The sequence below is a fragment of the Homalodisca vitripennis genome, chromosome 1 (genome assembly GCF_021130785.1).
Source record: "Homalodisca vitripennis isolate AUS2020 chromosome 1, UT_GWSS_2.1, whole genome shotgun sequence".
In the NCBI taxonomy this organism is placed as follows: Eukaryota; Metazoa; Arthropoda; class Insecta; order Hemiptera; family Cicadellidae; genus Homalodisca; species Homalodisca vitripennis.
The window spans coordinates 34581528-34687847 of NC_060207.1; the positions used below are offsets into that span (position 1 = coordinate 34581528).

Below are 106320 nucleotides of genomic sequence, written 5' to 3' on the forward strand. Positions count from 1 at the left end.
AGTTTGGAATAAACTAAATACTATTTGTAACATGTTTGGATAGTTATTTTTTAGCTTTAGACCTTTTTAATAGTAGGTAGGCGACGTTAAACTTTAAAAAACTGTTTTCTGGCAAACTAGGTTCAGTTGACTCTGATTGTTCTTGCCCGCGACCCCTTTATATAAGCTTTGTAAATGGACAGTCCTACTAAATTTTATATTAAAATTTTATTTGAGTACTGTAATTTACACACATACCCAAAAATTCATATTTTTAAAATTAGTAAAATGTCAAACAATGAATGATAAGAAGTAGTAAACAATGGTCATATGTTATCACCTTTCTGTGATAATTTTGTACTTTAATAATTGAGATTTTGTACAATTTTTGATAGAATAGCAAGTGATATACTCACCAAAAACGTATGTTTGCCATTTAGGTTTAGTGAGTGCAAGGTAAACGCCATAGATGGAAGAGATGTGGAAGTAAGTGAGTGTAAAGACATTTCTCCAGTATATCTTTGGTTTGTGAGGCTTGAACACTTTCTTGTCAAGGAGGAGGAGGAGGTGCCGGGCAAGGATCCTCTGGAACAGTTGGGCCTGTCGATTGGTCTGTGTCCGCTGTCATCTTGTGTCTGTCTGGAACAAAAAATACAACTTTAAGCATTGTCAGAGAAAATCTTAGTGTATAACATTTGTTGTTGGCCATGGTTGATTTGAAAGGAAGACAAAGTTATGGACATAGACGACTTTGTGGTACCGGTACAACAAAAATTGAAACACATCATGTAAAAATTTGCCTTTCAGTTTTTGTAACTCAAAATGTACAGTATATAAAATTAGGTTGATTTCAGCTGTGACTTAATTAAAACTTTGTTAACAACATTTGCTACCAAAATATACAGTACTGGTGTGAGATGAGACACCTATTATTAATTAGACAATAAACCACTCAGTAAGTCAAAAGTGTTAATCCAAGGATTTCCAATTGTAAATAATCAAACAAAGAAATTCAGTTTCTAATACAATATAGTCCTTCTAACCGAATACGACTTACTTTTGGTTTTTTAGTGATCAAATTTTTTTCTAAGTTCCTACATCTTATTTTACACAATGACTTGTATCATTATACCCAATATCATGAGTAGTATACTAAGCGCAATCATAACCTAAATGAACTGCTATTTTGGTTCATATTTTAAACTGAAACGTCCATAGTTTGTATGCCGTGCTCTTGAAAATAAACTGAGGACGATTACTGCTTCAGACTCGCCATCCAGAATGACTTGAACCCCCTATCGTTTACTATATTCACTCATTTCTATGGGAACACTTTCATCAGATGGCAGTCTAGTTCAGATTTTAAAATAACCGGGAATAACAATAAAAGTAAACTTCTGATATAATTTTAATGCGTATATTCTGAACTCAATGCTGATTTGTTATTTTAGCTCACTAACTGATAACCATCGTCAATCAAGTATCATTTAACTTGTAAACTGTCAAACAGGGTAAATGCACATGAACATCTATCCTATCTAGACTCCAGTCTATGTTCATCTCTATTGAGGACTGCTGTTTTGGGAAGGAGCCAGTAGCGCTGAACATGCACTCTCAAGTAAGACTTGTCATACTAGCACATAATTTGTTGTAACGCTTAATGTCTGGACATTTATTTCATACACACAGACAGTGATTACAGTCTGACAAAACATAATATCTTCGACAAGACACAGTACAACCAATCCTTTGAGTAAAATTGTACTATTAATCATGGCGCCAAACTCAAAGTCACTGACTATCTAATAATGCGCTTTGGTCTTAGCAAGTTTTCTCATTTAGGCGAAATATTATATGAAAAAGGTACATCCATTCAAATGTCGAGCATTAGCGTATTTTAATGCAGCTCATTTCAAATCAAAGGTAGTACATGCATACAAATTAAGAATACTGCTTTCCACTGTTCTAAAAATTTCTCTCTAACTTTTAGTATTATATAATTAAGGTCATCTTCACATATGCTTATATAGCTAATGTCTTCGGCTTTGTATGACGTAGACGAAAGTGGTAAGAACATCATGTTACAGTCTGGTACTATGACGATAGCTATTTAATAACTATAAGTTTTAACAATACTTAATTGTTCCATATAGCTGTCTGAATGTGTTTATTACAGAAATTTTTTTTTAGTGCTTAAAGAACCCCCTCACTCCAACCATAGTTTAATACTTTGCACATTATAAATCTGTCAAATAGATGTAAGACAGAAAATCATTATCAGGTAGTTGTGTGCTTGACACATATTATGTGAAACATTTTTTATTATAAATCCAAACAAACCAAGATCATGATAATAAAATAATAACTGATCAGTAGTAGAATTTGCAACTAAATTTAATTCCAACGGTTTGGTCAAGCGTTCTATGAAATTTTGTTTTATTGAGGCAACAGAATCTTTCTACTGTGATAAAGGTTTATCTACAGTCTCTCATATTTCTGGTAGTTTCATTATGAGACATATTCCCGCTAAAGTAAGAGGCAACTATTGGGTACCATAAATGCTTAAGAAATTAAAATACCAAGTTTGAATCATGAAGTTTTTTCGTATTTATCTAAAGATATGTTCTAACAAGCAGAAACCAATTCAATATCACCTCTGAGCAATACAAAATTTTTATATTCTATCTGTTAATATTCACACCACAGTTGTCTCCAACATCAAGTAGCTGGAAGTTTTTTTTCTCAATCTCATTCTTCACTTCTGGACAACAGTTTTCATCTGGTTGTTCTAATGAATTGGTAGATTGGGATCTGAAATATCCAAGCTTACATGTCGATTCAGTTTAAATACTACATTGTAAAAAACAATAACAGACATTATGAGAATAGGCTATTTATCTGACATTATCATAGTTATATTCACGAACATACAATGCAATATCCACATAGAATCGGCCAGCCATTATTGTGTTATTGCAGTCAACTGAATGTCCGTACTTTTCATAATCGCGGCAAATATTCTTCTTTAAACTGTCTTGCAGTAGGCTAGGAAGTTTGATCCTCAGCCTATACAGTTTAATTGACACCCATCATCAGACCAGCACAACAGACAGGGGTACGAATATGTCATTTTCAGAACATTATCCACCAAGCCTCACCTTTTTTCCAAATTCAGAGGAGAGGAAATTGCGTGAGTAGTTAGGTGCAACATTCTCTGGAGACTTACGGTTGCGTAGTGCGACAGTTCACAAAGTTTGCTCAACACAACTATACATCAACATCTTCCTGCTAGATTACAGCGCATGTCAACATCTGAAAACGGATTTATCTTTGAAATTAAACATACTACACTGGATTGCGTCCAATTTTATGCGAGACTATGATCGTATCTGCGGTATTCATACGCGTTTTCGTAGTTTTTCTAAACTGCCGACATCCAATACCGAGTAAATGTTACTGATCACTCAGTAGGGAAGACTTAAATACACTACACTTTGAAATATTGACACTTCAAATTAATGCAAAGAACGATTTGACTTAGTCTTACTAACTTAAAATATCCTGCACTCATAATCTTTTCTCATTCTCATTTCTTATATATCCTGTATAATTATCAGGTGTCATTGAATAATGAATAGTTTGTGCAAATATTTGACGTTTTAATATGTTCATGTTGTTTGATTTTAGATGAGTTTGAAAAATAGGGAAGTTATATAATACATCTAAAAGTTAGCCAACATGGTTTTTAGTTTATTGCAATGTTATCAAAAATTTGTGTATAATTTTTTATTTTTAAGAGGTTTTACAGTTTTTGTTGACATGAGTTTAGCTTCCAATATGATATAGAACACCAATACATTACATCTAGAAACCATAAAATAATTATTTTTACTGTATTATTTTGCGTTTTATCTATATTTATTAATCTAATTGTTTTATTGTTAATAACTCAAAAGCCAATATTTATTTTGTGTATTAGTTCATTTCTTTAATATACATGATCTTATGAATATAAATAAGCACTTTTTGTAACATACCCATATATGTTATTATTCTGTATAAATATTAACGAGAATTTAGAAAATTATATTACTTTATAAACAGCATTTACTGTCACACATAAAAATAAACATGTAATTTTTACATTTTAAATTGTAGGTTACATCTTAATTATGATTCAGGGAAATGAATTAAATATGCATAATTTATTATATTCTCTTTAAATTTTTGTCTCCTTTTTTAATATGGTGTACTCGTTTAAAATATATTTAAAAATTTTAAAAAAATTATTTTGAATTTTATTTTATTCCATAAACGAATTACCAAAAATGTTCCTGTTTAAAGAATAAAATGTTAAACCTAGGGAAATTATTTCAATACTTAATGTAAAACATAAAATAAAAATTCATTTTCCAAAGTATAGACCATCGCCTTTTTGAAAATTTGTAATACAAGTGGTCTTTATTACCTTTGTTTCAACCAAAATCCTTAAAACACCCACTGGGGGGGTCCGGATGAGTTGTTTCGGGGCCACTGAACCCAAGCAAACAACTGACTTAAATGAAGGTCGAACCAGCCAAAGTGATAAACAGCTGGACTGCTGATGATATCAGCAGTACACTGAGCATGAGCAGAGGTAAATGCTTTCATATCACTGTGGTACCCCTTCAGATAACTAATTATTATCTTCAGAGGATACAAGGACATTAAGAGATAATCAATTTTCAGTTACTATACTAAATAATGTATTATTAACAATTATGTTTTTAAATCCCCACACTATCCTATTCTCTATTGGTATTCTGATATATTGAACACTCCCTGTAGAACTCCCCAAACCTTCAAATTCATATAGAACTCATATAGTATACAATTTAAAAGGAAATTAAATTCATTTACATCGAGATGGATAATATCAAATTATCCTTTTTTAGTGAAAGCCCATTACTCATAGAGGAATGACCATTCTAGCCATGGTACTTGACAGAGATGCAGAGTATCGTCTCCGGATCTCAATGACAAATGGGAAGCAGGATCAGAAAACCGGAATTTGAGTAACAAGTATTCCGTCCAAAAACAAATAGTGGTCTCCAGATAATACCCCCCCACCCCCCCCCCCCCCCACCCCCCCCCCCCCCCACCCCCCCCCCCCCCCACCCCCCCCCCCCCCCACCCCCCCCCCCCCCCACCCCCCCCCCCCCAGCTCACACAAGGTGAAGGAACTGTGGGGTTGGGGCGACAAGGACATGCCTAAGGAAGAAAGACTAGGAGCTACAGTCATTAATAGGAAAGAAGCCTAATAGTTAAGGGGGTGCCATTTTTGGTTCCGTTTTTGTACAATATGTATTTAATTTATTTAATTGTTGTCATAAATGTTGTCTGTGATGGTAATAATCCAGGGTTGTTAAACAACTCTGGAAAAGTCAGTTTTTTGGAAACAAGCCAAAATGATTAATATGTTTTGCTCAATAATAAGATGAGAGGAAAAGTAATATTAGATGCATTACTATGGAATCTCTACACAATACACTCCAGCTTTTTTATTGATCATTATGAAATTCATTACTGGTACCATGTTATTTTTGTTACTGAAATACATAAACAGGAAGGCACTCTCATTAAACTTATGTAAAATTGTAACAATTATCTTTACACTTCTTCTGTGTTTATGTTTATAATCAGAGTTATGTAATTGTTGAAATAACTAGTTGAAATTTATTATATATGTTGAAATATATATTGATTAGTATACATTATTTTAGCACTGACATATTTTTATTGTTGACATTTGTAATCACCAATCATTTCCTAAATTAGCATCGCTATAAGTTTATAACAGATGATATGTCTGATTATACTACTTTGCATTTGTCAATATAGAATGTCAGACTGATTTTATTCTTGATTTAATATATCTATAACTAACAAGCTGTCATGATAACCAAGTCCAAATTATTTCTTTGGAAAATTGTATTAAATTCCATTTTTATTTATGTAAGTATGACATGACATGACATGTTACTTTAAGAAAGTGTGTAATCAGTCGTATTTCTCTACTCGCCCAAATAAGACTCGGTTTTAAAATGTATCTTAACATGACATAAAAACTCATAAGTACCATCAGTCCCAAAGATCTGTTAAGTTTATAAAATGTGGTCATGATTCAAACACTAGATGTTCGGCTTTAAAACAGATAAAACTAAACTGAAAACACATACAATCAGTCTAAATATTGTAAAATTAGTAATAAGAAAAATGTGTTTATCATGTTGTACAATGTGATGCATAGAAAGAAAGTATGGAAGAGAAAATTTATAATCATAAAAGAATTTACATTGCAGGGAGTTTTTCAAGTATGTCCAGTTATATTTAATATCTACTTAATTCAAATTGTATACTTTGTTTGAACTTTATAATACTATACGTAGAACGATATGACAATCCATATTGTTAACCCGATAAAGGGAGGTAATGAAATCAAAATATAATTTTGGTTTCAAAATAAAATATAGCAAAAGTTAAGTGTTTAAATTAACAGGATAGATTGTAATTTTAAAATGGCTGCTGAAGCAATACAAATGTTTATTCAGTTGGAATATTAACTTTTGTATGGTATATTTGTAACTGTCCATATTTTTTTCATTTCAATGACCTATCTCATAAATGTATATCAATAGAAAGAGTTATTAATGTATCAGACATTTAGAGACTTGATATTTGAATGAAAAATGTTTAGTTATGTAATATACCACACTTCAAAATATGGATTTTTCCTATTATTATAGTGTATATTTATCAGAAATGAAGAATTAGTTTTGATTGTTTTCCCTTAACTATTCAATGTATTCATCATACACCAGGACACTTAATTGAAACAAAATTGAAAAGAGTATAAAAATCAATTAAATATTTTGTCATTTAGTATGATATTTGTTACGTTTTGATTTAATATATTAGTTTAAAGTACTCTTTATACAATCAAATAAATGAACTATGTCAGTTATTGAGTTGCAAGAATGTTTATACCACTGTGAGTAATGGGAACTATTATCACATGTACAATAAGTTAATTAAGAAATAAAAATTACCAAGTAATACTGTACTTGATATTTGATATTAAGTTTCTTAAGTATTCGTTCAGGCAAAGAAGTTAGTTTGGAGTAAGTCTAAAGTTATTTTCAACTACAGTTGGAATGTACACTTTTCTGTAACCAGAGCGATGTGTTCCTAATCTAGGTTAACTGTTTTCTAAAGTGTTTATGCAACGATATCACGTGAATTAAATAATAAATATTCATTTTTTGTTCTAAATGTTTTAATTGGGCCTAATTGTCCTATATAACAATCTCCATGTACTTTTTCTTTACTTCAACCTCCTTTACTTATTATTATTAAGTATTAGAAAATATAGTTCATCTAGTTTTATTTCAATTAGAACATTTACCTGATATTTCTTGTAATAAAGTGGTGTTATCAATCCTGATAATATGGGTTCCGGAGCAGCCCACATACTCAACTCATAGTTCATCAAAGGGCTTATTGATTGAGCTCTTCAAAAAAAATATTATATATTAACCTTTAGAGCTTATTTTTTACTTATATGATTTTCCTCAGCTTGGGAGCTCCTCGGGGTGGCTATGTACAGAATAATCACAAAAACTGCAGTTTTCCTCCAAGAGAACATAGATTTAATGGACACATGGACGAATCTGATGGTTTGCACAACATATTTAAAAAATCTTGTGAACAATTTGAGAATAGTTTACATAAACAAGCATAACAAATTAGTATGTTACTTAATTTGTTGACTACTATTGTTTCTTATCTAAACAGAACATTCTTTTGAAAAACGCTTTAAGAAATGCCAATGGGTTGATTTAGCATAATCAAGAGGTTCAGTTATTCATTATCCAACATAAATTAGATGTATTACTTATTTCAGAAACTCATTTCATGGACAAAAGTTATTTCAAGATTCTTACCTACAAATTATACTATATTAATCATCCTGACAATACAGCCCATGTAGGTAGTGCCATTTTAGTTAAAGACACACTTGAATACTATTAATTACATAGCTTTAGAGAGAATAAGCTTCCAACATTGTTCTTAAAGATTAGTTAGGCCTTAGTACATTTTCAACCATTTATTGTTCCCCCAGTTATGTTCCCCCATAATCAGAACAATTTGAACAGTTTTTGACCACATTAGGGAATAAATTTATAGCAGGAGGTGAAAATCAAGAATGGGATTCTCGATAGGAGGACTTCAACTATTTAAGGTTCTAAATGATAGGTAATCATTTTTCTAAGGCTGAACCTACATACAGGAACGTACATGGAAAATAACAAAAGAATTAAGCAGTCTAAGATACCCATTTCCCCTATTTTAAAAACTGATGGAAACTGGGTGAAAAGTAACACTGAAAAATTGGAGTCATTTGCAGAATAGTTCTAAAACGGTTTTAAACCAAATGACGCTTTTGTAAACAACAAATAGGAAATATACAAGTATTTAGATTTTCCATTTCAACTCAATTTTTTATTACAAAAATTCAAACTGTCTGAAGTTTGCTCAGTTAAAACTTACAATTTCAATCCTTACAAGTCTCCTGGCTTTGACTCTATTACTAGAAAAATAATGAAAGAACTTCTAAAAATATAGATTATATTAACGTTATTATTTAACGCCTTAGTGAGACTGAAATACAAACCCGTTCAATTAATAAAAACCCCAGCTAATTGTCACACCAAAACCAGGAAAGCTCCTAATCCAGCTAACCTCATATAGACTACTAAGATTCTTGCCTATTATTTCTCAACTGAGAAGATATTTCTGAGAAGACGAATCATTATTCCATGAAGATTTTGTAGTATCTGCTCTTAAGTTTGGTTTTAGGTGGAAACATCACAATAAAACAAGTCCATAGAGTAGTTGAAATGATATGGGAGTGTGAATGTTGAATTTAGCTTTATTTCCTCCTGCGTGCAGTATCTGATGCTGTTGCAGACTTGACCCCTGAAATCTGGAATGAATCGTTGACGAAGATATTGAAATTATCTAGAATGGATCTATGCAGAACGCCTGACATCTGAGAAATACGATTTGTGGTGGCAGCTGCAAACTTCTCCAGTCATATAGTCTTTGGCTCACTCAACAACGAATCCACTATTCCATGATTGACTGTGTTAAGAGCCTTCAAAAATTGAAAAGGTAACATAAATCTGATTTTCCTCTTGAAAGCAGCCAAAATGTAGTTCTCAAAGAGCAACAGAATAGTCGTCACCAAGAAGGGCTCCAATCTAGAGAGAATTAAACGTTCACACTCTAGATGATGTGTCCTCCGACGGCCAACCAGAGCGTGTTCCTCATAATGGAAAACCTTACCTATAGAATGGTAGTGGGCCAATAATTTTCTATTTCCAACAGGTCACCACTCTTAAGAATTGGAACAACATGCCTCGTCTTAAGGATTGTAAAAATGAAATGTTCTATGACATATGGAATCGTTTAGGAGTATACTGAGTTGCTTGGCCAGGGAGAAAAATACAGTGATGAAGAAGAGATGGTGATATATGTTGTCCGGTACTTTTCCCTTGTCAACGTCCAACTGTTCCATTTTCTTCTCTAGGTCCTTCAGGAAACTGAGAAACAGGTGGAGCAATGTAAATGTCCCATTGAAAAGTAGCATTAAAAGTCCCATGAAAGTAGCTGTTGGAGATGGTGGAAGACTATGGGTAGACTGATGAAAATTAATTTTAAAAAAGCTCAGTTGTATCTCTGACAAATAACACTCCTTCAAAGTCATCTGACAAGACAGTTCAGAAGATTTATTTTGAGAAAAGCTAACAAAGTTACAAAAATAGCGTAAATTATTTGGTACAGATGTCGCAATATGATTTATACACTAAGAATGTCTACCACAGGAATATTCCTTGGACCCTGTCGTAACTTGGAAAAACTATAGTAGTCAGTTGGGCTGAGGGTTAACTTATAGCATTTGTGGGCACTCTTCTTTAAAATTACCAATTGAATGAGTTGGAGAACCAGTTCTGAAAATATTGCCCCTCAGCATGCTTTTATGGGCTAAACTGCATTCCAATATCACCAAAAGTAACTATATCAGCTTGCTGTTTTTCTCGGCTGTACCAGTTGGCTCAAATACAAAACTGAAATCCGAAGACTAAAGAGCATGGGATGCTACCATGAGATCACACTTCCTGAAAATTGAGACCAATTCGACAGACAGAAGAGCATTTCTCTCGGTCGATAGAGATACAGAAGGATGGCGAAAATCAGACGCGAGAAGGATAACCTAAGCCGCGCCAACGAGCAGATGCACAATCATTGAAGAACAGATCATGTAAGCTATTACTAAAGTTTCTAACCTTATTTATCTGAATGAGTGGAAATTTCAACTCGAGTTGCTGTATTGATATTGGTATCGTTCTCAATGTAAGAGGAATATTGAAATCGCCAGTCAAGATGAGACATGAGCTAGGTTGAGTGATAGCCTTACATGTTACCATATCACTTATGCTTCATTTACACAGTTGCATATAGTAAATCAACACAGTTTATTATAGTTTTATACTAAGGAAGGTTGGAAAAGACACATTCAAGGTTTGTTTAAGAGACAACTAAATGTGAGTTGATAGTATTCTTGTCAGCAGCTCACTCCTACTCCGGAAAGTTTTAAACTGTCTTCGCGGTAAATAGAATACTTAGCGCTACACTGCAAATCATAATATGACATTTCCGCAGATTAGTGTTGTTTCACAGAATAGAACATCATGTATAAAACAATACAAAACATTGTCCAAACCTACAAGTTTGGAACTAAATAATTTAAAATTTAAATTGCAATTGGACTTAATTAGATTTTTCAATATCCTTCATTCACTATTTATATACTTAATAGATGGATCTTGTTCTCCAGCTTTGATTCCTGTTTTTATAGTGTTTCTCGAAGCTCTTAAAGATGATGTCTCTCCCAAATAGTGCGATTTCTTTGTCAAAACATGTCTTTTACCTCACCATCTAGATTATTAACACTTTTTAAAAAGCGAAATACCGAAATAACATCATCTTTTAATGGAAGGCACAGCTTTAAACATAAAGGATTTTTGAACTTTTTCCTTTATCGGAAGAAACGTGTGTTTGATAATATATTTTTGAGATTCGCCCTGTTTAGTAACATTATTAAAGGAGCTGTCGTAGTTCTTAGCTACTGCACGAGAAGAGGACTTATATTCTGTCAACCCGAGGACAAAATGTTCCCAAGACATCTACCTATAATTTATTGTAGCTCTTCTATGAGTTGTTCAGTCTGAGAAAAGTGTATACCTGAATATTCATATTCAACTGAGCAACTTTCAAGGGTTACAGGGCGTGGTTTTAAGCTACCAATTATCACAATTCTGTGACTGTTTGGATGTCTTCAATTCCGATAGTTACGCCTCAGAAATTCTTCTATGGTTGCAACACAGAAAATATTTTCTGCAATTTATCCATTTTTAAGTCCCTGCATGTATCTGGACAATCCACGCGGACCCGAATATAACAGTTGTTATTAATGTTGTGTACATCATATATCATGAGCCATAGAAAGTGACATTGAAACGAACAAGCTATTAAATGAGTTTTCTCGAACTGAAAACATTTTTTCATTATGAAGCTGAGTTGTAATAAATACAGATTAACATTAAGTACCTTTTTGATTAGAAAATATCCTTTTTTAAATATTATATACACAACTTTAAGAAATAATTTGCTTTTATTTTCGTTTTTAATATTTTCGTCGCCTTTATATGGGAATAATGATCATATAGGTAAAATAAATATACACGACATGTTTTTATGTAGATTATGTCCGTTCATAAAATAAAGATGAAATTCAAAATTTTCATCGGATTTCATTATTTTTTCCACTATCTTCGTTACACCATTTACATACACCGAGTATAAAACAAAAACAAGTATAATATACTCTACCTTTGATTATGTATCATATTTACCAAAACAAATTTCTGCCATACATGCCTCCATATTATGGAGGCAAAGGTTATTCTCTGAAAAGCCAAAGTATTTATTATATCATTCTTCCTATATTCAGACGACAAAAATAGTGAAAATACCAATTTTTGTATAGGTAATCGATAATTTTAATACAATATAAATACTTGTAATAATAATGGCTCATTATTTGCAACTCATATGCAAAATAACTTTTTTTTAATATATTGTCTTTTAACTTCTTATAATTCTTTTTACTTTTTTATGGGCAAAATGTTATTTCATAAAAGTCGGTTACTACTCTGACTTGTTGAAGGGGTTCAAAACGTCTGATTGCTTACATTATAAACAAAATTAAATTAATATCTGTCCTCGATGTTCATATTCTTTTGAATTACATGAAATTGATTAACATTTACTATAATATTACATTGAGGCGTAATAAATATAGCATTGACATTAATAAATCTCATAATCTAAATGGCAGTGACTTGATTTGATGGCTGCTGGTTAATTGTCACAAACTCTGTAGCAGAAAGAAGCTGTGAAATGTAGTGTTATGCAGGTGTTTGGTGTTGTGTGGTGATTGCAGTTTTGTGATTTATATGGCCTATTAATTTATGTGTGTTAAGATTCGTTAACTATGATATAAATTTATATCATTCAACAATGCTGTGGACACCGACAAAGACGAAGAAATATGGAGTTTGTAAGTATTTGCCTTGATTGGTTATCATTAGATGAAGTGTCAAAATTTGTTTTTATTTCAATAATTTGTTTGTTTTTTTTTAAATTATAAACATGTAGTTTAATAATTAAGCTGGGTATTTTAGGACCATCAAAATATTCCTATTATTTATTACGTTTTTGTGATAGGGAGAAAATGAAGTGATAATTAATTAAAGATGACACTAAGTTGTGATATCAGTCTCAGTTAATCCCTTTCATGTTAGTAATATACCCAAATGAGCCACTAAATTTAATATACTTGTAAGTGTTGTTAGATTTGGAAGGTTTAAGAGGTCAATTTGATTGAAGGTACAGCGATTAGTAGAAATAGGTTAGGTAGTCTTGGAGGTAGAAGGAATAAGCATCGGCATGGTAACAAGTGCTTCTAAATAATTGATAGTGGTTAAAGATACCTGGCTGGAGTATTATAAGTGATTACCATGACAATAGAATTGTAACTAATTCTGATTATATAAATCACAACACTAAAACAAAGTGTCGAACCAATTCACATTATAGGTATTTCGGGTAGGGTATGATAAGCGGACCCGGTTTTTATATCGAAATTGGCAAACGATATTACTCAATCATAACCATCGATATAATCAATCGATACTGATTAATTATTTTGAACTATTAACTTAAATAATCTATATCAACAGCTGTAAACGCTCTTCAATTTTATATAAGTAATTCTGATTATTAAAAATGGCAGTCAATTTTAGAAAACTACATGACATTGCTTTTTCGTGGCTTCAACATGTTGGACTCGTACCGAAAAACCCATTATGTGAAATTTGTGGTAAAGAAACAACTGTAACTGTGACAGGAGTAAGTATGGTCGTCTTCAGTTTTCCTAATTTTCGTTATAATAATTTGTTTGATCACTGTAAATATTAAATTCATATTTCAATTTAAAACATATAATTGTTATTGAGGACTATAGGTAATTTTATATCGATTGATAGTCTAGGATTTGAGATGCGAATATTAGGTATCGATGACTATATTCTTCGATATAAAAAACTGGGTCCGCTTATCGTACCCTACCCGGTATTTCAAATTACATTAAAGTTTAGTTATGTTTTTATATCTAAAAAAGTAATGATATAATGATAGATTAATTTTATCTACCTATATATATATTTTTTAATATTACAAACAAAGCAGTGTTCAGATCACTTCTTTACTATTTTGAAGGATAAATATGTCTGAAAGTGTGTGCCACAAGTAACGCATAGTTTTTCACCATTTCAATTGCAGCTATTACCTAAATAACACAAAAATAATTTTACTTTGATTATTAAACAATTATTATATTTTAAACAATATTGTTATTTAATACATAAAAAACAGCTAGCAGATAACTATAAAATATTACCTTTTTATTCGATAGTTTAGGGTAGAGTACGATAAGCGGACCCGGTTTATTATATCAAAATTATCGAACAATATTTAATTATTATAACTTACCCATCGATATATTCTACAAATAGTAATTAATTTGAACAATAAGTAAAATCATCTGCACCAACTGTACACACATTTTCATTTTCTAAACATAATTTGTTCTATAAGTACCTTCTCTTAAATAATAAAAGATAGTTAAACTTAGAAAACTATGTAAAATAATACTAAAAGTATTTTACTCTCTTTCTTGGGTTTCAAGACGGTTACGTTTTCTTTATTATTTAATTGACAATTTTCATGCCACCTGTCTTAATGTTTTGTTTGATTAATGTTTATGGTTTATTATTTATGACAGTAAGTAATTGTTTAAACTATTTCTAATAATTTAACTTGTGATTTTAATTTAGTATTTCATATATGTTGATATTGATCGATAGTTCTGTTATTCAATATATAAAGTATCAATGATTGTAATAAGCAATATAAAAACCGGGTCAACTTATCGTACTGTGGCCGATAGTTTGGTTTGTTGATTCAGTTTTTGTGGTGTCCGTTTATTCAGTTATACTGCAGTCAGATGCTTAGATTATCAAATGCTACTATTAAATTAATAATATCGATTGTCATAAGTTGAAACTAATTTTTAAAAAAACATGGGTTTGTTTTTATTATGTAAGGAAATTCCATAATGGTGATTGTAATATAGGCAGATTTATATGAAATTTCGGGACTTTTGTACTATCTGGAGGCCACTAAAAAACAATCTTAAGCTATGTGGGTGATTCTCTAGAAAATGAAAGTAACATGGTATATTTTGAAAATCTTAGTACATGTGATGAGTGTATTTTGGTAGTAAACTACATAAATTTAATGGTGATGTTAAAAAAAGATCCTCATATTTTGGAAAAATTCTTGTGAATTTAACATATTTTGCAAGCACTCGGAAAATTATGGTAACTTTTATATTATCCGGAGGCCACAATTTTCTGAACAGTTTTTCTTACCGGGGATCTTAAAACTACATTATTATAGAAAACAGACTCTATTTGAGTTACTTGTCAAAAAGTAAAATTACATGTCATTATGACGATCAGTTCTTGTTTTCTGCCACCCAAAAGGAAGCGATGTTGGTGAGAAGTACAGTAGAGTCCCGTTAATCCGACCTAATTGGGACCGAGCCCTATTCGGATTATGTGATTGTTCGGATTAGCCAGAATTACAGAAAAATACGGTTTTAAACTTGAGAATGGGTCTATTTTGTTATAGAATTATCAACATTTTTATTAAAACATGTTTTCTGACTGTTGCATTGTATTTCTTGACAAATAAACGTGTTTGCGAATACTAAGCACATTTACCGTATTTAGTGTGAGAGTTCTATTGTTAAGCAATGTGAGCGTACTGGATATTGTACGGGTCCACGCGTTCAATAGTTGTACGAAACTACGCGTCATCCAATAGACTCTCTTTAATGCGACAGAAGACAATAACTGAATTTATGTCTTTTAACAAGTAATATTGTACTCAATAATAATATCAGTACTGTACGTCCAATTTTTGTTTGATTTCACTTCTTAATACAGTAATTTAACTCATACTTAACCTATAAGTTTCAATTTGGTACTGTATTTAACTTCATTATTTATGTACTGTACCGTACACAATTTGTCTTAATAAAATACTGCATGTCTATTTAATTAAAGTTTTCTTTGTTTATGTACGAAATGATGCACCCATTTTCATTTTTTATGTAATTAGTTCCTATAACTGTTCATTATCGTTATAAATAATTCCTCCTGGACCTGTTCGGATTAACCGACGTTCGGATTATACGTGTTCGGATTAGCGGGACTCCACTGTAGGCCAATCTGTCCCTATCTACTTCTTGTTATTACGGGATATTAGTAGTTTAGATTAGATTATCATATAAATATGTTACTAGTAGTACCAAAGTTAATGAGCACTTACATAATCTGAGGTTGAATTTGGGTATACTATCTCAAGGGAGGATCTTTTTGCCAGTGGTGCGGGGTGACTAACGAAGCCCACACTGATGGCCAGGGTCATTTCTGATCAGTACTTTCCCAACTTCAGATCACATACAATCTGGCATTCTGATGAATATGGAAGACTACAATGTCAGTTTCCCAGTTTTCACAATGGTGTTTGCAAGCATCCTCATGTGCATACCACCTTGTATCAAATATACCTTATAATTTTACTTTTATTTACCTAGTGTTGAATTCACATCTCCCACTATTTTGTAGAACCAGTGAAGAAATGATATATATTGCACAAAATTAAAAAAATTACATGCCTTCTGGCAACAGCTTGCAGTACATGGAGCGTTCAAAGTTGAGTGAATGCACAGCACACGGGATATAAAGTGCTTTTGGGGTTAATTTCTGTAACACAAGCTGAAGGCCGGAGTAAATCCCAGACATATTACTGAAATGTCATAGGATTGTTCTCGACAGTCATTGATAAAACACAGTAATGGGAACCTAAAACTTTTATCAAAATTGAATACTTTATTTCAGAAAAAAGTGACTTCCGCTCATTTAACAAAAACTAAATCAACCAGGTAGGCTAATACTGTTCCTAAAATTTACTGGCAAGAAAATACCTCCTGCTGGCTGCTGGCCCCTCAAAGGCTGTACCCCTCACTTTTAAACAAAAAAATTAAAAAATACAGAAATGTATTCTATAAAGTTTCTAAAAACACACTTTCCTATTTAAGCCTGTACATGTATTGTCATTTCAAATTTATTTGATTTTATACACATTAAAAATCTGTTTAAATTAGAGTTTATTATAACATGTCTGTATTAGTAATACATACGTTATGAAAGTAACAATTTTGTGGTTAAGCAATTGAAGAGCTGTTGAATGGTTTTTCCAAGGGCATCATGTCCTGTTTTCACCACAGTAACATGGTGCAATAAACCAAATCACTCATTATTGTGGTCAGTTGATTTACGTTGTTCCTGAGATACCCATCATTAATAAGATATGTGCAATCACTAACCTATAAGTGTTTCACTTTTTTAGACTTTCCATTTTGTCTGTCTGTGTATGGATGTAAAATACGCAAATATTTATGAATCAGAGTAAATACCCAATTTTCAAAAATAACCGGGTATTTTAAATTTTAATTTAAAATCCCGTCTCAGAGTAAGTGCACTTTGGGATATGTATGGAACTCATTTTTCAGAGTTGTTACAATTATATAAAGTTATTAAATTTAACAGAAATAATAATTGGGACAGCATGTAGGTTATAAGATTAGGAAGTAGAATTAAATAAGTATAGCCCATCAAACCCGAAAAGTTAAGAAAAAGTGCTTTAGAAGTTAATGATACATTCTGATTATTAAGAGGAAGATTCATAAAGTCAATCTAGTCTTGCAATTTACAAAAACAAAATCTTCCACATATATTTAAATTATTATTATTATCAGGTCTATTCTAGCCATGGAAGTAGCAAACATCCTTCCCTCTCACATTATAGTTGCTATTTTACAGTAATAAAGCTGAGGCTTTTATTAAAGTATGTAACAGGTTTTGTTATAAATAAAAGCCAACTGTAATAACCTAGATGACTGAGCCCTTGATAATCCATAATCAAGGACTGAGCACTAGCAAAGCCTACATTTCGAGGGGCTGAAAATTTTCATTTCTGTCTGTCTGTCTTTTCTTACAATATTTTGAGAATGAATTAACCTATAGATTTAAATTTTGCATGAAGCTTCATTTTCATATAAGTTCGATGACAGTTCATTTCATTTCATACAATTTGTCTTAGCATAAATTCAACATGTTTATATTGGTTTTATGGGTAACTATGATGACAACGAGAAAATTGTAGAATAAATAAATTGTAAGTAAACTGAATACATTATATCATTTTACACTTTAACATGATATAATAACACATGTAATGGGATTACTTTGTCTGATTCATAGATAAGACTTTGTTACATTCTGTTGAATCATTTCGATACTCTGTTGTATCGATTCGTGTAATTATTTCACGTAAAAAGCGCCTTTACATCGTTATTGTTCTTTTACAATTAAAAGACAAACATATGCATAAAAGCATAAAAAGTAACATATGCAATAAAAATATAAATGATGCGAAGACATGCTTATGACGGACTAACACAAATAGTCCAGAAAATTTATAAATGAAAAATTTTACTAGACCAAAGTTGAAATGGTTTATTTGTGCTGTTTAATAAAGAGTTTAGAGTATAGAGATGGAGTTCGGTTATGGAGAAAGTCCCTCCATGGTATTTGTTGAGCATCAATAATTTGAAAATGAATTGATTCAACTTAACTCAACTCAAAACATCTTTATTGTGACAGTTTACAAAAACCGTATAATAGTCTCAAGAAATATAATTCGTAATAGGCATAACAGAACATTTCCTAGAAGGTAAAATAAATGTTCCTTAATTACTAGTTATTAATTATAATACAGATGCAACTTAGTTATCCTCCTCATCCTACACACTATGCAAATAACTCTCTTTATTCTTAACTGTGTAAAAAATCTCTGATGCTGTAACAACACTGCTGAAAAAGATGTCTCTTGAGTTATAACTTCAAATTTTGTATATTTTGCTTCCTAAGGGTCAATTGTAAATTTTGACTTCTTTCTACCTGACAGTGTCTCTTTTCTGCTGTATATCTCAAGAACAAATTAAGCTATGACCTGGCGTACTCCGTTATAGCAACAAATTAGGCTTGTCAAATCTTTGAGGTATTTTGCTATGTACAGGTCTGATAAAACTGTAATAAAATTTACCTCTTTTTATATTATATACTTCAGCATTATGTTAAAGCAATAAAAATATTTTCCAACATTTAATCTCTGGTTACGAAAAGATATTACAAAGCATTTAAATAACTAAGAAAGACGGTAGGAATGTAAAAAGTGATTGATACCAAAATATAATTTTGACTTTTTTGAGTATAAATATTGTTGTCACAAATTGTTGAGCACAAAAATTTCAACTTGAGTCCAAAAAATAAAAATTCCTTTATTTCGAGCAGTAAATAACCTTTGGGTGGATACCCAATATATATATAAAAAACTTCTTAAACATTGAATGACAAAAAGTACTTGCTCTGCTGGGATGTATTATAGCTGGACAGTTATTGTAAAGTAGTTTAAAATGTTGGCTTGGGCAGACGCACTAGTGCTGATTAATGTCATGAAACATAAGACAAGAACCCTCAGTATAGAGTCATAGTGAAAGAGATAACTACTTGTAATTATAGCTGGACAGTTTTATTGTAAAGGTAGTGTAACAAATGTTGGCTTTGGGACATACGCACTAGTGCTGATTAATGTCATGAAACATAAGACAGAGAAACCCTCAGTAATAACCAGAAAAAAAACAAATATAAGAGTCATAGTGGAAAGGTGATAACTACCTTTGTATTATAGCTGTACAGTTTATTGTAAAGTTAGTTTAAAATGTTGGCCTTGGGCAGACTGCACTAAGTGCCTGATTAATGTCCATGAAACATAAGACAAGGACAGTAGCGTAGTCCAAGAAATTTCGTGTCGGGGGGGGATCCGAAACCCGTGGGTGATCCGGGGTGACGTTTTGTGTGTTTATATTTTCCCAAATGAATTCACTGGTAATAAGGTACATACCAAAAATATGGAGCTTTAGAGTAACTACGCCTTATAGAAAGTGGAAAGAAAGTAATAGGCACATTAAAACTCCTCAACAGCAACTCTCGTAACTCCCAAACACAAAAAAAAAAAAAAAAAAATTTTTTTTTTTATTTTGGATTTCTTGTATAGCTACAGAAACTAACGAAGGTTTCGATTCTGGCCGAGTAGATACATCACCAAAGTGAATGTTGGATTCACTGGAATAAGAAATAACAAATAACAAGAACAGAGCATCACGTACAATGCGTATAATTGACTCAACTACATTTCTAGTGGAGAAAATGAAATACTCCTTCGGGGACATTGGGCCACACGTGACGGGCCGAAAACCCTTTAAGAAAAAGAAGGGCGAATTTTCGAGCGTGTGTCTCGTGGTACAAGATCAAACTAAGCGAACGTAAACATTGCACCGGAAAAACTCTATCTGATTAGAAGTTCGGCCACTTTGGATTTTCACTTATTGGGGGTATTTTTATAAATTGGTTATAATGACGATTGTTATGTATCAATACACACTGTAGACGAGTATATAATTATCGAAAAATCCACTTTTCACCTTTCGGTCGGAAACATAAAATAACACCTGAAGAAACTCTTAATGATTCAGAACTTCAACTACTTCGGATTCACTGGATAAGAAAATAAAAAGAACAACAACAGAGCTTCACCTCAAGCGTAAAAATTGACTCCAACTAACATTCTGTGGAGAAAATGAAATACTTCCTTCTGGGACGATATGGGCGCAACCTGAACGGCCGAAAACCCCTTTAAGGAAAAGAAATGGCGATTTTCGAGCGTTTTGCTCGGGGTACAGATCAAACTAAACGGAAAATTCGCACCGGAAAAACTCTACTGATTAGAAGTTTTCGTGCCCACTTTGGATTTCACTGATTGGGGTAATTTATAAATGAGTTATAATGACGATTTGTATTATGGTATCATTAACACTTTGTAGGACGAGTATTATAATTATCGGAAAAAATCACCTTTCGGGTTCGGAAAATAAACATACAACCTGAAAAACTCTAAATGATTAGGAAACCTTCAAACTACTTTCAGGACTTCGGTTATTGAGGTAAAAACGTTGGTATTTTTGATTGGAGTTTAGGACGACGATTTTTTTGTTATCATGTAAAACTTTACTTTCCGACTACCTAATTATAATTATCGAGAAAAAATTCACGTCTCCGGTCCGGTAAATACCAAAGAAAAAGCTCTCTACTGATTCCGTTTTGACGATTTTTGGATTTCACTGGTTGATTGGGTTGAGGTAAAAATAGTATTACTTATAATTATTTAGTAACATTGAATTTAGAGATTAATTCAACGCCGACTAATAAATATAATAACTTAATCCCGAGAAAAAAAACAAAAATAATCACTACTTCCGAATCGGAATATACTAGAGGAAGAATGTGAATGAAATAATACCTCAGTCAGTGAAATCCCAAAGTAGTCGGAAACGTCTTATCAGTAGAGATTTTTTACCGGTGTATTATTTGATCCGGTGAAGGCGATTTTTTTTTTTTTTCAATTTTTTCTTTGATAAAACTATATAGATATTAAGTCGGACGTTCAATAGATACCTAAAATGTAATAGTTTCTTTAACATAATTCTACCAGTAAACCACTTTTAATCTCACGACATCAACCAGTGAAAACCCAAAATCGTCAAAAATCTGACTCAGTAGAGCTTTTCACTCGTATATTTCCGACTTTGGAGGTAATAATAATACTTTATTATTGAGTCCAACAATAAATAAAAAATTTGCATACAATCGTCAAATTAAATTATTTAGAAATATGTATATCTATTTTAAAATTTGGCCCCCATTCATAGGTACCCCGTAATCATAAGACAGTCCACACTCATCTCCTAATGACTGATACGATACTTACAGCCATAAGTCACGTTTTAAAATGCTTTCTAAAATTTAACCACCGGAAAACTAGAGGAATGAGCGAATTAACTTTAAATTTCAACATCCCAGACGGCTCATCCTTTAAACTCTTTCCACTGAATAAAACACCCTCGACACCAAACAAAATGGTGTCCCCTCAATCGAGCTTTAAATTTTGTTTGGTTCATGTCAAATTTTTTGATTTCATCAGGGAGCTTGTTGATCAGCTATAACACCAACCTCGGATGGCAAACGTTTAAAATGCGGCTGTTTTCTGTGCGGCATGTAACCGAAGTGTTGTCCCTCGCCGACTTGGCCCGTAATTGATATACGTCCCGTGCCCCCGGACGACACTCGCACTTGAAATCGGCAGTTACAAGGGCCTGAACATCCGAGGATTGTAGAGACAAGTGGCAAAGTTAGCAATCCCAAGCTCCTTAAACGGCATCTCTGCATGAAATTTCGGAGGATATCAATTTTGTAAATGATGCCGGACAGCTTTCTTTTTGGACTTCTAAAATACTCGCTCAAATTTTGTATTTAGAACAGGCTGCCTCATAGCCTTCAACTCGTACATTATCATGGGGGTGTACAGGGGCCAAAGAATGCCATTTTTTTTTTAGTACATCCAGGTAGCAAAAATTTGAAAGGTTCCGTAGAGCATATAATGCCTGAAGAAAACCGTTTGAGCAGGTACTTTCAACTGTGATTATCTCAAGTCAGACTTCCGATTAAGGTACATTACGAGGAACTTGGTGGAATCAGTTTTTTCCCTCTGTGAGGACATCGTCCGCCATCACGGCATGCGGCGGTCCCCCTCAATCTCTCTTTTGGCCGCAAACCAGTAAATTTTATAGTGCATTTGGATTTGGAGTTTGTTGGTCCTCAAATTTAATTTAAGAGAAAAAAAAAAACTGAATTACATTGAATTCCAGTTCTACAAAATGAAATGGATTTCTAAATCTCAATGTTTTGTTGGTAGCTTTAATGCATAGCGTTGTATACGTCCAACATACAGGACCATTTTCCCTCCCTCGGATCGTTGATATTCTGCCTGCTGATGTTCACAAGGAACAAGAACTGGTCCTAAGTAAATAGTTCCCTGTGGGACTCCATAGGAAGAAAGTCGCTGCAATTTAAAATGATTTAATTGTGTTTTTTCTCGGATAATTAATATATTGTAATTCAGTCCGGCGTTGAAATTCATACCTTTTTAAAAATCAACCGACCACTAACATAATTCCTAATTACCACTTTTACCCGTCAACCGCAACTCAACCAATGAAATCCCAAAATCGGCAAAACTTGAATCTGTAGTAAGAGTAGGCTGTTTCCTTCGGTATTTACCGACCACGGAACAAAAATGTTTTGTTTTTCTCGATAATTAATATACGGTACGATGTAAAAAGTTTAAATTGAAAACAAAAACTCGTCGCTCTAACTCAATTCGAAAACCCCAAACGTTTACCTCAAACATTGAAGATCCAAAATTAGTTGAAGTTTTCTAATCAGTATAGAGTTTTTCAAGTATGTAATTTTCCGATACCCGAAAGTGATTTTTTTAATTCGATAATTATATGACACGTTTTATACAGTTTTATAATGACATCCTAAAAATCAAACGTCTTAACTTAATTCTTATGTAGTCACTTTAATACGTCCCCGGACGACGAATTTGAACGAAGTGGCGTCGCTAATTTAAAACTGATCGTGCCGTGTTACGGTTTCAGGTTACTTTGGCGACGTCGACATTACCATGCCTGCCCTACATAGAAATGAACCGTGAATTACACTACACTATCCCTAAAGGCCGAGCCCAAAAGTATCGTTTTAAATACTTTATGATTTAAGACGACAGGACAATTATATCTTTTTAACAACGGTCACTTCAATCAGTGAAATCAATAAAGATTTTAATGTTTGTAGACAAGCGTAAATGAAACTGTCCCCTTTTTTCTCCTGCTCCAATGCTTTATTTTTTAATATGCCTTTAATATAAAAAAAAGTCCGGACCCCCTTGTACCCCCGGCCCTTCGTCTAACGCACTGAGACAAGAACCCTCAGAAATAGAAGTCATAGTGAAAGTGATAACATACTTGTATTAATAGCTGGACAGTATAATTGTTAAAAGTAGTTTAAAAATTTTTGATTGGGCAGAACGCACCTATTGCTGATTAAATGGTCATGAAACATAAGACGAAGACTCACCCTCAGTATAAGAGTCCAAAGTGAAAGTGATAACTACTTGTATTATAGCTGGACAGTTATTGTAAAGTAGTTTAAAATGTTGGCTTGGGCAGACGCACTAGTGCTGATTAATGTCATGAAACATAAGACAAGAACCCTCAGTATAGAGTCATAGTGAAAGTGATAACTACTTGTATTATAGGTGGACAGTTATTGTAAAGTAGTTAATAATAATAAATGTTAATTTATTTTTATGTATATATTCATATTCATTTATTTAACCATCAAATAATTTACTTGTACATTGAATTGGGTAAATTCAAATATAATCTGTGTAGTTATTGTAAATTCACTTGAAAGTCATACTATAAATATATTGTAAATAATGTTTAATGATTGTTTTAAGCAACATTGAAACACATTAGTTTTTTTAATATTACACTGGCATAATATATATAAGGGCGGATTGATAAGTGTGGTAAACTTGTATGAAAAAGTGGTAAACTTTCAGAAACTGCACTGTTGTTGGTAAGCCTGATATATTACCATGGATATTACAGCAGTTTTCGAATGGTATCTGTTATTAGTTGATTGTTGGCAGCCAGCTGAAGTGGTAACTGCGTAGTTAGTTCCTGAGGATAGAGAAAAATGAATTTTGTGCGGTCATTAAACATTTTAATTTGCAAGGTTGGACAGCTGCACAGATAAAATCCATTTCAGATTCTGCATGTGGGTTCTGCACCAATATTGAAGGCCATTTAATTTTGGATTAGTTGGAGAAGCATGAAAGATGGAGCACGCTCTGGTCAGCCCGTTGAAGTCTTCATACAGGAAACCATCGATAAGGTGCATGATATGGTAATGGAAGTTGAAAAATTAAAAGTTCGCGAGGTACCTCATCACAACGCAACGAGTGCATTGCATCCTCCATGAAAAACTGGCCATGAAGAAGCTCTGTATGCGATAGGTGTTGCACTTGCTCGCTTTGGACTAAAAACGGAAACGAAAAAGAACATTTGTACTCATAATCTCAAACTTTTCAGGTGCAATCCACAGGACTTTTTGCGTAGATTCATAACTTGGATCCACCATTAGACTACAGAGACCAAACAACAGTAATGGACGAAGAGTGGGGAGAGTGCACCAATGAAGGCGAAGACTTGTTTTGTCAGATGGAAAGGTTATTTGGATAGATTACTTGGAAAAAGGTAGATCCATAACTGGGTCCTATTATGCTGCTGGATTCTTTGAAACAAGAACTCATTGAAAAAGGTCCAAGATTGGCATGGAAGAAGGTGCTGTTTCTCCAGGACAATGCTCCAGCCCACACAGCAGCTATCTCAATGGCAAAAGTGTTCGACTTGGGATTCAAATTGGTTCCTCATCCACACTATTCACCACACTTGGCTCCGAGTGACTTCTTCTTATTCCCAAACTTGAAAATTTGGAATGGTTGGAAGAAATTTTTATTGAAGTGTCCCCTGCTATGACAGACTATTTTGTAGAGTTTGACAAAGCCTACTTTGACGATGGGTTGAAAAAAATTGGAAACTTGCTGGACCAAGTGTATATATAGCGTTGCAAGGAGATTATGTCAAGAAAAATAAAGCTTTGTCTTTAAAACAATATTTTATTCTATTTTTACCAGACTTAACCAACCGCCCACGTATGTATATATATATATATATATACACACACACACACACACACACATATATATATATATATATATATATATATATATGTAAGAGGAGATGTCCTGATTGGTTTACAAAGCTAAAAAAGATAGAGATGTGAAATTTGGTACATTGTTTCATTTTGTGTTCTAGAGGTGCGCTAAGGAAGGATCTTTCTCTCAGGTCTCAGGGTTCCGTCTCAATACCCTCTGAAGTTGATGAAAAGTCCTGTAAAAAATCAATTTGTGTAAATACATGTCATTAATTGAAAGAGCCTGTTAAATAATAACAACTGTTCTGTGTAAACATAATATGGATTCAATCATATGTTAATTCATTTAATTACTATTTCATAATCATATGTTAGTTCATTTAACTACCATTTAAAATTTCTTTACGTATTTATTGTCTTCAAAGCATAGAATAAGCTTGGACGTAATAACGCTTCTTATTTCAATCTTTTTTGTGATCACTGTAGAACACAAAGTTAATAGAATTGAAAGGTTTTGTAAAATTTGACTTTCAACCGTAAATTTTGGCAAATATTAATTATGAGACGCTTGGTCAGTAGTGTAATGCAGATATCAAAGACAATGTTACTATATGACTTATACTACATATTTAAAGACTGTTAAAAAACTCACCTTTTTTTTAAGCGGGCTTCTCAGAACTCTGTATGTAGGCTATAAATTTTTTTTGATCAGTGTAAAAACGCAAACTCACTTATGGAACTATTAATATATTAGACCGGAATTAAATTACAATGGCCGAAAGTAGACACTTTAGGCTTTTCATACCTATGCATTTCTGGATCGAGGCAACAAGGCAAACTCTACCATGGCATAGGAAATATTTGTTCGAACTAGAAGTGACCATACACGCGCAAAGTATAAAATAAAAAACCCTAGCAATTTTACCTAACATCTGTAGCTCTAAACTGTGAATACTTCAATAATATGTACATAAAATATAAATCTTTCTGTACATAGAGTCCCACCATTTATTATGTCATATATGCATAACTGAAAAGCTAAGAACTTTGAATTTAGGACTCCTCCACATTGGCATAAAATAGTTAAATTTTTACTGAAATAGCTAGTCCTACTCAATAAAAACACATGGGATATTAGAGAGAAATTCAATGTACTGAAAGAAATGTTTCATTCTTAAACTTCAGGGCCTAAAAACACTGCTCTTAAATTTAAAATGGAATTGAAGTATCTTTCAGTGACCATCACTTATCACAGGAGTGTGTAGAATGTCATGTAAAATGAATACGCCTACAATGACCCTGTTTTTCAGTAGAAAATTCCATGCAAAGCCGTAAGTATCTGTTAATTATTTTATTTTAATAAAAATCAGTCGATATTGCCTACATTAGAAATACATCTTTGAAAATAAATTATGTATGTAATTAAATAAACTAAACATACTAATTTTTATTAGTCCAGTGCCAATTTAGAGTTTGCTGTATATTTAGTATTAAATGAGATAGTTTTGATATTTACTTGTAGATCTGATAGTCTCGAATAAACCAAAACATTTCTTTTGATTTATTCAGTAAACTGTTGCAAACTTTGAAAATACTACAACTATTAATATACTCAGGAAACAAAATTTATTATTAAGCCAATAATCCTGCATAACAAGCTTAGAAAAAATAGGTCCAAATTAAAATTGCAGTTTAGGATAATTCAGTTTGGCTGTTACATGACCTCTGTCACAACAACAACTGTAAACACTGGTGTAGTTTGATTGATAGGTCACATGTTGAGGTGAGAGTGGTTTCCTCAGCCAAGAAACTGGCTGCAAAGATGTTCTGCATGAGTTAACGCGGGAAGGTCAAACATGCTGTGTACAATGGCTAGATGTAAGGCACTGGGTCACTCTGCCAGTCTCCCCCTCCTCTTTATTCTCATATTCTCTCTCTCCATCCCTTGTCCACCTGACTGTCTACTTTACTAGCCTTAGGATTGAAAGTCATGCGTGTTGTGACATTGTAACTCATAGGAAGATAACAATAACACAGTCTTTTCCGCTATTAAACAATAAAAGAGTAAAACTATACCTCCTTAAGGAGTTTTGAGTGCTTTGATAGTACTTTTATTATAACACCTTCACTGCTGGTTTTATACTGAGTGAGACCAGCTACTCTTTGTATGAATTTGTGCTGTAAGGTATCTGCCACAGCCAACGTGTTAAATAATGAATTTAGACTTTGAATAAAACAATGACATTTTCTGATCAAATTTAAATGCATATTCCAATAAATAATTATTGAGCTTAATGAGGACTGGAAACACCGTTTGATCCTTTTGAATTGGGATCAAAGTAAAATATTTTGTTTGAGTCTAAATTAAAATTTAATTCAGACTTGAACAACTGTTTTATAAGAAATTCAAGAAGTAGCCTACATAATAAAGGTTTTTTATCAATATCTTGAGACCCTTTTATTTTGTTTACTATTTAAATTGTAAGATATAATTCCAGTAAAATATGACTTTAATTCAAATATAATGATTTTGATTTAAAAACCAAAGTTATTTATTGTTGTAGAAAATCTAATTAGATTTTAACTCTTCATAGCACAATTAGGCCCTAAGGATCAGAAACATATAAACCACAAATATCCATACAAGAGTTATGATTTTGAAAAAATGTAGTTTTGGGTTTGTGTAAAAGTAAATTTGAACGAAACCCTGGGACTGGGTTCCACATAATGTTCTAACTACACTTCTCTGAATCAGTTGTTGTAATGTGTTTGTAATGGCAAGAAACGAAATATGCAGCAATTAAAGAAAAATGTCCCATATAAATAAAATGATAAAACTAAGGGTAAACATTTACTTTTCTTGGTAATTAATAGAATGGTATGTATGTTATAAAATGATAACCATACAGTCTCAAAGGTTGATGTCATGTGACTGAATGTACAGTACTTAGGTGAAAAAATAGCACATCATTCACCCAAGGCAAAATGGCAGCATCCAAATTAGGTAGTACATAACATCAGAGATGTAGTATATAATGTAGGTATGCAAAGTTAAACAGCAGCAATATAAAAAATCCTATTAGAAATTTGTGGTGTATTAATTTATTTAAAAATGCATATATTTGTAACTATCATACTAAGATAACACCTGGAATCAGTTACCAATTATTGCAGTTATTGTGTTGATACATATAAACACTGGCTCATGAGTCTATAAAAAAATGTTGGGTAGTAGCAAAATGAGCAGATAATTCCCCAATATTGGATTTGGTGAGGGGGGCTCAACATTCTTGAATTTTAAGACCCATTAAGTTACACTTCATTTGATAGATCTTGATAAAATATCAGTGGAAACTAGAGCTTTCCATCTCAACCCAGTACAAAATGATAACTCATTTAAATTAATTAAGTTAAAAGCATGGATGGATCCCACTGAAACTCGGGACACACCCTTCTAGGAAACAAAAGTGAACCATTTCCCCAAAATGGGCTTTTTGGGAGTAGTTTAAAATTTTTTAAATGTAAAGTTACAGTAGCCCTAGGATTACAATTACAATTAGAGGTGCTCCATCCTGCTGGAACCCAACTTCATTACAGTTGTTGGTTGCTACTTGGATAACTGGATAAACCTGATTTTGTAACATTTCCTGGAATTTTTTAGGGTACTGGCTATTTTGTTGTCTCATCCAATGAGGGTTAACATCAGCCCAATAACGAGCATTGTGTCTACTAACGTTACCGTTTAACATGAAAGTTGCTTCATCTACAAAAGGAATGTTGTTTAATCTAATTGTATTATTTTTAATGTTCCGCATCATCATTTCACAAAATTTTACTCAAAGATCATTGTCCTCACTTAGCTCATGAACTAAACGACCTTGTATGTTTTATAACCAGTCATTTAGGACTTTACAAACTGATGTTTGAGATAAACCTAATATTTGGGAAACCTTTCTTGTTAAGGCATGAGAATCTTCTACAACAGACTGTTAAATGTCAAGTGACAATGCTTCAATTTGGGTCGGCCAGGTTTGGAGCAGTTTTTAACGCTGCCTGTTTTCTTGAAACATTGGATTGTATTTTGAACTCCTGATTTAGATACAGGATTTTGATAGGGATAAGTGTCATTACATAAATTCCTTATTTCATCATAAGATCTCATCCTGTCTCAGTAGCCTTGCATCATCAGGATCATAATACGCTCTTGTTCTCGTAAACTGCCAATTTCAACGTAAGTATTACAAAAACAAGTCTTAACTTTGTTAATTCCAAACAGAAACTGAACACGATATGGACTTCCTCAATAATGACAAGATAATGGAGGCCTACCCTGCAGCAGGTAATAACTGTAAAACAGGTTTGAGTTTGTAAGGAAAGTTGCCTAATAAAATTAGTTTCCTCCTGAATGTTGGTGTTCATGTTTTGCCTCCAATAGTCTTCAATTATTTTCAATGAGCTGCCATTTTGTACTGGGTTAAGATAAACAGCTCTAGTTTCCACTGTTCTTCTTTTATCAAGACCTTTCAAATGATGTGTCATTTAATTGGTTTTTATATTTAAAGATTTTGAGCCTCCCTCCCCCCAAAATCCCATTTTGGGAAAATGGATAAGGTTATAAAAGTGACTAAAAAGTTCACTTTTATTTTCTAGAAAGGATGGTATCTCTCCATCTTTATCCACCAAAAACTAAACAGAGTGTATCCATACTTTAATTTACACTGTATATATGAACTTCACCAACGTTCTTTCACACTGAAGCATGAATATCTTGCGGACAGACAGACAGAAATGAATTTTTTACAGCTCTCAGGCAGACAGAGGAGAAATTTTGCTAGCCTACTGAGTGATATGCTTCAATGACGCACAGCCAAATCCAATGAAGGGACACACACATCCTTCGAACTCATTCTTGTCTATGTAGAAATGAAGTTTCATGCAAACTTTAGTGTTTACAGAGGAAATCGTTCTCAAGAAATCCTTTATATAGTTAGACTACGCAAACGCTAAGCCGAATCCCATAGAGGAACATTCCGCTATATCAGACAAGACGTTTCTTACGTTAATGGCCACATCAAAATTTGTTCTTGAGATCGAGTAGAAACATACACAGACAGACAGAATAGGAATTTTGCCACAACTCTTAGTGATAGCAAAATATACATGACTTATAGATCAATATATTCTTGAGCTTAGTTATATGCTCTGCTAACATTCTGCCGAATCCTTTCAAGGAAAAAGCACAATCAGCAAACTATCTCGTCTGTATGGGAATTAAACCTATAAAATGGAGTATCAAATGACACAACAGAACGTAACGAAAGTCCTGCTAACTAATCCAACAAACCAAATCCATTACATGTGTTACTGTGTCACAAGATGTCATATGATTGTTCATAGATTATTTGTCTAGATATTCTGCGGAATTATTAGCCATACGGACAGGGTAACGTGCTAGCTCTCTTAGTGGTATCAGAATATACAAAATTTTAGGTCTACATCTTAATTAATTTTCAAACATATCTGTGAAAAGTTAGCCTTTGCTAACGCTCAGCCAAAGCCCATGGTGTAACATGCACCATCATCAAATTTTATATTGCTTATATAGAAATAAACTTCATGCAAGTATGTAAAAAGTTTTCTATGAAATTCAAGTTTGTAGGTTAAATCAATCCATTCTCGATATATCAAGCGGACTGATAGGAAGAGAAACTTTGCCAGCCTCTCGGAGTGATAGGATTCGCTAAAGCTCAGCCAGTCACGTTCCTGCGCTCTTCATTTATTTGTTTACAAATTCAAATACAAACGACCCGACGATATGACATTACACAATAAGTAGGTGAGATACGTACGTGGAATAATTTTTGAAATCTCAAATGTTTGTTATACATTTACCTATTCCACAGTGCGGTATCTTATTATTTAAGTGATGAGAACATTGTATGCTCATTAAATACAATGCCTTGATTAAGGGGCCCAATTCGGCGGCGTGAGCTTATGTTTGCCAACCTATTTTTGGGGGAAGGAAAGTTCATTTACTTGCTTGAATATTTGATATAGACCTATCTTTATTTTATAACAATATATTTAATGGAGGTTTTGTATATTTTCACTAACATATTTTGGTTCGACAAGATATGAATTTTGACATATTTAGTAGTATTTCCAAAGTATGTGAAATAAAATATGTACTTTTGTTAACTTTGTAACAATTTTCTATGTACTAATTGAATTAAGGTCAAATTTTGAGTTTGCAATGGAATTTCTTGCTTTCCTAAAAAGATGTATAGCATATAATGTTTTTGTAATAGCATTCCTGTGCAGTGATGCGTAAATAGTACTGCCATGCTAAATTTTTTGCTTAGAGTAATAACTCATTTTAACCCTATTGGAATTTTCTAGTAGTTACCACATTATGACGAATTCAATTTAATTATTGTAACTTTTTGTTATTGCCGGAGTTAGTCCATATAATTGGTTTAATCTGTAGTTTGCCGCTAGAAAATATAAATATCTTATTTCTTTTACTTAGGTTCACATTTTGTACAATTTATAGTCTGCAATGAAACCTTTTGTCCTCCTTATGCACCAAGGAATAATAGGAACCAGGTTCGTAGAAAACAAAACTATTTCAGAAAACTTGTGGTAAAATAAAATATTGTACATGATTTTAAAATTATTGGTGCACACAGTTTTTATTTCTCAAAAATGTTTTTGCTTCAAATTGTCTATTATCTGTATAATAATGTGGTAAACATATAAAGTTGATAGGCTAATATTTATAAAAACTGTGTATACCTATAAATTTAACATAGACGAGATAATGACAGTCTCACCTTACGTTATGTCGTAAAACAAACATCTCATACCAATGTATTCCGTGTAGACCGTTAATACACTGAAAGTAAATGATAACGGTTGTAATATTTTCCGTTTAGGAAACTATTGTATGAATATTATGTTATTGCAAGTCAAATTGTGTTTCGATTTCCCCTGTCTCTAGTTGGGAAACCAGTTTTCAATAAATTTCTTTACCCAAATTATACGAATCGGCCGATGCCAATGTAGAATACAGTAGGAACCAATGTTCTACTACAGAATATTCTGGAATGAGAAGGACAAAAATATAAGAAACTGATTTTGTTGGATTGCGTTAGTTAGATATCAGTCTCTTAACCTAGTAGATTGTTATATCCCGAATTTGAAGTGAGTTTCACAGTTTTTGTTATTTTACTAGACACGGATTTGGCAACACCGGAATCGAAAAATCTAAATATTGGTTAAAGAACCTTACAGTAATCACTATGCTTTGGATTAGTATCTATTCAAATAGGCAGTAGTGTAATTGGTCAGTCGACAGGTAGAGTAGTAAAGTTTGTCTTCTAAAATCAGTCTTCCTGGCCTTGATCAGTCTCGAATAATACGTTTTTATATAAGGGTATATATATATATATATATATATATATATATATATATATATATTATATATATATATATAGGTTAATTAAAACACTACTCATATAGTCATTGAATGGGCTCATTTTGAAACAAGCTGTGAAACATATGCGATAATAATAGTTTGTTAAAGAATATAGATTTTTGTACTACATGTAGTATAAAACTAGCTGTAAGGTTACATGTTTACCTTGAACAGGAGATACATTGCTTAGCAGCACTGCTAGGCTACTATTTGGTGGTATTTGGAATGGCATCACTGGTTGTTTTTGTTTGAGATTTAAAACCTATTGGAAACCATGGTTTGAGTCGATTCTTGTTTAAATTGAAAAGTACAAGTGAGATATTTTATTGTTTAGTTTTGTTTGCTTTGATTTGCAGTTAATTAGAACGTCAGTGAATATTATGTTCATCATTATCCATTAAAATGCATATCTTTGAGTAACTGTTAAAATACGATTAATTATTACCATTTATTTGTGTAACTTAGTTGTTGATATCATTCAATAGCTACAAATTTACGATATCTTGCACGGGATTTTACCGTCTATTTTGAATTGTATTGGATTTTATAATACAAGACTTGAAGCTTGAAGTGAAAATTGCTCTTTCTTTTGTGGGAAGAACTCGTTTGTTATTTGTAATGACATAACCTCGTCATTGAACAAGATGTTAAGTGGTATATTGTTATGAAAAGACAAAAGGATAAAACTGATTGGTTAAAAAGTATTTTCAGCAAAATTCATGTAAGTTTTAGTTTTACTACAAGAAATCTTCATTTAAGACTAGACAATATAGTGTAAATATATATCTAATATATATTGTCAACTTGAACAAAATGAATTGTGTAATACCCAACACTTCAAATTTGGTACAGTTCAAAAATATCCAGAACCACGTAATTAACTTAAACACCCCTTTTGAGTTAGTAATAGAATATTCTGTTAGCCATAGTGTCAAAGTAACAGGTAACGACTGGGTTGCGCTTTTTCCTGAAGGATGTAAAAATTGGACTTCACTAGATATAAACCAAATGATAACGTATGAGTTTGTATTACGTCAACCAGTGAGAGTAACAAAGGAGGAAAAAAGGTACAAGATACATCTTAGTCTAACTGGAATAAAAAAATTAAAATATGATCTGCCTTATCAATTCATCTATTACAATAAAGTTTTGGATAATGTACTTGGTATCAGTAACCCATTTAAATTTATTGAGCCCCTTTCAAGAGATGTTTTTGCAGTTTCAACAATTGCTGATCAAACCAATAACAATACAGATGGGAAAGGAATTGTTAAAGAACACAATTTTAAAGTAAATAAAAACGGGAAACCATTAAAATCTTTAGTACAGAGTAAAGAAGTTGAAGTTAAAAATGAAAGGGATATTGACTACCAAGAAAAAAATCATGGCAGATATAACAAAAGGAATAGACTAAGTTTCATGAATAAGATGGACCGTAGAGTAGTTCATGGCTCATCCAGTGATGCTCGGGTGGTATCTAACTCGAGCCAGTTTCCATCGTCTTGTTCAAACTGTCACCGAGTGAATGCCTTGCTGAGCAGACAGGCTGAGCTGTACAGTCAAGTGAAAAATTTGGCAGAGATGAATAATGATTTAAATCAGCATAATTGTTGGTTGCAGAAACAGATAGAACTAGGGCAAGCAGCTTATCAGAAGCTATCAGTGACTTTGATGCATGAGCGGGAGTGGAAAATGTTTTATCACGCAGCAGCTCAAGAGAGAGTGGATTATCATTATCAGGTAATGGTGGTTGACCAGATGCACCCAGATTTGTTCACTGTTAGGGAACCACCAAATATTGAGCGACAACGATCAATTGATAAAACAAAGTTAGGTTCTGTATTGAAACTTAAGGCAATAATTGGAAGTCAGGAAGAAAAAATACGCTCTTTAACAAAGGAGATAGAGGAGTTAAAAGGAAGGAGAGTTCAGAAAGTGAAAGCCATCGTGAAGGATATAGAAAAACTCAAAATAGACTCTGGAGATCTACAGTACAACAGATCTGATAAAGATGAAGGAAATATTGAAGATGCCAACTAATCAGGTTAGAACTTCATTGTCTAAAAGTTTCACATATCCTACCGAAACAAATGGTGCTTTCAAGTACAAATGATATTATTATCAAAGTACAAATGTAGAAGACTGATTGTTAAAATGCCTTACATTTGTTGTTTTGCCTTATTAGGCTACATTGTTATAGTTACTTTATTACATTTGTTAAGTTTGTTACTTAAACCAAACTAAATATTTGGTAAAAAAATAAGTTAGTTGTTTTGATGTTTTAGTTATATGTTAATGTTAAATGTGTTTCCTAAAGAGATGTGTTTTTTTTGTTATAGAACGTTAGGTCTATTGGTTTTTGTATAAATAAAGAATATTTCAAAGACCCCAGTTATTAAATATGTTGGTAAATTTATATAAATACATATAGGACAGTTAGCCAGTTTTCAATGTAGTAGATTCAATAGTGTTCATATATAAATAGCCTACGTCCCTCAATATTATATACTGTTTGTTTAAAATATTTGTTTTAAATACCTTCTATACATTCATTATCTTAATGGAAATATTTTACACATTCCATATACAAAATGGTATACATTACTTTATGATATTGTTTTCTACTTAATGATACAACTTTTACGTTAGGCTGATTTATGATTTTATTTACTCAACAAGAAATGTAAGTAATTTTTAAACATTGAATTTAAACCTTTTCATGAAACATTTTTAATGATGTAAAGTCAAAATGAGACTGCGGAAAGTAAAATATTTGATGTCTTGAAATTTGTAGGTGGACTTGTTTGTTTTAGTTCCTAAGTTAATATAAGAACAAGATGTAATCAATATAATACAATGTTAAGGAGTTGCTGTTTAAAAAGCATTTTAAAATTCTTATAATTTGATAACTCAGAATATAGTTGGTTTTACTTTGTTTTCAAATTAATTTAACTTGCTTTATTTGTATGGCTTTTTAAATAGACTACTAGGATGTTTGTAATAGTATTAAAATTTATCGAAAGACAAGATGTAAGATTTTCCTAATAAACTTTTTCATGAATATTCTTGTTTTAATAATTTAAAAGTCACCTAATTATAATCTCTCAGAATATGATTTTCAGGCTTCAGAAGTGAAATTTAAATATTAAACTATCTATATTAAAATGAATTAATAATAAACAAAGTAGTTTCTTTACTAAAAGTTCAACAATATTTTTTCATACATTATATTTTCTTTTAAAATTTAATAAATGAACTTTTTATTTTTAGTGTTTCAATTGTGTTTGCTTAAAATAATGCTCTAACCACAACCTGAAAAAAGATATAAACATTTATTTAAAGTGACGTTTTTTAGAAATAATACATACGAGCTAGATAGAATATTTCAGTCATCCTTTGTGTATGTCGTCCAAATTAACCTCTTAGTTTGTGAGAAGAAAGTGTTAAATGCATAAAATATATAAACAGTCCGAATTTGTGAATGTGTTAAAATCTATTCTGGCTTTTGAAGAGAGATAAAAATTTAGCTGACATCATATTTTGCTTGACCTCTCTTCAAAAGCCAGAATAGATTTCAACACATTCACAAATTCGGACCGTTAATATTTTTTATGCATTTTTATTTATGTACTATATATATATATATATATATATATATATATATATATTATATATATATTATATTATAAATACATGAAATGAAATATATTATATACAATATAAATAAGTATAACTATGTCTTAATTGAAAATAGAATATACTTTTGCAGTAAACATTAAATATACTGTAAAATATAATTTTGTATATATATATGTAAAATTGCTTGTATATATATATATATATATATATATATATATAAACCATTTTTAAAGTTCTGTGTAGTTATGTTCATAACACTATTCATTCCATTTCAGATTAACAAACCAGCAGTGTTGTCTATTTGACTCAGATTTATTCTAACTTTAGCATAGAAGTAGCAATCACTAACAAAAGATTTTTAATTTCTTTGTTTAAAGTGGTGTTGAGGTATGATTTGGTAAAACTGCTAAAAATTAATAATTTTGTTTACAAACCCACTAATTTAATTTTTTCAGTTCTGATAAAGCAAAAACTAATCTTCATATCATTTTTAGTACATTGTCTTTCCTTTGATGTAAAATGTCAGTGAATAAACTAATCCATGACTAGTAAAACTTTAAATTTGTATAATCCATAAATTTAATTCTCAAATAATAAATATAATACTCAAAAATTATATGTTTATACTTTTCAAAAAATATGTAAATTTCTTTTATCGGCAAATTTCTGAAATACTACTAGTTTTAAAATGGAATGTAAATGGGATACTAAAATAAGCATACATTCTCAATTGGAGATATTTATTTTAATAATATAATAGCTTATAAACATTAAGCATAATTTTTAAAAATTATTTATTCTACCTTCATTCAAAAATATAAGTAAGAATAAATTTTCTGATTATGTACGGTTGGTTCATAATAGGTTTAATTTGCTAGTTATATATATTTTTTAATAATATGTTCTTTTATTGTAATATAGGCCATAAATTTAATCTGTAGCTTATTTGTAAACAATGGTATGTTACAAAAGAAGGTCTTGATACTGAGACAAAGAAAAACAAAACAAACAAACAACAAACAACAAAATAATACAAGAAGGGCATTGTAGTAATTTTAAAAGGCTACTTACTGCAACTTAGCTAATTTATGTATAGATTTTACAGCATATTTAATGTTTACTGCAAAAGTATATTCTATTCTCAATTAATGAAATGAAATGAATGATTTGAAATGAAATGATTTTATTAGCCCAATAGAACATTACAATGTTATAAGGCTCGTTCAAGAAAATAATAACACTAAATACTAAATAACAATTAAAAAAAAAAAAAAATACTAACTACAACACAAGTAACATATAGCTAATACTAGGTGGTATGATATTTCACATCTTAATTATTTTCTGGTGAATTCGGACGAAAATCGTCAAAAGTATAAATTTCAGTTTGAAGCATGTATTCTTTAAATAGTTTTTTTGAAAGCCTTTTAATGTAGGAATCTCTCTCCATGCTAAAGGTAATTTGTTAAAAAAATGCTGACTATTGTAAGAGAAAGATGTTTTAAAATGGGTTGTTCTGTGTATAGGAAACAGGTAGAGAATAACTATTACGTGTTGTGTAGTTATGATGGGAGATAAAGGGATTGGACTGTATTCTTTTATATGTTTGAGTTAAAACTTCCATTATGTAAATACTTCTTACTGTTAAAAATTTGAAGATTAAAAAAATGTCCTCTACATGATTGATTAAATTTCAAATTTCCTAGTATTCGGATTGCTCTCTTTTGAGTTTTGAAAACCTGTTCAATAAATGGTGAACTTCCCCAGGAAACAATTCCATATCTCAACACAGATTCGAAATAGCCAAAATAAATAGTTTTTGCTGTTCTTAAGTCAGTCAAGTCTCTAATTTTACGAATAGCATAAACATGCTGAATTTAGTTTCCCATTTAACTGACTGATGTGATTTTCCATCTAGATTGTCATCTAAAGTAACACCAAGAAATTTACAATTTTTTTGTAGAAGTAAGTTTACTTTGGTAAAAAGTTATTTCAAGTTGTTCTCTAAAGTTTCTAATAAAGTGAAAATTAAGTATGGATGTTTTGGAAATATTTAAGGATAGTTTGTTAGCTTTAAGCCAGTTAAAAAATCAAACTAATGTTATCATATAATTTTTGAGATAGTTCAGTTTTATTGTCAGATTTAATCAAACTAGTGGTGTCATCAGCAAAGAGAATTAATTTGTCACATAAATTGAACTGCTTGGGTAAGTCGTTTTATAAAAAATTAAAAATAATATTGGACCTAAAACTGACCCTTGGGGTAGCTGCCTCCAAATAGCGAGCAGGAGATAGATATTTATGAACCGAACCAGCACTGTTTTGAACTATCTCTACTACCTGGCTGCGATCCCTCAGAAAGCTACTAAACCAATTGAGAGCAACTCCTCTGATGCCATAATACTCCAATTTATTTAACAAAATTTCATGGTCTACACAATCAAAAGCCTTCTGGAGGTCACAGAACAGGCCACAGGTCGACTGTCCCTGGTCCAAGGCAGTTAGCACATAATCAGTTAAAACTTATAATAGCATCTGAAGTTGACAAAATTAGATTGAAAACCAAATTGATTTTTATTTATTATTGAGAATGATTTTAAAACATTTTCAAGCCGTAATTTTACAATAGTTTCTAATAATTTTGAAAAAACTGAAAGAACTGAAATAGGTCTGTAATTTTCTGCAAGATTTGAATTATTGTTTTTAAATATTGGAGTTTACTCTGGCTACCTTGAGACATTCAGGGAAGACTCCGTGAGTCAGGGAGCTATTCACCAAAGAGCAAAGAGGTTTTGACAGGATGTGGATGTGTTCCTTCAATATCCTTGGAGGTATTCCATCCAGGCCTTGGTGACTTACTTGATTTAAATTTACTTATAACTTCAATTATCTCTTTTTCACAAACAGGATAAGATAAAATGAAACCATTAACAAATGGATTTGGCAAAAAAATTTTGTGGATCGTAATGCCTTGAATTCAGCAAGTCAAGTTGGTTTGAGATAATATGAGGTACACTTGTGAAGTGCCTGTTAAAATGCTATTGCAACATTCCATTGGCTCAGTAATATCTTGTCCGTTAACAATTAGATTAATGTTTTTTACAGAAGCGAATGATTTAGTCTCTGAGTTAATGATATTCCAGGTTGTTCTTGGAATATTTTTAGAGGATTGTATTTTATTTACTAGGGGTTCTCTTTTTGCATAAAGGAATATTTTCTTATGATGTTTAAGGTAATTTTTATATTCTTTCCAGCTATTTTCTGTGTTTATTGACTTGGCTCTGGCAAACAGCTCCCTTGACAGGACAGCACTTGCCCTAACCACATCAGTTACCCAGGAATATGGACTTGACTTAAGTTTTTGTTTTTGTTTTTTAATGGGAATGCTAATTCATAATATAATATCAGCTTATCAACAAATTTTGAGAAATTTGCATCAACCGATTCACCAGAAATCACATCAAACCAGTCCTCCTTTTGCAGAAAGTCATGAAACATTCTATGACCCTGCTCAGAAAATATCCTATGTGTAATTATTTTTACTATTTTCATTTTTTAGTAATAAATTATTGACATTTATTTTCAAAATTTGAGAAAAATTATGATCTGAAAAGCCAGAGTGAAGGTTAAGACTTGATAGCAGATTCTGAGGTATGTTACTAACAATATTATCTAAACAAGATTCAACATTTTTGGTAACTCTAGTAGGTTCATTTATATAATATCTAAAATTATAACATTTTAAAATATTCTTAAAAGCTAAAGACTCTGAGTTATGGTTTAATAAATTAATGTTAAAATCACCTAAGACAACTAAGTACTTTTTCTCTTTCAAAGCTAATTCAAATAACAATTGCAACTTGGAAATGAATATCGGAGTCTGGTGTTCTGTAACAAAACTAACAGTTAAAATATTTAATTTATTAGAATTAGTTGAAATTAACTCTATAGAGGAACATTCAAAAACAAAGTCTCTTCACTAAATTTACAAAAATTTCATTATGTTCAATAAATTGTACATGATTTTTTACAAGAAGACAAGAACCACCTCCCCGTGTCAAACTAATTCTACAATAAATTGAGGCTACAACGTAATTTTTTATCTGAAAATATTTTAAGTTTTTTGCTGACAACCAATGTTCACTTATAGCAATTATATCTACATTTACATCATGACTCAGATACTCCAGCTGTATAACTTTATTTAGGATACTTTGAGCATTTTTGGTGTAATAAGGTTAAGGTTTTTATATTATTAATATTTGTTTTTTGTGAAATCTATACGGTTCTTACAGGTTAGAGAAGTATTGTTTTGTGAATGTGATATACAGGCTAGGTTTACTGTTAATATTTTCTTGCGCTGGATGTTTTTTGGTTTATTTATGTATTTTGCAGAGTTCTCATTAGGTGTTGATGCATGGATGTTATGTAGAATATATGTCAGCTGATGGATCGTTAGTTGCCACATGAAGTGTGAGGGGTTTATTGATTAAAAAAGTGGAGTTGTTTTCCGGTGAAGGAGCTTTGCTTTTACTACATGTTTGTCCTGGTGTATGGATGTCTTTTTGTACAATTGTGGGTTTTTTCACCTTTAAAGACTGATGAAATTAGTTCGGCTAAAAAATGTTTACCTGATTTGTTTAAGTGTAGTCCAAAATTTAGTATAATGTGTAAGATGTAGTGAACTCGTGTCAATAAAAATTACATAAATTTTACATTACTGGCAGCCTCCTCAATCTTTACATTTACTTTTCTTATACTCTCATTGAGAGCAGGCTGATCTAATCTATGAGGGATACCGATTATTGACATGTTAGTGTTGAGAGTTATATTAGAAAATGTATTAAAATTAAAATTAACTACACTAGCACTAGTGGAGTCTGTTGATGTCGTTTGTCCCAGCGAGTAAGATAGCATGATCATTAAAGGTAAAACTCCTAGTCAAGTCCTGCAGGTTGTTGGCTACGTAGTTAAAAGGGGCTCCCGAACTGCTGACTACCGTTACCTCGTAACCGCTGCCTAGTTTGGCTTCGAGAATCGGTGCAAGGTCCCGGCCATGACTGTCCGCAGCAAGCAAAATTTTCCTCTTTGTTATTTTTTTCTTAAATAACGTCAGTCTTAATAAGTATAAATTAAGACATTGTTATACTTATTTATATTGTACATTAAAGAAAGTCCATATAAAGAGCTAAAAATGAGTCTAAGGTGATTGATCTAGCTTTAGAATTAAATGTATTAAAAAATTCAAATGTGTCTACAAATCTACTAAGTTGATATTTTACAATTTAAAAAATCCATAGTTCAAAAACAATAATTGTTTAACAAGCGTGTTAGTGTGTGCTAAGGCAACCATTATACTAAATTTTGTATAAATCTGTGATCTTTTTTATTTGATATGGAACATTCCTAAATAAAATTCAAGTACAACTTCATGAAAGTAGTAAAACCACAAACTTAGTTTTTAGCTGTTGGCTAGAGTGATGGTAAAATTTATAATGTCTTGAAATAGATCTCTCCTTAGATCCCAAATGAGCTTTTTAAGAAATAAGTTTTCAAATTCATATTTGTACCTTTCTTTCATTCTGACAAGTAATTGGTAAGTAGGTATTATCCGGAGGCCACTATTTTGGAAGATTTTTTTCTTACAGGTAACTTAAAAAACTATGTTATTAGGAAGAAAAGACTATTTGACTTTCTGTGAAAATTGAATGTCATTATGACGATTGGTTCTTGTTTTCTGCCACCCAAATTGAAACGATGTCAGCAAGAAGGAGGCTACTCTGTCTCTATCTACTCATTCTTGTTATTACGTGATATAAGTAGGTTTAGATTAAGTTACAATAAATATGTTACTAATAGTACCAAAGTTAACCTTTAGGAGTACTCACGTGATCTAAGGTTGAATTTTGGTACTGCCAAAGGGATTTCTTTCTTTTTTTGCCAGTTGTACGGGGTGCTCACCGAAGCCCGCACTGATGGTCAGGGGCATTTCCGATCAGTGCTTTCACATGGTATCGGTATCACATGATCTGATTTTGGCTTATACTGCTAGTTATATTTTGGTAGCCAATGTGTTAACCCAACAAAATTAGGACAATTGAAAATCAAGATGTGGGCTACTTATACAAAATGTTCAAAAAGTGTGGGAAAATATCTTTTAGTGCGATTCAATAGGTGAAAATAAGGAAAAACATTCCTCCAACACTATAGTCTATTTAGTTTTGTATAGGCTATTGATGTTAATATTTATTTTAAAAAATCTGGTATGTATGATAATGATAATCAGCTTCTAGTCCTAGGACAAAAAACAAATCTAAAGCATAACTCGCACATTCAAATTTACAACACCAAAACTTCACCAATTTCTGATGTATGGTTTGAAAATTTTTTAAGTATAGACCTACCCTAAAACAAATTGATTTAGACCATACTGATAAAGTAACTTTTTTTGTTTACTTTCATTACCGCAAACTTTGAGGAGATAGGATTATTTTTTATAGATTTTTCCGTAATTTTGGGGTCAATTTTTGAAGATAGACCAAGCGTACCACCTCATTTTAAAGATTGACCGATCATTTTGAACCAAGTCTTATTTCGCTTCTTGTTTACAGTGTGGTCTAAAATGTCAAAATTGTACGGTTTCAGATATTTTTACTGTTACCTCGTTAAAACTTTTTATCCAGGGTTACCAAAAAAGTACTCTGTTACAGTTGTCACTTTTCAACACATTTACAATATTTTTAAATCTGAGTTCAAATTTAGGATATTTCAAACTCATAAAACTACAAAATTAAAATGGCAAGGTATTACTTTTATTACACCTATTAAAAGCTCTCTTAAAAATTAAAAGGTTTTGTATTTTGAAGTTATCTTGAATGAACTCCTGCAGGCTATTTTTATAGTTCTAAGTGAATTAATTTTTTTAATTTTGTATCTTTTTTAAAAATGTTTTTTCTGTTAGATGCTGTAATTTAAGCAATTATTATTCCTACAATCATCTATGTCTAATTATTACGGTACAACAATATGTTATTCGACTAAATTTATTTACAGATGTTCAAACTGTAATTTGTTGATTTCCAAACCCTGGAACTGAAGTTTTCTACAGTTCTTAGGACCTTTTCTCTGTTTATTGATTGAATAGCAGCCCTGTTTTGTTGTATCATGTCGTCTTGAGTTGTGGGCCTTGATGCATAAACCAAATCTTACTTTCCTTACAAGTCCATGCACGTTAAATCCGGGGTTATGGGTGGGTGATTGACTGGTCCACCTCACACAATCCATTTTTGAGGATATTCCTTAAAAGAGTTTGTCTCACCGCTTCAGAGTAGTGGGCTGGTGCCCCATCGTACATAAACCACATTTCTTGGATAGTTTGTTTAGGAATATTCAACAGTAAATTACGCAAGTAATCGATGAGGAAGTTGTACATATTTATGTCCAAGATCCTTAGAAATAAATGGGCTAATAATTCAGTTATCAATAATACTGCACCTAGTATTGAGTGTTCAATACTTTTGGTTGTCTACCTCTCTTATCCAGTGGGGATTCTCAAAAGGCTAAAAATGATAAAAAGACCCTGTTTTGGTGAGGACTAAGATATTTGCTTCAAAAATAGGTATCATCTGTATAGAAGTTTACTACATCTATAATGGTTGAAAAAATGTAATGCTGTCCTCATACTTTTTGTACATTTAGTGTGCTGGAAAAGTAGACAATTTTGAGAATTAGAATCTGTCCTCTTTTTCGGGTGTCAAAATCTAAGATATAAGGTTCAACTGGCACAAAAATTTAATAGATCAAGAAAATATGGGATGATCTTAGTGAGACTTGGCAATTTAGTTTTACGTTGACAGAATTAAACAAATACCTGAAAGTCCAGCACCAGTTTAGAAGAATCACCAATTCACTACTTAATAGAGGTGCACTGCACAATAGTTGTAAACAAGACATTTATTGTTTTTTGGCCATACTTTGATTCCTTGAAAGTTTTAATTCAATTCATTAATATTCAGGAAACTTTTGATTGTCAGTGCTATGATTAAAGTGTGTAGAAACTACACTTTCTTCATTTAACTTTATCTGAGATGGGTGCAAACAAAGTAAAACAATCTTGTGTGATTTTTTAGGTTTTCAGCACAAAAACTATTATTTTAACCAAAAATGTTTGGGGTGACCTGTATTTTTTCAGACTATGTCATAAGATATGTTGCCATATGGTGATAAGTAAAATAAACTCCTTGCACCATAGTAATACATACTGTGCATCTCCTCTTATTTTTGTTTTAATTTCCACCTTACTTTAATAATTACTTCATCAAATACCAACATAGCTGATTAATTTGTGTCAGAACAATGAACACTGTTTGAATTGAATACATTTTTATACTTACAAAATATTTATAAATGGTGTGTGTGTGTTATCAGTTGTATGGCACTGGATTTGGACATTGGAAATTTTTCTCTTTAATGTATTCCTTAATGGTTTACAGATATTGAATCTATAAACAATATTTACTTTGAATTTTTTGGATCCATAAGTTGGCAGGAAGCCTGTTACAAGGTCTGATTGCCAGATTTGTTAAACTGTCTCTTATCATACTTATTCGATAAAGGGGAGATCAATGTCATTACATCCTTGTTTTGTGATAAGTGTTATCCTTGGCTTCTATTGACATATTGACTGCATCTGGTAGCCATTGCAGAAATACTAGGCTACAGTTAATTTATAACCAGCCTTCCACCTGTAATTATAGAACAAGTGCTTGAAAATTTCAGAACAGACAGAATAATCTTCCTAAGGCTCTGAAATAACAAGTAGACCATCACTATTCTCAGACAAAAAGGAATATTAATGTATTTTTATTGCCACATAAGGCCTCTGAGTATGTTTATTATAGTAATTTCTAGACGGAGTACAAAAGCTTGGAGTTTGTCACATAATTCATTGTTATCAACAGTAGGATACCATAAGTAGATATTCAGTACAGTAGGTTTTCTTCATTAAGTTTTATATTCTTGCATAAAAGTTTAGTTATATTAATTGTCTCTTAGGTCACTCGTGCAAGTAACTTTCTTATATTAGAGATGGCTGTGCCCTAAGCCAAGAGGAGTGTTTTATTTTCAATATTCAGGTTGTTGACAGACAAGGAGCAGCAAGGCAAATTTTTTCTTATCAGCTATTGTTGGGGCATTGTTTGATATGCGTGTGGAGAGTCTGATTGTCAAGATTTGTTTTATTTTGTTGGTACTTATGCTCCTGAAGTGTATTAAAAGTGTATTATCCAGCTATATTTATTGTTTACTTTTTCAGTAACAGCTAAGGTTAGATTTATTTATGAACTCAGCGATTTTTATTTCTTAAAAAAATGTATCTAAGAATTTGTATAAACATATGTGTGAAAAATGAAATCAAGTGTAACACAGTGTGAGAAATATTAACTAAGGCCTACGTTTAGTCTGTTATGACTAAAACAAGGTTTTACGAGTGGTATAAATGTTTTAAAGATGGCTGTGTTCCGAATGCTCCGGATACTCCAGCACATCAACAACCGATGAAAATATGAAAAGGTGGAAGAAATGGTTGTGAATGATCACTTTACTATGATCAGTGAAATGGCTAATGACATTGGCATATCCATTGGCTCGTGCCATGAAATTTTTTCAACTGTTTTGGGTATGAAACGTGAGCAGCAAAAATTGTTGAATTTCGAACGAAATAAGTGGTGTATGGAAGCTGCTCAGGAGTCACTAAATGAAATCAAGGAGGACGCAGAATTACTGAAACGTGTTATAACAGGTGATAAAACATGAGTTTACAAAATGATGTCGAAACTAAAGTTCAATTATCCCAGTGCAGGCATTCAAGACTGTAAAATGCTCGACAAGTGCAGCCAAGCTTGAAGGTTATGCTCACTGTGTTCTTCTATTTTAATGGCATAGTGCATCATGAATTCTTGCAACAAGGTTAATAAGGATTATAAACTGAAAGTTCAACGCAGTTTGTGTGAAGCAATCCGAAAAAAGCCCCCTGATTTGTGACAAGCTTTTGCACCATGACAACGCACCTGCTCACAGTTCATTGCTTGTTAATGAATTTTTGGCCTAAAACAGTACTGTAACGATGTTCTCCATATTCCATGTTCTCCAGACATGGCTTTGTGTAACTTTTTATTTCCATAAATAAAGAGAGCCTTAGAGGGCTCTTGTTTTACACGCATAGATGACATTGAAAGTGTATTGTTGAAAGAACTAGAGGCTATCCCAAAGTTCGAGTTTGAAAAGTGTTTAGAGGATTGGAAGGCTGGTACGAGTGCATAAATAACTAATGGGCACTATTCTGAAGGTGACAAAGTTAATATAGACAAATAAATAAATATTATAAAAAATGTAAATTCCTGTTATACTTTTTTGAATATATCTTGTTTGACAACATTGTAAAATATATTTTTCAACGGTGAACCCTATAACTAGCAATAGTAAACCTCTATACTAGCAAGGCATTTTTGGTGTCATTGCAAGATATATTTAAAAATTTTATAAAAAATATAGTTAATATAATACTACTCCATCATGTTGCATATTGTTTTATTTATATTATATCGTAATTATAAATCTTTGTAACTGTTTAGGTTCAGTTGATGTGCGTAAAATGGAAACAAAATTTTTCGTGGAGCTAAAGTTCAAGTTTAACTATTAAAAAAATATGGAAAATTTTTGCATGAAAAATGTATTATATACAACAGATTAAAAAACCTAACAAATAAAATATGTGTAGTTTTGCATAGTTAAAGTAAAATGTTAAAATTACTAAAAGGTGTGAACTTACTTGCAAAAATCAAAATGTAATTTATCGCAATGAACATCAGGTTGTATCTTTCCAAGTGTAATGGTATATAGATTACATCATAAACTATTTTCAGATGCCTTTAAATACATTATTCAAAAAAAGACTTGCCGTGAGTCTTTAACCAGTTTTAGAGTTAAAGAATCCGACATTAGTAAATAACCACTTTAAATACTTTTAAGGTCTTCTGGTGTAAGCCTGCTTCAATGTTACTAACTGGTTTTTATTAACTTTAAAACCAATTTCTATAACTGCTGTGTTTGAAATGGCAATTTGAGTAGTAACAATCTCATAGATACACTACAACGCACTGAAATATTTGATAATATTATTAAAACTTCTTACGTTTTAGCATCAAAAAATTACATTCTGTAACCTGGAAAGTAAACAAATTAACTATCAGCTGTTAAACTATTAACTATACATATATGGAAGAAAATATGTCCATACACAGCTCTGAGAAGCCTACTTTTGTCAAAAGACAACATAGATAGGCTTCATAAGTCTTTAAATGTATTGTAAAAGTTAGACTACATTGTCTGTTATTTATCTGCACTGCTAGCAGTTACCCGCTGCTTTGCACGTAACTTAGTGTGCATTGCACATTTGTGGGCACTGTTAATTTGAGTGAATTATACTTCCGACACCAATTTTGAGTTTGTCTTGTTGTCACGACCAAGAAAATATGTCAAAAAGTTTATAATTATGGTTATTGTAATTTACTTTACGTTCTTAGTATTTTTTGTTCCATAGATGATTTTGTTTTGTTTCCTGATCAAGAAAATATATATCATAGATCAGAGAAGCCTACTTCTGTCAAAAGAGAATTAATATGGGTTTTACATTAGTATTTAAATTTATAGTAACAGTTTTTTATATATTTTAGAACATTTTGTACACAAGTTCAAAAGAACAGTCCAACAAAATTTCATCTAGCATAGTTCTTGTCAACTGCTTTAAAGGGAGTCTTCAGAGTCACATTTTGACCATCTTGTGTTTTAGGACATTTTCTAAGGTAGATTAGTATTTATCTAATCATTGAAATCTAAATGGTATGACATATTATGGTTACTCCTTCGACAATTTAATAGCTATAAATGTAGGAAAAGTGAAAATAATAAACAATGTTTACCCAGAACAGTTGATTACATTAAACAGGCTCATTCAATTAATATTACAAAACTCTAGAGACCTAGATCAGATTTTAGTTACATTAAAGACCAGTGGGGCGTAGTCTGGAGGGATTTTCGAAATAAGAATAGGCTTATATTCATTCCAGGAACCATAAGAATGTCCATGTAAAATTTCAGTACAATCGGTTGAGTAGTTTATACGTGAAAACAAAACAAACAAACAAAGGCTCTTTCAAATTTATTAAGGCCTTATCAGGATGTGCAATAAACCTTTTTCAAAATTGTGACTATGTTCAGTTCAAAATTGAAAAATATCACAATATTGAGACTTTATGGTATACGAGCCATTAAAAATAGATAAGTCAACATGAATGACTGTGAAGATTTAACCATAAAGAATTATTTGAATTTGTTTCTTTAAAGTTGTGGACTTGGTTAAACAGAAGATCAGGATGGAATAAAAATAAAGATGACTGGTTGATAGTTCCTATCTCTAACTGGATGTTGTGAAGTTATTTGCTTCCTGAAGGCAGTTATGAGTATTTCTTGTTGTCTCCAACTTTTTTGTTTCTGAAAGTGAACGAATTGTCTTGGTAAGTTGTTGAACAAAATTAACAGAGAATTCTTTGAAAACTTTTAGTTAAATATATCCATTAAGATATTTACAGAATCAGAACTAGGAGTTCTGTACCAACCATCACTTCTAAAAATCATGTTTTTGTTTTCATAAAAAGCTATTTTAAACTTAAAACTACCAATTCATAAAAAAACAAAGAATTCATAACACGTTTCAACTGTTTTGAATGTACCTAGAATTCCTCCTATATGGAGATTTGAACAATTAATGGAATTGTTATCTTAATATAAAAATATATTTCACTAATTGTATCTAATTTATTTGTCTCCTAGATTTATTTAGTATTGAAATTTGTCGTGAAAACACTAGAAAATAAATTATAGATCGGAATAGCCTATTTATGATAAAGTTTCATGATGTTTTAAAAATGTTTTCATTCTGCTGTCCTCTAGTCTAGGTGTTGGATTTTTGTTACAGTGTATTTATTTTGAAATGCCTTTTAATATGGTAAATACTATGTTTACGAAATCTCCATTAGTAACCTAATGTAAAATCAGTGGTTACTGAAGTATTGTTACAATCTAATTCAATCCCTATGATTCTTATGAGATTGCTTGAGCTTTTTTTGGAGCAGAAGGTTTATGTGTGTCAGTTGTATATTTTTAGGACACGGGAACAGTATAGGTATTGGAGCCCATTTCAATGCCTATGGGAGGTTAATCTTCATGAACAGTCTTTACTTTGACTGTTAAGATCATAAACATGTCTCAAATTAATCCTTGTAGGATGTTGGGAAATTATAAGACAAAAATATAGTTTTTCTAGAGGTTGCAACGTTTTTATATTCAAGTCATCAAGCAAACATGCTAAATTTCAACTTGCTGAGATATCGAGAAGTTCCAGAGTTAGTCATGAGTAAATGAGGGTTTTGTCTTTTATGTATAGAGAAAAGATATGATTCTGGGAATGAGATTAGTAGAAAATTAAAAAGTCTAAGGAAGCTTTACAAACACAATCTTGGAGTCAAGGTAGATAATATTAATATGACCTGATTGCTCAAATACAGGATCTGCTACTGCTAAAACGAAGTCTTGTTTGTAGCAGTCAAATGAAGTCGTGATGGTAAACTCTCTGGTAAAGTAGAACTCTGTGGAACCTTTTCAGAAACCTTTGTTACAACAGAAGTAGTCTCAAATTAGGGAGTAGATTTAAACTTTGTGCTCTTTTAAAATCACTTTTTGATTCTACGGTATTTGAATAAAAACCACTTAATACAAACCCAATGTTCTTGGACGTTTTATCACCATGTAAAGTAATAGTAAGTAGTGCTGTCTTAAAGCCTAGTTTTAAGTTCTCTATGGGATGAATTTACTATTATTGCTGAAAACTAAGAGAGATACACATGGGCTACACTATAAGAAAATGTCAAGAAAAATGTTTTTTTTTTTTTTGAAAATTTAAATTTGTATGACTAACTAAATTGTTTATGATTATTTGTTTTAGGACTTTAATTGACAATTAATTATTGTCTTCCTGTAGTTTTTAAGTATGATTTGTTTTTAAGCAGTATTTAAATTGTACTGTACTTAAATCTTTTTAAACAAGTATCAACAAACAGGCCAATAAATTATGAATAATCAAAGTATTTGTTGTCATTGATAAAAAAAACCAGAACTGTACTTAAAATATCTTGATCTTTTGGTACTTTTAAAATCGTAGTTTTTTTATTTCAATATATTAAATAAATGTTTGAAGATTTAGTCTGCTCATTGTGGAGAGGTAATGGAGTGGTTCTTTGTAGCCTAGAGGATGTTTGCTTGTAATGCCATTCCAGAAAACAATGGAATTATATTGCGCTTAGAATCTCAAGTGAGGGGAGGATCGGAGGTATGCATGACAATAGCTTTGAGTTATTAGAATGCCTGTATGTACTGAATATATGGGCGCCTTATTAAAACATTAATATTGACAGCATTGATATTGTGCCTCTAAATTAATGTATCTAATTTGAAAAGTTTTATGTTCTATTCATGGGGTAAATAAAAATATTACTCTTCCTCTAGTTTCCTAGTTGAATGTATTTCTGGACTTTGTAGTGCTCAAACATTGTGATAACAAAATAATATATCTCATATTGATACCAAATTATTCATTATTGTTTTTTGTAATACAAAAAGTTTTTAAGAAATTCAAAATATTGTTTTCAAATTGTTATCACTTTATTTTTAAAACAAGTGATAAGTTGCATTGTTAATGTTTATATATTATAGCATTATAATACATATTTGTTTTATTGTTAAAAAGTTATATGCAACTATTTCTCTGTATAATATACGCAATTTTCAAATAAAGATTGTTCGATAGGAACTGATGTGCTTTAAAAACATGGATATATATTTCTTTAAAAGTTTTAAACTCATGCTGAGAAGTTCTGTAGTTACTGGGGTTTGGAATATTCTATTTTCTTACAATTATAAAATTAAGTTGTTTGTTGTAGATCTGTTATTTTTTATTACTATCTGAATACAAACAATACTTTAAATAGGTGGAGCAATACATTTTACTCTGAAACGCAGATCAGAACTTGAAAATGATGTACAAGGTGTTCATCTTAGTATGAATCAAATTTATACTGCCACAACTTAAAGCAACATATTTTTTAAAGTTAGGGGAAAAATCACACAATACAAAGAAAAGATTGCGTGAGTATCCAATATTCATATTGGATTATAATGATACATTTTAAACACGTATCAGAATTATTGTAACATCTTCAGATAGCATGTAGTGGAGGACAAAATAAAAACTTAGTTTACAATGGGTCATCAAATGCCTTTTTTTTGTAGGCATTCTAAGTTAGTCCAGAACAACTTTTTTATTGCTTGGCCAATCAGCAGCATAATATCTTTCACCGGCGGTTCTAAAAAAATTTGGATGTGAGAATTTCAAAACGTTTTAACAAACATTAAATACAGGTTTGTGCTCTCTTTATCTTTAATGCCCTATGATACCATAAGGTTGAATTCATTATAATAAATATAACATTATATAAAATGTACTTTGATGTTTTTAAAGTAAACTAAAATACAATTTTTATTGGAAATAATTAGTATAAATTAAAAAACTGAGAATATGTTACTTTTTGAAATATTTACAAATTTGTGCGAATTGATGATTAGATATTCTTGGCTTCATGAACTTTGGGTCTCAGGATAAAGATAGCAGAGGTTCAAATTTTTTCTGTGACAGTCAGTATTGTGATCCTTATATCAGTCAATATTGTGATCCTTGTATAGTATTAATTCTCTCCCTTATCATGTTTGATAAGATTCTCTCACAAGCTTCTACTGAGGTTTGTATTCCATGAACATAAACAAAGTTAGTTAGACTGGGTAGGAGACTAACAACTTCTTCATAAAGTTTAATAAAACTAATCATTTGAAGGTGCCATATAGTAAAAAGAAATTAAATTTTTTAACTTCTTTGTTCTACTTTTGAAACAATATTATACATGCACATTTTAACGTTGTAGCAGTTACTGATAGATCTATTTTTCATGTGCTCTAGTGAATCTTCAATAAACACTCATCCTTACTAGCATTAGCAACGGTCTGCCTTAAAGTATGGGTACATGTTTTTTAAAAACTTTCTTAAACCACTAAATATACTGTCAAAAAGCAGGAATTAAAAAAAAAGAAATTTAAGGTATGGGATGGTTTTGAATTTGATACTTCTATTGAATATTATGAAATAAAAATGTTTGTATTCGTACATTAAGACTTGGAAATTCGCTCAATAGATGTTACAAGTTTTCAGTTGGGGAGTAACCCATTATACTGCATCAGTCCGTGAGTATCTTAGTCTGGCTACTCAGTTTTAAATTGTATTGCAGAACTGCTGTTTACTCTTTGTACTTTCAAACTTGTTTCGTTGTGTTTTATTTTAAATTTAAACATGTATTATTTTTTCCTACTGAAGTTTAAGTTGTAAATATTATACTTTTATGGTGCTGTAAAATAATTTATACAGTTTTTATTATGCATATTTTTAGCTTCATTTGTTGAAGTTATTTAATATTATCCTATAATTATACAGTTTTTATTGTTTCACTTGACATTTGAAAACTTGCTTTTAGTATGTCTTCCGATTCTGGGACATTTTGAAATTTACCCCACTAAAGTTTTCTAGAGACAAACCAGTATTATAATAGCAAAGATGTTTTAGTACAGGATCTGACAGACAGACAGGTCAGGTTAGGAATATGGCTTGTCTGAGGTCAGGTTGGATGAGTGCTAATTGCTGACTACTGACCTTGGTGATAAACTGCTTCCTCCTTTCCTGTTGTATCTTGCTTTCCCCAGCCATAAAACATATGTAGCCTACTTGCTAGCTGTAGATAGAGTCAAATCTGAGCATGGATTGTAACTCATGCATTCAATGAATATCCCGACTTCCGTAACAAAGTGGGATAAATAAATTATGCTACAATAATACAAATTCTATGGATTTATCTTCCTTCTCCATTACCGTGATTATTTAATATATTTTGCAGTTTTGTTTGTCAGGCTATAACAATTGATTAAGTGTAAATAAAAAAACTTTCTTGAAATTTCTGACACCTTGAGTACCCAAACTTCCAAGGCTTAAATGTATACTTTTTACCCGTTCAACAATTAATTGAAGATTTTTTAGTTCAAATGGTTTTAAAACAATTGTTTGGTATATTATTTACATAGCCTAGTAAAATCACGATTTTTTATCTAAAATATAAATTTTGTCGAGAAGGATTGCTGTCGGTTCTTTATACTGAGGGATATTGTATAAATTTATATTTATATGAGTTTTTCAAACGATTAAATGTAATATTAGTTTAATAAATACTTAAAGCACTGAATAGCAATATGGTGTAACATTAGAGGATATGTGGGTCACGCAGTTAGATTGTTTACAGAGCGTATCAAGAAAAATTGACAATACTTGAAAAGTTTTAGTACGCATTGTAATTCCCCAGAGTTTTAACCCTAGAACTTTTTTTATCTATTTCTGATGTGTTGATAGACCTATTTTTTTTAACTGGTTTGAGAAATTTTGTTTGTTATATATTGCTTTTTCAATAAAAAATAAGGAATTTGATTATATTACAGAAAATAAAATTGCCTCACTCAGTTATGAAAACATAACAAAAAAAGTTATTATTATGCAGTCTTGCTACACTGCAACCCTTGTCCATACAATAATTTTGTAGCATAAATCAAGATAGCCAACAAATCTTAAATGAATTGATAAATGTGTTGCTAAGCGCTAATCTCGAGAAAGGCTGAACCTATTTGGTTTATCCTATTATTGAAATATTCTTTGAAAAGCAAGGAAAGTTTGTATGGGGAGAAAGGTGGGGAAAGTTTTCCAGAATACTCTAGAATTTGGAAAAATAATGATAATATTTATGTTTCATAATACAAATTTAACTGACACTAAACAGTTGTTGACACTTGACACTTTTTAATTTTCTTTGATGTCTCAGCTGAAGTTCATCAAAGAAGCTGAAATATTTGTTTACATTTAAATTTTTTTAATATCAAGTACACAGTGCTTGATCAATAGTGGTAGAGTGCAGATAACAAGACAAAGTTGCCCTATAACTTTTAATCCAGATTGCGCCAATGACAAATTAAAAACATCTAATGCATTTGAAATACTTAGTACAAAGTTAGTTTTTGAAAATAAAATTAAAACAAAACTGTTAATATTTTTATGTAAGGTACTCAAAACTGGTAGGCTTCCTTGACATTATGATATGGAATTTTTACAGTGGCTTACAGAAAAATAGAGGAATGAACAATTAACATTTCTCAACGAGCCATTCTTTCCTAGACTATAGTCTGAAAAACAGCAAGACTTTTATAATGCAAAACTTGTTATATACGATTATTTTTAAAATGTTGCATGAACTTAGTAAGGATTTTCCCTTATACCGGGAATGTTTTTTTTTTACTGTAGTAGGCTTCTCATACTTAAGTATTTATTATAGTTTCTTTATTGCGATATAATAAGGCAGGCAGGCTGTATGACACTGAAAATATCTTAGGTTTCTCAGACCTATATAAGCTTATATGTTTGACTAGAAGTAGATTACAAAGGCTGTATATATATTCTTGATCGATACAACAGGCATTCCCGGCTTTGGCATCGAAATATAATTGATTCAAACCAGAAATACTCCTTTATACGGAAAATCTTATATAAGAGTCAGTTCATTAACTTCTGATCATATTAACCTTAACACTGAAGTAATATCTTCTTGATGTATGCTTTGAATAACATTAACAAAAAATTGGCTTCGAACCTAATAAATCGAATAAATCAGCATTAACACAATTTATTGAAAGAATTAACTGATGCAATAGAGTCTAAGAGGAAAGTTGTTGCATGTTTTTTAATGTTAGCTAAGTATTTGATATTGTTCATTTTGATATTTTAAAAAGAAAACTTTTAAAAACTGTCATACACAGCCATTATTTGGATTGGCATGCAAATTATGTACACAATAGAAGTTAGTTTGAACAGATAAATCACACAACCGAAACAAAAGCCACTTCAGAGTTTTATTCCGATATCGACAATATAAGGACTGGAGTCCCTCAGGGTTCTATTCTGGACCCTCCCTTGTTCCTTGTCTTTGGCAATGTCAATACTAAACATGCTCCTAGTGAAAAATTGTTTATGCTGATGACACAACGATAATAAATATTAATATCTCTCTCATTGCTAGAAATTGACACATATATCTTGGTCAATCAGATTTTTAGTTATTTCCAAAATATTATATATATATATATATATATATATATATATATATATATTATAAAATATTACTATATAGCAAAATACTATAAAAAAATTCAACATTTATAAAATTATAACATTTTTATAAAATTTACTATATAGTAAATAGTAGTACATAGTAAATCCTTCAAAGACCAAATATATAAATTTTAAGTTGAAAAAAAAAAAACAATCAAATCCCTGATAACTCCATGACTATAATTCTGTACACTGAAATAGAAGCTAATGATGTATGGGTGTTAAAGTAGATTCTCTTCTGAATTGGAAGGAACTCATCAATTATATCTCATCATAATGAAAAATAAACAGCTTTCATTAAATTGTTATTACGCTTTCTTTCATTCTCACATTATATATTCAATCATACAATGGGGTTTCTCTTAAAAAGAAAATTTACAGTGAATCTTATTTGACAAAAAAATCAAATAGGTATACCAACATTTGAAGTATAATGAATCATGCTGAAGTTCTTTCTGGTTAAACAAGCTTACAACTGTTCCATCTTCAATTTATATATCCGAAACCATTCCTTGTAATTTCAACAATAAGCTATAATAATCAAATATCAGCAAACATAATTATAACACTTACTGTAGAAACACATTTTCTAAATCACACTGTACAAAATATATGAAACCAAACCAAGTTATATAGGTAGGAAATATTTTTGAAGAATTACATCTGTCCCTGAAGAACTTAGCCCATACAAACAATTTTAAAACTAAACTTAATAAATGGCTGGCCAATCAATGTTATTAAAGCTTCGAGGAGCTGCTGCTATTGTGAGGGGTGGTCGGTGCCGTCAAAAAGTTTATGGATTGATAATTGTATTAGTTTTTTAATTTATGACAAGTGCATTTTTTCGACTCGCTTTAGTTTCTAAACTTGCATGATGTTTATTAATTAATTTTTTAAGATTGTAATTGTGTTATGACAACCTTTACACCCTGAAATAGGGTAACTGCTTTAACTAAGTAGGACTTTAGTTTCAATAATTGTCTGCAAAGCCGCCGGTAACGGCTAGTGGCAAATATATCAGTAAGTAAGAAACATTTTTTTAACTCCGAAATAAAAATGTGTGGCATACTGAAATAAAAAAAATTTAAATTGACAAAACAACATATGACTTTATTACTATTAGTCAATAAAAATTACATTTTACAAATTACCTCAACATTTGTTTTTGCTTAATAAAATTATTAGAAGTGTAAGTCTTATTCTATGAGTGATATTTTAATTAAACTTTATATTATTCAATGTTGTATTGAAATCTGGAAATCAATAAATTTGCTTATTAAAATATGTAACTATACTTTGGAGAAATCTATTTAAAATTAATGTACAGTAATAATATCTTATAACTGAAAACTAGGTGTTTTAATTTAGATGTAGGAGTTAAACACTTTAATGAGGGGTGAGTCAGTGGTCCTAAGGTCTAAGGCTTTGGACTTTTGGTCTGAGTTAGTGATAGCGCAGCTTCAAACCTGCCTGTGATCATTGCATTTTTTATCAATACTGTCAATCTTGTACTTTACCCACTCAAATTATTTCATTTGATGAGATCCTTGCACAGGCGAGTGGCCATGAGGTCGGGCAGAATAAGGCTAAAAGGGAATTGGTAACTTCCGAAATTAAAACTAAATACTTTTATCAACATTGAATAATATTGAAGTACTGTATCAAAACAGCAGTTGGCAACAACTTCAAATAACTTTTATGTTTTATTATTTTTGACCAGCAACATTTCTATGAATTACAAAATTACATGTTTTTGTTGGTTTCGGATAGCTTATTTATTTGAGTTAATATTTTAATTTATGGTTTAATGTATGGTAAAAACAAATACAATACTTTTATACTAGATTCAATTTGATGGTCAATAGGAGTGTAGAACTACTATATGATAAGATTGTATAGAATTCATGTAATACAGACATAGTGTTGTTATCATACCAATGGTTAAATTTACTGCAGAAACAGTTTTCAAAATGATTATGACACTATCTAAAAAGTTAATTTCGTACTTAAATTAATGTTTAAGTCAGAATATTTGTTCTAGACCAATTCCTTTATAAGGACCATGGATGATGTTAGGTGTTTACAATTATTCCTATTTTATCCTCAAAGGATGACTCATAGTTTTTAGAATATGGATATAGTTTATTCAGATCAGCATAATAAACAATTAACAATAACAAAATAAAAATGTCTTGTATTTTTATTTTAGATTAATTAAAAAAATACAAAACAATCATAATATAGTATTTTAAAATGAGAGTAACAAGAGTTTGGTTGGTTATATGTTATGATAATGTACTTGTCATATAAATGATTACTCAATAAATAACAAAGAAGTTTAGCATAATTGATATTTGATAGACCTTTAAACAATGTAAATTATGTACAACATTTAGCCGCCAAGGTAGTTAAAACACATTAATTTAGTTAGATTATTTGTTTATTTTTATTTTATTTACCTTAACCTAGTACATAAAAGTGAATTTTCTGTATTTACATAGTATGATGTGTTAAAGGTGATTTATTCTTCTTAAATGATTAGTTTATATGATACCAGAAGGATAGTGGAACAAAGCAAACACTGACATGGCAGGAAATGCATTATCTTTATTTTTATTCAGAAGTTTACTCTGAGTTACTGTTACCACAAGAGTAAGATGTAGGCATAACTTTCAGCTGTTCTTGACTCCAGCTGTCACTGACTATCAACACAAATAATTGTATCTCTTTGCAGAGGAAATTTATAAGGTTTTCGAACATTAATGTAGTACAAGAGAATGTCTGGTGAAACAGAGAACAATAAAAACAGTAGTATATCAAATGAAACATTCTTAAATGTATGAGTAAATAAACTTTTATTTGTCCTTTATAAGACATTATCAACTGTGTACTTGTTTATTTTAATTCACAGTATGACAGTTTATTGGAAATATAAAAATATTGGAAATTCCTCACGGTCTATTCATGTTTTTATTAAATGCAAGACTGATTAAGAAAATAATATATTTAGCACTTACTAGGACGGAGAAATATCCTTAATGAACTGTAAGGTGTATTGTTATTATTTAATAATAAAATGAATGTAATTAACTCACAATTTTCACTGGCCATCATTTGTTGCGTAGTGCTGATCCTGGCTACTTGTAATTCAGATGTTTGGAAATTTGACATGATCTTGTTGTATACCTACTTGCTGTACTCATTCAATTTGGAACTACTGGAAGAAATCCTTATTAAACATATGGTCTCAATGTGTCAGTAAAAAATGGCTAAAATCTGCAAAACAGACACATCGGCAAAACGTGATTTTATGATTATATATATGATGAAATCTCACTCATATACAACTTAATATTTAGTGTCTTAAATAAATTTTTTGATTAACATTTTTATAACAATAGTAGCAAAATCTTGGTATATGAGGGCTGTATCTGATCTTTGGTGGGGAAAAACGCTGGCATACCTGGAAACCAATTCATCATCAAAGTAGTCTTCTTGGGATTTCACACACTTTTCCCAGCGGTGCTGTTTGTTGGAAGTAATCTAAGAAGGCCTCTTTCAAAATCGAGTCTAGGTCTATTATCATTGCACCATAAGTTTCTCTCTTGTCTGAAATCATGTTCCTTTCAATGGCCTCTTTAGTTTAGAGATCAGCCAGAAGTCATAGAAGGCCATCCATATCAGTAGACTAAGAAGCATGTTTAATCACAGAAATCTGCCTTTTCCCCCAAAAAGTCTGAATTAAGAGTGAGGAATGTGCTGGAGCATTGTCGTGATGGAGAAGCCAATTTCCCGTTAACCACATTTTGGTCGTTTGCGGCGTACAGCCTCCAAAAGCAATGGGACTACTGTAATACTCGTCTTATGATTGTTTGACCCTATGGTGTATACTCATAGTATACCACAACATGGGATTCAAAGAAACCCATCAGCATCACTTTGATATTACTGTGCGCTTGACAGGTCTTCTTTAGTCTTGGTCTTTAGTGATGTAGAACGCTTCTTTTGTGACAACTGGCATTTTTTTCTGGGTCTTAACCCTACACCAAGATTTATCATCAGTGATTATGAAGTAGGAATCACTGTTTGTGGATTCCAGCACATCCTGTGAGACTTCAACATGAAGTTGCTTTTGTTCTACTGTCAGAAGCTTCGGTATTAAGTTTGCCATCACTATCTTCGGAGAAAATCTAATGTGCTGAAAAAGTGATGATGCCTACCTCACAATGAAAGTTCATGATCAGTTTATGCAAACCTGTTTGATTTACATTCATCAGGTTTAAAAAAAAAATAAAATATTTGATACTTTTCTATTAGACAATAATCAATATTTAACAAATAAAATATGTATTTTTATTTTTTAGTGATGTTCAAGCATTAAATGACTATCTGACCTAGGCAGAAATCCTGCGGACCAGGTTCGAATCCTGGTTTAGGCATGTCATTTTCACACACTATCAAGTAATCATCATAGCCTAGCCTGAAGTAATGTGATAAATGGTTCCAGATTAGAGCTTCAGACCTACCACAGAAAGAAAACAGAATGCATTTGAAATCTAATTTAAATTGTAATCACTGATATATATTATATATAGCATAACAGATAAGGTAATAACTAGTCTATCTAGTATGATAAGAAAACATCCTAACCAGTAAGACAAGAATGCCTGGAGATTAAATTTCTATTATTCTCTGATCAGCTTGTTCGATTTTAGTAAAACAGCTTTTTTAACAAATATACACTTCTATGCTTCTAAATAAAACACAATGTCGTGTTTTAAAAATTAAATTTACCACACTTCATATAGTTGTCATAATAGTTTACCAATGTAATTTTAAGGTAAATATTTTGTTTCCAACAATTTAAAGATAAAACATAGTTCTCATTTGAATTGTCAAGATAGCACATTTTCTATTCCATAAACCAATGTATATCCTTCATACAGGGTGTCCCTTAACTCTCTGGACAAAGGTATACCACGTTATTGCTCAGGTCAAGACAAACATATTTCACCATATGAACATGGGTCTCCGATGCTTAGTTTTCCATGTGTCTTAAGTGTTTTTTATTAAAAAATGTATATCTCAAAAACACATAAATTAAATTATACCAAATTTTGCTGAAATGTTTATGATTACAAGACCAGCTACTGAAAAAACTAGATAGCTATACTCCAATAATATAGCCATGTATTACAGATCCAATTATTTGACCTTCATTGCAAACATAAATTTGGTGGAACTATGGTTTTAAATTGATTCCTAATTTGTAAGTATGGTTGCATATTGAATATATTAATAAACCTAGGAAAAAACAAAAACATAGCTAATTGAACTTTTGTGGGGTTTGATCGTATGCATAATACCATCCAAATTTAAGTTATGCATAGTGAGCGTTATTGGATTCTTATACCTAAACATTAATTTACACTCTTATCTAGTCATATAGGATTTTAACAATTGCCAAAATCAATATGAAAAGGTGGAAAATCAAAACATCCCAAGTGATTTTAAAAGTTGACCAAACTCAATCACTGCTTTACTCTTATAAGAGAAACGAGATAACATGATCATTTGCAGTGTATGTACTATTTCAGGTAATTAAATGAGAGCAGGTATCAGTGGCGTAACTATGGAGGAGAGGGGAGTCAGAGGGATGGATCCCCCTCCAAGATCCCTATAAAGAAATAAAATATTGTACTAAGTATTCTAACTTTTTTGAAATGCAACAGTTAAATGTTTCACTTTGAATTAGGCCTATCTAATGTATCAAAATTTAGATTTATTTAAATTTATTCCACAACCCGCTGTGTGATGTGGTCTTCAATCAGATTCACTTCCCTCCACCCAAAGTCAAGTCCTACTTACACCACTGGGTAAGGGACTAACATATTGTGTCATTATCTCTAATACCTAAATGACAAAAATTTTACTACTCTTTAAGTGAACTTTTTATTTATAGCACTAATAAATTGTTAAACTCTTTTAATAAAACAAAATAAAAAATACACACTTTTTCTTGGTTTGTTTCCTATACAGTATTTTTAAATTAATATATTTTCTTTGTATGTTATCTAAATTGATAGTTAATTAAATACATACAATTTTGAAATATTTTTTAAACAGTGTGACTATTTTATATTATCTCGGGGTTATGTTATACAAGAGCTAATAATTTACACCTTGTAAGCTGCTTGGGTTGGCAACTTGCCATGACTATTCTTTCAGTGTACTTACAAGTTCTAAATTTGAATGTAACTAAATATGCATTCTAAAGTTATTAATATTTAATTAAATTAAATTCATTTAATTAACTGTGTGGTACATATATTTTGTCTGTAACAGTATAAACAAATTCTGAATTAATTTATCCCTTTGGCTATTATCCAATATAGAGTTAACAAATATTTGTTAAGATTATTAAAAATATTATTATTATTAGTTGTTAATAAAATCTGTCAAATTTTATGTAAGAATTGAAATAAATGCTGTCTAATGCTGTTATAAGCTCTGCTTGTCATAATGGTTACAGGCTATTCTAAGCTGAAAATCATTTATAGGAGTGAACTCCTGTCATGCAACTCTAATTCTATTAAGTTCATTAACAAATCTCTGCTTATATCTTAAATTGTTATTGAATTATGAACTGAATTAAACAAGTCAACAGTTTTAAACCGTGACACTGAAGAATTACGTAAGCCTGATACGGTTGTAAAAGAGGAATGGCTTTAGAGCCATAAAGCTAATAGTAGCAAATAAATAATAGGAGCTTTAGTAGTAAATAAAGTTCCTGTGTAGAGTGGTTAGCATGCTGAGAAAATATGGAGAGATAACCAGTCATTGAGTATGGCTCTATCTTAGAAGTACAGTGTCGAGGCCAGTCACATCTTCTCGTCGTGCACTATATAGGGATTTATTTCTCTTAGACTGCAGAGTTCTTGTTGAAATTGGTCAAACTTTTTGTCTGCTTAAGAGAATTATGACTGATTGTCTCAGAGGCAGCTGCTTGATCTTCATAAGGTGAAAAAATGTGCCAGAAGGCTCATCCAGAATGGACTTAGAAGTGCAGAACTTAATACTGTCTGACAGTCAGGCAGCTTTAATGGTGCCTATGTCTACTCTTTTGCCTCAAAGGTAGTATGGTAATGGAAAAATACTCTAATGCAACTAGTAAAGATGGAGAAAGTTGTCGGGTCATGAAGACATTCCAGGAAATGAAGTAGCGAAGGTGCCAAAATAGGCTTTGAAAGCCTTTTGGTAGTGCCAGAACTGGGTTCTGGAGTAGCCTTCTCCTACAGTAAAGCTTTACTACCTGGGAAAAGAGAATCAGATCCAAGACATGGAGAAAGGCCTCAAGACTCAGGTAATCAAATATGTTATCTCTCTGTATGCTAAAAGTTGGACTAGTTTCTAATTCTAACTAAGCAATGAGGATATACGATTTGTAATTGGAATGCGAACAGGACATAGCCCCCTTCGGAAACATTTGATGAAGGTGGGTTTAAGCCAGACGGATGAATGCAGACTCTGTGGAAAAGTATAAGAATCAGCAGAGCACAATTGACTTCTGTTGTTTGTAAACTCAGGAAAAAGGTCCTAGGAGTTTATCTCTTAAGCCCAAAGGATATAACAGAACAGTTGCTCTCAAATATAACTGGTTTTTTTAGAAGCCTTAGATTTGAGGATTAAATACTAGTAAGGGAGGGTTCACGTTCACCACACAGTGTACAACATCATGGTCTGAAGAGCGACTCTCAATGGACATTTATATACGAGGTGTGGCTATTACATAACGAGACTCACACTGCTGCAAATGAAGGCAGCATGTGTCAATCACCATTAATCAACAAGTTGTTCAGTTGTGGCTATGACCATGTGACGTATACCTGTTCCTGGGAAATCTGCATTAAGAGGGACAAGATTTGAGTCTTTAAGCCCACATTAATAGTGACTTCCAGCACTGTTTCCAACAATGGAAAATTCATATGGAGCGTTTTAGGGATAGAGAAGGAGTGTATATTAAAAGTGACAATAAGAGATTATGTATAAAATTAAATTGTATACAGCGTCAGTCTTGTTATTTAATAGCCACACCTCATATAGTATTGGGACTGGTTCGTTGTATCCTCGGTGGAGGGATGTCCAACCGGTCGGCCTCGGTAGAGGGGTCCTCCACCACTCAAGTGCACTTTAATTCAGTCTCCTGTGGGCATGCATGGAGACAGAAGGTGGATTTTTGAGACATGTATTTTTTATGGTGTCATTGTGCCAGCATGGAGTGGACCGTCGAGCAACGCTTCGCTGTGAAATTTTGCTTTAAACTTGGGAAATCCGTGTTGGAGAACCTTGAACTCATTAAACAGGCTTATGGGAATGATACCTTAAGCTGCACAAGAGTGTTCGAGTGGCACAAAATGTTTAAAGAAAGCAAGAACCTCGTCAAAGACGATCACCACATCGGACACCCGATGACCGCTCGAACCGATGCTCAGGTGGCCAAAGGGAGCAGTTTTGGACTCTGACAGGTGTTTAACCATCACCGTTATTAGTGAGGATACCGAACTTTCAGTCAGAACCGTCCACACCATTGTAATAGGGGACTTGCGATGAGGGAAGCGTGCTCGAAGCTGGGGCCGAAAGTCTTAAGCGAGCAACAAAAATTGTTGCGGGTGGCAATTTTGTGGTGAGTTGTGGCCGAAAGTCTTAAGCGAGCAACAAAAATTGTTGCGGGTGGCAATTTTGTGGTGAGTTGTGGGTGTTGCAGTAAAACCCAGAAACAAAACGTCTGAGTTCAGAATGACATATGCAGGAGTCCCCGGGTCTGAGCTCGGATGTCAAAACCAAAACCATGATTATTGTTTTTTTTTGACCGACATGGCCATTGTTCACAAGGAGTTTGTGCCTACTGGAATGATTGTAAATGCTGTGTTTTATATGCATGTACTGACACACCTGTGAATTTGCGTAATGCGTTTGCTACCAGCCATTGTGAAGAATTAGAAACTTCACCATGACAATGGACCAATGTGCGATTTCTGTGCAGCAGCGTGGCAACGTTGCCTCACCCCCCTCCCCCTACAGTCCAGATCAGGCTTTTTCTTGTTTCTACGAATGGAAAGGGAGCTCAAAGGACATTGGTTCGACTCCATGGAGGCGGTTCAAGAGGTGACAACAAAGGTCATATATAGAGAATAGTAATAGATAACAATTTTTAATTATTGTGTTTATTGTAATAGTATAAATATAAATAAATTATATTTATTAATATGATGTAAATGTTATCCATTTCAGAGTGTGGATATGTTCTAAATTTGATGAGTCTAGGGTTTCGTAAAGTTAGTTTAAATTAATTATAACTAAATTTGTACTTAACAGACAGACAAGAAAGTTAGGTAATAGAAACTTTCATTGTCAAACGTATATGAAATTCAAGCATCACCAATCCATTTTTTATCTATAATCCTAGTCAACAACCCATAGTAAAAAATGGTGTGTCCTTTTCCATTTAGCTTGCCATGAAGATGACATTACAGGTTTAGTTAAAGTGTTCAAGCTTTTTATAAAACAACCCATGTAACAGAGTAACTCCATGACATGTGTTGTTATGTTACTGAAAAATGTTATATAATTAATGTTCTCTATATATTAAGTTTAATAATTTGTTTATTTTTCTCATTGCCATCATGGTTACTTATGAGAACATTGTAAACAGAGTCACCTCCTTGACAGACAGAAGTGGGAACTCCCAATGGACCAATAGTTGCCATCACTTTCATTACTGATGTAGAAGTGGAGTTTCACATTAAATTTAAACCTCTAGATCAACTCCACAGAGCACAGATGGACTCACACAGATGTTGTATTTTGTCATTAACTGGCAGTAGGGTCTTCTCTAAGCACTCGGCCAACAATTTAATATAATTCTGTCATAAAGAATTTGACAAATTTTTGCCTTTATTCATTATTGTTTATATCTGTCTTTGTGTTGCAGCTGTCTATAATTGGAATGGAGACGTTCGATTCGGCCTACCCCTGGAAATTGGAGATACAGTCCAAATTCTGGAAGAATGTCAAGGTACATATATGTGAATATTTTTGTATATACAGAGTTTCTTTTGAATTATTTTAATGTGTCATTATCACATATAATTATTGTTTTATTTGTTACTGAGGACAATTGCAACAATTGCTTATTGTTGCCTCAGACAGTGTGAACAAAGAATCGTATAAATATTTAATTTATTCAGTACATCTTGTTGAAGCTATTCAAAAAAAAGTCATAGAACTTTGAGTATACACGATTTTGCCATAGGACTTTACAGGTTCACTCTCATTTTTAAATGAATAAAAATGACCAAATTTTCATAAACTAGACAACAAAATACCATAACGATAATTATTATCCTGTTACTTCATGGTGGTCATTTAGAAATTATTCTGCTCTTTGATTTTAGAGTTCTGCTCCTCTGGTGTTTAAAGTTAAGCTACTGATATCTTATAAATAAATACTATAAAGTTTTACATTAACATTCATGGTATCATGGAGATGCATACAAAAAACTTGCTATTGTCTTCGCTTTTGGGTTCTAACTTACTGGTTTAAAGCAAGTATTCTTAGAAAATACTCAATAAAATAATATGGGGTTTTTCATATATGTTTATTGATACTTAATTGGTTCTCTGTAAGAAAATATTTTGGTGCAAGTTGAGGGTTCTGACCTACAGCCCTTAAACTTAGATTTTTATTAATTTCAAAGTGATTCCTGGATGGAGATCCAGACTATCACTTATCTCAAAAGTAGTTGGAATGCCACATATCTCTTCTACCACAGGATGGAATGTAGATTTCATGCAGGCCTTTATCATGAAATATCAAAAGGAAACAGAGTCAAGAATCATTTATTGTCGTCCCACGTATTATATGCATTGACAAAATCAGATAAGGTTTACAATAACGCTACCATTAGGTTTACAGTCCAGAACTCCACCACTATAGAGAAATGCAAATAAATATGCAATTAAAAACTTTTCTACATTATGTTTGGTATTAAATTAAAACTTAATGCTAAAATAAATAATAGTAAATAATAGCAACAAATAATAATAAATAATTAAAAACAAAAAAGATTGGATCATTAAAAATTAGTCATTTAAATAATTTAAAAACATTTTTCCACTGCTTCAGCCATTTCACAAGACAATTTTTGAAATTCCTTAAAGTAGTGTTAAAGTGAAGCAATACAGAGTATTGAATGTTTGATTACTGTTCACTTTTAATTAGGTAGGTTAACTTGCAGACACATAGAATGACTCTCCACAAGTAAAAAAAGGCAACTGAGTGATACCAACACTACACATATTCTCTCTCTTGGAGGTTCCAACTGGTGCAAAACAAATTTCCCACTGGCAAGTGGGAAGATTCCGGGAGATTTTTGACTCATCTCGTATAAAAGTATTTATTAACAAAAATTTATACAAAATTGACTTGAGAATCTAATTACCATTTCAGTTTTCTCTATGATGCCTGCTAGCTTAGAGAAAACCTAATATCTGTTCCCTTTTTAAACCTATGAACAGCCACTATTGTAAAAACTCGAATGTAAATATCAAAAGATGTCCAAGACTGAAACGGGTTTTTATTGCTTCACATACTAACATATGCACAAGTGCTACAATAATAATGTAACATGAAATAGTATCTAGACACTGCTGTATGTTTGAAAAATAATGTACACTGTTACGTCAACTAATTGGCATAGAAATTGTTTGCTTGTAGACTTACTTTATATCCTCTTTGTTTCAGGATGGTATCGAGGTTTCGCTACTAAAAACAGAACTATTAAGGTAAATGTTATTTAATTATAAGGTAAGGCAAAACAATAAATAGGTAGTCTTAAGAAAGTAAATTGAATTGTTTATTTGTTTTAAACTCACCAACACAAAACTGTAATTTTCTAGTCTTTCATAATCGCAAAACTACACAATAATCTAAGTAATTTTGTATATTTCATGGATAAAATTAATGGAGTTTTCTGTAATGTGAAAAAGATGGCAGAGGGAAGGTCTTGTATAATTTCATTGAGTTTTGCTGAGGCAGGTTGACAGGAAATTTTACGAAACAGAAAAACTAATCTATGTCTATATAAACACTCTTGTTTATAGTCAATCAGATGAAAAGAGTATTTGGTTTGAAACAAATATTCATAAAAATCTTGTATTATTGCTTTCTAACACTAAAGAAATATTTTTAGACTTTGAATAATGTTGCCTTCTAGATTGTCTTGAAGAGTTTATGTTATAGACACGTTTATGTAGACTCTCAGAGGTATGTTATTTAAATTAAGTTTCTGAAAGATATACCCTAAATGTAATTGTGAGGGGTATATTAACAATTAAAATCTGATAACAAATTAAAATCTTTGAAGTAAAGTTGTACACTTGACAAAAAATGGCACAATGAACATAATTAATTATCCTACCTATAAATTTAACATGTTATCAATTAAGAAAGAATTGCAAAAATGAAATGTTAATATTCCATTGTATGCGGACTCTAAAATTTGAACCAGTGTCAGTTCTTAACAGCACTCAAAATAACGTTGATTTGTGTGTTTTCATGTGTACACATATCTGTGTGTTCTAATTTCCCAAAAACATAGTTATAACAAAATTTGTATCTTTTAATTCTGATGCTTAATGGTGAAATTATTAACACATACTAGTTTTATTGCTATACAAAGTCCACAAATTAAATGTTTATAATTGATCAAAGTTAATATTATTTTTATTGGAAAACTTTTAATAATTATCTTTTGTTTCCTTATTTCAGGGCATCTTTCCTGGCAGCTATATACATATCAAGCCATGTAAAGTGGAAGGAGAAGTGTAAGTTTTTATTTATAAATAAAATATTGGTTGATTGTAGGTAGAGTAATCTTCTCTAAGTTGTTTATTAAACAATATTTTAAGTTTTTGTATTGTATTCTTTTATAAATGAACTGGTACATACCCCTGGCTTTGCCCGCAATTTTTAAGTAACGTTCTGTATATTTGATTAAGTAGCTCCCACAATTTCAGTAACACTTGAATTATTTTAGACCAATGTAAAGGAACTCTAAAGTCGAAGTTCCTAGCTTTCTTAGTGAGAGCACTTGTGATGTAATACGATAGTGTGCTACGATATTTAAAAAATAGAATTAGTCATATATCATGCATCTAGTACCTATTTTTCAGTATTCATGATTAAGAGGACCAGAGTTTAAGCAAAATTGCAAGTAATTTTTAGGTCAGGTTTTGCACTTCTAGTTCAAATTAATTATATTTCAAATGCAAATTTGTTAATTTCCTCAGAGAAACAATATACATTGTTGGTTGGATTCTAAACAGTGCAGTTTTCTAAATTGAACACACACACACACACACAACACACACACACACACACACACAACTATTTTACACTATATTTTGTAGTCTAGGTGCCTTAGATGTTGAAACAATGTAAAGAGTTCATTTTGAGTTTCTTCAGAAAAACAGGACTCCAGCTAAACTCAACATTCACAAAAATCAGTAACATTTAGTTTTGAGATCTGCAATTTAATTCCAATCTCAGGTGGATATCTTGACTAATACATAACTACAAATCTGGGTTATAAATAAACAAATCATTTTTACACCAATAAAGAAACTTAATTTAAATTCCCCCATTTAGATTTTTAAATTGTACATATTATTATTTTTGTTACATTTTATTTTGATAATTGATTAGATTTTATTTACATTTTTTGCTTAAGTTAAGATTGTTTAATTTTATTTTATTTCTACAATTTAACTGCAGTGTATTTGTTACAAATTGTACCTTATTATTTGTACTATACCTTTCAACTTTATGGACCCAGTTCCCATGCACAGGTTACAACCTATGTGGGAACTTTCTCATGCCAAAGTATAGTAAATGTATAAATTACATGTGATCATATAAATAAATTTTATTTGTTTCTATGAGGCATGTTTTTTTAAGTAAGTACCGTTTTTAAGTTCTGCTGCTGATGCTTGCATGAACTGAGAATCCCGCTGATTGTGAAGTATGTGCTGTTTTATTTTCTTGGTAGTAAAGCAGTTGAAATTCACTATAGGAATTGAGAAGCATATGGACAAAACATTATGAGTGACTGAATGACATTCAAATAGGTAATAGCTTTAAAAGATGACTGAAAGAATGTTCTTGATGGGAAATGGAGTGGACAGCCCTCAATGATCATGACCGATTTCGTACAGAAAGTGAATGATAGAATGAAAATGAACTGGCATTTCACAATGTCTTCTTTATCAGAAGAGTTTCCTCAGTTTCAAGAAGTGTTTTCTCGAGAGATTTTTATCGAGAGATTTGTTCTGCTGTATGATAATATCTGCCCAGATGCGATAAAATGAACTCAAGATCTCACTACTGCGTTTTGCTAGGAACAATTTCCTAGCAATTTCCTCCCCATAAACAGCCTCAATTTAATGCCCTTTGACTATCATTTGTTTTTTCACAGAAGAAGCATTTTGAAGATCAACAATAGCGTCAAGATAATCGCATTGCAGTTGGTGTTAAGTTAGGTGTTAATCTTCTGTAACAACAGTACATAATATTATTTTTTATATATGTAAACTGTATTAATATTAATTGTGTGTTTTCTTATAAAAATAAAATTGTTACAGATGTTTTACTTGATTATTTTATACATAAAAACTGTACTTACTTAAAAAACATTGCTAGTATTTATTATTGTACACAATGTAATTAGATATGATTTTGTTTATTACTATGTAGCTGTATACATATAAGAAAATTATCTTTTAAAATCATAAAAAGCAGAACATTAATTAAGACTGTAATAAAATATCTAGCTAATAAAAGTTGTCTCTCTGTTACGATTCCTGCAATGGTCCCTTTAAACTTTTATGTGCTAGAAAATACATTATGTGGCTCCAGTCAAGTTATGATAAAGTCACACTGTATGGTAAATGTATACAAAAGAAAGTTTAAAAGTTTGGTTAAAAAGGTTATCAAACATGTTTTTTGAGGTATGAAATTCATTCATAGTGTCTGAATTGCTTTAATAACTGTTGTGTTTCCAGATCATTTGAAACTGTTACTCCTCTGGAAGATCCTGTTGTACGAGAAACTACATTGGTGTTGAGAGAATGGAACGGGATTTGGAAGAATCTGTATGTGGTAAGTATGCAGATGGTATTGAGTGTTTGTTCAAGTATAACTATAAGTATAATATTATGTTTAAAATGGTTCTAATCTAGCCTACTTTACTATTAGGCCAACATTACCTCAAGCACATAGAGAATTAGTATCTTTAAGTTTTAAAGCATAACTGTGTGTAAGATAGGAAATCTTGTTACTGCTATAAAATCTTATGACAATACATTTTAAACATAGAACGTATAATCATTTTCATTCTGGCTGGTTAGTTTAATTTTATGGCTTCATTTCAAGAGAAATGCTCACTATTACTTAAATACATTTAATGGACCAGATTCATTAAAGTGTGTAACAATGAATCATATATCTATATCTGAAGCCATATTGATAACGGGTTGTCCTATTGGTCGTCGGTTGCTTAAGCTTCAGCCAACCACGATACAGCTCTGCTCCAATAAACTCTCAACGTACCAGTACAGGCGAATGTATATCATTGGCAGTTTCGGTTTAACTTCTGCTAACTGAAGATGACTTTTCACAAGAATGTTATTGTGCCAACCTGGGCTCAGTTTCCATCTTGATAAAGCCTCAACCATTCTGTGGTATTTTTACCATCCTTTGAAAATGTCTTGAAATGGTTTTATGCTGAACATGAGACAAAGTGGTGACAGAATGGTCTACACTCACCTTTTCCCAGAGTGGCACCTGACTTCCTGTTAAGTAGATTGGTGTCTTCTCGGGTTGTGGATATAATTACAAGATGTGGTCACCTGAGGGCATCTTCACAGTCTGCATTCTCGGGCAGGATCTGCTCTGTAGAATGTGTGACGGGCAGGAGGGAATTACTGAACACCTGCTCTTGTCCTGCAATAGCAACAGAGCACTACGCCATCTTTGGTACTCTGGAAAAAGGTAGTGAATTTCTCCTGATCAGTTGTTTTTGGCGGTCTGTAGAACTGCTGAAACCAAGAACTGGTTGGCGTCATGATATACTTCCGAGATGCACAAAAGGCCCTTGAGGCTTATGTACATGGCAATAGGCTGCCCCTTAGAAGAAGGAAGTTACTCACAGACAAACTGAGTACCAAGCATCCCACATGAGTGCAGAGATATCTATATACTGAAAAACTTCAAACTGATAAAATAGTACCACAATATTATTATATACCTGGCATAAGAGATCAAATGGGCATCGGTACAAACTTGAGTTGCTAGTCTGTTTTACTTGATTAAGTAAGAATATCAGGGATGCTTGTCTGTTAAGTGAAATATATGCCCAAGAATTAATTAATAATTTGCCACTTCTCTATTTAAAATAAAAATCTAACATGGTGGTAATTTTACTCATACATTCTGCTTGAGTAACCTCTGGTAGAGAACATTTTATATTATGTTGACAATATTCTAGCTATACTATATGATGTCAACACTTTGCAGATGCAGTATCTAATTTAGGGATGTGTCACATACTCATTTTGAGTACCCTCTAATAGCAGATATGTTAAAAGGTACCTAATTTAAAAATACATTTGTTGGTCAACTGTGTGAAGTACTGCCTCTTTAAAAAAATTATGCTTACACATATGAAATAGTGTTTGGTTCTTGTTACTTTATTTACTTTTTAAATGTGTTTGCCATTAGGATCGAGAGACATACAAGTTCCAGACTGTTCGCAAGGTGATGCGGGACCTAGTCGACTGGAGGAGACAACTTCTCACTGGCACATTAACTCAAGATCAGATGCGGGAATTGAAGCTGAAAATTACTGCAAAGATAGACTGGGGTAACAGGTAAGTGTCTTTTCACCAAACATTCAGATATTTACTGTTTTAACATCCTTAACCCTACAGATTCATTGACTCATGAGGTCTATAGGATGTAATGAAGTAGTCAGGTGAGAAATTAGAGGAGGATAACATTAATAAGGAGCCAGGATAGGGCCGTATTGAAATTATATTATTGTCTGTCCATTCCTCTGTGTGATAACTCCTGATAGAAATCCAAAAATGGCCGCTGGCCCACAACATCAAGAATAGTGACCTCAGTTAAAAAGTTCAGTTTTTAAGTGGTAAAAGTGACAAGAATGAAGATCGCCTACTGATATGAGCTTATACTAACTACTGTAAGTCTCTTGAAGTAAAAAAAATCCTATGCTATGGTATTTTTCTGGGATTGTTGACCTGAGAGTTGCTGACTGCACACTCAGTTGTCTGTCATCAGAGACTTCCACTCCAAACAGCAAACCTACAGTGCCACTGCAACCTTGCACTGACCCTCAGCAATACATCCAGCTGCTGTGCTACTTATTATATTAACATGGTTCTTAATTATCCCACCAAAACTTGACATAATTATATAATCCCTTTATTATAAATATAACACATTTATACAATTTTTGACAAAATTCCACACAAATTTTCAATTTTTAACAGAGACAGCCTGTCAAAGTCTGTCCAAAACTCAGTCCTAATTATTCTATTTGCTCTGACAAGCAATCTTATCATCCAAACAGAGAAGACTGCCAATCTCTTAAATCACAGACTACTATTATTATTTACCAATAGGACTGAGCCTATCTACGATTAACATCTATCAGTGCCTGCAGATCTTAGAACGCAACCAGACGTGTAACAGTGTATAGTAATGACATACTGCTGAAACTGAAGGCAACTGACTCAATCTTCTCATATTTCTTAAAATCTGTATAAAGCTTACCTTTCTTAGTTTTATAAAAATTGACCTAGTGAACTCAGCCAAACACTCAATAAAAAACTGAAATCTTTTTTCCAAGATAAACACCGAAACCTCTAAATACCCTTGGGGCATCTGCAGCATAGGGGTAAAATATTCTGGAATACTCTATACAGTGACCTGTAAACAGTGGTACAATGGTGGTTACATTAATATAACTGATAAAAGTCTGAAAAACTAGCGATAGATGAAATAAATGCCTGGACATGTAAAACTTGTAAGGACTCAGCACCCTGCAATATTGCTCATAGCAACCCTCTGCCAGAAACAAATTTTGTGGCCTTAGGGGAAGCAAAAATACTCTCCTTGAAAACACAGAGCCCAACAAGACACCAAAATAGAGACAAGGAAAACAGCACTATGGCTATCTCGGACCTGGAGCTAATACTGAGTAATAATACAGATCAAGAGGAAACGGATCCCGAGACTTCCCTAACATTGGCAGCTGAGGCCGGTCACCTTGTCATAGCAGAAAACTGTAAACTGGAAAAAAAGGTAAAGGAGTTAAATATCCGCAATCCAGCCTTAGAAGCTAAACTTGCCGAAATGGAGGCATGAATTGAAAATCAAACATAGATTGAAGACAAGTATGTGCACAAGATTGAAGCCTTATACAAAAATTGACAAACTTTAGCTCAGGCTGAAAAGGAAATAAAACATGGACAAGAACTACAAAATCTTTATGAAGAGCATGACATAAGACAGTCAGTCCTATTCGAAGAATAAGTAAAGAAAATCTCAGAATTGGAAAACATAATCCTTAACCACTTAAATAAACCCAAATTTTCCAGAAATCAACGATCATATTCTAAAATGCCATGAAAACGTAGAAATACAAACCTTATGTCTCCCCCTCCCCCAGTTTTACTACCAACGACATCATTAGACTCCTCACTAAAGTGGCAAGAGCTAATTCTGTTAGAAAAGAGACTGGATAGTATGAAACATACAGTCATGTTACTTAAAGGCCAATTGAGAGAAAAAAAGCCCCAAGACGACTCTCCTAGTCCAGTCGATAGACCTAGACACCCAAACCTTACCACGTCTCGAAGCGGGAAAAGAAATAGTTTTATAAAAAATCATTTCAGCATCTCACTGCAAGTTGCTAAATCCAGGCAAACTCCCACAACTGCTAAATAACTATGCTCACAAGCAAAGTAAATACATGGAACCAACAACACTTTGAAACAAAAAATACACATCATGTAACTTCCAACCACAAAAATAAAATTCTGGTAGAAGTGCAGGTCCATCAACCTGACATTTATACTCCACATAAACTATATAATAAACTACTTTCACTTGACCTAAAAAAACTAAATGGGGTCAATGGAGTCAAGTGAAGCTTGAAGATGAAGAAACATATGAAGAATTCTTTGAGAGACACATAGGAACAATAGAAAATTATTTAGAAAACTCTGATGAGATACCTACGAGTATTAATAAAAATCAGCCGGATTTTATTCAAACAATCCAATTACTGCAGACTTTTCAGATCAGTCAACCGGGAAATCAACCAAAATGAGACATTACAGAACAAAGGTTTTCAAAAACTCCCTAAAGTACTAAAAAGCTGCATACAGCTTACAATATTGCACTAAAACATAAACCACCTCCAAAGAAAGACAAATAGACTTTATGATTTACTAGAAACAAACAAACCCAGCTTAGTTTTATTGACTGAACACGGTCTTCGAAGTGAAGAGCTGACTAGTACCAGAATTAACTATACACTCTTGTAGGAGATTTCTCAAGAGAAGTTATGAAAGAGGCGGTGTGGCCATTTACGTGAATGATAGCCTTAAAAATAAGTTGAAAGTACAGAGGTTATAGATAACACAACTGAAAAAGTGTGAACTCTCCATGATCCGCATTAACTCTGGCAAAACTCAAACCTACCTTTTAGGAGTGACCCCTAAACAGTAATATAAACATAGCCCTTGATGCTCTATCCACGACATTGGACATGATACCAACATGGAAATGTCCTACCGTTGTTATGGGGAACATAAATGTAGATGATTTAACCGATAATATGGGTAATAAGGAATTAATAAACGTGCTGGCTAGTCATAACATTCAAAGACTACGCCTCCCACAAACCAGAGTGACACACAGCACTTCAACTTCTATTGACTTTATATGCACTAACATTCACAATGACGACATCAAGACAGAAATCTTAGAAACTGGCCTATCTGATCACACTGCCCAGATCTGCCATTTAAACTTGGAAACTCAAAATAAAGTACTCCCAATCTCAACAAGAAGATGTTTCTCCCAGACAAACCTTAACAATCTAAAACAAGTCCTAAAGGATGAATCATGGCAAACTTTCTATAACTATTTGGCTGTTGACGAATCATATGATAATTTTAATCACATACTTAACTGGGTCCCGAATTCTTCATGCCCCTTGATAAAATCTAGACCAAAAAGAGGATTTAGCTTAAAAAATACAATCAATCAAGAAGCATGCAGGCTTAAAAATATTTACCTTCAAGCATTGGAAAACGAGGTTCAAAATGGGAAATTGGCTGACAAGGTGATTACAGCTCAAGCAAAGAAGGACTATGACCTTAAACTGAAGCATTTAAGGAAAAAAACCACATCAAACTATACACAAAATTCGGGAAACAAACAAAAATCTGTCTGGAATGTAACTAACCACAAGAGATGCTGAAACAGAGAGCATTCAACCCCCATAGAGTTGGTAATAGATAAGAGGTTGATTAAAGATCCTCTCCTGGTAGCACAACATCTAAATGACTATTTCAGTACAGCTGCAGTTAACACCCAGGGTCACTATACAGTACCTAACTTAGAAACAGAACCATTTGAACTCCAAAATCTGCTTGAACCCAACAATAAACCCAACCACAAGACCTGAAATTTCAAAAATTATCACTGGCTTACAATCAAAACTATCTTCAAGATTGGACGAGATCTCCTCAAAACTACTTAAACATTGCAAAGAGGAGATCAAACCCCCGTTAACACACATCACCAACCTATCCTTTAAGGAAGGTATTTTCCCAAAAGCCCTGAAATCATCCAAAATAATTCCAAAATTTAAACAAAGACTCGCAACCTCAATAGAAAACTACAGACACATATTCCTCTTATCTACAATATCCAAAGTAATTGAAAAGGCTTGACAAATTAATGAGTCATTTTATTAATAACAATATTCTCATTTGTCAACAACATGATTTCGTAAAGGGAAGGTCAACTATCACAGCTCTGACAAGCTTTGTTGATTACATTATAAATCAGATGGAGGAAGGAGCATCTGTTACTGGGTTTATTCTAGACTTCAGTAAGGCATTTGAAACTTTAGACCACTCTCTACTGCTAAACAAAATTAATAGCATGGGAATAAAAGGCAAAACTGTAAATTGGTTTTCAAGCTATCTGGCAAGAAGAACACAAATAGTTGAATTAACATACACCAAAAACCACATTACCCATATAGCAAGGTCACCTTTACTACCAATAAATAAAGGTGTACCCCAAGGCTCAGTATTAAGACCAATCCTTTTCATCCTACTGACCAACGACCTGCCAAAATATCTTCAAGAATATGGGCAAGCAATTATGTATGCGGATGACACTGCATTCCTAGTTGCTGACAAACAGAAAAAAAACATTAGAAATTTCATCCTTTGTTACATACAACATGGCTAAGCAGTATTGTCAAAACAATTTTTTTGTACTTAATGAGAAAAAACTCAACAAGTAAATTTCGGAAACAGAACCACTGACTTGCCAGGGCTATCAGACATTGAACTAGAAAGTGAAGCAAAATATCTCAGAGTTATAATAGACAGCAAACTCACTTGGGGATTTGGGGATCACATGTTGACAACCTTTGTGGAAAATTAAATACCAGCCTCTATGCACTCAAAAGAATAAAAAATTCCTGTAACCTTCAAAAAGCAAAAGTAGCATACCACTCACTATTTAAGTCCCATATTCGGTATGGACTTATATCTCCTCTTTTTTCTAATCTAACTGTCTATATTGTTGTCATCTTTAAGCAGATGCCAAAATTATAATCTCTTGTTTCTCCATCCTGTGCAAATACGATTTAAAATAGCCATGGTCCAACAGGAATTGATTGAGGAAGTAATTCATTTTGTTATGTTGTCTCTTCATTATTTCTATCCTTAATCAACTTTTTGGTCAAAAGTCCATGTTATTTGGCATCCCAGTGAAATTACCATCTCTACATACTCACGGTTCTACCCGCTTGCTTCCTCGACCCCTAGCTCTTCTATATTGTGAATTGAAACTTACATGCCTGTGCCTTTTAATCAGTAGCATTACGCTTACAATCAACTGCAGCACTGGTCCTAAAACTGTCCAGTGTGAGCTAGCAATCGTCAGCTCTTCTCTAAACAGAAGCTTTTGATTCTTTTCACAGAAAAGCAATTCAATCCTTACAACCGTAAAGTATGGTAGAGTCAGTGAATGACAACAAGAGTAGTCTCTGCTCTGCAGTCAGGCCACTGATATTTTTTTTGTTCTCTTAGGACAAGAAGCTTATAAATTGCACTTAGTCCTGTAAGAACTTTTGCGCTGCTTCTGGAGTGACAGGATATTCAGGATGGGTAAGGTTAGGGAGTAGGGGCCGCCTCTTATCGAGATCCATGAGGAAGAATTAGGGCACTAAATAATCTCAAAGTCATGTCTTCCCGAAAGAAGGGGAGGCCAGCTCTGAATCAGCCTCTCCAGTCAAAGTAGGCAGGAGGTGGCACACCCTTGTTGAGGCTAGGAAGAACCTCTGAGGTTAGGGAACAAACTCCACCAACTCCAACAGTCATCTCCCACAGTAGACTAGACCTTTTGAACTGCCCATGAACCGCAGAATCTCAACATTTGCGGTTAGTGATGTGCCGCTCCTGGACATCCATAAGGTTGCCCAGATTTAAGTGACACACCGGTTTTTGCTGTGCCCAATCGTGGGTTCAACTGGAAGGTATAAGCCAGCCAGAAGTGATCCTTGCTGGATAGGCCACTGATATTAGTTATAAGTATTCTCAACACTGTTGTTACCTTCTTTGATGAGCATTGCATGTGCTTGTAGAATAAAAGCTTGATATTCAGATCATACAAAAATACTTCACTGCTAACTTCGACTATGTTTCAACACTTCCAACCTGGCTCTCAAAATTTGTTTCTGCGCATTTTTGATTGTGTCAACGTTCTTAGAGCCAAAAGTTAATGTATGTTGAGTTAAGCTCCAGTTCATCTTCCTCTTAGTGCAGTTTCTGGAATCTGACGCTAGTGCAGTATCTGGAATTTGGCAAGAACACGTATATTATGAGTAGGAAACTTGGTTGCCCCACCGTGCTTAGAGATCATGTCTAAAACATCATAGTACACTCAATTGTGCTATGAGACAATGAGAATACCTAGATTATACTGTATTTTGTAGTCTAGATGTCTCTAATCTCGAAACAACATAGAGTTCATTTTAAACTTTGTCGCCGAATTTTTTTGGATCTCTTCAGACGAACATAATTGTGACAGGAGTTCTTTGTGAGAATGAGATTTCAGACACTGCACTAAGAAGAAGGTGAACTGGAGCTAAACTAACATTCACATTAAGTTCATGTTGTTCAGTTAATGACAAATAAGTGTAGAATTGTGTTTTCCCTGTAAGATGTTGGTGTCCTACATTCCAAGTAAACACATTCAGAGCTTGAACAATATACAACTTAATGGATTAAGAACAGGAAACTTTGTAATGACTTTATAGTATTTTTCTTTCCAAGTAATTAGGGTAGGTGTAGTAAAAGCTATGATAGGATATTTCAGTACTGCTTACAGAAACATGGATTATGTCTACTAGTCCATCTACTGCATATTGGTGCATGTGCACTACTGCTAGGGTTTGGTAACATATGTACCATGTGTTTTCTATTAATTACTTTTAGTTTACAAAAAAAACATTCAAGTTATTAAACATTAGATTAAACAAGAGATAAGTTGTAAAATTATAGCTGAAAGGGAGCTGAAGAAACCCAGAAGCAGAGCTGTTAATCTAGACAAGGTTTTCTACAACATGCCTGGAATACAGGTTTGAGGCTGTTTAAACCTGTTTGAGTATGCAAGATACATTTCAGAGGTGGATTTGAAAATCTGCTGCTCTTATGTTATCGCCATATCACCACCATCATCCCCAGCTAATCACCTTTGATTAACTAATAGTCAATGACAATATAGAGCTTTCAACATCAAAGATGCAATCATCAAATAAAAGGTTGTCTGTATTAAATTTTAAAATTTTTAACAGTTGTGTTTTTCTTTTACTGCAATAGTTTTTCAAATGAGAAGAGTTTCTCCTTCAATGAAATACTATTTGTATCATATAACCATGAAAAATGCCAGCATTACAAATTACAAAAGCCAGTATCTAGCACAGTACACCATTTTGATAACTCCTTTAACACTCTATGTAAGCTAACACACTTCTTTAAAAAGAAAAATATGAATTATTAAAGATACAAAGTTTATTGTTACAAAATACGGTTAAAGCAGTTTTCTGTAATCATAGCATTGATGGTGGCCGATATCAGTCATGGCTACTGCACACTATACAATCATCGTAGACATTGTTGTACAGATTTTAATAAACTTCCAAAATCTGTGGACGCGATCATGTAGTGTGTAGGTGATTACAGATACAGTACATATATATATATACTGATAAAATGATATATAATATATATATAAAAAACATTCTGATAGCTGCACGTCAAATGAACATGTCAATCTTTCTTCATGACATTTACGTCAAATCAGCACTATATGAGTAACTCAAGGTGTTACAACGTATCAAGTCAATTCATCTTTTATTAATATAATGACGTAATATATTGTATTTTAATGTATGGTAGCCAACAGAAGGATACCAAGACAGCAAGACAGCAAGAGCCATTTCAATTCTAAAGATATTAGTAGATCCTGCCTTTTCTACTCAACATTCCAATATGATTTAAAAAGCTCGTTTTAATACATTTGATCACTTTCTCTTAAACTTGTATCCTAGTTTGTATACAATTTATCTGCCACTCTGGGCTAATGCTCTTTAAGCTCATTTGTAAATCCAGCTTTTGTACACTTGTTTTATGCAATCTTAATTGTTTTAAAGTAAAAACTTTATTGAAAAAATTATATATTAGGATTCTTACTTAGAAACGACTAGTCTTATATTTAAAAGTGTATTTATAAATGTTCCTATAAATAACTTTAAATAATTTGACTAGGCATTGTCTTGCAACAGAATTGTGAAAAATGTTTTTTTTTTTAATCAATACAATTTTATCTTGAGACCAAGAGAAAATTCTTCACAAGTTTTGTGTGACATGAAAATGTTCAATACATTAATTAGATAATATAGTTTTCTAACACAGGTCTGAAAACTATTTCTTTTGCATCATTTATAAAAAAAGTTGTGCAATATATGTTAAATATTTTAATAAAATTAATATTGCTAAGAAGTATTTGCAATGGTTAATGATACACACTTATCAAGTTTAATGCTGTAGCCATCAATATAATATGAGTTTTAATTATTTAAGTGCACAATATGTGTTTAAAATGTATTAATTTAGAACACCTCCAAATGTTTAACCTTTTGAGTTCCATGGATGCGTCAGTCCGTTGTTTGCATTGACTCACTATTATCCTGTTGGTATGCCAACGCTTTGTGACATAAACGTTTGGTAAAATTATCTGTATAGTGCGGACATGCACATTTTATTGTTTTACTGGCCACCTATTTTACCAAATACATTAGTTTGTAAAGCTTTGACTTCGTATTTTGTCAGTCAAAAATTGGTGTTGAGAAATTACTAAGTGAGGTATCTGCACATGAAACACATAAGTCAATTGTGTGGTCTGAGGCACTACTCTTGGAGCCGGGATTCCCGCGCCTGACACTAGGGATTTTTGTGGTCTGTTGTACACGTATTAGAGTCATTGGTCTGTGGTAAAGCTGGTGGGAGGGCACATCTTAAATTAACGATGATTGGCTTGGGCGGAAGTTGACTGAATCAGCGATTTTTTTATATAAGTGTGCAAGACCCAAAACACCTGTTTTGTATTTTTGTCTTCACTAATAATAATAATAATAAAAAAAAACACTTTATTTATGTTTGTTTTATGCTTTTCAAGGCATTTTAAAGAATCATGACCATAGCAATATAATCATATAATTATAATAGCTTTGAAGAGTTAAAAAACCATACATACATACTTATGGTTTACAATCGCTTGAGATATTCGGCATATCACTTTATATAATGGCCGGGATTAAAAGGGATAATTATAATCTCTTCAACTGACATTAAATTAAATTGTTGATTAAAAAGTTATTATTTAGCTTTACCAGTCTATAGTAAACTGTTACCATAGGCTGTAGATTTAAAAAATGTTACACTTTCAAATGTTTAGATTTGAAATAAATTTTGAGTTTTAATAAAACTTTTTCTAAATTACTTTATGAGCTTAAAATGAGGTGAAAATAGTTATGACAGAGCCCAAAATTTTAACTTGAAATGTACACACAAAATTTTGTCTAAATCTTCTCTCTAGGTTTTGTGTGATGGAGACTACCCAACCAAGTTTTTGTACTATTAACATTAATAGAATTAATCACAGCATTTGTTGTGGATTAATAGGAGTTTTCAGTTTTATGGGATCATTTTACATCCAACACACAGTTAATTCTTCACCTAACAGCAAGTGAAAAGTAAGATATAAGTTGTAACATAGTCTTTTCCGTACAAAACAGGACTGCTTTAAGTCATTTTATATTAGTTTAATTGTAGAAAAACTTCATTATAATTTATGTCCCCTTTCAAATTGGTTTTATTGAATTTAAAAAAAAGTTTTGATGAAATGTGTTCTGTAGCAACTTACGGATAAAATCAATTTTTTGTTATCGCATCCACATGTAGTATGTAATACAATAATAAATTATATTTGTTCATTTGATCATTGTCACTTTTCATTTTTATTACAAGAAATTTGTATCAATAAAATGTTGATTTTAAATGCAATTTTGACCTTTCACTGGACAACAGTTCCTACATCATAACAAAATATAATTTCTGTGATATTTAATTTGGTGTGATATATGCCCAGAAAAGTGTCTGCCGCTTTGATCTAACATGGACTCGGAAAATAAAACGTCAATTTCTTAAAAATACTTTTTATTTGCGCTTAGAAATATACAGTTGACAATAATCAATCAATAATATAGTAATATTGAGTATAAAAATAAACTAGTAACAATGTGAAGAATGCTTATTCTACTTGTAGAAAAAATACACATTTGAGCCATTCGTTGTCTTTTCTTTTGTTTTCTATATGGAATGTGTAAGCTTGCCATCACACTTATGCCTTCTAAATATGTCAAAACTAAACTAAATATTTTATAATATAAATAAATCCTACTAACAGATATTCTATAAAATACTAGGGTGAAAACAAACAAGTGCCTATCAGTCCTTAATAAATGATCATACACAAAGAATCAGACCTTGAGTTGATATGTAGACAATACTTATCTAAGTTTAAATCAAATAAAAATCAGTTGCATTTCAGCTCTAAAACGAGATACCAAATAATCCAGGAATGATAGTTACATAGTGAAACTTTCTTGACAGTGATTTGTAAACGTTCAGATTTATGAACACGAATATAAACTACAATAACTCAAGAGATCATCCATAAACTCCGTTCTTTCAGTCGTAACAACTTTATACTTAACTCTAACAGCTCAAGCAAGAAGATATGTAGACGTTCGAGCTCACACTTACAGCTAATTGTTCTGATTGCTTTGATTATTTAATGTGATCACTAATAGCAATGCTAGGCCTCCGTCTCCTTGTGTAGGCGGAGCTTGTCTGTGGGGTATATAGGGGACAGTTCCAGTGTAGAGGGCGCTGTTGGTATATTGTTGCCGAGATGCAGTTTGCGGCTGATCTCATCCAACAGCTCACCGAACATCATCATGTTCAGATTCTGGCCAATTAAGTGCAAAAGTAGAAAATCTCCAACCTGGAAGAAAAGTTTTTAATAAAACATTGCTTTTTTATTCCCCCCCCCACCCCCCCCCCCCCCCACCCCCCCCCCCCCCCACCCCCCCCCCCCCCCACCCCCCCCCCCCCCCACCCCCCCCCCCCCCCACCCCCCCCCACCGTGCAGTGCCGTGGGCAGTAGACAGGGCAGCCTTCACGAGACATTAGACCCACACCGGGTGACCTGGGCCCGGGTGTCGGGTTACCGGCAGGATGTGGCGTCTTATGCCGGGTCCACACCAAACCAACAAAACAAAAACTCCAACAAATCAGCAACACAACAAAACTGCAAGTTTTCGAAAACAGGAACTAATTGTCAACTGCTGTCCACATTATGAAAACAAAAATCAGTCAACTTTGTGATCCCGATAGAAAATGTGGCGAGCTCGAAATTTGGAATTACAAAGGAACAATGAATTATTTATTATGGCAGCTGGTTTTCTATTCCTAAACCAAAAAAAGAAAAAACGTTTTTGGGTTAGGCCGAGCTTGAAGAACCGACAAAAAAACTATGTTGAGGAAACTATTGGAAGATTTAAGAAAAGACGATAGAGGTATTAGTGGAGAAATGCGATGCAGCTTCAAAAACTTTTTAAGAATGACCAGTACTGATCTTGAAAATCTAATAGAAATCATTGGACCCTCGATACAGAAGAAAAATACAAATTTTCGAAATGCCATTAGTGGTAACAGAACGTTTAGTGATTACTTTAAGATTTTTGGCAACTGGGGAGTATTACCAGAGTCTGATGTATCTTTTCAAAGTATCCAAAACAGGCAATATCAGTAATAATTCCAGAAACCTGCGATGCTCTCATAAGTGCCCTAAATACATATGTCAAGGTAAAATTTAACATTATTAATAGGTAGCTGTTAAAAAATAAACTGATTTTTTTAAAATAACTTTTATTTGGAATGTATCTGAAAATTACATGTATGATGAGCTGATTCATTTGTTGTTATCCGCGTAGCTGGCCAGGATTCATCAATCTGGGTGGTATGTTGATTCGATGAGCAAGACGGACTAGTCAGTATCTCGTAGGTTTGAACGCTGGGGTGGGTTTGAATAAGGTTGTGATGCCGCCTGGATTTGAGTAGGTTCCAACGCTAAGGGTACTTGCGCAAGACCGAATGCTATCTGGACTCATATAATTGTGGTTGTTTTGTATCTGTAGAACTAGTGTGAACTGCAATTGGAGATCGAAAATGAAGGAACGGTGTCAATTGCTCTTGAGTTTCTGTGTTTTTTGGTTGGTCATATTCTCCTATTTCTGCTTTGTAGAGAAGATCATTGATCAAATGCTGCACAGTAGCTTGCGCATAAGGAGTACGAAGTTTTCGCACTTTTCTAGCAACTAGCTCACCAAATATATCAAAATCATCGGGTTGTACAGATGTTCCTTGCTGATTTTTTTTATATACTTCTTGTAGCATTCCCATAAACTTCTGCATTTTGCTTCTCACTAGTGGTTAGAACTCTTTTCTTTGGTGTGGTAGATTTGCTTTTAAGCTTTTGGTGTTTTTATCAGTAATTTCCTTTTGAGCCTGCAAATCTTCGTAGCTTTCTTGTAATTCTCCCATATTACTTGTACTCTGGCTGACGCTAGCGGTATCATCGTCATTTGTTTTCGGATTCTTTTGCCTCTTCAATCACTGTCTGAATCATCACTTTCCTGTAAAGTAAAGAATGTATGTTATTAAAAACTGCATAAAAATATATTTAAAAAAATGTATATTAAAAAAAATATATTAATAAGAACTTTCAATTAAATTTAATTTGTATTTTATTTCAGACTCCTAAAAGTGAAGAGGAATGGGAAAAAGTTAGCGATGATTTCAACAAGATTTGGCACTTTCCACATTGCATAGCGCAATGGACGGAAAGCACATTGTAATCGAGGCACCTACATTCAGTGGCAGTGAATTTTTTAACTATAAAGGAACATTCAGTGTAGTTCTTTTTGCTGTTGTTGACGCAAATTATAATTTTCTGTATGCAAACGTTGGTTGTCAAGGACGAATCTCTGACGGAGGTGTTTTTAAAAATACGCCATTTTACAAACTATTGGTTGAAGGAAAACTAAATTTGCCACAAAAACGTGTTCTTCTTGGAAGGGACAAAGAAAGTCCTTATGTTTTAGTCGCAGATGATGCTTTCCCCCTTAAACCATGCATTATGAAACCATATAGCGGCCATCAAGATAAGGGGTCAATAGAACGTGTCTTCAATTACCGAATTTCACGTGCTCGAAGGAATAGTTGAAAATGTGTTTGGCATTTTAGCGTCTGTGTTTCGAGTGTTTCGCAAACCAATGCTGTTACAACCAGAAAAGGTAGAAAAAGTGACTTTGGCATGCATTTGTTTGCATAATTATCTAAGGTGTGTCTTGTCGAAAAATAAATATAATCCACCAAACAGCTTTGATGTAGAACATATTGATAGTGGTACACTAGAAGATGGCGCATGGAGAAAAGATCAACAAACTTTACAGTCGTTTTTTAATCTACAACAGGACTGCAAGAAAATCATCTGTAGAAGCTATGGAAATAAGAAAAGAATTTGCTGAATATTTTATGTCTGAGCAAGGTCAAGTTCCATGGCAGTTAAAATTTTGTTAATCTATTGAGCAAAAGTACTGATTTTTTAGGGGAAAAATGATTTTTTAATTGATTTAATGATTTATTATTCTAATTATTAATAACTAATAACAAGTTCCATGGCAGTTTAAAATTTTGTTAATCTATGAGCAAAAGTACTGATTTTTAAGGATAAAATGATAGAATGTATAATGAATAAATATAAGTAAATAAATAATGCATAAATATATGTAAATTTTATATCTAATAAATAAAAAATAAATAAATAAATTATCTACCTGTGTATTCGATAATCCGCCTATATTCCCACTTGGTCTTGGCTTGTTTTTATCTTTTAAGAAACTTAATAGTGAATAACCAAACCACTTCGAAACGAAAGTTTTACCAGCTCCGGATTTTTTCAATAACTGATAATTTCTGTATTCTCTTTGGTACTGGGTATTGATGTTTTTTATCTTTCTGTCTACTTCCTCTGAAGAAACATTACACAATATTCCTATTTCCTTTAAGGCGTCTGCCTTTTTATAACGATTTTTATAATCAGGGTGTCGGGCATCCCATAACAATTTACTTTCTCTATAAAGTTCGATTAATTTACATGTATTTTCAACACTCCATTTTATTGCTTTTCCCGATGAAGTCATTTTGCACACAGCACGAGACATAACTGAACCACAAATTTTAAGTTTTGTTTTCTTCCTGTGGAAAGCGTACACACTAGACCAACAAAGTTGCCAGAAACACAAACAAAACAGCAACAGTTTGATCTTTTACCGCCAGGCGACGGGAAAACAAAAAGTTGTTGAAAACACGAACAAAACAAAATTGTTGCCGAAATGTTTCGCTTTTGTTTCAAAAATGTTGGGAAACATTGAGTTGCTGTTTTGTTTTTCTTTTGTTGGTTTGGTGTGACCCGGCATTACTCTCGTTTCTGCCCACACTAGGGCTTCTTTTATGTTCCGCCTTGTACGCTAATAGTACACTGCACTAGACCGTTATTGGGGGACGGGTTTTGAAAAACAAGCAGTGCATCCAGACTCTGCTCTCGCATGTGCTCTTTGGTGAAGTTGGTAAAGTAGATTTTGGGGATTACAAAGTTCTAACTGGCTTATCTGCAAGAGATCTGCAACTTGTGAAGAAGTAAACTCGTAAGGAGTTAAGAACAGCTTAAGAAGTTCTTAGCAAATCTACTTACGTATTCCTTAAATCTGAATTATTTACAGGGTTTCAAACGGCTGATTGGTTTCTATTTACTCCAAATAAAAGAACTTGGAATTTTTGTAGCAAAACATTATGTTAAGTTTGATGTTTCCTATGGTCGTTCGATTGATAAATAGATACTTGTGGTTTCGTGTTTTTACTGAACATGTATATCGGTATGATGTAACATTTTGCAATGGCTATTAATAAACTTGTTCGTTCATGATATTTTATGTGTTTAAATAGATATGCGTTTTTCCGCAGTGTTACAATAATAAGAAACGCTATCAGGCTGTACATCGCATAACTACGGTTGATGATGCCATCGTATAACCACAAGCGGAACCAAACAGGAATTGCACGTTTACCAATGCTGCTGTGTCAAATGCAAACCGATTAACATTTCCACGAGCAATGCCGGTGACGTGTTTAAACCGAACCGCAACTTTAATCGCTTATGAATCCCCGTTTTCCCCATTCGTTATCAGTATTATCTATCATTAATAGAGCCGGCGATTAAAATAACCTCATTTCCTGTAAAGTATTACCACAGCTAATGTGTCATTTATTTAGTCTCTTTCCTGATAAAGAACTCGAGAGATTTATATTTCCTTGTGGTGTGGGTGGACAGAGGTAACTTTTCATGGAAAAGAATATATATAACAGTGTTTCACCAATTTTTAAAATAATAATAAAGTCAAGGTCTCCTTCCTGCTACTCAAAAGTCAATCTAGTTTTAGAAAGGAATAATTACATGGTACATATATCTGACGTATTTAAGGATTCGAATTCCTTCTCATTTTAAATTTCCAACACAATTTATTAAGCTATAAGAAGTTGTAAACGCATCAAAATTTAGAAATTTTGTAAAGAGCTTTGCATACTTTATTATTTTATTGCCAATGCATCCGTTCAAATGAAGCTGTGAAAGGATCAGGAGTTTTATATATGTTCATTTTACACGTATGTTTACCTTTTACTATCATTCTCTCCCAAAGCACGGTCTTAGCCAATGTTTGCGTAAATTTTAGTATATTCAATATTTTTAAGTGCCTAATATAGAGGGGGATGTCACAAACGACATGGAGTGACGACAACTGTGGCGCGTGTGGTGACTCTTTTCTTTGTCGTGTTGATTCAATTGGTTTCCCTCTCATCGCTCTACGTCAGTCGTCTACTGAAGTATATTCCAGTTTGACAAGAGTGTGGTCTCCCTATGTCGGTTCACTTCTGGCTGGTCTACCCCTGTCTAGTAGATGCTATACTGGGTACAGCAACTTATATCTGGGCAACTTATGTATATTAGAGTATAGGTTTTAGGTAGGATAACCGAGAGGTAGAGCCTTGTCTTGCTAGTTTTGACTGGAAGAGGTTTAAACATTGGAACCCTTCAGTCTTCTTCCAAGGTGGCATGACTTAGATAACGCATCTCTGTTCACAACAGATGACGATGGATCTCGGCGTGACGCCCCCCCCCCATCTTGTCACTCCGGAAACGGCACGGATGCCGTTCCTGAACTAAGAAGATTGAGGGGGTTTCCTCAGTTTTATGTCCAGGCACGAATTTAGCACGAAGTAACACCATGAGCATGGAACAGACCTGTTTGGCGATGTGACGGATCTAGCGACTAAAAATCAAAGTTACGAAACCTCTCAGCTGGAACCAAGAATTGAGTAACACTTATGACGCTGCTCTGTAACACGTGGACTCAATATGCGTTATTTATATTGTATATTACATGGCAGTTTTTCTCTCGTGGGCACAGCGATGTTAAAAGATCTTGTGAATTATCTTACCTTCTACAATAAGCACAATTTCCCAAGTAGTTTACATTGTCCAGGCTTAGGCAAGATTCTAAGTAAACTCCCGAAAGGGCACTTCAGGTAAACAGAAATTTTGGCGTTTAGTAACTTGCTTTGATTTATCTGTGAAACTCTCTTAGAAGATGACACAATTATTAATTATGAAATATTGATAATAACTTTTAATCTTCTTAAAACAGCTATAACATATTTTAATTATACTTTTTGAATCTACTATTAACATTTACTGTCCGGTAAACGTAAACTTACTAAGCCTACCGCCAAACAAATGATAAATGTATTAGTTATAGTAGAAAATAATATTGTTGGGTAGAAGGCGAACCAGGTTATTGTTGTTTTAAGAGACAATAAATAATGGATAATTGTAATGAAGCAAAATGACCACACGAGTATTGCTGCTGATGAGAGCAACAGGTGCTGTGTTGTGGTAGTGGCAGGCAAGCCACCTGTTGATGGCTGACAGCCGTGATGTTCAGTAATTAGGATGTGCTGTGTGCTGTGCAGCCCTACGTACTTGGTCTATTCCTGGACCTCAGCCGTAGTTCGTCCCATCTACCTTCAGTTACTACACACACCAGAAAGGTGATTTTGTTACAAAAATGCAATTAATGGGGCATTCCTATGGTCTGTAACACGCAAGTAGGGCCATGTGAATATGGGGAGCCATTAGTTGCATCGGGCTGTGGCCTTTGCACAACCCGAGTACGGTAATTTGTCGCCCTTGGAGCAGCTGTAGGGGCATTGCCCAGTGCCCGGCGTGTGGCGGTGGGCAGGTCGGATGTGATATTCATCTCAGGAATCCCGTGCCATGTGATACGGGCATAGTTTAAATACCGGCCCGCCTTCGCCCACCTCAGGAAGACAATACTCGTAATCAGTTTCAGGTTTCCATCAGTAGATAACAGTTAGGATTAAAACAGGTATTTTCAAATCCACGGGTATTCTAATTTCTGACGACCTTCTAAAGATATTTTAATTCTTATTACAACGCTGCCACGTCCATACATACATAGTAAGGTGCTCCTAATGTTTCATAAACAGCGTTTTGTACTTGTCTAGTAGACAGGGTGAAGTTTTGAAGGCAGAGGTCAGGCCAATCTTTCTTTAATTATTCACTTAATACTACATAAACAACTGTTAAAATTTATCATTATAATAGAAAATTTATATTTCTTAAACTACAATCAACTGTAACTATTTGGTTATATTTTTCATGTTCACTGCATGTAATTGAAATTAAACTTGTGTACTAGAGGTGCTGTTCTGTCAGGTTGGCACTTTTTGTAATGATTCACGTAGGGTACGCCAATTCCTTGGGAAACTGTAATCTCCTGAACGACCCAAAGAACACGTTTGGTCAGCGAACGTGATGTGCGCGGTTGTAATATTTCGATTCCAAACCAACTACAGTAAGAGGAGGCAAGTGTTTCGTAAGTGACAACCAGACTGAGATAACGTCTGCAGCTTATCGCCGTGACTTTCCTTATCGCTGCACGTTCTTTTGTAATCTCAATATAGTTGTTTGGACCGTGGATTGTTGGCGCCAAGCGATCTCGTTTTGTAACTCTAGCTGTACGTTTGAAAATGTTCTAACGATTTTGCTTGTGTAACATTGTTTATCTTATCAATGTATTAGTTCCAAAGTCATTGTATTAATCATACTGTAAGCAATGTTCATACGAACGTAATAAACTACTGTTGGAACAGATTTTGTAAACTTTAGGATCGGATACTGCCAGTTTGCTGATGGCCTGAATAAAAACAAAGAAATAATATATTAACACAACCCACTGAAGTTCCCAAACCAGGGTGTAATCTTAAGTGGAGTCTTAGTTAATATCTATTAAGTAGAGACTAATAGCATGAAACTTCAGAATGTTAAATATTCAGCCGGACCGTGGACCTACTGTCCACCCCTTAAGAAGTAGGTAAGAAATGCTTCCGGCAGTTTTATGACGTGGACCTACAGTCCGTTTACCACCTCAAACGCTTACATTTTAGTCATATAATCAGGGGGGGGGGATTTCTTCATTTTAAATATCTAATTTTTAATATGCATCCTAATTATTTTTATTTTGTCAATGTTGTTATTAGTTGTTCATAACAAATCCGTAGAAGTATTAAAATAATTATGTACTTAACAAGAAATACTCAAAAGAATATATGCGTATTGATGAAGACATTTCCCCATTATCCAGACCCTCCCTCCCATTACAGACATCTTCTCTGCGACCAAAAAGAGGGGGTTGAGATTTAATTGATCTGCCTGCATGAGCATATACAATAATTCGTGTCTATGTTTGGATGACAGTCTGTAGAACAAGATAACAGTACTCTATAATTGGGTCAAGATATATTACATTATACTCCGCAATTGCTATAAAGTGGTGATTATTGGGTAAGTATGCCGCCAACTCGACAATCTTCTCTTGCGGTAATGTGTATCTGTTGTGTTTACCAGCTGTCTGACCTTGATATGCGGCATTACTAGCTCAAGGTCAGATGCCCACTAGGAGTTATTACACGCGACGGTGTGGGTGGAGATGGTCAAAGAGTGAGGGTGTGGATGCCCCTCTCAACTGCTGAGCCCTGATGATTGATACATAAGCCAGGTTAGACCGATCGCCACGTGACAAGCCCGCCTTTTTTATCAACATTCCTGGCGTCTTCCCCACAGGACCTGTGCCCCTCGTTCACCGTGGCTTATGTAACCGAACCGGTCGGTTGTGTCAGGATCTACCCCGTACATTCCTCGCGTCCCTGTTACCTCGCGCTAGTGCGTAGTTGTAAGGATGATGATGATAGATTGGGTGGCCGCCAAAAGGAAGTGGTTCATTGCATTTTAGAGCCGACCACAACACAAATATGGGTTCAGCTGAGACCACAGCCTGTTTCCCCTCAGTTTTATTGTTGTTTATGTCCAGTCCAGGCACTAACTCATCACACGGTTAAAAAGGGCGCATCCTCCCTATTCCCATTACAGAGTCAATTTTTATAATTTTGAAGTCGGTAGATTGTAACAGTATACTAGTTTTAAGTTGAGTGCGCGCGATCGAGAGAGTTTTCTTTTTTTAATATCCATTCGTGGTTAAGCGCGGCAAAGTTCTTTAATCTCAGATAATAACTAGCTGAGCTGTTTACAGAGTTGGGAATTATGATATTATAAAATAGAGGATGGGACTAGGGGATTTGTTTGGTTTAGAGTAAGAATGTCTGCAAGTTACAGAAACAGTAACCTAAGGGTTGTCTGGAAGAACAGGTGGCATGCGTCGCTAGAATACACAGAACTGTAATATCGTTGTTAGAGCGCTTTTGCTTCATAAAAAACAATCATATAATTAATTTAAATAAGTTTTCACTAAATAATCGACGATTGCGTATTTGCTGCGATTTGCATATTTACCAATTTAAATCTTTCTTTACCCATGCATCTAAATGGCGATAAAGCATAGTTAACAGTAACACTGATAGTCATTATAAGTGTTGTAATTATCTACTATTAAAATAAAGTTCGTTACAATTGGTATGAAAATTATGAAGTCTAATAAATCTTTAGTCTTAGTTACCGCTGCAAATTGTTTACATTTTTAAAGCAACTTACCGCACGGCTTTCTTCATAAAATTCGAAAACGTTTATCTTATAATGGATTACGTGTGTATTGAAACAAAAATTACTTTTATAAAATAATCATACACATAATTGTGCGCCTAATGTATAATATCCGTCAGACATCCTCTTTTGTGAACGGGGCATTGGTAAGGGAATTGTGGGCCGACAGATTCTTAATAATCATTATAGTCACCACAATTAGTAAACATAGAACTAAAAGTAGGATAAAGGTAATAGCGGGGTTATTCCCAGTTTTTCTTTTCGTGTATATTTTCAAAATAATGAAAACAAAATTTTCTTCGTTGGAAGGACGCAAGAGGACCCAGCAGCTTCTGGTAAATCTCGAACTTCCCACTAGGCACAAGACACGCTCGGTGCACAGTGCCGGGTGCACTGCTCGACAACAGCTGATAGTGAATGAGCCTGACTTACTAACTGACTGTCCGAAGTGCTCGCGCGAGAGTGAATCTCTGCTCTCCCGACAGAGTGAGACTGGATATCGCACTCGCAGAGCTCGCCCCGGCTTCTCGGCTTTTTCTGAGCATCGGCTAACGTGGTGGGGGGCGCTCTTTGGTTCTCCTCGCTACGGGCTGTATGTATTCCATCCTTCTCTAAATTAACACTGTCTCCCGTCTTCTTCTTACACTCCACTTTCCTCTTACCCGCCGTCCACTATTAGATAGCCCCACCCACCTAAGGCATCGGTCGTAGGGTCTGCTTTACAATTAAGCCGTTGTGGTGCAGAGTTCTAGTCTTCCTGCGGTATCGGGGGGGGGGGTGGGGGGGGGGGGAATTTGGAAGTCTTATATATCTATACATCGTGTGAGCGCGGAGTGTGGTTAAAATATTCTGTATGTTGATGATTTGGAGCAATTTTACTTATATTTAAGCATAGGTACGGAAATACATTGTTACAATCTGCATTAAAATATATGACGGGTGCGAACTATTGCTTTTACGTTTCGATTACGTACTCGCTTTGGATATAAAACATGTCTCTCTGACCATTCTGACTAATAAAAACGCCAGTTGTTTTCTAGACTTTTCCATAGCACGTAACCAACTGTAAATAAAAAAAAGAATAATAGTAAAATAAAATAAACAATAATCAGAGTTTACCACCTGAAATGTTGAATTAAGTTTCTTCTCCTCTCAATTTTGGAAATATGTAGGCCTATATTAATCTAAATCGTGTAATTTCCATGATTACTCATAATAGTTTCCAACTATCTTAAAAATCAACATATCCACCGAATGAATTTTATTACAATGCAACTGATAATTAATTGTTAGTCAACATTTGGCTGATACATTCCCGTATAATACATTCTGGCAGTGATAAAAGTGATAACCCGCAAGGCGGAGCCAATTTGAAAATTATAATAACACCACATGATTTCTCGTGAATTGATAGAGACATTTCCCCTAAAAAATCCCCCCCCCCCCCCCCACCCCCCCCCCCCCCCACCCCCCCCCCCCCCCACCCCCCCCCCCCCCCACCCCCCCCCCCCCCCACCCCCCCCCCCCCCCACCCCAATACATATAGATAGAAAAGGAGAGGAATCTTATTTTGTTCCCCTAAAAACAAGCCTTGCAATTCCCTAGCACCATAAAATCTTATGAAACACGTATTATACAATCATGGTAAAACCCGCCATTACCGAATACTGAGGGTGGGCGGGTCGGGAGGACTCAAGCGCGAAGTGAGCATTGTAATGCGTTCGCTTTATGGAATGATGTTATACGCCCTGTTAAATAGATTATATAGGATTTGTATTTAATGAGTAGCCTAAGTAGCTGTAACCAAGCGAATGGTTACTTTTATGCAAGTGCAATAATCTTTGGACTAAAAATACTTATAATAATATTCTAAAGGCATACAGATTGATATTAAAATTGTGTAATCCCCTTAAGAAGGGAATTAAGATACACGCAATCTCTCATCTTTACTCATCGTTATCAGGAACATTATAAGTTCATTACGTACTTTTTCCATAAGAAAGCACAGACAGCATCGCTCTCATTCAAAGTACTTGAGACATAGTTGATGAATCGACTGACATTTTAAGAAAGTTTCATTTGTAACGAATAGAGATCTTTTCAACGAGTGAAAAGCGATGAATTGAAAGAGAAAGTTCACGTTTCCGTTACCAACTACCGGAAAAATCTGATTTACAATGGTGCTTTGTTATTGGTTATTGGAGATTACCGAGAAGGTTTACACTATGTTTCTATGAATAAATGATTCTCTCTTTCAGAGGAGCGTTATGACTTTGAATTCATATAAGGTCACACCTTTGCACTACTATAAATTATATTATAATTAATAGCAGATTAAAATTATGAAGATTTAAGATCTTATAATTATGGTTGTACATACGATTAAGGGATAAATAAAAATACTTCAAGTTGGATAATATGCCTGTTTATTATACCAGGTCTTGTGTACGTATTATTTGGGTATATTTTTTGTTTTATTCGGGTTAGTACGATAGTTGATTTTCTACAAGGGTCAATGTTTTTGGATTGAAGAATTACTGGCGGTGATATACTTGATACGCTTGTTACGCAGTTGCGGTACACTGAGACGCAAACACGTGTTGGACACGTGGTGCACACACTTCTAGCTTCGTACTGCAACACAGCAGAAAACGTTTACTTCAACAGGGAGAATACTACGATTCTACCACGTTGTTCCTTCTGACAGAATACAGGTCGCAACAGGCAGTCATCACTAGTTAGACTTTGGTGGGCGTTACAAAGAAAAGTGTCAAGGTCAACTGGAAAGGAGAGGAGGTCAACTTAACCTGCTAAGGAGAACAGAAGGGTTTTGTTATCTTGACCCACGTTGTTCCTTCTAACAGAATACAGGTTGCAAGAGGCAGCCATCACTAGGTAGACTGATGCGCATGACAAGGAAAAGTGTCAAGGTCAACCTCAAGGGAGATGAGGAGGAGAGTGATTGTCAGCAATTGGTACAAGCACGGCTGTATTCATCAGCGAAGGTTGTTGTATGCCAGTATTGTAACCTGCTAAGGAGAACAGAATGTTCGAATCGCTGTGATAAGCCATGTACTGTGTTGACGTCCATTATAAAACAATAGAACGGTTTTTCTTAAACACGTACGTAAGAGAAGTTAAAGTAAACAAACATGATACTGTATAATCTTGTTTAAGCAAGATAGGACTTTGGTATGTATCTAAACAATAGATGTAGACCATGGTCCTGCTGTTCATAGGGCTTAAATTATAAAACATTAGCTACTCACGTACTCATCGTCTATTAATGTTCAAAACAAGTGTAATGTATATTTTTACTAGTTGTTCTGTTTGTTTCAAATTAAAAGTACTAATGTACGTAGTTTTGTATTACTGTGTACGGAGAGTTACAGATCGATGCCGTTTGGTTCTTACCATTGTAAAAATAAATTCCATCTTTATTGAGAACCAATTTTTTCTATAACGTGCTTTAATTAATTGTTCCCTATTTTAGAGTATACAAAAAGATTTTGCTTAGTTGATAAACACTGAAAATATTAGTAAAAATGTATTGTATACAGTTTTTAAGACTCAGTTAAATTATATTATAAATAGTAGTTTTTATTGGTATTCACTATGGCCTTGAATTCAGTTTCTGAAAGCCGAGCAGGACGTTTCATTTTTGTGCGATTATTGACGCTTTCACTGTCCTCGTATCTGGTCCGTAGACGTCAGCAACACAAGCCTCGGAGGCCGAATGACAGTGAACACAACAGCAAGCTATCCTTGTGGAACTCTGTGTCCATGCGTATGAAGGCCTCGTCACCGGAATGTTGTGCTCTGAACATAGATTTCAAAGTTTCAAACAATCAATAAATGTTTCCACCACACCTCGGTCCAGCGAATTGTTTTAGTTTCATGCAGCAAATCTTGTAACCCTTCATTAGAACAATTAACAATTCCCACGGGTATCTCGTATATCTTTGACATAGTCTAGAGTACTTAATCTCGGTATTGGGAAAATAAAGGTCAGGATTCTCCGAGACGGTAAAGTCAGTTAATGTGCCCTTCGAATGGATATTGGTTGAGTTAAAAGGTAATTTTCCATAAATCATTTTTTTATATTTCAAGTTTATTCGTTAACGTTGCTGGCCATGTCTAGATACTGACAACTTTAAATGTTCCTGTGGGTGGCAACCAATAAATTATGGATATAAAACAGTCCAGCCTCTGCAATGTTAAGTATCTTTCTATTGCAGTTTGTGGTTTTGGTGCCCTTTACCACCACCGCCAGCCACTATCAACTATTGCGTAAACTGATTTAGTAAGTGCTGTTCTTGCAAAACTGCTGTCGGGCAGTCCAGATTTTGCTGGATTTAATTGAAAGTCCTACAAATTGCCTTTAATGTTTGACCCTGTATCCATCATTTGCCGAAAATGAATATTCCTTAAACCGTAACTGCACTCTCCATGATTTGCAGACGCGATATATTGTTCAATGGCAAGAGTTCTGCTTGTCATCTTGTGACCTAATATGCTATTTTAAGATAATTCCTATTGTTCATAAGCCCTAAGTTACGTTACACAATACAGGGTAGCGTGTATAGTGTTAGCGATATTGGGCTAACTGTAGATATTATCTAATTGTTATTCCTAAAACTGAAACACATACACTTTTGATTTTAGTACTTCTACATGAGCATAGTGAGTATTCCTAAATACCCTAAACGGTTTTGTTTATGTTTCACTTATTGTTTGTTTAATACTAAAAATGTAATCTTAAAAGTGCATTAATTCTCTGTCTTATGATTATGTAGGACTATACCAGTATCGTGATCTGGAAGACGGTTATGGGGGTTAATATACCCTCCCGCACGCTCACATGGGCGCCCCAAAATATAATCGGAGAGAAAAATGTATTGGAAAAAATAGTACAAATTACAGCAATATTTCAGTTGCCAATAAACTAATTTTTACTTGGCGTAACTCACAATCTTATTGTTATTCAATTGTGTATAGGTGCACGGTTATTGTGTATGTATGTATGTATACTGTTTAGCCTAAAGAGGCGATTATTCGGGTATATAACCTACTATTATCATATTCTCAGCTAAAATTAGTATTTACTTAATTTGATGTAATATAGATTTAAAATATTCATAAGCAATTTAGCTATTGTATTAAACACAATATGATTCATACCATGTTTTATTCATTTCGTTTCTGGTAAAACTTTAAACCGGTTGCGGTGCGTACAAACTAACAAATGGGTGAGTACGAATTACTCAGAATTGTTACAGTTACGGTAGTTTATAACCAGTTAAAGAAATGAATGCTGAATGATTAGTGACTGACCTCCCCCCCCTCCCCATCACCACCACGTGTCGGTGATGTTCACTGCACCAGACGTTCCAGAGACCGGCTCAGCCGGGTTTCCAGCTAAGGAAGGTCGGCGACCTTCGGTAAATTTAACGAAGGGACGAAGTGGGAACCGTCTGAGTCACTGCCCGGTCTATGCACAGTTGAACCCAGACATTCTCATGTGATGTAATCCTATTGTCTGAGTGGACGTCCCACGGACGGGATGGGTAACAGGTTTAATTAGGAAGTCTGATCGCTCAACCGATTCCCAGCTGTAGACTGTACGGTCGCTTATTCGACTCTACCACGTAATGCTCCATCAGTAACGCACGAGGTTCAACTCAATTACGGAGAGTTCTTCAACTAGGCAAAGTTAGCGCGTATAATATAAGCGTATTTACGTTACGACTGACGATGCGGTGATGTTGATAAAGAGATGTTGGAAAATTGCAGTGAAGCCCGTGCGTAGAGAGGAACGCGTTTGTCTTGACGAAGCACGGATGCTGCAGATTATCCTCGCTTGAGAGGGACGTGGACTGTCGCGAAGCGAGCGCTTCACATGTTAACGAGCTGTGTGCCGCACTTCCTCCAGTCCTCGCTTGACCTACTGTTGCTTCATCTTGACTGGCGATGCGATGGTACCAATGGGCGCCACGTGCTTCTCGAGTGTGACGGACAAACTGCACATCCACTCATGTCCTTATTCACATCTTATTCACACTTTTTTCTGTCTTGATTTCAGATCTTCAAATTATTTAAATGTAACAATTACCTGCCTTCCGTTGTTAACTGTAAACAACTCTAAATTGTTAAGTTCTCTAATTAATTAAATACTAATTCTTAAATTACTGTAATGACACTGAATCACTTAGATCCCATGTGGTATATTATTAATATAACTCATTAAGGCGGATTCTGTAATGATTCAGCAGTAGAATTCAATCGATCACCTATGTAATATTTGCTATATCTTCAGGACGAGTTTCAAGTGACGAAATGTAACAAAGAAGGTACATTAATCATCTTCTTGTTATGTCTGCCCATTTGTGTTTTATTTCAAGTTTCTTTAAATTTGACATGTGTTTTCTTTAACCAAAGACCTTGCTAATGTCAAGATTTAAGTTCGGAATAAGAAAAATCGAAATTGAAACGCTTTCAAACTTTGTGGTGACTAATCACCACATATATCAGAGGATCTCATCGACAGTTAGAACCAGCCTTATCAGGTGCTGATAAGGTAGCTGGCCTCTGTGTTGGTTTCTTATTTTGTCCGGTTTAATTTAATTAAGGGTCTTTTAGTTGTTTTCTTTAATATAATATAATTTAATTATCAAAGCGTGGCAGGGAGAATGGGTGTAATTAAGGAGTATGGTCGCTCCACGGCCTTATCGTGCACGGGTAACGTGTCTAGTCCTGCACAATGTCTTTATCGCTTCTACATTCTACACCCACAATCATACAAACAATAAATAGACACCACAACTTACAACAGTATGAAAACTGCGAATATTAAGTAAAACAGTCATACAGTAAACTAAGGTTGATAGTTGTATGACGCGTTGTGTTTTTCTTGATACAGACCTGAAAGTTTGCCAACACCTTGCATCACAATCCAAGGTGCAGTAATCTACGTATCGCAAAGTAACAATGGGTTCCAAGTGGGAGTGGACAACTTTTATGTTTCGTAGGAACGCCCTCCTCTCTTCTGTCTCGCTTCTTCGTCCAATTTGTGCCGCGTTCAGCCACTGGCGGAACCGGACACGTTGAGATAAGACAACAGAGGCGTGCGACAAGTAACAAGTACGCTCAGAGGAGGGGCTGCTCATTTGTCATCACCTGTACGTGAATTGTTAGAGTGCTATCTAAATATCATCACAAAACAGATAAACTACGTTTGGCCAGGAACCACCGTTCAAGCACAGGTGTTCGTGGGACGAATAAACGATGACTATAATAAATATTATTCATGGATTTTCCAAGGCTAACAGAGTCTCGAAAGGAATACATACACACCATAGCACTGATTTGTGTTTACTGCCTTATCTTGGAGGAAGAAACAGGTTCATGGAAATCTTTCAGCTTGGAGAAGGAAGCGGGTTCCTGAAAACCCTTTATGTACTCCTTTCCTTGTTACAACGTATAATTATAAGCTCGTGAATCTGCAGAGACCCTTCCTCTCTTCTGTCTCGCTCTTCGTCCAATTTGTGCCGCGTTTTCACCACTGGCGGAACCGGACACGTTGATATAAGGATCAACAGGAGGAGGGTGTGCGACAAGTAACAAGTACCGCTCGAGGTGGGGCTCTTGCTCATTTGTCATCACCTGTACTCCACCCCCCCCCCCCCCCACCCCCCCCCCCCCCCACCCCCCCCCCCCCCCACCCCCCCCCCCCCCCACCCCCCCCCCCCCCCACCCCCCCCCCCCCCCAATTTCAGTTGGAAATAATGTTACGTTATGTGTGAGATATTTTATGAAAGTTTTGGGATCATTTCAAATATTCCATCATTTCTAGAGACAGGAAAAATAATGAAATAAATCTTTGATTATTTTCTAAGAGAAAGTGTGGGTAGGAAATCTGGACATACAGAATTTCGTTTTTATATGCACTCTTGTAATTCAAGGCCGAAAAAGAAAAACTGTTGAAGATATAGGATTTTATCAATTTCTGACTTTGTATTTACTTGATGGAAGTCACACAGGTTTTTTAATATTCATAGTTCTTTTCTTCCACAATTTTAATTTTATTTCACCTTAACCTGGCGAAAAGCGCTTTCTCAAAATAAATTAAATATTGTGCGACGAAGTAAAAAATTGGACAGCTACACGAGACAAGGACTTAACTGGAGTGAGTTAAAATATATTCGTCTATTTTCTTTTAAATCTAATATTCTTTTAGAAAGTTTATTAAAAACGTATAACCTTTTTTAAATTAAACTATAATTATTTAATACAGAAACAATTTTCTTTGATTTTTATTCAAAAAAGTTTGTCTTATTAATAGAATATGAAATTGTCAAAAATAAAAAATAAATTTAGTACGAACCAAAAAATCCGATTGCAAACCAACCACAAACTAAGAATTATTTGCAAAGAGTGGGGCAATAATTTCGGTTTAGAATAATAAAACGTTAACTGATTCATTCTACTTGGTAAGCCCTTAAAAGATAACATTATACAGTAATTGAGAAGGGGTTCCTCGAAATTAAATGTATTCTAGCAATATCTTCACACGGAATCTATCACAGTTTATTTCATTGCGAAAATATTCGTTACTAATAAATCGAGGAAAAAAACTGTAAGGTTGAAAATAATAGTTATTATTTTTTATTTATTAAAGTTTTATTCTCAAACCCATGTCCAATACAAACGACCATTTATTTTTTACTGTTTAAAATCACGGTTATAACAGAAGTATATTGTATGTGACTTGGTATACTCGTTTAATATAATGTGGTGTTCCAAGATTCACGTATTATTCTTTTCTGAAACTAATGGTGAAAACAGGTGTATTTTTTACAAATTATCTTGTAAAGCTAAGAGTTGTTCTACATTTCCTAGTACACCTTCGTACAACAGCTGAGGACATGTTTATAATAACAAGAACAGTTTATAGCCACACGAACAAGCTGTAGTTTTCTATTTACGAGTGAACTGTGTTAAGGAAGAGGAGGGTGACAAGTCTCACTAGTTCCTGTAGTTTGACGCCGAACTCATGAAATAGACAACCAACTAATATACACTCCTGCAGCACCTACTGCCATCAAGCAAATCTAGATTTAGATAAAACATTCTTACATCCCACGTCCAGCAAGGTTAGTCAAATTATTTCCTCTCGCTTTGTGTCAGCGAGTTAGAGAATTCTGTTTAGATTCAGCAGAGAATAAGCAATGGTAGATATACAATACGGGGTAGTCCAGTTATCGGTTTTTCAGATAATGCGATGGTTGGCTGCTCGATCATTGTTCCGAGAAAAAAGACGTAGCTGGCAGGTCTCAATAATTCTAAACACAGACTTATAAGCAGAGTAGTTCTGTGTATTTTTATCCATTTTCTCTACTATAGAAAAAAAAACATTATACAATGGTTAGAAGTTTGTTTTTCATGTAAGTCCCACATTGACCAACATCAAACTGATATTATCTTCCCTTTTCCCTCCGAAACAACGAAAAAAATGTTGTTAACATCTACTAGACGGTAGTAATACATTGGTTACTTGCAACTCGTTTTGACTTATAATAAAAACGTGAGGAATTATGTAATTAACTTATAATTTTATGAAATACTATATAAATTAAAAAGATATCTATGTCAATGTATTGTTTATCATAATATAACGAATGCTACTAAAACATTCCAATAACATTTTACGCCCAAATTATTTTTTGTCTGCACAAGCAGTTATGGGAAGATTGTCCACATTTTAAATAAACCGACGACTGATACTTTTTACTTGTATAACAAATATATCAAGTAAAACAAGTAGATTTTTTTAGGTGCAAACTAAACGAAGGATTACAAAAAGTGTGAACAGGGACTTTTTTTTGGAAATGCATAACCAGATAGATGTATTTCAAAAGTCACTAAAAAAGCTTTTTTGATTGTAATATTATAATCGTATATAAACAAACAGGTTTGCGAATCCTCTATATTCTATGGACTTTAAAAATGAAAATCGTTAGTGTTTAACATTGTTTCTTATATTGCTAAAACATAAGGATGGCCTGCCGATACGGTTTACCTGAAGAATTTTATTGAGTTGATGGATTCGCCACAACGTCCCCCCACCCCACATAGACTCTAATTCTTTTGGGGAAAAAAATATACATTAAAAACGTTCCGAAATCCATTTGGACTAAACAAAAACTCAAAATTAAACTCGTATATTAAGGTTTCCGATCATGTATAGAGGTTTTGCGTTTATTCAAGTCTTAATTGTAACAGAATGTGCGAAAAACAACTCCGTACCAGTAATTACGGTGGTGACAAATCCAAAACAGGCCAGCGATGTTACAACCCAGCGTTGTGAAAATTTTCCCCAATCAACTCGAGATAATGTATTGGGAGAGTTGTGAATGAAACTTATTTATTCCTGGTTTGTTTTTGACGCTGACGTGCCATGGCTCGGATCGTTTGTTCCTCCGGTCACTGGCCGGACAGGAACAAATAAGCGGTTTTACTTATACCAGGAAGTATACGGTAATCCTGGGTCCACCTCTGCAGTGTCCTCTTGCTCGCGGTGCCGACTTCACAGACACATTCGGTCACCACTTGCTGGCTGTCTCTGCCTCTGATGTCGGAGTACAAATCTTTAAAGTCTGTTTACCCACAAACCTTGTTTGAAAAGTTGTGGAGTTGTTTTAATTAACACTTTAATGACACAATTAATCATGCAACATCAGGGAAACTCTACAGGTGTTTTTTCAACACGAGGAGACCGACACAATATTTATGAGAACGCTGGACAGGTGGAGGACTCATTAATCTAGTTATTCCGCAGTGCGGTGAGTACGGCTGTTCAGCCGCCCCCAACAATGGCTGCCATTACATACGTGTTCCGATTGGGCAAATTCATTCGTTAACAACGCGTTATAGTGCACCGTACTTCGATTAAACTGACCCTAACCAATGTTCTAGGTCGAGCAATTTCCTCTATTTCTGGGAAAAACTGAGAGGGAAATGTTAACGCAGGTTTTGGAAACATGGCACATTCGTTGACCTACTCTATACGGAGGCAGTGTCAAGGGTGTCCTATTATAATATAGAGATAAATTTGTGATGACATAATTAAAGGAACAATGGAACGGGAGGCTGTATTAGCACTATGTCCAATATTCAACAAGACCTCCCCCGTTCTGAAAATTCCGCAGATCCTAATTGAAATGATTAGTGCATCATCGATTAAGAAAGGACCAATACTAATGTGTTCATACTTCTCCCATATCAACTCACACTCCTAGATCGTTGTCTGGTTAACTTGCAAAATATCCGACTGGTCCGCCCTTGCCCTACCTCTATAAGTGCTTTCGTAAGTACCTGATAGGACTGTACCGTCGTGTAAGTTTTCCATGGTTACACAACCAAGTCATACACAAATTCATGCCTTAGAAAACATTTTACTTCATTCTACTTCATATCATAACATCTTTGCTTTGATTCAACACGAGATTTTAGAGTTATAGTGAAGACACCGGCCGCTTAAGACTAGAAAGTTCCAGGCTGACTGTTTTACAGGCATAATCAGTATCAAAATAGAACCTTTGCTGTCCGAATGAGGAAATGATGTATCCTATATCAACATTATATGCCAGCACAGAATCTTGATGTGCACAACACAAAAACTTAGGTATTATTCTTTTAAATAAACTGTAGTTCAGAGGATAATCGTTCTCCAACGATGAGGCATAACTTTCGTCTTGCAGGAAGTAAACAGAGGATAATGCCAAGTGCTATCTATTTCTCCAGTTTTATTGTGGATTTATTGTTTGATAAGAATAGGGACGCGCAAGGAATTCTATCGCACGGTTATAAAAGTAATCCTTGTCGTTGCATCTCTAAAGGAGTTAATTCCAACTCAGAATTTAATATGTATTAATTGGGACGTCGTGATAATAAAACCTATAATAGATACTTGTATGACTCGGATATGTAGTTCTCGGTGGACGAAAAAAGGTATAAGGATGTTCGTACTAAGCACGAAAATGTTTAGATTACGTTGACCAGGCTTATTTCCGTTATGGTAGTTTGGTGATGGACTCAAAATTAGACTTATAAAATGTTCCCTCTAAATTGGGATTTCCCTAAACGTCACCTTAAGGACGCCTGGTGAATCGACGTTATCGTTGCAGAAATAGCTCACCGGAATTGGCCGACGACCTTGGCCAGCGTGTGTCCAATTCCTCGGTTTTGGCGAAGAAAGGCAGGCAGCGCTTGCTTGTCCCTGTCACACGTCACGGCACAATCGGGGCGGACAACAGCCCATTGTCCACGTCGGAGCCCTTCAATTGGATAACACTCGGGAGTCTGCTCTTCAGGCCAGACCCACGAGGTGTGCCTTGCCGTCGTGGGCGTGGCGAGGGATGGCGGAAAGAACAAAATACAAAAACAAATTCGATACAAATCTTTATTTCCACTTAATTCTTCCAGATCTCTAACATCTGTCAAAATCGTTTAGGATTCTGTTCAAGGAGGCGTGATGAATCTAAACGCCAATCAAATAAGACGTCTACAGGATTGCATCACCAATATATTACAGTTTAGTTAATACACAACAATTGTAATACGTTCCATTATTAGCAGATTTTTTTTCAAATTTGGGCCTACTAAAAATTATAAAAAATGTTTTTTAAGTGCCGCAGCTGTTAAGACTCGATTACAAATTGTACACTTTTATCTTATGAACAAGATCCAGCAAGTCAAATCTCCCAAAAACTAAAATGTTTCCAATTTTCTATATTTCTGTTATTAAAGCCACTGAACCAAAATGAGTTTTTCTTAAGCCATTCTATCGCGAAATTCTACAACCATATCACTGTGGAAGTCACCACGCGTTGTTGAGCGGACAACTAGAACTAAACCATCAAGATTTCAACATCTT

General features: G+C 33.4%; 1 protein-coding gene across 1 annotated transcript; it reads left to right on the forward strand.

Annotated features, from left to right (window-relative positions):
* Positions 1–12467: 12467 nt before the first annotated feature.
* Positions 12468–78046, forward strand: LOC124359624 (dedicator of cytokinesis protein 3-like). The gene is made up of 6 exons (XM_046812529.1): positions 12468–12703; positions 66105–66188; positions 67917–67957; positions 68943–68998; positions 71234–71330; positions 72951–78046. The coding sequence occupies exons 1-6, from the start codon at positions 12664–12666 to the stop codon at positions 73101–73103; spliced, it is 471 nt and encodes a 156-aa protein (XP_046668485.1). The 5' UTR covers positions 12468–12663; the 3' UTR covers positions 73104–78046.
* Positions 78047–106320: the final 28274 nt, after the last annotated feature.

Bases quoted from the DNA above. Each gene is read 5' to 3' on its own strand.
- LOC124359624 (XM_046812529.1), top strand. From the start codon at position 12,664: ATGCTGTGGACACCGACAAAGACGAAGAAATATGGAGTTT. The intron at 66,189-67,916 runs GTACATATATGT...TCTTTGTTTCAG, and splicing joins AATTCTGGAAGAATGTCAAG to GATGGTATCGAGGTTTCGCT. The intron at 71,331-72,950 runs GTAAGTATGCAG...GTTTGCCATTAG, and splicing joins TTTGGAAGAATCTGTATGTG to GATCGAGAGACATACAAGTT.